The sequence below is a fragment of the Phaenicophaeus curvirostris genome, chromosome 2 (assembly GCF_032191515.1).
Source record: "Phaenicophaeus curvirostris isolate KB17595 chromosome 2, BPBGC_Pcur_1.0, whole genome shotgun sequence".
Classification (NCBI taxonomy): domain Eukaryota; kingdom Metazoa; phylum Chordata; class Aves; order Cuculiformes; family Cuculidae; genus Phaenicophaeus; species Phaenicophaeus curvirostris.
In genome coordinates this window covers 74,209,015-74,353,193 of record NC_091393.1, presented here as the reverse complement: position 1 = coordinate 74,353,193, position 144,179 = coordinate 74,209,015, and positions in this window count along the sequence as shown.

The window sequence follows — 144,179 nt, the reverse complement described above, 5'->3', positions numbered from 1 at the left end:
ACATGTTTCCTAAAATCATTCACTACTAGTCTGCTGTCAGGGATGTTTATTATTTCTGTATCTGTGATGACTGGAATCTAGTGCTCCATTTTGCTGAGTTACCCTTAGTGTTTTGGTGGATTTGGTAATACAACAGAAGAAGAGGAGATTTCTGGTACTGAAACCTAATAAAGCTAAATTGGCATTAGAATAGATGAAAGTGAGCTTAATTTTCTCACTTACAAAATGTGAGCATTTCATTTTGCAACATTATGCAGTATATCAATGTGAAATATAATTAATATTGAATTAGAGTAGAAATGCTATAAAAGTATGAGGCACATATGACGTCCACTGGTGCATCAAATATTTTTTTTTTCTCAGAATAGGCTGGCAATTAGAATGGGCATCAAATGGATTTTAATGGAGGTGGAAGTTAGATACAGTCTTACCCTACTTATTGGCACAGTAGTTATATAAACTTGTTTTCATTCTAATGGTGGTGATTCAGAAGTGCTAACACTTTGATCTGAATTTTGGCTAAAAGAATATTTTTGCCAGAGATCAGCACCTTCATTCCTGTTCTATGCAGGATACAGGGCATGGCATGATATGTTGTATGAGACTGGGCTGGAGCACCTCCCATACAAGGACAGGCTGAGAAAGTTGAGCTTGTTCAGCCTGGAGAAGAGAAGACACCGAGGAGATCTTACAGCAACTCTTCAGTGCCTGAAAGGGGCTGACAAGATAGTTGGAGAGGGGCTGTTTATGAAGCCTTGTAGTCATAGGACTAGGGGCAGTGGGTATAAACTTGAAAGGGGCAGATTTAGACTAGACATAAGGAGGAATTTCTTCACCATGAGAGTGGTGAGGCACTGGCACCCAAGGAAGTTGTGGCTGCCCCGTCCCTGGAGGTGTTCAAGGCCAGGTTGAATGGGGCCTTGGGCAGCCTGGTCTGGTGGGAGGTGTCCTTGTCCATGGCAGTGGGGTTGGAACTAGATGATCTTTAAGGTCCCTTCCAACCCAAACTATTCTATGACTCTATATTATTGTCATTATTAGTGGCATCATCATTGTATGAAAAAAAAAGAGAAAACGTAACATAAGAAGAAGTAGGGCACAATTTCTGGAATACTTCATGCAAACATTCAGGTACAGTATTTTATACCCGCAGTCAAACTGTTAGGGTGATTACTGTAAGATCTTTCTAATATTAATGTATTTTGCAATTCAGGTACTGTAAATCCAAAACTAAATAGCATCTACTGCTTGAAAAATTTTGGAATGTTTCTCCTTTCTTTTCAGGAAAAAAAGCTGCTTTCAAATGAATTCTTTGTATGTATACACATACATATACATATAATTATGTATGTATAAAGACTCCTGTGAAAACACCTTTTATACAACCTGTAAAAGCACCCTACTATGCGATTTTTGTTTGCAGACTAGTGGAAAATTTTGAAAAATAGTCAGAGTTGAAAGGCTCTTTTCTTTCAACAAAGCTGGCTGGCAGTATCTTGTGGAACCTAACAGTTGTGAGAGATGAAAACATTGCTCACAAGCCTTGACAAAAATATGCTGTAGTAGGAGAAAGAGATGATGATTTGAAGCTAGTATCCTGAGAGTTTTGTATTCTTGTGAATAATATGAGTTTATTGGGAAAGTTTCATGGAGGTTTTTTGTGGCTGTCTTTCTGTTTCAATTTTTATAAGCCAGTAAAACTGTCTTCACTACCTGTAACACAATGAGTATTATAGAAGTTTTTTTTTCCAATTAGAAAATGTATTGCTCTACTTTGTAAGGAACCATAGAAGACAAGGGAGAACACCACATGAACAAACTATGACTTTACTGTCTAATCTAAATGTAAACAGAAGCAAAATGTTTCTATTTAGGGTAAGCTTATATGAGAGATGACCTTAGATATTATTGCTGTCAAATGAAATAGCAAAGAAAAATAACTGGGTTCTATTGCATGTTTTCCATTCCCTTTTCCTATTTGCCAAAGTACTGTTTTATTTGAATCATTTTTTGCAGAACAGTGGGTCGTGTCCATTCTCATTCTTCTGTCAGGTCTTTGGGCTTTTTATGGCTTTCTTTATTTTTCTGTTGTAATCTTACCACACATCCTACTCTGTCCTTTATAAAATGTAATGGCATTGCAGTTTGCTGTTGATTATTACCCATCCAGAAAGCTGTTTATTTCCTCTTGGCACATTTTCAGGAAAAAAATTATGTTCTTTTTCAGTTTGGCCATGACATTGCTTACTGTGATTGTTAAACATATGAATACTTGGATTTTCCCTTAATTAACTTCAGAATGAAAAGTAAGACTTCAGTTACTGGAAATAAGTTATTTTCCTATAAAGAATCATATATGTATATACACACACACGCACACAAACACACACACATATATATATACACACACAGCCATTTCTCTGCACTCTGCATTACCTTTAGTCATGATTATAGAGTCTAATTTTTGCAAAGAATATTTTCCCAAATACATTTTTTTTTACTTTTAACTAGATAGTACGAGCTATTTCCCATATAATTAAACTAATGTGAATCATATAATTTTCTGGTGCTTATATGTTGAGAAGGCACCCACGCTTGGTGGTTATATGTTTAGCCACTCCTTCTAACTTTCAAGCTGACCATTACTGACATTTTTTAAAGTTCATTTCCTCAAAGGTGGGGGTTTTCTCCAGGTTTTTCAGCATCAAATATTTGAGGCTGTTTAACCAGATCATGGAATGTACATCTTGTTTGTACATATGCACATGAGGCTGTCCATCTTTGTAAAAATGGTAGAATGGATGACAGATCAGTTGGGAGTCTTCTTCATCCAAAAATGTAATTGACCATAGGCCAGCAGCATTGCTCTTTGGATCAGAAAAGTCCCCTCTTCCTTTGTAGAAATGACTGAGGAAGCTTGTGAGGTTCAGTGTTGATAATCGCAGGAAGTCTTCAAAAGCTGGGAAGATTCCCATGCGTACTGCTAGAAAACCAAACTGAGAGAACACCCCTTTGTTCCTGTAAGGCCCAGCAGATGACAGCAGGTTGCTGGAATTTAAGTTGCAGTACTCTGCCTTATCTCCTAGCCAGGCAAGCTGTGGAGCCTTTAATGGGTAGATCATCCATTTGAATCCTGTCCCGTCCAGTTCAAAGCTGTTTTCTTCTAATGACAGGCCATCCCTGAGGTTACTGTCTCTTACTATGCAAGATGCTGTATCAGTCCCAAAGAGGTCCGATTCCCTTTTGGGGACTTCTGCTGAGGGTGCCATAGAAGTAGCCAAGATCTCTGTGCTCACTAAAAGGTGTGAGGGTTGCTGTGCTGTAAACACCATACACATGTATTAATAACAATCAGGAAATATCCCCAAGCTACAGCTGTTATTTTATATGGGTTAAACAGGAACAGGATCAGGAAATTTATATTGGTGTGATCCCACATCCAGTATGGATTTGAGGATGACCAAAATTTGCTCCTTTGGTCCTTTCTGCCACACTCATCATCTCTATGTGTGTCAGGAAATGATAAATATTCTTGCTTATCAGGTTGAGGCTTCCTTGAGAGACTCTTGTGGGTTTATTTTTCCTGAAGAATGTGAATTCAGTTTTGTTTTATCATGGAATTTGATGGGTTACAAAAAAATGGCAGATATTAGGAAATACGCCTTTGATTTAGGTAGGGTAAAAATGTAGGACAAACCACAGAAAAGATTTCTGCATGGCTCATTTCTAAGGTTTTGTGGAAGAATATGATCTGATCAGCTTTGAAGAGGGGTTGCTGGAAGGGAGTCGGATTGAAACACTTCTATGTCACTAAGCACTGAATGAATCAGTGTTCTATAATTAAGCCCTTGTCTTTTGGCTTAGCTCTTCATTGCAAGAGTGTCTGAGACAACCTGGCTCTTTCTAAGAGGAAGGATTGATTTGGGATCTGGCAGGCATGCCCATAGCCCTCTTCCTTCAGGAGCAACAGGGAAAAAGGTCCCAGAGAAACCAGAATGGTACAGAAGAAGTGTCCTGGGGCAGTCATCAAATTGGGATATACCAGCTTGGGGACTTCTCCCATTAGAAAGTCAAACTCTGCTTCAGAAATAATAACAAAATTTCAGGACATGAGATAAAACAGTCCCTGTGAAACAGACCTATGTTTGTGTGCTTGCACCACAGCAAGATCAGCCTCTGATCTTGGGTAGCAGTGGAAAGATCATTTCAGTAGTATCTGGTGATGCCTGTATTAAATAAATTAATGAGTTTGGGATTTCTTAAAAAAGGTTTTGAATTCTGCTAACCATTTAAAGCTTACCTAAAAGAGATTTTAGTGAGTGCAGTTGCTGCAACCACCTGCCTTATCATCTGAACTGAAAAAGTATGACGGGGTTTTTTAATGTCCTAAAATTTTAGGAAAACTAGAGGACTACAGAGCTGGTCCAGAGTTTACTGCAATGCCACTTTTCTTGCTTTATAGGCATTGAATCAGGGCTTTTTCTTGTGGAATAGGGATGAACAACACAGTGAACAGTCTTCTGCAGTCATCAAACATCACCATCTACTTTTCCATACAAACAAAGAACAAACAAAACACTCTTACGCCTCATTCATTTTCAAAGAACTAAACGAACCTGTATTTAGTAACTGAACAAAGTGATGGATGTCATGTAATTGCGGCTTCTGTCTGAAGTGTTTCTGTAAGCTTTCTGTGCATCATATATACAGAAAAAGATAGGGCATGCATTCTGCATAAATGAAAGTATGTATATATGTGGGAGTTATTCAGTGCAATGCAGGACAGGGCCTGTAGGGCTCTCTCTTGCTGCATTTTTCTCTGGCAGTGTTTTGAACAGCTTACAGAGTAGGGCAATACAAATGCGTTGTTGGTGAGTGTTTTTTTTGTTATTTTGGGGTTTTTTTGTTTGTTTTACCCCAAAATGGACCATAGGGAAAGGTGAAGACAGTGTTGACATTGAAAGCTATCTATGTAACACAGCAGAATAGATATGAGTGCTATGTTTTGTAAACACAAAGCTAGTCAACGTTATGACAAATCCTACAAATACTAAGAGAACTAACTAGGCTCTGCTTCAAAAGAAAAATGTTTAGAGTTCAGAACTGAATTAAATAAAAAATCGTAGACAGTAAAAAGAAGAAATCTGGAGCTCTATAACAGCATAGCCTTTTTGGCGGGGAAAAGTGAAAGGTAAGTAAGTGCTGATGTACCAGTGAAGAGTATATATCAACAGACTTGCTGTAAGAACAACTCCCTCTCCATCCCCTTCCCATAAAAAAAAAACCAAACCCACCAAAAAACCCAACCACATAAAGGAAGCACTACTGAGAGAAAAATAATTCAGTCTTCTTAGATGAAAGTGCACAAACTTGCTGTAGACAAATAGTTCCTAAACAAATTTTTTATTATTTTGAGGAATGTACAGTTAACGAAATGTTACAAACTGAAAGGCAACTGTTGGTGTCAAGTTCCAGAGGAGATGTTTGTAATACTCTCAAGCAATGGGTAGTTGTCACAAAGCCTAATACAAGAAAACATTTTTATACCATGTAATAAGCAAAGTCTGACCAGTAGCATGCAGATATCATTGCAGTTTGCTTTTAAACATATTGAGGGCTCTTTTTCCCTGCAGGGGTGCGGGCCGTTTCTTTGGGAGACTTTGGCCCTTCCCATGCTGTCTAATCCCCTTTTATATGGCTCCTTTTATATGGCACAAGCTCTGATGAAGCATTTGCTGGGAAGGTCTCACTTGAATGTAGAAAGTGTTCTTCTCCTCATCTTGCATTGCCAAAAAAATTATTTGCCTAATGGGCAAACTCCTCTTTTTTATTATTAGTGAAGTGATGGTGAATTGAGTTGTGAGGGGTGAGTACATGACAGAATTTTGGTTTTCTTCTACATTTTATTTGAAAATGTCTGAAATCCATTAAGAGATAAGACTAGTGCTTTTAGCTCTGTAGCTACGGTAGAGCTTAATGGTAAGGATTTGCTGCTTTTTAAAATCGTGATTCCTCCTAACATTCTTTTCTACCAGCTCTTGAGACTTCATATAGGAAGGTTTTGTGGAGATTGCACACCAGACGCCTGAGGGAGCAGGTGCTGGCAAGCACAAGCTGCTGACAAGGATTATGCCTTTTGTAGAGCTCTACCAAATGGGGAGCTGGAGCATGTTCCTTGGGTCCCTGGAGGTACCTGTCTGCCTTTCTGGCTGTCAGGTTGCAGCTCAAGCTGATCTGCTCTAGCCGGCTACCGGCCTCCTAGACTGGGAAGGAGAGTCTCTGGCCCTGGGCTTCAGGTATGTGGTGAACAGCCTGTGGGCAGAGGACTGTGACCAGGGTGAGTCTGACATTTGAGCTTTGAAATCAGCATGTGGTGTTTGTTAAATCTGAAATCCAAACATATATTGTGGAGGCAAACCCACCAGCCTAGCAGAAGCTCTCAGCAGTCTTTCTTAAAAGCAATATTTCCTCAATTTTCTTTTAAATCTGAACACTGACAGAAAGTATGGAAAGAGGCTTCTAAAACCTCTACTTCTTTCAACCCTACAAAATGGAGCATTAATCCTTTCAGGCATTATAACTGCAACTGTATAAGGCTGGTATCTTTTCTCTCCACAAGTGTATTTTGTGTTGCATATCATTTCTGTCTATAACACGGAGAGAGAAATTGTGATTTTTATTATATTTGATTTCAATTCACACTCCAAAATGTTTTGATGTTTTTTTTTTACTTGCTTCTGGTTCCTAGAATGAGTAGAAAGGATTATAACACTCATAAAAAGGAAAATTTGAAAGCTTCTCAGGGTCTTGCCTAGAATTGCCTATAATTTAAAAAATCTACTTCAAAAACCACTTTTCTTCCACTGAAAATTATCTCCATGATTGTAGCTGCTGAATTTCATACAGGTAGGAGATATTGCTTGCCAATGAGAGTTGTATTTTCCTAGGAGCTTGACCAAGGAGTGAAGAGATCTGTGGGGGGTCTTTTGTGTCTGATGCGTATGTCATCAGAGGAGAGGAAAAAAATTTTCAACTTGGGTTTGGGAACAGCAGTAGATTTGTTAGTCTTCCTGAAGCTTTGAACTATGTGCTAGGTGAGGAACAGTATGATGCCATGGCAACCTTGCCCAAGAGCCTTTATTTTTCTGTGCCCCTCTTGCTAAGGAGAGAGAGCAGAGGAGAGAAGGTTGCTCTCCTCTTAGGTCTAGGCTCAGCCCATCTGGCTTCAAGCATGCAACTGAGTTACCCTCCAGCAGTTTATCTATAGAAGCCAGTGAAGTGTAGCAAACCTTTCCAAGAGGTACTTCAATCCACCACACATTACCTAAAGATGATTCCCTTCCCTGTCTGACTGAGCAGAAATCCTAGGCTAACTTTGCTTCCTGGCTTAGATGAGTCAAAAACATGCTTAAACTGAGAGGGAACCAATTTGTGAGTTAGCTGCGGTGCATAGTGGGCAAGAAGATGTGACAGGGAAGAATATGTGGAGATGGGAGCTTTCAGTCGTCCTCATCATGTAGGAAGCAGGTGATCAGAGCGGTTTTTGATAGTGTCAACAGAGGTGATGGGTGCTGAAATGTCAGGCTTGCTTGGTAGCTCTCAAGTGGTATCGTGGCCACGTCCAGCTGGTTGAATGTGACTGTTCTTTTTGGTGGCCATGACATAGCCTGCCTCCTTGACAGGAGAAATAAAGGTTTGTTCTTAGTTTGTTGTGAAATCAGTAGTGCCCTGTGCAGCAGTTTGAGGTACAGAATGAAGTGTGAGATGATGTTTATCTCTTAGATGCACCCCTTCTTGTAAGACCACAGTTGCTGTGTGGCACTGAATGTGAACCAGAGTAAAATTGACGATCTGGAGACAGTGAATACAGAAATTTGTAAGGAGAACTTATGCTATTCCTGGACAATAATCTGTTAGTACTGTCACTGGAGTTTTTGCTCTTTCCTGTCTGATTTTCAGTTACGTGTTTAAAGAAACTGTGCTTTGGCACAAGTCTTTTGCTCCCTAGACTAAAGATGTAACATTTAAGAACCAGTTGTTAATTCAGATGAATCCATGGCTTCATTGCTGTTCTATATCTGGGTAGTCTCTGTTACAGGAGAGGCTTTTATCTCAGACTTTTCCAATTGTACTATTAAATACTACTGTTTTGAGGTGCTGTTCAGTAAGCACAGGGTTTTATTCAGGTGTGACTGAGTCCCTTCATTGTGACCATGGAACAAATGCTACTTTTGTGGGAAGTACGTGACAATTCAACTGGGCTGGAACCAGCTGAGGATGCTTCTTTCCCTTTTTGCATTGAATACCTTGATCATTCTTAATCAGTGTGTATATGAAGTGTAACGATTACATCCCTGTGAAGAGTTTTTTCTAAAGGTGCTAATTATCTGCCCATCAGAATAACAGGAAAAATAATTACCCTTATTGTGCTTAGTGACATTGAAACCTCTATTATTCTTTTATTGGAGCTGCATAATTACAGATAATTGCTGCAACTGTATTGTCTGTTCAAATATAGCTCTACAATAATTGCCTTATTTCAATTAAATATGTTTTGGGTTTAAGTAGATCTCTCTTCATTTACTCTACTAAACAAAGCTTCATTTAGGTATAAAAATGCTGTGTGTTACAAACTATCCACTCATTCAATATATCACCTATTGATTTCAGATAATGTCATTTTACTTGTTCTGTTTGAAAATCACTTAAATCTGGTTAATTAATCATTTAAAAAAAGCATCTCTGTGTCCCAAGGCTGTAGTTCAGAGTGAAAATCCCCAAAATTATTCTTGTTGCAGAGCTATAAGATGCACTCTTGAGATATCAACTTTCTCAGAAAACAAAAAGTAGACTTTCCACACATAACAAAAAGGTTTTATCAACCTTAGCACTCCAGTTTTTGAAAAATCATCTTTCAAAGAAGACAGACACCTCTAAGAAACCAGACGCTTAGCAAAATTGGTCCAGATTTAGCGTCCATTTGAGCTATGCTGTGTGCTCTATGATCTCAGACTGGTGCTGACCTGGCTGCTAGGGAGGTTTTGTGTACTGGTGGCCTTTCTTCATCCCTGTACCTGTACTCATGGAGGGCTCCCTTTAACAGCTTTTTCATGCTAGGTCCGAGGAGGTGCTGAGACTACTCACTTGTGGAGGAAACATCTGACCTCTATAGCCCATCTCCCCATCACTGCACAGAAAGGCTGTTCGCAGACATAATTTACTGTGTACTACAGCTAGAGCAAGCCAAAATCTACACAGGTAATCTAAATGCAGCTAATGAGAGAAGAACTTGTGTATCCTGAAAGACCCTTTCCTTTAAGACCTGACACTTACGGAAGTTAAGTTAGCCTTAAGGAAATGCAACTCCTTTCAGAGCTTCAGTAGTACCTTCAGCTGAGCAGAGTTGATCAGGTCACTGCTGAGGAGCTACTGTTTAGGACTGCTCAGTGGTTATCTGGTGAGCAGGCAAACCTGGTATGATTCCTTGCTCTGAATGACATCTGAACTACGTAATACTTTGGGAGTTGCAATTATATTCAATATTTCAGCATTTGCAAGAGCAACACAGGATTTGGGAGATGTAAATTTCAGCAAAAAGAGAGCAGGATGTTGTAGGGAAAAAAACAGAAGGGATGAATCTTCCACTTAAGTACTAGTGTACGACCTTGTCTAATTTACATTGGATTTATGGACACGTTGAACACATTACACTGCAACTGAGTGGATTGTTCAGTCTCAATCTACAGTGTATTAAAGCAACAGTATTACACATACTTAGGCTGCATAGTTAGGTATAATGAGCAAACTTACACTGGGCAACAAGAAATCAGTTTAAAGTAATCACATAGTCAAAGAAAGAAGGAAAATTGAGTAGTATGGGGGTATATAGAAAATGTTTCTACTCATCAAATATAAAACTTTGGTTTGGGTATTGATGTCCTGTATAGAGATACCAACATACATTAAATTCTAGTTGCACATGTAGTAGTGTAAACTTTCAATTAGTTTGTTTACCACACAGGACCGTGTGTGTGAGTTATGAAAATAATAAATAGGGAATCTGAGAATTTAAGATTTTTTCCAATTTTTTTTTGTGTTAACAGAATTGTAACATGCCTCAGCAAAATACTTGCCAATAAAGATGCAAGGAGTATTTCACAGTAAGAAGAGAAATGTAATTATTTTATTTTATTTTTAAGATTTTTTTTCCTGTTTGGATGTAATTGGGGAAAATGACTGTCATAACTAAATTTTGTTGCAGGGTTTTGTTGTATCTTGTAAGTTAATTACATTCAATAGAATAACATTTTAATGTGAGCTTCCTCATTTTGACTCTAATCTTGAAAAATATAGGAGTTATTAGCCTTATGTGCATAATCATACATGTTTATGCTAAACATTCATATGAGCAAATGTCTTTTTTGATTTATGTTTTTTATTTGAATATTGCAGTTCTTGCAAAGGCTTAAGCAAAGATTTACTTTTAAAGAACACCGAAATTGATGGGAATTGCTAAGACCTGCATTTAAAAAGAATTCCACTAAGCTTTTCTCTTCACCTTTAAGTGTTGAATCACCTGTGATGACCTGGCCTTACTCACTTAAAAACGATAGCTACAGAGATGGGCAATGTGTTATTTATTTCAGAAAAATTAAAAGAGACATTCTGACCCCAGTAACTTCCTATAAATTGACTTATCACATAGACCATTTCTGATGATGCCATCTCTGTCATGAATAGGAATTTTTGTGGGGGGCAAAATTAAGAAAAGATTGGTTTGTAGGAGGGTGTCTCTTCAGATTTCATCCATGTGCTGAAGAATGACCTCAGAACAACATGTTTTTAGAATCCACCATTGACTTAAGTCAATCATGAGTAATTTGGAGGAAAGTGCCATTTTGTAATTGCTGAGACTGAGAAAACCTGGGCTGACTTAAGATGGCACTATTGGGAATTACTTAGTCCTAGACAGTGTCTGACATGGTGTCTTCCTGAATTTTCCTTCCCCTGGTGGGGGCTCCATCCCATAAATAATGAAATCAACAGACTAAGTGCTGACATTTAGTAAGAATGTCTGTGATGCTTTGTGACAAATTACTGGCTTGGGTTAGTGGGTTGTGCCTTCCCAGTGGCAAATTACTGGTTAGTAACCAAGAAAGGTAAATACTGACAGTTTGCCTCAAGGTAGTATGCTACTGAATATTGCCATTTCCAAAAGGAGATTGTTTTAGCTGGAATCTGTTTATTGCTTGAAGAAAAATAATTTAACTTGGTTTTCCTTAGGTTTTGCGTCCAGATTCCTCCTGTTATGAGTCCAACCACTATCATTCTGCTTTAATTTACAACGACTTCAATGTTTTTTCGAGTGTTAACACCAGAAAAGGCAGCAAGTATTCAAATTTCTTGTTACATATAGTACTCTCAGTCTTTCTTTTACTGGTGTTGTTTTGGATAAGACCATACATCTATCATCTTCCAAATAGTGTACTACTGCCTTGCTATAGGGACATGGTTTTCTATAAAAGTAAATGAAGCTGGGAGACTATAAGTGGTCATAAAATACACAGAACTGCACCTTGAAGGTAATGGCTGCCTCCTGTTATAGAAGAGGAAGTATGGTAAACAGAAACTGATGAAAGATGAGTCCAGTGACTGAATTATAGGATCACAGACTCATAGAACTGTCTGGCTCTGTTATCTTAATACTCTCTTCACAGTTACTGGGGCTGCTATTAGGATTCCACCAAGCCTTCCCTTCTGTGAGGAGACTGAGCCCACCTTTCTCAGCTTCTCCTCACTGTCAGCACTGGTCAAGTGCTCCAGTCCTGACCATCCTGGTTATCCTCTGCTGATTTCCCTCCAATTTTTCTGTCTCTTATGTACTGAGTGCCCTAAAATCAAATCAAGCATCCAGATGCTAGATTGCCTATGTTATTCCTGGTTCCATGTATTAGAGTTGTATCTAGGCTGAATTTTAGTGGGATGGACTAGGGTGTGGGCTTAATGAGATTTCTGTGCAAACCTGCATCTTTTCTATTCATTTGTGGGGAGGATGTTAGATTAAGATTTTTTCCTCACCACAGGTATGAGGATGACACCTTCATAGGTATGTATATCAAAAAAAACCAAACAAAGAAACAAACCTCTGAGCTCCTATGCTTCTAAAGACGGATTGTCCACCACCTTTTTATTCCTAAATGATGGCAGTAGTTTGATGTGAGGAAAAACAATAATGGCATGTACAAACACATTAATCAGACTAAGGAAAAAAGTAATCACAATGGCATAAAATGCTGCTAGAATTCTTTTTCCTGAAGAGTATGAACTACTTTAGTTAAGTCAGTGAGCAACAGTGTTAATGCAATTGCAAATGGAAAACTAAAGTCTGCTGACTTGTGGTCATGATTCAAAGCTCACTGAAGCCAAGGGAAGCCTTTCCTGCTCCATCAAAGGGATTTTGATTAATAACTTCATCCTAGTGATGAATATGATGTTCCTCGAATTTCTTAAGAGACAACTAGGGTGTTTTCATTTATTTATTTGAAAATATGTTGCGTTCAGTTCCTCTCAACATGTTTGTGTACCTTGTAAAGGTGCAATCCTCTGCTGGGCTGCCCACCAAAAGTGCCTTAAACTAGGAGCAACATTTGAACATCTGAAATTATTCTTTCCTTCAAATGAGTAGTTCTATTTCTTAGGATTTTTTTTGTTTTGTTTTGCAGTTCAGCTTTGCAATTGGTTTCAGATATATTTTTTTCTTCCCTGTAGTCAGCCCCTTCCTGGCTGAAGATAATTCAGCTTTGAAAGACAAAAAAATAATTAACAAGACCCTCAAATTCACATTTAAGCTTTTCAAATAAAGGCAAGAACAAACATAATGCAAGATTTGATGTGTTGTCAGTCTAGGACCAAGTCTGGAGACACCAACAACAAAACACCCACCCCCCCCCAAAAAAAAAGAAAATCAGAACATTCCCATCCCTCAATTAAGAAACACCGCTCAAACCAAAAAACAAAGTCTCTTAACTGCTAAGAGATAATAAAGTGGCAGAGGGATGAGAACAAGAACACAATGATTTTCTGCTGAAATATAATCTCATCGAGCCAAGATTTTCTCTCCACTGAGATAAGTAGCACAGCTTTGTACTAACCTAAACCTCACTTGATTTGATAGCTGTTTTTCAGGCCAAGGGTATTTCTGTACTGCAGACTACAATGTAGTGCAAAGACCTCGGCAATGAGAGATTTTGTTCTGGAACAAGTAGCTTTATCCAAGTGCTAAACTAGTGATGGGGTAATTGGCTTTGCTTTTTGGTTGTGCTGAAGAAATTTCATCGGAAATGCAAGAAATATGTGATATAATTTTTGGATGGGTCAATTGAGAGTGTTTTACCTGATTCTGCATGACCCGGCCTTGTCGAGTGCCTATAAATGGCTGATAACATTTACGTATACGTGATGCTGTTTGAAAGAAAGGGCTATTATGAGAAAGAAATTGAGGTGCAAACTTCCCCCAAATACAGTCTGAAGTGGTTGGTTACTGTTTTGTCTGATCTCAGACAGGAGTTTTGTTAGAACCTAAGAACATGTATCCCAGTGATATTTTTTTGCCTAATGCATAGATTGCAAATATAAGTTCAGTGCCTGGAGATACATTGCATGGAAAGATGTACAACAAATCACAAAAAGAAGACACAAACTTTTATAGAAGCTGTAAGGACTGAGGAATAAATGAGATTACTCCTTAAAAGCTAGTAATGCTGGAATGAAGAAGAGTCTTTGAATGACTGGTAGCAACTCCTTCATACTTAGGAAGATGAGGGGAGGGAAGAATTCTGCCTGGCTTGGCAGGAAGTTTGTCACTATTGTATTCTTCTGGATGTGAGATGAATGACATCTTCCAGCTTGAGTCTATGCAGTTCCGTACTACTAGTAGCAGCTACATCAAATCTTTGAACTTTAACGTTGTGAAGTGAAAATGACAAATTCTAAGGAAAAAGATTGAAATATGAAACAAATATGCTAAAGCTTTAGACATAAGTATATGAGGCACGTTATGTTCAGAATTATGCTTCCAACCTTTATGAACTTTGATGTATTGAAGGTAACCTAAGTAAAGACGTGTGCTAACTGTATCATCACCACCTTCTGCAAGTGGACTTATATATACTCCTATACTACTGAAGCTCTTTCTGTTTCCAGTTCAATGTCTAGTTTGTAGGGAAAGCTAGCAGGGAGCCTAGACATTGATTTAAAATCCTCAAAATAAGACTCTCAGCAGTTGCACAGACTCTAGCCTGGCCCCTTAAGAATTGCCTGCCAGTTTATTGAATGTAAAAAGTAGCTTTGGGAACCAAACGAAAAAATCTCCTTTAAATGTAGTCAGGAAAATGAAACCATTCGCTCTAAAATGTTACATTTAAGTAACTTCTTCTATTTATTTTACTGAAAATTTGTAAGTAGTAGATTTAGACTGTTTTTTCTCAGCCTCTTCCCTTTTTCTATTTAATTAGCATGATCTGCAGGTTTCAGCAACCCAGCTGTGTGGATTATAGTATCTAGTAACTTTTCAGACAGCTCTGCTGTTGTCTTTGACTACCCTTAGGGTCTAACATATGGTTTGTTAGGATTAAAATCAGATATTGGTTTAAGAAATCTTTCAATGGGTTTCAGAAGGAGAAAGTTACCATGGGAGAAGTTAAAATGATTGCCTGCAGACTAGATATATCTGGGAAAGGAATATTGTGTTGTTTGAGATGGTGCTAAAACTTTTGGAAATTGTGTAACCTTGGTGGTGTATGTACCTACATTTCTCTGACTCACTCAAGCTGAAAAGCTAAGAGTTTTTTAATGAACCAAATCCTTCCTATGCTTGCAATTAGTGTTTATTCACTTCAAATAGTGTTTGTTCACTTCAAAATCACACAATGTAGCATTATTCTGTCAGTAAAATATGTGGCTCCAGGTTGCTGAATTAAGTAGGTACAGGTTGCAGAATTAAGTAGGTAACATGGTGAGCATTGATTTTTGGGGTTATTACTCTTGTTTTCTGATGAAAAGAGACAACAAGGCAGCTAGGGAATTGACTCTAGGTAATGGGATGTTATGGTCAGTTATTTAAATGGATACTGTGAATAAAAGTTTGTGAAGGAACAGGAACCTGATGTTAAATTGTTACTGTAGTGCCAAGCAGTACTCAGAGTTCTAGCTACTGCAAACCAATGCTTGAACGATTTAAGGTACAGTTTGAGGTTTCCATCAAAAAGATCTCCCTTCCTTCATTATGAATGGACGACCAACTTATCCTTCCTTCCAGTTCATTCTCCTACTGCTTCTGAACAACTTTATCTGTGATACCATTCTTTTTTACTGCAAAAGGGTAGTAGAGAAATACAGCTTTGTATTTCTTTCCGTTTCTGAATAGATGTCCTTTGCTCTCAAAGATAAGATCCACATCTGGTTTCCTCCTAGCTCTCATGATTACGCTTTCTAGTGAGTTTTAAGAGGTGCAGTGGGACAATGCCTTGGATCCACACTACTGGTCTTCCCTTCACAGCATTGATGTACCAATGGCTCTCTGGAAAGGGCTAGAGAGCTTCCCAGTGCATATAAACCGCCTGTGTTATGGCTGGGTGGTACATTTGGCAGAAAGTGTGTCAAACAGGTCCTGTGCTTTGGATTCAGCTAGCTGTTGCTAAAGTATTTTTGTCATGAAAGATGTATAGTTTGGGGAAAATGCAGTTAATTGCTTTTCACAGTGCTTTTTCTTATTCATTGCTGTTGTTCTTTTCCTGTGTTGATTTCACTCTACCCACTTTTGTCTGCAGACAACAGCAGAACAGAGTACTTTCACAAGGGCCTTATATGATGCCTTTCAAGACATTGCAATGACATAGATACTAAAAAATTGTTTAATTTCATGCCCCAGAAAATTTGAGGACTGAGCAACAGACCTGTACTTACAAGAGTTAATCATAGTTGGATTTTTTAGAGTTTCTATTAGGCTGAAGAGTGACAAAAAATTCCAGGATTTCAAAATTTCAGTAAAAAATTCTATAACTACTTTGCACACTATGGAAGTATGAGGAAGAAAAGCAATAAGGAGATAATGTAGAAATCCAGTCAATTAACTCAATTTCTTCTGACTTTCTTTTGCTGTGTTTTGCGTTATCTGTTTAGATGGTAATGTTTGTGGAGTACACAGTACTTTGTGGTGCCAAACTCAGCAATCTCAGGATTAAATTCACATCAAGGTGAGATAAATTGAAAATGGAGGAAAGCAGAGAGTGTGTGCTGAAACAATGAAAGGAAGCTTGGCTTCAAGAATTGGCATAATTGGTGGAAAAATTCCCCATTATTCTCAAACAGGTACAACATAAAAATGCAGAATGTTTTATTACAGAAAATATTTTTAGAAGTATAATCCCAAATTCCAGATAGTGAGATCTGGTAATTAAGCAAGGCATTTTGAGTACTTTATCCTTAGAAATATGCTAAAATTGCTGGGACTAAGAGCACAAGGGTAAACTAATGGGAAACAAAGACAATGATGAGAAATCCCACATCTTAATGTAAGCAGAACAGTGAGTAGAAGAACTGAGAAATAAAGAAATACAGCTGTTGAGATTTTTTTTTTTTCTGGAAAGATTTCCTGGATGAAAAATGCAGTTCCTCCAAACCTGAGATATTTAGCGGAACAAATCTGGCATGTCCGTTCACTCAGATTTTCAGTTTTAATTAATAGAATAAAAAGGGCTGTTTTCACTTTATTTGATCCAAATTGAACTATGTAATTTAGTTAAATGTTTTTGATAAATAAATTAAAGCTATCTATCAGTTGCTCTTCAACATCCCAATCCCTTCTGATGACTGGGTTTCCTGTTGCACTGTGCCTTCTGTCATGACGCTTATGACACAGTAATTGTGGGTTTCACAAGGCTCTGTATACAGCGTGGATGGAGATGACTACCCTGGTGCTATGGTGAAAAGGATTTCTTATCCCAGGCAGAGGAGTGGGGTGAAAAAAAAGTAGAGTTTCATAAGTAACAGACTCGAAAGTTCTGCCAATAATCTGCACCCAGTCCTGGCTTCATGAACCAGAATACATCAACTTATTTTTCTGGAAGTTAAAGAGATTCAGTTTTCTTGCAGGATGAAACTTAGGAAACTTGATGCTGCTGCTGCATGAAGTTAAAGGATAAGACTTTCTCATCGCTTAAACTTTTAGAATTTTCTTTCTGATTTGAAACAGAATGCAGCTTTGAAATGTTGTGACTACACTCAGCTCCTTAAAGAACAAACTCCATGACAATAAATGCAGAAATATGGCTGATCAACAGCATAAAAACATGTCATGAACTGTTCATTGAGCTGAAAGCAAGACTCTTAGTCTATTTGCACTTCTCTGGCATTCACGTACCATGAGTACCTGGGCAAGTGCAAAAGTGCTATTATACACAGAACCTGCCTATTGCAGCTTCTCGTATGAGACTTGCTAGAGGAAGAAATAAAATTAGATTTTTAATGAAATAATTATAATAAATTAAAACAGAGTGCTGTGAAGTGAAGTCATCTCAACAGAAGCCAGGAACAACAGCATATGATTGAGATGATGTCCCCCAGGATTTTGTCACATGAAATTTCCTCTTAATCAGTTGCAAAAGTGGTCATACAACTTCCTGTGGAAGACTTACTAGTGTGAACTGTAATTGCAGTTTAGTGATATGGAATTTGCAAGGAATAAATAGGTAATTCCCTGAATAAATTATTTTCAGCAATTATTTCTATTTGTCAAAAATGCTGCAAAAGAAACTTTGAAGAAGACTCTAGTGGAGAATTTTACTTTCATTTGACATTAGGTTGGCTAAATGATTTTTTTTTTGTGTTTATGAATGGAAAAAAAAATGTTTTCCTAGGTCTTTGAAAGTACTACTCCATGATAGTAACGCATTTCAGACAGCACATTCAGTAATGTGAACCTATTAATCCAATTAGGGGAAAAATGTAGACATTTTTCCTCAACAGAAAAAAAGAAGATAAGTGGCTTTAGAATTTGCATGCAGTTTGTTACTTACACATACACATAAATATGTCACAGAAGAAGGAAATCACTTTTTTTCCTACCTCAGACTTATTCCATGGCTATACTTCTATTCCTGGCTTCTTGAAAAAAAATCTGTTTAACAGGCTGAAAAGATTCATATTCTTTAGTGGTTATCTAGTAAACTAATAAGCTTAAAGGTGTTATAAAAATGATATACATTAATAGAAATATACTGATCTCAAAAGCAAAATGCAAAAGATGGCTGTATAAGAAATGTCTGTGGATTTTCAAATATTATTCTGCATGTAGCCATCAGGGAATATATTCTGTTGTTTAGAAGTAAGGGTTTAAAACTGAGGGGGGAGAAATACTGTTCTGAAAAAGTACATCTTTTGCTTGTGTTGTTGTTTCTTGTTGGTAGTGTGCCAGCAAACATATTTTTAATGAGTCTGCTCAACCTTTCGGAGTTCAGGTTTTCATCCTCCCAGGATAGTTGTAATTGTTTTAAAAATGGAAACATAGTGTTTTCTGGGATCTAGCAAAGACTGATATATTCATTCAAAAACGACACAGAATTTGACAGCGAGATTTTAACTTTCATGATTCAGGGCTTTCATGTTTATTTCTAAAACTAAACACATGAAAAATGTCTGGATAATCAGGTTGGCTGGGTGTAGAGACTTTGCACTGAGTAGTTCTCAATTTGTTAATTGCAGTAAGTTTTTATAGGGTTTCCAAATTTAATTATCTATTTCTGCTGGCATTTTCAGATGACAACTGTAATAATGGACTGTGTTATAAGTGATGATACTAGAAATTCCACTTATGCATAATGTTGTCTGTTGGAGGTCATCAGTCTAGTTGTAGGCTGGATGAAGGTGAAATTTTCATCTAGCATCAACATGTACATTTGGTTTGCTGCTTTTTAACAGACCCTCTAGGTGTTTTCAGAGTTTTTTTCTGAAAGGAGTATCTAAGTATGCCTAGTTCTGGCAAGGGCTGCTGGTTCCAGTACCGATGTTATGGTTTCAGAGGCTTGGATAAGTTTGGGTTTAGACAGGTCAGTGTAAAATTGCTTCTGCATTATGATATACAGTAAGCTGTGGTACCAAGGGGTTCCTGAGCTAAGGTCGGGGCTATTGCTGGTAAAAGAATATAGCTGTGTGACTACTGGGGCAGCCAGACTAGTGATGCAACATTAGAGAGTGGATTGGTACTACAATGATTATTAAGGCCACAATGGATTGGTTACTGCCTGGCTTAGCAGGGCTTGGTGAGCTAGGTTTGTAGTCACCATCGGCAGCTACAACACATTTGGTTCTGTGTGTAGAGAAAAAATGACAGAGGACTTGTTTCTGAAATAAGTAAACAAAACAGATATGAATATTCTTTCTTCAGAGTACGTCAAGGATGCTGATATGTTATAGAGATTTCAGGCTGAGATCTGAGATCCTAACTGGACCTTCAGCCAATACACCTGCTTAATTAACTAAACCTTCAGGAGGAGACAGAGCCATGATGAAACTATTCTTTTAGTGCAGTTGTCTGGAAAAAAAAAATCCCCTGGAGGTGGTTCCAGTATCTACAACTATTTGGGAGGGGCCCATCTTAGGTTTTTTCCTCCTTTGCTTTATGTTTAGACATACCTATCGACCTCTATCCTACTTGCAATGGCTGTTGTTTCAGAGAAGATCGTTGTAGAGAACAGTTGCTGTGTTGCATTGTGAAATTTCCTTTCCTAAAAATGGCTGGATAGCAATGCACATTTTATATTAGAGGATTTATAGCATCTTTATATTTCATGATTATTCCACTCTTCTTGGTGTACAACTTATGAAGAGGGAAAGATACAGAAAAACTCTCTAGTACCGCTTACTTTTGTATACCTAAATATATTACACTGCATATGGGCCTCTTCGCTGGCTGATTCATGACCAAAGATCGCCTTCTGATTTATGTTTTTATGAAACTGACTGCTTGCTTCCCTATGTTTCAGTGTGCTAACAAGGTACATTTTTAACAACTTTTATGCATATCTGGAATTCTCTATTGCTGTAATTTATCCTGTTGTGAGTCATCACTTCATAAAACTTGTCTGATCAGGATAGTAGAACAGTAAGTGTACTGATAAAAAGTGATATCTGGGACTTGACTTTATTTTTTACTTTTAGACCTTGAGGTGAAGATTTGCATGCAACTGGACTAAAGCCTGGCGAAAAAATTGTCAGGACCCCTGTGATGGGAATATTCAAGCCACAAGGCCTTGGAAGTTTCAGATCAGAGTATCTTTAGAGTTTGATGCTGATCTGAGAATAAGGAAGCCAAATTCTGCTTTTGATCTTACGGCTAAAATGTTAGATGAGTTTTGAGTAATCTCTCTGTATTCTTCCATATTGCTTGCTATATCTATTTAGAGCAGGACCTTTGGTGGGCAGGGGCTATGAAGAATTTATTATTGAGAATCAGAAACTCTAGGGCTATGGATTTGTGTTAGGATTTGATCCATATTAACAGATTGTTGTTGCTGATCACTAACATCTTATTTTCCTCTCTGCTCTGAGCTCCAGACTGTGCCATGTGTCATTTACCTTTGGCCATCTTTGGCAGTCATTTAATTGTGTGTTTAGAACTTGCTAAGTCAGCAAAAATGTAATCCAGGGGAGGGAAAAGAAGAGAATATTTTTAATGTCAGCATGACAGTGGTCTGGGAAGGCTGACCAGAGTGATCAGGGAAGACTGAGAAAGAGGAACACAGCAAGAAAGAAAGAGGAGAAGAGTTAAGAGTAGGAATAAAACCTACTTTCAGCAGCAAACTTGTAATTCAGCTCCACTGTAACAAGAAATCTTGTAATAAGGATAGTGCATTGATGTGATGTTTCTCTCTGGTTTTGGTTGTGCTGCGTGGATGGGTTCACACAGGTCACTAGAATGTTAACAGTGTGAGACAGTGAGAAAAGTCCTGCTATTGACCCACCAGGTATTAGTGTGAGTGTATTTCAACATCTGACATTTATAATTGGTTGAGTAGAAATGTAGCTTACTGTTTTTCATATCTCTTTTTTGTCACTTATTTTCTCTGGAAAAATGCAAAGCAACATGGAACATTGTTAAGCAAACTTATATTCCAACTGTTTCTATTTCAATTATTCTTGCATGTTTCTTTGGTGCAGATTGCTGGATGAAACACAGAAGGAAAGGAATACTGATTTCTCCACCGACTTAATATTTTGAGTCTATTTGAGTTTTACTGGAGTTTGTTATTAAAAGCAGGAACAACACAACTTTTGAAAATACCCAAACCTGGATTGACTCACACAACAATTCTGCTTGAATTGTGGAGAACCGTATGGATATTTTTCCCTAAACTAAAAAGTAAATTCATTTTCTGGGAACAGATGCTCCTTTGACAAGGCTCTGCCAACAGAGAGCTGCAGTTGGGCAATGTTGTGGTCTAACAGTGCATTCAAAGAGAAAATGAGCAAACTTAATATGGAAGGAAGGATCAGATTCATTTTTACTGAGAGATCAAAGTAGTGAAAAACAAAAAAAATAATTGTGAGTATATGGCAAATGATCTGAAAATACATTTGGGCAAGGTCTAAAGAAGCAAAGTGAGCTGCAGATAGTGGGGTAGCTGTCCCCAGACCAGCTGTCCTGCAGAAGAAGATAATGGGATTGTATGCTTTTGATATTTGAGCAAATCCATTTAGCAAGTCAGGAGAAGAAATAGTGTGCTAAAAGTGGCAGTTGGAGTTTTTGAAAAATACGTAGGTAATCTTTTGCCTTCTGAAGTCTCTTACAAACCTTTGTTCTGAAACTCTCATTTATAACAAGCGTAGGAATGGAGAGTCATTGGAAGATGTGGAAAGGGTGAAGGAAAATTGTCCAGGAGAGAGGTTAAAAGAAAATATTTTATAACAGAGCTTCCAGGTGTCATCACAAAGACAAGTGAAACTTTGTCTTTTGGCTGAAGTTTGACAAGTAAATTGGTCAGTGTACGTGCCACTGGAAACAGTAATAATGTGTACTAAGAGCAACTGTTTATTTTCAGTGTCACTGGTCTCTATTCTTTATAAACAGAATCAAAGAAGTCAGAGGGCAAAATTTCTGTTAGGGAACCATGGTGCCAGCAGGCAGGATATGAGATGAATGCAAATGGCAGCAGCCTGCACTGCTAGCCCTCTCCCAGAAATGAACACAACACAGTGCCAGCCACACAGTCTTCACAGTCTTATTAAAACTTCTGAATTTCTTCTGTGGATCAACACAGTCTCTTCTTGTCATTGTGTGAGAAACAGGTGGCAGGTGCTGAAGCAGATACTGTATTGGCATCTCATTTTCTATGTTCTTCCATTGCATAATTGAAATATTACTGCCCTTTGAAGCTGCTACTGCCTTGCTGAGTCTCAGGGTGGAGGGGAGTGACACAATATTATGGCGACCACTCAATATCAGTGACTACATCAAAGCCTGTGTGCGCAATGGGGATGTGTGAGGGAGAATAAGCTAGCCATTATGACTCTGTCATCCTATCAGGATGACCAAACTGGCCCCTGGTCACCCTTCCATGTATAAAAGCAAGTATGCGCATATAGCAGAGTTACGCTGTAGCCACAGAACAAAAAACCAGAGGTGACCCCGAAAGCAGAAGTATTATTAAGATTTATGCATAGAAACAAACATATGTTGTACTTGGATGACTTATGGATGTGGAAACCATGGGTTCTGTGTGTTGGAAATGGCTTGATGCGTGACCCCGGAGTTTTTTGGATCCCTACATGTTGGTGGAAGTTGCACCAGCAGGGGGACCAAAGCAACCCATTGCTTCCCATATCAGTGGTGCCACTGACAAGACGTAAAGATATTATCGCTCCAGAAAGGACTATAAGAGGATGAGAGGAGCGGGTTATAATTGGATCTCCCACTCAGCTGGTCTAAGCCCCCCACTGAAGTCAACATAATATCAAAGATATGATCCCTCCAATTACCAGAGCATCTGCCAAAACTTTACCTGCAGCAACTTCGTGGAAACATCAATAAAGACTTTGTCACTGAAGTCCGAACAGGTCATATAGTCCCTCACATACACTTATAGGATATTAATATTGATCTAGATTTATGCTTATAACCTTGACTTAGAATTGTAACATTATAGATAATGAACTAACTGTTTAAGTGTAGTTCTGAATCCTGCTCTGTTTCCTTCAGGGTGTGACAGTAATGCAAGGTAAACCTGTGTGCTTAACATGACAGCTGCCACCTTTACTACTTCCATCTTGCTATTTCACCACTGATACTAATGCATTATAACTCAGTCATTAGTACAGGGCAGGACAGTGGAGATGATCAGGAGGTTCTTGGTGTATTTATTTCTTGCTAGAAAATACCCACTTGACAAAACAGAAATCTTAGGGGGGAGCTCTGATTTTCAAATATCTCTAGTTTGAAAGTTTTGTAGTTTTAAATTTAATTCAACGTTTTTCTGTTAGGAATATTTGTTAAATTGCATGAAAAGGCTTAAAAAATATATCCTGTTCTGTTCTGCTCTGCACAGCCATGTATGTGACAGAATGGATGTGAGATTTAATGATTTTCATCATATGTTTGGACAGGAAAGTTCTGCTGCATTGCTCCTCTTGTATACCATGCTCAGACACTTAGGATCAAATTGGTTAGGGGACATAAAAACAGCTGAGGCTCAGACAGGAGTCATGATTTCCAAATGCACAATGCAGCATAGCTAAGCTAGTGTGAGGGCAGGCAGAGATAAGCAAAACATGAAATGCATGAGGAACCACAAGCCCCAGCAAGGAGCACAATTTTTATGCATTCCTGCAACTCCACTTGGTATAACAATGACAACTGCCTGTTACCTGGGAAACAGGCATCAGGTCAGTGCTTACCCCATGAGTTTCTTATAAATTAACTGACTTCCAATCTGCTTTTATTGTTTATACCAATCTAATTGACGTATTCTTTCTTCAAAAAAAATGTGGGAATTTCTTTTGGGGAAGATTGGTAGGCTGAGTAAATCTCCTTTGATGTTTTACCAAGAAAAGTGCTGTCAGCATCTTGACTATTTCTAGCTTAAACTTCACATAACCACAGGGGTCTTTCTGCAAGGTGGTAGCTATCTTTTGCTAAGTCTTTATGGTAATGCTGTACATATGTAGAAATCGGTATTGCCTGCTCCAGGATCAAAGGCAAAAGCTGATATCTCTGTGGTGAGGTACTTACTAATACGATACATATCTCTGACAATAGGCAGGCGTAATGACAACATCTAGAGATAAGAAGCAGCAGGGAAATGACAGCACACTGATCTATTCCTTCACAGAAAATGGAGTGAACATGGAAAATTCATCCATTATTATAAATAAAAAGCCCTAAGCCCACATATGTGCTGGCATTTTTTAAGCAAGGGTCTCTTACAAAAAAAGCAATGCAGAAAGTCAAAGCAGAGGTTAAAGAATATGTAAAAATGTAATAATTATTATGTTACTCTCTCCTAAAATTACATCTTATTATTGCGTAGAGAACTTAGCAGTTTTGTAATTTCAGTAGGCTTGCAGTATAGTCATTCAGCCTGAAAAAAGGACATCGTCTTTGATTTGGAAAGGAAGTATTATTCTGTAATTTCAGTAAAGGACAGAAATACAGTTTTTGAATTTCGGACTCCATCTACTTGGTGTTTAATGAGTGCAGATGGGATGGATGGACAGAGCCAAAGAAACATGAAACCCTGCTGGTCCTAATCCTTTTGAGAGCTGATTTCTGAATTTAGAGCAATTATTAGCAAAATAGTACATTTTATGACAAAAGTTTGTGCTACCATGCCTACCCATATGTACATGAAGGTTACATGCATCACCCTTGTGATATTTCCTGATTTGTTTCAGTAGAAGTGGCTAATTTGTAAAGAGAAATACTTCTAAAAAAAAAATCTCATTTTTTATGTTAAGTTTCTATTAAAATATCATGACTGAATCAAATATTTCTAATTAGCACTAACTGTATTTTTTCTAATACCTAAATTTTAATCTCTGGCTAGGCCTTCAGAGTCTGCTCTAAACATCATCTGATGTCTTTAGCAAAACACCTACATATTTCTTATTATTGGTTAAAATAAATCACATGACAACATATCTCAGACTGTAGAAGTGTGCAAACACGTCTAGCTTTGACGATTTTTAAATAAAATAATACTCTTGTTGTTAAATTGTGTTCATCATGCCACTTAAAAATAATAATATTCAGAACTAATAAACCCTGTAGTGACAGAAACATGAGTTTCATTTTCATTTGTTACACTGTTAACTCAACTTAGCTTAATTAACACTAGCATGTATTTTGTTTTCTTTAGATCATATAGTAAACAAAGATCAAGTTTAAGTTGTAATTGATACAGTCTCTACCTTGTCTATTAATAAACACTTATATTTTTCTTTGTCTCCAATGCACTTTGAGTTGCAGATTGCCATGCAAAAGAGAAGATGAAGTAGAGAAAGACGTGCTTTTACTGCAAGTGAAGATGACTCGTGATCAGGAAGCCTCTATCGCACCACTGTGATGGTGCTTTTGAGACTGGTGCTTATTACTCATTTCCATGATTTGGCTCTATTGGCCAGAAATATTTTCTTTTGTTGACTGAGGACATAATTCTTAACCCATAGGAAGAGGCTATGATTTCTGTACTGTAGCAATGCTTGTTTTTCTGGAAGGGTGTTGAGGAAAGTTGCCCCATTCCTGTAGAGAAACCCTCCAGCAGGTACTGTTGGTAGGTGTTTTGGAACTTGGGTCCAGTGACTGTCTCATTGTCCCATAAGGCCCTTCCCAATTGCATCACATGTTCAGATTTAGCATTACCTTTTCCATCTCCTATCTCAATCGGCACTAAGAATCATGCCTGGTTGACTATATGTCTGCTGTTCCTGTAGAGCTTTTTGTTTGCAGTCAGACAACTCTGTAGGTGAGAAGTAGCTTGTGTTGGTTCAGTGACACAACCTGCAGCTGATTGTGCTGAATTCAGATTTGCTTTGGTTCTCCTGACCCTGCTGGGAGGAGGAGCTCCTGGCAAGATTAATCTCTTTTTTAAAGACAATTCCAACAACAAGATCTAAGGCTAATTTATAAATGCTGGCTGTTGATGCTGTGCAGACATCTCTTGTCCACTTCATCCTCACAGGAAGACTAATTTACTGATTAACCCCCCCATTCTCTTGCCCTCCCCTGACCTGGTCTCCTTAAAGATTTCATTATCTTTCTCTAGTCTGGAGAGTCAGCATGTTTGTTTTCAGAGTCTCATATTCTCAAAATGCTTGAAGGACAATTACTGGTAAAAATAGATCCAGCTCCAAATCTCTGACTCAGCTGCTTCAATAATGTTGTAGTCTGAAGGGAACAAAGAAGAATTTATTTTTCTCTATAGTGAACATTTAAGTTGCCAAGGTATGAGCATCTCTCAGTACTCAATGTCCTTTATCCTGCCTGTGTTCTTTGACCTTGATTATTCATTTTCACTTCTGGAGTGGCTTTTGTTTCCACATGTAAGACCAAAGCAGCATGATGATGTGTGACATCCACGTGATCCATGTGCATAACACCAAGATGAATCTGAGTAATTGATATGCACTACTGCCAACTTGATGGACAGTTGCATACTCACAGGTGTGTAGTCAGATTGCTTTTCATCTGATTTTGGTAAATGGGACAACTACCATATAGAGGAATCAGCAGTTTAGAAAGTCTTCTGACAGGATTAATGGAGAGCTACCTTTTGCAATGTCTGTTACACTGCAAAACTGGATGGACAGAGTACAGATGTACTTTTTGTTCAGGTTTGAAATTATCCTAAATCTCTTCTTTGGAGTCTTTGTATATTTTGTTCTGTCATCTGGATTATTAGAATTATTTTATTACTCTATTTTTTGTTTGTAAAGTAACTGGAATGATTCATAGCAGAAACTTATTTCAGTGAAAGTGTTTATATTTGTAAAGGGATGATTAAATTAAACACAACCTACTAAATGTTAAGAAGAATGAGACTATTGAATGTGAATGCATACTTCTGCACTTTGACTTCAAAGGTTTACACTTTTTCAGAGAAAAAGTTAATGCAGTGTCCTCTTAATTACTGAATTATTAAACCCATTATTGATTTATTACTATAATCAGACTAGATTATTGCATCTACTTTATAGCTGTACTTAACAAAGTGAATCTCTTAAATGGCACAGAATATTATTTTGATTAAGGCACTCTTTCTCTTAAAATCAGTTTCCTTAGATGTGGAATAATCTATGATATTTTCACAAAATTTATTAAAAAATCCAAAGGCAAATACTAGCCTTTCTAATCCAAATTCCAAACCTGAAAATGCATCATTACCCCAAAGGTCTAGTAAAGTGAAACAAATCAATGTTTAATACTAGTTCTGCATTTGGTCTTAAGGTTCCCGCTTAATGAAACTGAACCTAAGCAATGGATTCATTAGGTCTATGTCCCAAGAAAGCACTTAGTTTTACATAAATTGAACCAAGAGGAATAAGGACAGCGGTCACATTATAAAAGACACTGAAAACTTTACAGAATTGGAACTTACATCTTAAAGTCAATAATAGCGCCTTAAATCCTTGCAGTTTTTACAAGAATTTCTCCAGCTCTAACTGTGTTTCTATGAAGTACTTCATTGGGAGAGAGATTTAGTAGGTTTAAGGAGAACAGAAGGTTGGGAAGACGTAGTACAATTTCTGGAAGTGAAGAAACTTTTTCTTAGGTGAATGCGGACAAGAATGAGATAGTATCAGTTACATACAGGTTTTTTATTTTCCAAAGATGTTTGGAGACTTTTGGACCTAATTCAAACCCACTGAAGTCAGTGGCGATATCTGATTTCAATGGAAATTGGAGCAGGATTTCACACTGTTAGCAAAGGAAAGGTTTAGGTTTAACTGTAGTTTACAAATTTCAGACGTATCTGTGAAGAACTGTAGGACTGCTTTTTCTTTCTTTTTTGTTTTCTTCCTCTCCCCACCTCTATTTTCAGTAAGCAACTAACACTTCTTAACAGGAAAACTGACAGAAACAAACATCCTAAAATACAGGGTACATTGTTGTAACTTGTGCTGTTGGTGAAGACCATGTATTCTACAGTTGCTGTTACAGTTCAGCAGCTCCATAACAGGAGGCTAAAATCGTAGGCTACATGAGCAGCTTTACATTGTGGTGGTTTTAGGTCAGGTCAAGCTCCTTACTTCCCTTTTATATTTTTTTTTTTGTAAGCCTTTTATAAATAGATTGCAATGGCTGTTTTGTCACTTCTAAGAACTATTTCCTGCTTTTCATTCTGTGCCTTTTCTATTCTGTATTTTTAAGTGCTTTTCCCCCCTTTCTGTTGAGACTTTTCCTTTGCTTGCTGCTACTGATTCTTTTTTCCTCTCCCTGAGAAATGTCACTAGGGTGCTCTAGATATGATAAAAGTTTGAAACTCTGTCAGATCTTACAGATTTTGGTCACAGTTGAACATTATGACATGCATAAAAGTAAGGGATGGTAAATAAGTTAGATATAATAAGGACAAATTAATCTGGAAAAAATAAGATGCTGATCTTTCATAAAGTACCTTGTATGGGTGTAAAAGGCTGCTGATGCTCCTCAGAAACTGTTGCAACTTAAAAATGTCATGCAAAACATTAGGAAAAGTGTTTTATGATGGGAGGAATGGTTGTACCCGTTCTGGAGGGCATCCCTCTTTCAAACGGGTTAGGTTTGTGCTTGTCATTTGAACTTATTTGTGAAAATGAATGAAGAGAAGGAGTGTTTATTGTGACTTCTAGGAAGGCTGCACATGCCTGGTGCTGAACTCAAGAGTTCTCCAGTGGACCTCTGGGCTGAGACAACTTATCTCATGGGAACTGGAAATGAGCGGCAGCGGCTGCAGCCACAGAGGTGTGTTAACTTAGGTGGCCATTGCTTCAATTATATGTTAAATGCTGTGCAGCTGTATTTTGTGAGGAGTGAGTGCTGCCTGTTCTGTGGTGTGGTGGCACAGAGAATGGATAACAGGGTGGGACAAGCAGGTGGCTGCAGCCACCTTGTCAGCTGCTGCTGAGCATGATGGTGCGTAGAAGTGAGCGGCCTTAGGAGCTTTAACAAAATTTCTTATTGACTTTTAAAGGTTCTCATTGTCTTTTGTAATCTAGGCCCCTTATTAATTTGTTTGAATGTCTCCTTTACCTCAGTATGGAAGTAATAAGAGTTTTAAAGCACATTACTCAAGATATAATAAGTTGAAGTGTGATGTAAACCATATTAGTTGAAGTGCATTCAGCTCTGTATGGACCCTCTCATTCAGAAGCAAAGTACCCATACAGGATTCTAATGAACTTTATCTAATCTGCTTTCACTTTGCAGCAGTCTTTAATTAGTCTATTTGTTCCCTTTGTCCCTTAATCAGTGCAGACTTCAGGTTTTATCCACCCTACCTACAGTCTAGTGCACACTGTGTATCACCAGAAAGCTCGAGAAAGAATTCACATCTGCTACCTCTCCACCCCTTCCCAAACAGACAAAAATATTACTGTCTTTTACAACACTATGGTTTCTGTAAAATACAATTAGGTTTCCCCAGTGGCACTGTAGTATGCTCTCTATATATTCAGCTCTGGAGGTGGATTTAACTTCAGTTATTAATCTTAGCAGCTGGTTATGGCATTGTGTAGTACAGCACTAGGAATTAAAGATTATTCCTTAAATAAATGCTAAAGATATGCAGACAGTGGAGTGCAGTATTCTCATAACAGCCTATCTACCGGTATCTACTGCTGTGTAATAGAGCCTACACTTAGAATAAGGTTTAAACTCCCTTTTCGCTGTTATTATTTCATAGGATTTTTTTTTTAAATTTCCAGAAAAGTTAACGTGGCCAGAAATTTATTCATAAAAGTAAGATTAGCTAACTAGTCCCTGCTTAAAACTGTTTCTAATATAATATTAACATATTTTGTGTTGAATGGTGATGCCAATATATGTGTGATAATAATAAGCACTTCTATGGCCATAATCTTATCACAATTTCTGTCCTGTAGAGGAGTGGAAAGTCTGTGAACTTCACTCTCAGTAGAAAATGCTCTTCATCTCATGTGGAGTCCTCAGGGTCCAGCAGTACCTGAGCTTCTGCAATGCATTGTTTTTTTGTTGCAGGACACTTTTTTTCTATGTGGCCATGTCTTTCCAAGAAGTCTGGAGGAACAGAATGGCTTCTGACACCTCTGTGTATCTGTCAGATTTTGTTTATATATGGTAACTATTCAAAAAATAAATGGGTCTGGTAACATATATCGTTATTGTATCAGCAGGAATTATAGCAGTGTTGTTTTACCTCCAGGAAACTCCATTAAAAAATGGAAATGCCAGAGTACAGATCACTGTATTTTACAAACTAGCCAAGTGCTGAAAGTCATACATTAAAAAATGTTAAAGTAGTTACATATGCCATTGTTTTTTGAACTGGTTGTGGTTTCTAAGAATTTTCTCTATCTGTTTGTAAAATGTTCTTAGTTTACACGAGAAAATCCACTATTTTTTCTAGGTACTACCCTTCACAGCCACTCTGTGATGTGAGTGTTGCATTGGCACCTTTAATTCTCACTCCTTGGAAAATGAACACCAGCAGTGCATGTGGGGATACCTGAAGAACCTTTGATTCCTAGCACTTTTGTACAGGTGTGGCTGGGGTTTGTATGCGTCACACAATTCTGGAGGAGATCTACAAGAAAGAAGAAAATTCTCTTTTTTTTCCTCTTCAGTGAAAAGAGGCTCAGGAGTGGCTTATCAGTGAGGTGTGGAGCAGGAAGCAGTAAAACCCTATGTGTAGTAGATAAATTGCACAGCTGTGACTGAATATATCTAGGAAGGAGGTCTGTTTGTTAGGAAGGTGCTATTTCTAGAGTCTGTTTTGTGCATAATTATTTTTGTTAGCTTCAAACCCACTCAGACAGCATGGGTTTAACTCTGCCTCAGACACTGCTGCTACATTATTAATATTTCACTTAGGAAAGAGTACTAAAAGGCAGCACAGAGAAAACAAAGAGAAAAGATGAGCCATTGTGCAGTGGTTGAGGGAATTTAGAGAAAATAAACAATTTGTAGCCTCCTTGTATGAGACTAGCTTCTAGGGAATGTTTTGTTGTATTTTCCTACTCCTACAATAAAGCAGAAGTGCTTTTTAAACTAGAAAAACATATTTAAACTTTGCGTAAACCTTAACCTGTCCACCTAAATGGAAAAGAAAAGAATAAATGAATCACGTTAAAAGTACAATCCTCAAAGAAAGAGTTTTCAAAGTACCTGGCCTTGAATACATTTATATAGAATTTCTTATAATATATTATTTATTGGGCAAGTCAAGTAAAAGAAGATAAGAAACCATACCATAGATACATTATCTAGTCCTAAGATTAGATAAGAGAATAACCACATTAGAAAACCAAAGAAAGTCAGTTAGATTTCCTTTGTATTATTTTTCCTTTTAGTATCAATGTCTTAGCATTTAAATCGGCTATTATTTTGTAGTACTCATTAATAGGAAATACCAGGCTTATGTTTTAAAAAGACACTTGTGATGATTTTGGGATTTACACATCATGACCTAGTCTTCCCTTAACATAAAGTAGATTGCTTGAAATTATAAGGATGAAGAGACTAATAGAAGACTTAGAATATAATATAGCAGAGACAGTCTCATGTAACAGTCATATGCAGGGTATGACACAAAAAGCTGACTGTGCCTGTAAAATTTTTATTTAGCAAATTAAGAAAATCAACTAAGACCCCTTTGAAAATAGTTTCCTTATAAGCCTATGCATGGCTGCATACAATATCGCCAATGTTCAAATTAATTCTGCAGCTTATTTTCTGAAAGATTGTTGAGGATTGTTGTCTTTGTTTTCACATCTACCAACAAAAAATGGGTTCCTTTGAGCACTAACTTGAGTGGGTACTCAAGCATAGTGATTTTGTTATTAGCTAAAAACTGCTTCATAAACATTGTGGCCTGACACATTGTCTTCATGTTAATTCGCTGTTCAATCTTGCACACTGACATTTTCCAACCGAGGGTAAGGAAATGTCTATATTTGAACACGCATCCACTTGTACTGAGTGAAGAAATCAAATTGAGCCTTATCTTACAGTGTCAGGTTAGAACACATTCTATAACAATGTCTTTGTCTACCCCTTCCACTCTTGGCTCCTGAGCTATAGGGTTATTGGTTTTTTTGCGTTGGACCTCGTATCCCTTCCACCAACTGATACAATGATTTCTTCTTGTACTGTAGTAGCAGATGATTCCTGCTCTTCTGTGGTGCTCCTCTGTTTGCTAGCTCCTGACTAAGCCTCTGCTTATTATGCTGAGTCCTGTGTCAGTTTGGTCTAAGGGAGTTTCATACAAAACAAAAAAACCCTTCAAGCAAAAGAAGAAAATGCCAGCTCATTATTTTCAACAAATTCTGAAGGCGAGGCATTAATTTTGAAAATTTCTTGCTAGATGGGATAGCCTGTTCCTGTCCCTTTTGAAGACTGGGTTTTCTATATGAAAACCATGAGATTTATTACCAATATTTTCCAGTCCTCATTTCAAATCTCAGTGCTTTGGTCCCTGGATTTATTCCAGATGCTGCCATCCTTATATAAACCCAAGGCACTCTGTCTTTTATCTGAATGCTTGTTGGATTTTTATCTTTCTATTCTACCTGTCTCAATACCTAATAACTTGACCGTGCACATTGAACTACAGTTTACCACTGCCCATCAATCATCCAATTCACCTGTAGCAGTGCCAGTTTCTCATCCAGAGTGAAGAACTCTGCATATAAGAACTCAACTATTACATTTCCCTAGCTCTGTAACGCTCACCCAGTGTGGGCTGAAGCAGTGCACATGGCATGGTTATGGTGGGGGGAGAGTCTCATTTGGGAACTCAGGGGATGATACCACTGACCACCGCAAGTGTATCTACCTAGATACCTTACTTTGATAACTGCAAAACAAGATTAAGCATCCGGGATGAAGTTCCAAGAAAGCCAAAGACTACAGTGTGGATAGTTGTCTGTTCATTGGGGATGTTCAGTTTTAAGCTGCTGCACAGGTCAAATCCCTAATTTCTTCTGGGATTCTGTACTTGAAGATCTAAGACACCACTTTGCACAGGGGTAGACAGTTTCTGCTGGTGAAGAAGACAGTGACAAAGTTTATAACTGGCTGGCTGGGGAGGAGGGGGGAGTATGAAGTCTCACAGTGGCCAGAACCTCTCAGTAGTAGTTATCCAAGGATCATTCATGAAGAAATGAATGTTTCTCATTCTACAGTAATTCCTTTGCTGCTAAACCTCTTGTGTTTGCTTATACCTCTCCTCAGGTCAGAGGTGGTGCAAAGGGATTGGCAGTCATTCGTCCTGTGAGAATGCCATCATGATAAGTGGAGTCACCATCATTGGAGGCGTTCAAAAAACATGTAGGTGTGATGTGGTTTAGTAGGCTTGATGCTGTTGGGCTAATAGTTGGACTCCTATCATCTTAGAGGACTTTTCTAACCTCACTGGTACTATGATGACAGAATATCTAGCAATGCAACATATTGCATATGCATGTCCATGTCCGCATATAGGATACCTTGTTGTAGGTAGCCCACACTGAACATATTGAAAATCAGTTTCAAGTGTGGCTGTATTGCCACAGGAAGGGCTGTTGTGAGGAGTAAATGAGAACTTTTGGTCACTGCAGCTTGCAAATCTGTCCAGAAAAGACTAAAATGTATTCCTGGTGTCTTTGCTGTGTTGAGATATGAAATGCATCTCTATAGTGCAAAGATAGTCCAATGCTTTTTTCTGAAGCGGTGGTTCACATTGCAAAAAGTAAGATTATTCTTATTCAGGAGCCACCTACAAATTTTTTTATGGTGGAACATTGTCCACCACCTGCAATGAATATGAATGGTGACAGGCAATGCAGAGCTGGATACAGAATGTCTTGCCCATGATGCCTGCTGTGGCTAATTGACGGAAATATAGCCATATGCTTATGCTAGACCTGCATTATATTTGTGAGTTTTTTAGATCTTCCAGTAAGAACACAGCCAAAGGAAGGAACAGGGGAACTGAAGCTGCAGTCTAAAGATTAGTAGTTCTCTTTTGTTTAGTCAATGGAAAGTTAGGTGTTTAAATGCAGAGGCCAGCAATGTTGAATCCTTGCTACAGCAGATCTAGACATGCATTTGATTTTTCTTTTATTCTGATGTTAAACTTCCAAACCTTTTACTTTTACTCTGTAGGCTATTATTTTGCTAGTCTTTCTGTCTCCTCCCACCCTTTGTCTTGCCCTTCTCTCTCCGTCATTGTAGTAAATAACTGGCTATTGTAAATGTGGTACCAGGGTTTTCTGCTGAACAGCTGTGTGTCTTTAAACTTCTGAGAGCTAATATATTTTCTGCCGGGGACTGTTTATGCAGGAATGGTGTCTCTTGCATGGTCTTCAAGCTGCATACTTGGTCATTGAAATTATTTAACGTTGCTTTAGTTCTCTCTCTGGGAAAAGTATAATAGTGTGTCTTGCAAATGTACTGTCATTAGCACGCAGATTTATCTGCAAGTGTACACACTAGCAATAATACAAGCTTCTCCCAAATGTTATTGTGAGTAAAACTCCTAGACAGTGTAGCAGATGGGTATTTTTTGTCTTCTTTCTTCTCCCTTGGTGTACATTGTACATTTTTCCACTAGGTAAAGCAATGCAGAGTTGATTGCCCTCTGCATCATGTCAGCTTTGTAGAGACTGAGATAGTCTTGGTTCAAGACAAATGAGTTTGTAATGCCATAGCATAGCCAGAGTCTTACTTTTCAGAAACCAAAGAAAATTTGTTATAGATGCTCTAATAGCTGGCAAACAAGTATCCTTTGATGAATGATACTAATTTTCACAAAGATCCCTAAGGTTCACATCTGTGTTGTGCTCTGTTGCAAAGTGATAGTACCAAGCTTCTTGGTTAGCAACTTATCACCACTTCAAGCCTTTTTTAGGATGAAGGATTCCCTTTTGAAAGATGTCTGATATGCAAAATGATCTGAAAATCACTGCTTAAGCTATCTATAAACAGCACACTGAAAGTTTCCAGAGTTAATAAATGGTAATTACCTTCTACTTGTATCTTAGACATAGCCTATAAACGCATGTGCTTCAGTTTAGGGGTCAATATTAATAATCAATTATTGAAACATTATTGAAGTCTATTAATCATTTCATGCTTTGTTAACTATTCATCAGTGTGCCACTGCTGCAAGTTCTGGCTTTACATTCTGCTGTTGGAGTATAGTTGATAATTACTATAAGGTGCAACTTCAAAGGCTAGTAGGCATGGCTCAGGAAAATGATGCCCTGGTGGTTCCTATGGCTTACTGATAAAGTACTGTTGGCTCAAATTCATCCAACTGCTTGAAAAAGAAATCTGAATGTTTGGTATAATTAAGTGCACTCTAGTTCGTGCTTGCTGGTGGGTTAATTGGATAGAGATTACTGTTATTTATCTAAATAAATTCACTGAAGAAGCTTCAAGATTTAATAAATTTATATCTTTTAACAGAAAGCAATCAATACTAAAATGACATTCCAAGATTAATTTCCTTTCTCTGACCTCTTGTTATTTCTATGGCACCTTTCTCCTTCAAAAGCTGTGCAACTATAGCTCTTTGGTATACAATGGTAATTATAGCCGTGGTATATGAGACATATTTTTATCTTTTGTTTGTTTGTTTGTTTGTTTGTTTTCCTTTCCTTTTTATCCTCTTCTTTTCTCTTTGATATTTTTAAAAATGCTTCTCAGTTGTGTAGTGATTGATCATCTTTTTCTCAATCTGTTCCAATGAGATAATTAAAGGAGTTCAGAGATTATTTGCTCTAGTATGCTCTGTACTTCCGCGTCTCTCTCAACACATCTAGTCAATGAAGAGTGGTACAAGCTAAGAAGTCTATCAGTTGAGGTCTCAGTTGCGATGACACAGGTTTTAAGTTATGAAAACATAATGTTTTTATAAAAACAATGTTTTTATTGCCAGAAGTTAAAATTTCTGACAAAAAAACAAACCCAAGAGAAATAATGTCAATTTTCTTTAGTTCATGTTCTCCAACAGAGAAAAGTTGTAGCAAAGTTACTTTTCTGTGTGCCTTCAGAACATTGTTTGTGTGTGTACTGAATGTTAACACTGTGCCAATTATTTAGTATGACACAGCACCAGCCCTGCAAACCATACTTACCGTGGGTGATGCGCTGATTTGACAACTTTATTTCCCCAATAATGACTTCATGTATGAAGAAGTTAGACTAGGGCTATAACATGCTTAATTTGCCATTGTTTTTGAAAGGAGCTGGAAGAGGTTTAGGACCATGTAATTCCTTTGCAAAAGGTTAATGTACTTACACACCTCTAAAGCACCTCAGTGATGGTTAGACTTCTGCGTGCCTGTCATTTTTGAAGTGAAGACTGGTCTTCCAGGTCACGTAAGTGCTTTTGAAATTTGTAGCTTCTATGACTCAAAAATACTTTTAAAGGAATTCTTTAACTTAACAAAAGGATGACTACTGAGTGAAAAGTCTTGACTGAGTAACTCATTCAAAGCCTTGTTTATGGCAGAAGGCTAGATGAGCTCCATTAAGAGAAGACTTTGGCTTCAACCTTGAAAAACTGAATTTTCTTGGCATATAAAAACTATTATTCTACACTGATTTTGACACTTTGATGCAAAATGTATATTCTGGAACAGCAGAAGATTTCGAGATGTTATGAGTATTCTGTAGGCTGAGATGTTTTCCCTGTGTTTTTTTGTGTCATGGAAAGACTACTAACAGTAATCTAGTGGAAAAGAAATCTGGTAATGAAGTGCATGACAATTTTGTTTTTCTTGATTTAAGTGGAAAAGACCATGCACTTAGCACCTATAAGAGGGATATTTTTTTAATTATATCTTCTGTTTGATAAGACAGTGGAACAAATATCATATAAAGGCATAATTCCTCTGAAATAAGCAGAAATGAGTTTATTGAAATGATTTTTCCCCCACTAGTGCTGTAAAATTAATGGAGAAAAGTGGACATATTAAATTCATAGGCATTTCACAGTGCTATAGGAAGCAGATCTTTAGGCTGTCACATAGCATAGCAATAGAAAGAAGCATCCCTCTATCCATGAGAAGGGATAAGGGTTTGGTTACTATATTACTCAATGTACTGTTACAGGTATGTACTTTGGGCATCCTGGGAACCCTCATGATATTCAATGTATAACTGTGTTATTATGGTAACTACTATGAACTTAGAATAGGAAGCATGGTGGAAGTAAAGATTAGTTTTTTCCAGTAATGACTTGTTGCTAATGGAGGCATATGAGGTTCTGCACTGTATGGTGTATTTTTAAATAACATGGAAAAGGATGAAGGTAAAGTTGTCTGATTATGTTCAGAGAGTCAAGGTAATAAAAATGAAAACCGACAGCAAAGTTTTGCATAATATTTCATAATATTGACTATAGAATGACTGATGAACTTTAGTGTGAATGTATAAAATGATGCATCCGTGGAAAAATAATCTGAACTTCAAATACTTAGTGATATATTCTGAGGGTGCCTAACAAAGTGATCTCATAATAGTTATGGTTCTATGCAAAGTGTCAAGTGGTTTTAATAACAGACAAAAGTGCAAACTGATTGTGAGGAAATACAAGGAAAGAACTATGAGAATAAAAAAAAAAGGAATAACTTTGCAATATTCAAGATCTGTGGATCTTGAGTTCTGTGAAAAAAAGCTGCAAAATTATACAGACAATAGAATATGATCGCAAGTATGGAATTAACTTCTGTATAGGAAAGGACCACACAGACTAATGCTCGTTGAAACTGGTGAGGGGGAAGGTAAAGATCTGCAGTTGTGAGGAGTACAGATGAGATGAATAAGAATGCACTGTTTCTTGTTAGCCCCCCAACCTCCTTTAAGATATATTAAATTATTTAGCTACTAGTTCAAAACAATAAGGGTAGAAAGGTGATTATTCACTAAATATGCAATTAAAGTGTGGACTTTAATGCAAGAGACTGTTGATATCAAATCTTTGGGTAATGTTAAAAACTGATGGGATAAATTAAAGGATGAGAAATCCTCTATGGGCAATTAAATGTAGAGATACCACCTCTGGCTGAAAAGCTTCTGAGCTGTAGATTGCCAGAAGCTGTGAGAGCACAGTGAGGCAGCAGCACTATTATGTTCTTCCCTAATGATCCACATTTAGCCACTGTCACAAGTAAGATACCCATTTCTGTAATTCTGATTTGTTTCTGTGCTAGGTTTCACAGCCAAACAACTAAAATTATTACTATTTTAATGAGAAAAATTTGGATGATGAGGTCAAATTAATGGCTTTGTAATGTGCCAGACTACAATTCTGAAGGAAGTTGGTAACAGTCTATGGACTGTATTCTCTGGTGATTTGTGGTACTGTAATACAGAAGTTCTGGGAACAATAGCGATGTACAGGAGTTGATTTAGTCCCACAAATACAGTATAAACACCAACACAGACAAGGCAATTTTAGTTATGTTAAGGAACATCAGTTATGTTAAGGAACAATCACAAGATGCACCTGGAAATATAACACACAAAAGAACACGAGGTAATGCACAGGGATTGAGAGAAGGTTTCAGAGTCAGCTTGTAATTCTGGTATTTGTTAACTTCTGAATATTTATCCTTTTGAACTTAATGTATTTTCAATGTAGAGTTTTGTTTCCTCAATTTTATAAACAGTAAAATGGTTATATTGCCAGTTGTTTCAGAGACAGGACCATGGCAAAAACCTGCAGGGACTGCATGGGGCTGACTATGAAGGAAGAGCTGGACCTACAAACAAGAGTAGGAAACATGGGTAGATAAGTCTGAGCTGCCTCAGGATACAGAGCTTGCTGGTTGTGGGCTACTGACTCAAGAGAAATCTGCATTTTAATGGTTGGTTCTGCTTAACTGGATTTGAACCCCCTCCAGTACATACCTGAAAAAGCCCCATGTATATTTTCAGGCTAGTCCCATACAGGTATGGCAGCACCCCTGGACAAGCTGGTGGCTTGACCCCTATCAGTGAGCACAATGAACGGCAAGAGGGCAATGACCTTCAGAACTAGAAGGTGCTCATGAGAGTTTAAAATGGCTTAACTCACAAATGAAAGCAGTTTCGTGCTGATACGTCAGGCAACCTTAATCATCAACAGTATCACCCAATCTAGTTATAATTAATGTTCTTGACTACTATTTCTTGATCCTGTCCCTGCCATGTTATCTATGATGGTTTTTAGGCAGTAGTGTGGTCTCTCAAGACACTTTATGGAAGCCACATAATTGTTAATGTTAGTGAATGGATAGGACAACACATTGCAGAGAGCAGTCCTACACTGTAAGGGTAACAGTTCAATAGATCCTTTCCACATCTACTTCCAGGTTTCTGAGTCTCTCTCACTTTCTACCAAACTTTAGGTAACTTTCTCAAGCAAAGCCTTTGCCACATCAGCTAGTTAAGTTGAAACAAAAGTATACATAGAATCTGAGGAGGGAATTTTGGTCAAGGATTAAGCTCACAGGTGATATCATCATTAGAACTTCAAGAAAGCTTCTTCTTTCTCCCACTCCTGGATATGCATGTTCATTTCAGGTTCTATACTATAAAGAGTGAGTGGGAATGAGTATTACCTATGCAGGTTCTGGCAGGGCCCATCCTTGGCAAATGGACTACTGAGCAGCACAATATGCTGATATGTGTAAGAATACTGATGAATTATCCCGATTTTGTGCTACCTTCTCAGCTGGTCATTTACAGACCGCTGAAGTATTTTGCAAATGTTTCATAAATAAGGGAATGGGATATATAAAAAAAAGTTTCTTCTTTTTTTTTGCAAGAGTTATATTATTTGCTTAGTATTTTGCCAATTTTCTGTTATTTGTGACTTTAACATATCTGAAGTGGCTTGCAAACCTTAGCCTGGACAAAACCCTTGTGATAAGCCACACTGGAAAGTCATTGCATGTTCTTTGCTATTGATAATTTTTCATTTATTATTCCCTGCAACTTTGCTGGAAATATTTCAGCTTTTTGTTTAGAAAGGCAAATGTTCTCATTAGGTACTCAGATATTTTTTAGATAAACATTTTGTAGCACTTTACACTTAGACTAAAACTGCTTTACAGTACTGCATTCTACACATTCGTATATGGGATGAAATATTGCCCCCCCCCCTTTTTGGTTTTTTTGCCACTCAACAGGGAGTGTGGCCAGTAAATGACGAATGGATTTAAAAAATAAATATCCCAGGTTTAAAGACTTGGGATGAAGCAAAATTTGAATATTTGAAACATGTACAAAAAAGACTCGAAAGCATTTAGAAAGTGCACATACAGCTGGTTTTAAAAAAAACCTACAATGGCAAAAGACAAAGGGATTACAAATGCAGAAATGTCAATTCTAACACAAGCCACAGTTAAATTTAAAATGTGTGACAGGAATAAAGGTAAGTTTTACAATCACCAGATGATGGATAAACAGCAGGGTCAAACTTCAATTCAAAGCAAAATGGAGCTATTCACAACAATGTATGTGCCTATCATTCTCCAGCACATTTTTGTTGGCAATCATCTGACTTCTTACTGCTTGAAAGTTAGGTTCCTAGTTTAATGTTATTGCTTAGGTTATCTCTAAACTCATAGACTGACAGAATTTTCTCTGAGAGTGAATACCCAGTATTAGAATAAATGTCTAAGAAGAAATCATGAGGGAGGTTAGCACTTAGCCAAGCATTACACTGCTTGCTTAGTTAAAAAATAAACACCAAAATGGTATTTTTTTTGACATTATTTTACATGGTTGTAGCTACTTTATAATGTTTCCTCTGGATAAGGATATAATTGCTAAGATGTGGCAGTCCAAGCTTATTTTTCCTTTATCAAAGCCCAAGCAATTTTTCATTTTGGTGGCTTTCTCTGCCCTTGAAAAGCTGGCAGGCAAGTGACTTCGGTGTAATAGCATTTGACTTGCAGGAGATGGAAGGCTGACTGCTGTGCTCTTGCCAAATTCTGCCTGGTTAATTGACTCAGTATTAAAATATTTGCCTACTTTCTTAGATAAAGAAAAGGAGGGGAGAGGTCACAATAAAGGAATAAACTAGGAAATAGCCCCTCACTTTTTTTTTTCACTGTCTAAGCAGAGTGCACAAGGAAGTAAATTTAAGTCTTAAATGATTTTTTTTTTACCAGACAGCCCATATCAAGATCAGATATTGATTACAGCTTCCCTTTTTGTGCTCTGATGCTTTTTATTGACTTTTCTCTCCAGTGCCCTGTGATGCAGTACCAAAGTGATTGGATCAGTATATTTTCCCTCTGGGATTACATAAGAAACCTTGGCAGCCTTACAGATGCATGTATTAGGCCTTCAAATATTCAGTGTTCACATGAAATGAACAAGAAATACATCATTTTTAAAAGGCAAAGAAGAAAACCACTCTGATGAAAATGCTTTGTTGTTCCTGTTGAGATACCTGCAGATCTGTACAGAGAGGTTGGAAGGTCTGTTTAAAGTAGGCTATTCCTCAGAAAAGAAATGTGGTAGGACATCTAGATGGCCACGGATTTTCTGCTGGTTGGTGCAATGCATTGGTGATAAGGGGTCTGCTAATGTTACCTTTATTTTCCCTTGGTTCCCTTAATTTGGTAGAGAAACATCTCTGGGCCTGATTCTCATTTATTTTTGAGCTGTTATGCACCCTGACAGAGGAGAAGGTTACACTTCCATGTCCTTTATGCTCCCAGGGTTGGGACAAGTTCTCCAAAGAGCAGCCAAAAACTTCTGAGCTCCTGCAGTTGCATGCTTATAAGTTGGACTTCCTTAAGACATTACAGGTAGCTTTGTTGTGTCACTGTTTCACATCAAAGCAAAGAAGAGCTATTCTTGTAGTTAATCAAAGTTACAGAAATTTCACAGCCAGTGGTATAGCTTTTGTTTTCTTGGTAGCTGGGGGCATGTTAATACAATGTCATGTTTAGTAGGGAAAGAGGGGGGAGGAGGCTTGGGAGATGCAGGGCTGCAGGACACAAGGTGGAGTGCTGCTAAATATGTAACCACTGTGAACTCCTTCAGTGTAAAATTAATACTTGCCTCCTTTAGTCTTATCAAAGTCACATACAAATTTTCTCCCATTTTAGTATGTCAGCACTTCTCAGTTCTTAATACTTTTTCTTCACAGAGTTTCTGTGAGATAGGTAAGCACTAGTCTATAGATAAGGAGCGGGAGGAATATGGCAAACTGTTGAAACATTTGCTGCTCATGTGTAGGAAGGTAAAAAGTAACTCAGGCGTGAAAAAGCACCACAATAAGCACAGTCTTTTCCTTCTTTTCCTGATCCAAGTGCCTTTTAACCAACCCTTACTCTTTTCTTCTGATTGTAGGTCAGGGCCAAAGAAGAAATACCACTCCAAATGTTCCTCCTTACACCCATGGTTCACGTGGTCTGTCTCTTTCTTATGGGGACAGATCTGTTAAATATTTGGACTTAAGCCTTTGAGCTGTACATACTTAAGATGCTTTGTCATATGAGGAACACACGTGCCTCAGTCCTTGGCTGAGGCAGACTACTTTGATTGCATGAGTGATCAGGAGTAAAATCCTATTTACTTAAGCAGGGAATTAATTTGTAAAGAAAAGGGGAGAAAAGCAGGCTTGTAGAAGTTTCCTACTTTTTAAGATCAGTTGTATCTTGGGGAACTTGTCTTGATTACTGACATAATCAAAATGTGGTGGGAGATCCTGCTATGCCTCTCTAGTATTAAGACAAAATAATACATGGATTCCTGGAGTTTTTACAGAAAACAGTTCATCCTCTTTCCTTTGGCAGACAAGCAAAAAAAGTATCTTTGCAAAGTGTCTTGCATGCCACTTTGAGAGAAATAACAACAACAGCATCTGAAAATTTAAGTGCAGTCCTGTTTTAAGATTGCTTCCAGTCCCATTTACTGCTGCTACCGCAGGAGCCGCCTGCATTCCGCAGTAATGAGGGTGCAGCAGGAGGGCAGCTATGCAGCATTGGAGGCAGCTTTCCAGTGCTCCTTGGGGGACAGGTGACCCTCTGCACAAATGTGAGACAGTAATTGCCCCCTGCTATCTGGCCCAATGAGAACAGAAAATAGGCACAAGCTGAATGAGCAGTGCAAAATACCATTATTTCTTTCCTTTTCAGAGAGCCCCAAGCAGCCCAGATTGAATCACTGCCTTGAAGTAATTTAACCCTTCACCCAGCAAAACATCTAAGCGAGCAATTAATTACAAGCAAACAAGTAATCCTACTGCAGTCAGTCAAGGGCCCTGTGCTTAAATGCTTTGCTGGAGCAGAGTATGAGCTTTCAGCTGACTGGATGGAAAGGCCTGTGCAGGACTCGCATAAGGAGCAACAGAAGTGGTGCTTAGGCTCCTAGCAGCTCAAAGGGTATGCTAATCTTTGACACACCTCTTAGTTTTAAGTATTTTAATCAAATTGCTAATAATTGAGGAACTAATGTGCTGACGCAGAGATACAGTACATAGCATGAAGGTATTATAATTTTTTCTCTTTATTGTTTATTTTCATAGCAAAGACATTTACAGTAGTGGCCATTGCAAAATGAGTTCTCTTTGGTGCTGTATGAGTTCCTATATGCCCCCCTGGAACTGAATTTACTGATTGTGAAAGGTAAAGAACAAGAGAGTGCCTATTAATCTCTTGATAGGCAGTACAACAGATTTAGACTGTGGTACCAGTGATGTTCACAGCCCAGGTTTTAAGGGTGGAACTGGCAGCTGATTCATTTGAGCAGGCTGCAGTCAGGAGTGACTTGTGCCCTCTGCTATGAAAGCATCTGCTCCTATCTGTCACTTGAACAGAGACAAGCTGTTTCCCGAGGAATTAATTTATTATAAAGTAATGATTTTGTCTTCTTAAAGATATACGGTACTCTAAAGAAGGAGGAAATTGCTAATGACAATGAAAAAATATGACTTAAGCTCTAGGAACATACCATAGGGATATATTTCTTTCTTCTATTTTCACACCTGGATAAACAAAAAGATATATTGTTCCACAGTAATTAGAAACCAGGTGTAGATGATCTTTGCAGATTGCTATTTATAGAGCACTGTTATTTTGAAATAGATTTTAGTGTATATTCTACTAATGCAGTTACAATGAATATGGATTAAAATACTTATTCTTTTCAATACAAGTTGTTTTTCTAAGATTGTTACAATTTCTACTTTTTTTTTTAAAGAGAGAGAGTTATTTTTTAAATGTTCTGAGGAAGACATTTTTAACTTAGAATCTTTCAGATACAATATTCTGTCTTTCTGGTATTACCCTTTTTGTTTTGACTCGTTACTTTTACTTTCCTCTGCTACTTTTCCTCCTTTTAAAGAAGCAAGAATTCAAAAAAAAGAATCTCAAATCTGTAAAAGCAGACCTGTCAAAAATCACAAAATAACTTTAGAAAAGTGGCAAATCCTTTTAAAACACAGTTCCAAATGAAAATATTTCCACTAGCTCTAGTTACAGTTTTGACTAAAAATGCTTTACAGTCCAGACCAGAAGATGAAGCTTCTACACAGAATGGGTTGTCTTAAGAATGAAAAACAAGTTGTCCAGATGCTAGGAACTCCTTTGAAGTGGATTGTTATGCTCAGAAAATGGAGAAAATGATGGATCAAGGGTATATGTAGTGTCTGCGCTTCAAGGGCGGAAGGGGAGGAATTGTATGGACTGACTTACTGCAACTTAGTGAGAAGCTGTAAAAATCAGGTAGTTGAAAACCCCAGCTCTATTAAACTGAAATTGCAGCTGAAAGTGCTAGTTCGCTCTAGCTACGAATCTCTCCCAAGGAGGGAGAATTTCAGTGTGGACCTTCTTACGAAGGTATTGCAGATATCTTGTAGTGGGAGTGCAGTGTGTGAATAAGGGGATTCTCAAAGTTTGACTTTTGCCATGGTGAAACACTAAGTTTACGATAAGTGGAGCAGGTAAGATAAGTTTAAGACCCTGGAGCAGACTTTCAAAGTGTGACTACTGGATAGTGTTTTAGGAACCCCTTGGTGTTTTGCTGACCCATAATATGCTTTCCTCTGTTTATTTACAGGTCTGTTGCTGGCCCTGCTCCTTCTCTTTCTATCCCTGTTACATTCAATCAGCCTGAGTGTAGTTCACTGCTCCAACTGTTTTGATTCTCAGGGCAGATTTCATCAGAACCTCAAAAAGATAGTGTAGACTGCTTCCCTCTCATTCTTTGACTGATGCTTTCTTTTACCATACATGACAAAGTGATAGATGTACTTAGTTACCTTTTTGCAAAATCATTAATGCCACCCTTACCGGCTGGCTACCCAGGTATTGGTTAAATAGCTGTCATGCATTTGTTACCTGAGACACTGCAATACTGTATAATCAGATCATTAATTTTCTTCTGGGGTTGGTCCTACAGAACTGTGTAGGTAAGGGAGATAAAAACTAGCATCCATTCCAGCAATCAGATTTTTCCTATTTTAGCCTGAGATTAAAGCTACAAATTGTCAGAAGTTCTCTCTGAAATGCTGAAGTAAGTGTTAAAACAAGAATCTTCCCATACTTCTTTTCCCCTCTGTGGTTAGATTCTATGACAAAACTGTGCATAACTGCTTCCTAACTCTCCAATCTCCTTGACTCCTCAAAGGGCCTAAGGTCAATAGACCTGCTATATAAGTGACTACTTCCCAAACAGAGATCATCTAGTTTGATCCTTGATGTGGATCCTTGATTCCCTTTCACCTTTGATCCTCCAATGCTCATTTGAGACATGTTCTCATTAATGCTCATCTAGAACTTATAATCTCCAAAGAGGAGCCAGTATCAGTCTTAAAACTTGGTATTCGATAGTATCCACCACACATTCTATGTTCAGATGTATTTCAACTTTTCAATGGAGTTCAGGTGTCTAAATCCGGCCTGTTGTTGAACGATACCAGTCACAGAATTACAAATCCATGCAATGTACATATCATTGCTAGTGATTAATAAAAGAAGTCAGAAGCCTCATGTTGTGGCTTCAGTTGTCTGGCATCTGTATGACGTCCCAGGGTTTGCAGAATAGACTGTAACATAACCCTGCTGTCTGTGAAAGATGTTACACAAGGAGAAACTCTGCAGTCTGAAGCTTTGGCTGAAGCTTAAGACAGCAGAATGAGCTTGAAGTTAATTAGCTCATCAAGCAGTAATGGGTCTACAACAATATACTATGAAACCTGTCCAGGACCCTGAAAAATACCTCTGGGGCTAATGTGTGATGAGTTCTGTGCTGCTTGAGGCTAAGCTAACTGTGCATAGGTGATTTAACCTCAGATTGGGTATGTTTTCAGAGCTTTAGGCTATAGCATATGCAAGCTCAATAGAATAACTTTTTTAGCATTACATTTAATCTAAAAAACCCTCAAGGTATGTCAAATCCTCCCTGTCCCTTTCATGAGCAAATAAAAAAAAATCACAAACGAATCCAACCTCATTCAAATATTTAATTATTAAGCATTTTATTTGGAGAAAACATGTAACTACATGCTTAACGGTGCATATGTATAACATCCTGTTGTATATGTGAAGAAGAATAAACATAATTAACAGCCTGTTTTACAGAGTCTGTTGTGGGCAGCAGAAAAGCATGGCTGACTGAACAGCTTGGTCATATTCAGACAGTCAGATTCTGTTCTCAGACCTGCTGGTGTAAATTCTTTGCATTCCTGTTGATTAACATTATACTGGAATTTCTCAGATAAGTTCTGGTTCTTCACATTTGATGCACACTATGAAATTGCATAGACATTAACCAGGTGGTGGAAGAGAATTTTTTGTGCTTTTGAAACTGCATTTTATCTTTTTGAATTTGCATTGTAGTAAAAGTGGCCTAAAAATCTGTGAGAAGTGCTTTTGTACCAAAAATTTCCCCTTTATCTTCCCTTTATCCAAAATTTGCCTGCAATGTCTTCACCTTCTGTGGTTTTTTTAGATATCTTCACCCTGACTCCTAGCCTCTTACCCAGAAAATTGAGATACTGATTTGAATAAACAGATTCTAAGTAAATTATTAATTTTCTCTTGTATGTAACTAATATGTACAAATATGGAATCTGGTCTTGAACCTTTTTCTGAAATGAACAGTAGTTATGTCCTATCCTTGTGAATAAAGGCTGCATCCATATCTCTGCGAGTAAAAATCCTGTTTTCATATTTGAGCGATACAGGGTTGGCACTTTCGTACAAGATAGATATTAGCCTTTTTTTCTTATGATACTATAACCTTCTTGCCTGCAGTGTTGTATGGAATTAAAAAAGTTAGGCCAAGTCCTGTGGGTGAAAAATAGAGATTCAACACTTATCATTAGATGTTGGCATTTGAAAATTTGAGGCTGTACTTTACACTGTATCCTGCACAGTCATTTTGCTTTGCTTTTCTCTCTGCATTTTGTTTTGCTCTCCAAATTTTCTGTACCTATCTGTTGCTGTCTTCAGTCTTTCAGTGCATTTCAACTGCAGCACTTGTTTGTTCAGCCCCTGGCAGCTCCTGAATGTCAGTGCTTTGAAGGAACTGAATCCTCTCAATTTTATTTCACTGATGCTCTCAAGGAGGCTGACAGCTGACAAACAGAGTGAGGGGAAAGAGCAGTATGAACATTGGTATGAATGTGAGCACACCATGGCTTGCTGAGAACAATATTGCGTTTGCTTTGTTAGAAGTTATTTCTAAATGCAAAATATTAGTCCCTCACATAGCAGATGCAGTAAATAGGTGTACTGCCTCACAAACAAGCTTTCCTTACTTTTTTTTTCCCTTACATTACCTAAACAGTGTTTAAATTAATCTATTTATATCACATGTAGCATAGTATATGTAAAAGAAGTTAAGGATCTCCATGACCGATGTGATGCTATAAGTGTAACCACAATGGTTTTCCTATTTATCCTGCTCTTTTTCATTGTACTTGTGTTTTTATACCATCATCCCTCCTTTAATGTCCTAACATCTTCCATATGTGTTTCTCAGTGGAATGTCTCCTGCCAGCACTCCTTAGTGTTTTTCAAATGAGTTTTTATTTCTAGTGTCTGTCTAGTCTTTCCACCTGTCTAAGTGGATGCCCATTAGCAAGTCAAAGATGTCACGCTACTTGAAGTTATCTAGTGTTTGTTACAGCCTTTGTTCGCCTTGCTTGCCGGTTCTAACAGGCTTAGATTCCTGGTTTGGAACTTTGATATAGGTATTTTTACAACACATTTTGCTTGTTGTAAAATGAAAAAAGGATACTGCATTGTGTCAGTGATGTGTGTTTTGCACAGCTATTGCATCTAAAGATTCAGTTGCAGGTGTTGTTGGCAGTCATAAAAATTCTGAATGTTCTGGGCTACTCAGCTACTGGACCTGGGTGATTAAAGCAGATGCCTGCTCTAGAGAGCTGCTCAGGTCTTTTAACTAGAAGAACCAGTAGCTGCATTTGCTAGGAGCACTCCAGTATATTGTCCATGCTGCTAAGGATTTATTTATCCATAGTGAGTTAGTGCTCTCATTTTTATTAATCCAGATGAAAAAAGAATTTATTTTCTGTAACAAAATCTCCTATTGCATCTATCATGTAACACATCAAGCAAAACATTTGTATTTCAGTTAGCGGCAATAGCAGAGAGCTATTTTATAAATCCTCTTAGGCCACTCATTTAACTCATCTAAGCCTATTCAGGAGTTTAGTTGGAAAGTATGTGAGCAAGTTTTACTAAATTTTATTCCTTTGTTGTTAAAAATCAAAAAAAGACTCAAAAAAGCAAAAGATGCAAGACAAGGTCACTCCTGATCTTATTGTACAGTTTGTTCCTATTGGCAAAATTAACATAAATATGTTAGCGTAGAATATGCAGTTCTGTCCAAGACAGGAGAACATTACAGTCTGTTGTCAAAACCTTAGAGTGAAATGTTCAGAAAAACTCTGAAAATAGATGTTTTTGCCGCTGCTTATGTTCACCTTTACAGATAGTAATTTGAAATATCAAGATATGCCCTGGGTGTTTGTTCCCCCAAAAGTGTGTTTCTCTGAAGGCGTTAGACAGATATACTTTTTTGCTATATGAAGTGGAATCTCCAGTAGTCTTCCATCATGGAGACTATAGAAGTCTTATCTGTGTGTTTTATTTGGCTTTGAGAGTCAATGCTCTTGAAAAGATATATTTCAGTGGACAGGACTACAGCTCGAAACATTGCAGCTGCTTTTATCGTAAGTACTCACAGTAATTAGTGCTTTGGAATGATTATCATGTTAGTTGACTATTTAGGATTTCATATGCAAGATGTTTTTGTGAGCAGGTCTGATGCTGAAACAGAACTGGAGGAAAGTAGAATGAACTTTTCCTCAAGAGAAATATTATTTCCTAGTCATTTATGTGTAGTATCTCTCAGGAACTCAAAGCAATATTTTTCCTGATGTCAGTCTTTCAGTGAGCTATGTACATTATACAATATTTTTGGGGCATAGAAGCATATATTTTTCATTTTAAGAAAAATACTTATTTTCCAGTACCAAACCCACCATTTTTAATTTTAATTTTAGACAGTATCTAGAGGCTGAAATCAGAACTGGGATTTTGTGTGCTACAATACACAGTCATATTATGAAAGGATAGATTCTGCTTCAAAGAATTAACAGTTCTGAGAGGGTGATGGGAATCTCAGTTAATCTCAGATGTAAGATGAAGTGCTATTTTAAAAGTTTCTGAACCATTTCAGCTTTTAATGTCCCAGTATTAGCTGTCTTATCAGTGATAAATGGTTAGCAATTCATACTTTTGCAAAAGGACTTACAGACCTTGCCTTATTCTTTTGTATTTTCAGAATGATGGATTATGATGTGAATACTTCAATGTTTGGTGCTAGAACAAACACTGAATCAAAACTTCCTTTTTAATAGAGGGAGATACTCTGAAGCTAAGCACAAAAGAGCTACACAAATCATTGTTAGGAGTTATGCTTCTTATACAGAAAAATCTCACTGAACTCAGGGGGACAGAATTACTTAGGTGCATAAGTTTGCTTTGTTTGTATGTGTTTGTGTAAAAAAGAATTACATTCTAAAAATATATAGAGTTCATACATGTGCCTCCTGCAAAGGACAGCATTCTGGGCATTCTTGGTTATCAACATTAGGCACAAAGAAAAATGGCTGATGCTGATTTAAAATATAAACTTTTCCTGAATGGTATAAAACCTAAAAGAAAAAAACCCACATGGTAAAGAAAGTGTATTTTAAATCATGATATTACATTGTGGAATGTATTTATAATTAACTTCTGAGGTGCTGACAGCTTTGTGCTAATTGAACAGTCTTATTTCTCCATTAAGTAGATGGTTGATACACTTCATAAAACACCAGTTCTTATTGGCAATAGTTGGTGTATCAATCAATATTTGTCCAGTTGAGAGTAGTATTTTAAATATGAATGCACAACTTGACCATATAAATATCTGCATCGCAGTCCGGTTGGCAAAAATGTTGGGTTGTAAACTGCCTTTTCTAGGGTTAAATCTATAAATATTCCATTCAGAATGTTATTGGACATGTATTCAGGTCAGTGCAAAACAGGAAAAGGAAATAACTAAACTACCAATGACAACTTTGTCATCTTAGCAGAGAGTACTGAGCAAAATTGAAACATTAAACTGCGTCTAAACAAACTATTAGCTGGACGACTTGTGTGTTCCTGTTTCCCTGTGACTAGAGATAGTAAGATTCACAGAAGTCCTGCTCTGGTAAGTAGACAATTTAAAAAAAAAATTGTATAGAACCTTGATTTAGTGGTTCTCCAAGCTGTCTTTGATTTCTAGTGCTACTGGTAACAAATCAGACATCTCCTACTGAAAAATTCCACAAGGATGAGGAAAGGAGACATATATCATTGTTAAATATTTTGTCAAGGAAAACTGTCAGAAAGAGTCATCAGTTACTGTGAAACATGTGCCTGATTCCAAATTTAAGTGTGAAAGAGAAACAGGATGGTATACATACAGTATACCCTGTATTAAGGAAAAAGGTAAAAATGAGCTTTTAAGCTGAATCAGAAGTATATAGGATAAACTGGGTGTTTGTTCACTGGTAGTAATGCCTGCAATGCTTAGAAAATGTTGGACCAGCAATAAAAGTGATAACACCATATTCTAAAAATATTGAAAAAATTAGCATTGACATAATGATCAAATAATGTTTTCTGTTCTCTAAATGTGTTCTATTAAAATTATTTTACTTTCCATCATTACTGACATTAGCAAGAAAAAACTCAGGCATTAGAACTGTTTGGGTGAGCATCGCTTGACAGAGGGCTAACTTGAGGCATGTGCAATCAATGATCTTCCAAATTAAAGCCTATGTGTAACCTATGTGATACCTAGACTGAGCTGCTGAGAGCTGAATATTCTTTAGGGAATAAAATTATTTACATGACAAGTTAAATGGTAATGTTTTAGTAGCAGCTATTGTACTACATATTGTTGCTGCGAATCAGAATTCTGTATCTCTTTAAAACCAAATTTTATAAGTTTTTTTTTTTTAAAGGTTAAAATGATACTTTGAGATCAGTAATTTTGTTGGATTTTGTACTAGGTGATCAGTTACAGGACTGTTTCATTTAGTCTGTATAACAGAGGATATGTTTAGACGTGAAGAAAACAAGTGATATTTTTATGGGAGACCCCAGTGATTTATTCAGATCTAAGTATAAGGGAGATGTGAAAATTGTGCACTGATGTTGCTTCCATTCCTCCTGTGCATCTCCTCCATATAGAAATAAACGGTCTTCTGCATGAGGAATTAATGGCTGTTAATAATGTCCTTTCAGCAAGACAATATTTTTACATAACTGAGACACACTAGGGTCAGAATCAGTGTTAATCAGCACTGGCAAAGGAAAGACATCATTATGAGAAATAATTTCAAATCACTTAGTGAACTGCGTTGAAAAAAGTCAGTTCTTGGAACCAGAATGAGTGAACCATCTTCTTCTGAACCTTTTTTTTGTACACTGGTCATGAAGAACAGAAAATATCTTCTCCGTCTCCTGAAGAATTATACCTGAATACTTTTGTAGTTCTTTTTAGATGCAGAGAAGATATTGAGATTCAGAATTATCTCCTTTTTTTTTTTTTTTTCCATTCTGAAGTAGGAGGAATACTCAGGAAAATCTTTTGAGAAAAAAATTAACTTATTCATTTTATATACGAATTCAGATCTCTTTTAATCAGTTGTCTAAATATGCTTATCATCTTTGAGTGTCAGTCTGGCCAAAATCAAACCTGAGATGCTCAGATTTGGAACAGTTTGTGGATGTGCAAATGTTTGTTGCAGAGTTTGAAATTATATACTTGGCAGTTTGTTGAAGTGGAAAAGGGCTGCTTTACAGAAGATCCAAAATCATAAGGTTAAGCAGACATTTCTTCTTCAGCGCTTCATTGCAGCTGCTTTATGATCAAAGTAGGTATCTCAGGTGCTGGGAATTATGCCAGGTTATTATGTCAGATGCTGCATTGTGGTTTGTGATGGTTGGGGGAGAATCCCAATTGTCATTCAAGAAGAGAAACCCCTCCTTGTCTGACCATCTTTTCTCTCCTATCCATGTCTCTCGTGGAGGCAGTGCAGAGTAATGTAAGGCAATGCTCTTGGGATTTCTGAGATTAAGGAGTCTCCTAGAGTAAATCACACAGGAAAACTTGCGAAGGGCGAGGTTATCTTCTTCCTACTGAAGTACCCTTTGGGGCTCAAGGAGCAAAATGTCTGTTTGCCAAATTGACCAAATATGTCGTAGTGGAACTCAAAACATCCAAAGTAGGATCTTTACTTCTCTGTGTGGTCCGTGTGAAATGTTAAACAATCAAAAAAGAAAAGGTCCTTTTGTGGATCTAGCAAACTAGGTTAAACTGCTGGAAAGGCCACAAAAAAAAAAAAATTGTGGCATGGCTGTTTTCAGGGTCTTTCCCTTGCAAAGGTTTTATAGCCTCGTACCCTCTGTTGTGCTAAGGCCATTGGCACAGTGAATTTTGCAAACAGCTGTTCTGGTGGGAGAATGTACGACTTCCTGCTATTTGTGGGTGTTTCTCTGTCATGATTTTTCTGGTGGAATAAAAAATGCATTTTTTTTAATCGTCTTCAAGGGCAATATAGAGTGATTGAGCTAATGAGTTTGACTTTGCCTGAAGGCTGTTAGGGAGCAGGAGCAGAGACTCCATCTCTGTGGGGCCTGGGAGGCCTGTAATATCTGGAATATGGGTTGTGTCAAGCATGCTTAAAAATGACACCATGAGTGGCATGCAGAAAAGAATGGAAAAGAGTGTTTCTCTGCTGACTTGAGCACCCTAACCCCTACGAGCTTGAGCAACTATTTTTGCTTGCACCCTCCTCCACCACGTATCCCATTTCACAGAGGTACCTGTTCTGGGGTGTAGGATATCAGGCTTCTAGTTCCTCCTCTTCAGGATGCTCAACTCCTCTCAAGCTTCAAGTTATATTATGCTCTGAAGCAGGTCTTTCCCACATCTGCACTTCTTTTTCATACAGTTGCACTAACATGGACGCAGAGGAAAAGCTGAGAATCAACATTTCACAAAATAGGCAAGTATTATGGCCATTTGATTATTGGGTGAGCAGAGAACATTATTTTCTGAAACAGAAGCTGAGCGATTGGATGCCAAAAATTAGAAGGTTGGAAGAAACGGCAAGCAGAGAAAAAGTTACGTGAGACCAAACAGGATGAAAATTAGGTGCTGACATGTCACCAGGGTGAGATGAGAAATTTTGCAGTTGCCCTGTAGCACCAGATTGTTGATGCTCTCAGAAATCTTTAAGCACAAATTCTTCCTTCAGTGAATCTATATCTTTGCTAGAATTGGTAATATTTTGCGCTTATGGGATTTACAGCACTTCCTTTTTGGCAGGTCTAAATAACTGCCTCTTCCATACACCTAAGAAACATCAGGGATTATTTATTACCATCTAGAAAGTGCTGAGGCCTGTGGCTGGAATTCTTAAATATTTGTATTTATTACCATTTATCTAGCCACAATATTAATCTTGAAGTACAAAGTAACCAAGAATCTGCAGAATAAGAAGGCACTGGATTCCTTGAGATCAATTTACTTAATCAAGCAGAATCTTTGGGCAAAGGGACACTGATTCCTGACCCATTTACGTCCGATTTTGAATGATAGAGTAGGAATTAATGGATATGTAGCCCACATATAAAGGAAATAATTTCTCCCTGTGCAGCAGTTAAGTATGTTACCCCAGATACTGACATCTGTGAAATCCAGACCCTTCAACCTCACTGAAAAGTTTGATTTCATTACTGGATTTAATTATTTTTCAGTGTTGTCTAGTAACAGAAAACAACAGAACCTTCTGCTAGAAAAATTAAATGAAAAATTTTTGATATTAATTATATCCATTTATAATTCATGAAGTAGGACTTGTAATTAACCAGTTAAACTGCAAAGTAAGTAATTATGTAATACAAGAAATAATAAATAAAAAAATAATTAAAAAACAAGACATATTGACTGACTGTGAATGGATCTGAGATGGAAATTGATTGAAAGCTTGTTGGTTGTGGGAGATCTGTCATTCTGGACCAGCTTCTGAACAGGACTGCATGGGCAGCCAGTCTACAATTTTTTTAACAGATTGCCAAAATTATTACTCAAATCAGATAACTTGACTGCTCAAAATAGCAGAGGAATGGTCTCTAATCTGTTAGTGGTCCTTGTCAAGCCTATAACCTGTGCGTTTTGCATCTTCACAAGTTCCTTACACCAATGCATGACTAGAAGAATACTATAGAATTACACATGCCAAATAGAGTGTTTAGACTGGGCTCTACTAACTATGTTTCGTCACAAAACTTATCAGTGTCACAATACATTCAAGGGATTAAAAGTCTTTTCTTATTGAACAATACCTATTTAGTCACATCTATTCTGCAGTTACCAGACTGTATTTTCCTTTTCCTAACTACATCTGAAGAGAATAAATCCTTTCCCTTTGTTCTTCCATGTGCAGGGCTTTCAAAAATAAAAAGAAAAGAGTACTGTCAGAAAATGAAATAGAATTCACCTTCAAAGTACTGCATGGGACTGGAAATAAAATAATTCCATTTCATGGAGTGATGCATTTTCAATGCTTTTTCTATCTTCAGATTTACTGCCATGTCAGAAAAGTAACTTGAAATCTACAGCAAGAAAAAGGAGGGAAGATATTTGTACTCCTTTCCTGAACATAACATTACAAAATACCTTGAATCTCTAGATTATTGGTTCATTGGATGAAGTGCAGAGATTTTCTTTGACTTTTGACCTTATGAGCTTCAAAAAGCCTGAATTGGCAAAAACTCCTCTCCAGTCACGCAAATGCAAATGTTATCTGTTTAGAAGAGATTCTTGGCCTTTTAACCTGACTAATCCAATAAAACCTGAGATCTTCTGAAAAACAAGTACATGATTTTGAATCACTAAGTATTGTATATATTGCACCACTTTGGAAATACTCTGTGCTAGATAAAAAATAGAAAAGAAATCCTCTTTCATTTTCAATTCAATGGAGTTCAGTGAGATAACTAAATTTATTAGAGGAACGGAGAGGATAGTGTTTTCCATTCTGCTTGACATCTTTCAAACTGCAATTAAAAAACTGAGAGTCATTTGATACCAAATACTACCTGAATCTGTACTACATATAATATATTTTGCAGTATCTGAGAAGTTCAGGTACAAAAAGATGCAGTTTGAAAATCTGCTGTGTAATTTTAAAAGGCCTAGTCAATCTGCACATCTGTCTAAAAGTGTGATACAGCCTTGAATGAAGCTTTCACTAATTGCATGTAAAACCCAGCAAAGTCCCTGGAACCTGAATGTACACATAACCTGCACTTCCTACTTCTAGCTCCTCCCACCCTAAATAATTCTAATGTAGATTGAAGTGAGACTTTTACATTTTGTGGAAACTGTAGAAGGTGCTGGGGGTGGTGAAAAGTGATTTGGGCTTGTAACTTTCAGAGGCACCTGACTGCCTTTGTGAATAGAACAAGTAAAATTTACATAACTGAGTATATTTTGTTCATTGCTAGTTCTCTTTTGTACCTCTGGTTGCAGCTACAAACCTAGCAGCCTATTGTTTCATGGAATTTACCCTTCCCTAGGGCAAAATGTTCCTAAAAACAGGGCTAGGGGGCAGCAAAGATGCTGGTGGTTTGAGAGCAAGTCTAAACTGCACAACTCGGTGCAGTTCAGAGGTGCCTAACAGAGCTCTGGTCAAAAGAGCATGATAGCTGGTTTAATATAGTATCTCTGACCTAGTAATCCTCATCCTGGGGAAGAAGCTGCAATAGAAGCAAATAGAGATAACTGGATAGGGAAAATTCATAGACTGCAGAATACTAGCAAGGTGAATATTTAATCCAAAAACTATCTCAAGGACTCAAGTGAAGCTTAAATGATAGAAAGATGGGACATCTGCACTGGGCTACAGTGACAAATTCGAATTTTGAAGGCAACAGAAATGTCTTTAAAAATACCAAAATCATTGTAAGTATGACACTGATGGTTTGGAACACTTACATCCTTATATCTCCTAGAAGGGAATGAGACATTTTCCTTCCATAAACAAAGAGAAGTTAATTTCTAAATTTTCAATGACTCTGAACTGTTCTTCATTGAGTCACAAACTCCAGCTTTAGATTTGTAATTACATATCAGCATGCTACACTCTTCAGTGGTTGGGTTAATATGATATGAGAATTCAGAAAATCAATGTTGTAAACAAATAATGTACAAATAATATTATAACTTCCATTGATTTTAGCAGAAATAGGAGAAAAGCATGTGTATAGGAATTGCATAGAAATTTTATTCACACACAGAGACGTATACACATACATGCCATAGCTGATCACTGGTTAAAGATTTTGTATGTGCTTATGTGTATTTCCTGAGAATTTTATAGTAAAATAATTAAGCCAGAAATTATTCTTGGCACATATGTGTTTAATACTACAAATTCAGTATAAAATATAGTAAATATCTGCATTTTTACCAGTCTTGGAAATTGGGGTTTGCTGTGAGTTGTTGTGGTCCTTGATCTTGGGACTATAACAATATACAGAAAGATTCTAGTGTGTCAGGGAGTGTTGAGATACAGCAGTTGTTCAATAAATTTTTGCAATCCCAAGCTACCCCAGAGAGTGCTTGTGGCTGGAACAATTACAGTTGTTTGGTAATATTCAGCTGCTCCTCTCAGTGTTCATAAACAAATAACTTAGTGGTGTCTCGATAAGGCACAACCAGTGAGTGCTGCCAGCTACAAAACTAAGGGAAAGACCGAGATGCCGGTTTTTGTGTATACCTAAGTGCATTGGGTAGGATTGTTCTGATTTTTGGCATATGTATTTCTGTTGGCAAGGCATGAGTGATGTGATGTACAGCCTAACTGCACTTATATTCTAATAACACAGAGCTCACTTTACTGGACCACTCATTTGTCTTTGAATTGTGTATATGTCCACGTGGGGCACAGTGAGGAGATGGATGGTGTGGAGTGGAGAGTGTGGGGTGGTTTATTATGCTCTCAAGTGGAGATCCTTGTAGTGCAGTGGCCTATATACATGTCATGCTCCATGCTGTGGAACAACGTGGTAGTTTTCTACTGCTCCCAGATGCTTAAACCAGGCACAGCTTCTTGGTGTGTTCCTTAGACACCTATTTTGTTTGACTTGTAAAAACTGATTTTGGGTAAGAGGATTCTTGCTTGGTCAGTTTAGGGTCTATTCTTATTGCAGCTGTGATTGTAGGTTGTCATAAAAATGAACAGACAAATTGTGAGAAAAATATTAGAATCTGCAGGTTAAAGGGACCACACTCCACAGTCAACTATGCACGTCAGAAAACCCTCCATGAGACAACTCTACATGGAGACAACTCTATGCCTGGAGTATTAGGGTTATGGTTAGAGGCTGGGGATCCACATAGAGTTGTCTGCACAGAGTTGTCCTAGAGCCTCTGCAGGAGAGAACTGTATATGAAATATTCTTCCACTAGTGGAGAAATCACTAGCAGAGATGGTGACTAGAACAACAATTTCATATTAAGTTAACACAATTATGATATAGCGTTAAAAAGAAAAGGAAGTAATTTTTCTGCACTTAACAATTAACTGGCCTGTGTACTTAACCCTCAACAGAAATATTGATTTTTGGAGGTATGTTTTTCAAAGTAATGATTACAACAGACAGATACTAGTAAAGAGGCTGAAGATTTAGAAGTTATAATTGTTACGGAGGAGAGAATCAAGAGAAACAAACACCATTCTAGAAAGTGATAATGATATCTACAAATTCATAAAGAGTTCAGAGTAGTTGCCTGTTAATTTCATTAGCTGATTAGAAATGAGGAGGATTTATTGGATTTAAACTAGACCATGGACATTTTCATTAGACATCAAGGCAAAATTTAATAGTACAGCAGATGAAATTCCTAGGATTGCAGTTATTGGAAATATCTAAACCTAGAGATAACATGCAGCTGTCATTATGCGTAAGGGCCTTGTCCTTGTTGATAAAGATGTCTGGTATGGGAGTTTCAGGGTAATACTATGCAGAGAAACTGCACTGCTCCTTTCTATCTGATGGTCAACAGCTTTTCCTCTTACCCAGGTATCTTCATCCACTTTTTATCCCCCTTCAGAAAAACACTAAGACAATAATAATGATTCCCCAAATTGCAGCAGCTCCAATTCTTAGTGCCTCTTATGTGGCCTAAGTAATGAAAAAAGGAAGATTTTCTTCTAATTTTATTTATTTCCTTAACTGTTCAGAAAAAGTGTAAGCTATAAATGTGGTGTGATACTGTTGTGGAGAATGATAAAGTATTGCAATAGATGACACACACATATATCTAGATATTGTAAATCAGAATAGTTTCATCTGGCCCATCATTAATCTGTTCTCCCCACAGATACTGTGTCTTCTGTACCTTCAACAAAAATTGTTGGTGGGCAACAATCTGCTGATAAGCCTGTAAACGGACATCATGCTGAATAACAATCAGCGACTGAAAAATATTACATCTGTCCTGTGATGATTCAAGTTTTTTCCTTACTGTATATTCTGAAGAGTTATTCCTCCACATATTTTTTAATTAACTGAACCAAAGAAGTTTCCACTCTTTCCCTTGGGAGTTCCTAGAGGACATGAGACCTTCACTGCCAGGGAATTGTTACAGTCTTGAGGCAAAAATCTGTTCTCAACTGTACTAATGCAACACCTCATTAATTTGAGAGAAAGGGTCACCCGCTTAGCTAAATGAAGGGATGTTCTCCCAGCTTTTGCTTTGCTCTGTTTTCTTTTCTATCATTGATAAAGTCATTCTTGCACGTCTCAGCCCCTGTAGCTAGCAATTACTGATTCTATTTTGCTGCCTTTTTTTTTTTCCTGCAATCTTTAACTCACCTTTCGTGGTCTTCATCAGTTCTTTCCCTTCCTCTCCATTTCCATACTCAACTTGAGACACAAATACTTCTGCCAGTATAGGCATTTAGGAGCTAAGAAACGGTAGTCTGTTGATCTGATTGTGGAAAGCATTATATGAAATTACAAACCTTTGTATAAACAAGACATGCCTAGCATTCTAAGCTTTAAGTAGATCTTGCTCTGAACCCATGCTTTCCTGCTTCTAAATACCCCTAATAAAGGGCATATTGACTAAGAGACTAAATAATTAAGCATTTTATAAATTCCAGTCATCTTATGATCTAAAGGTTATTATTGAAGAATGACAGTGCTTTTAAACCTGTCAGTGCATACCACAATAATCCAAGCATATTGTCTGCCTGGCTCCAAGGCACTTAAATGATCAATAGAGTTTACTGGGTAGGAAATTTTTGTTTATAAAATGAGTAGTAAGAATAAGGGAAGGAAAATACAGAACTTTCTTGCATCTGCAGATGAGAAAAAGTCATCTCTCAGTATTACAATATCCTCAGTAACTTTTTGAGTATTAGAACTCAGATTTTTTTTCTTAGGGCTGATTTGTTCTGGGCAAGAACAGCTACTTTAGCTACCTCACTCTGGAAAGATGTTTTTCTAATCACTCTTCATTCAGTCTAAGAGAATAAAGAATTAATTACAGTCATTAAAAAGAAAAAGAGGGAAAACAAGCATCAGTTTTAGATTCAGTTAATTGTCAGTACCCTAATCTTTTGTCTGATATGTGTTATTATTATACAGGAATCTTGCAGAAAGAGTTTAAAAAACCAAATAATCTTATTTTTTTAAAGAATATTTTGAATGTGACTCTAGATATTAAAATGCTGAAACTGTATCTAGCATTTGGTTATGTATCTCTCTCTTTGATTTCATCCTTACAATAAGAATTTCTGGATAAGTTAATCCCTAAAAAGTTTATTTTTTTTCCCTACAACTATATGATGTTAACTCTAGAATAAAGACTTATGTCTCAGATGAGAGCTCCTTAACATAACTAACATAAGTTAAATGAGCCTGCCCATAAAAAGGAAGTCACAGGGAACCGTAGAAATGCATTACTTTAGAAAGTTTGCAAGCATCTGGAACAATTTTGCAGCTTCTTAAGTTTTCAAGGTTATGTGAGAAAGCTTAAGAATTAAGATGGTTGGAGGGAACAGCTGCAGGTTTTGAAAACAGTAAAGGCAAACTTGAAACAGTTTTATCAAAGCTTGACTGTTTCCCTGTCACAGACAGTAGACACCACTAATCTTGTCCTCTTGTTTAAACAGATGCTATTTGCTTGGCAAGTCGCTGGATTTTAAATGCACAGAATTATTATACAAGGGAACAAATGTTGACTGGAGGTTAGAAACAGAAGTTTAAGTTCAAGAGAAAATTTTATTTTCTCTAACATCTTCAAAGCTGTGTAAAGTACCTTTCATCCCATCTTGAGAACTATATTTTTCTGATTTTTTTCAAAATAAAAAAGATTTTTTTACATTTAAAGTGGCTGAATTACAATATTTATGTAGTTAATAGTTGAACCCTATAGAAAAATTTTGTTTACATGACTTTATTTGATGTTAGTGAAAGAGGATGAAGGATTACTTAGGTAACTGCAAATTCTCTGTCTCCCTTTAGTCTATCATTATGCAGTTCCTTTTTACAAGTAGAGATACTTTGTAGTCTAGATATGACAAGTTGCTCAGCATTGAGTTGCGTGGAGGTTCAGGCTTTTTGGTCTATGAACTGTCTACAGCATATCCAAACTCACTTGCTTTTCTTCATTTTATGAGGCTGGATTGGAAGCCTTTTCTTCCTACATAACAAGTGGCTGTACTAGGGATGGGTCTTGGACACCATCCACAGCTTTCTTGTAAGTCAATAAAAACATGTGAGCGGGAGAAGGAAGGAGAACAGCATGGAGTCCTGATTCAGAGCAAAGCTTCTGGATATTTGTTTTATGGCTTATGCTTTGTATTGCACATGGAGTGATTAATCAGTTCCCAGTATGTGTGACATAAAGTATTAAGAGCTGCAATTTCTGAAGTCCACAGTGACCTAGTGTAAAGGCTGTTCCACCTAAGTACTCACATTCTTTCTTTCAGAATACAAAACACATGTATCTGAATGTCATATGGAGGTATGGGTCTAATCTGATCTGCTCAGCTCAAGAAGGCATTAACTTTCAGGGCTCAGGAATAAAGTTCCTTGCTAGAGTAGTGTTTTGCCTCTAACCAGACCTTCAACTCCTCAGATCTAAACACAACAGATGGTACCTTCTGCAATATCATACCTCCTTAACGTCATCCTGAGGCTTTGGTTCAGTAGGGGCTCTTGGCACTGATTTCTGCAGTGCTCTACTTACTATTTTTTTTCTTTTATTGAGAGAGTTCCATTTCTTTCAAGATTTGACATATTTAGTCAGTTACACCTGCTGAGATCACTAACACAAACGACACACTCAAATTTAAAGCAGATTTAATTTTTGTACTTTTTTAACAGGAAGCAAAGAAAAAACCCTATTCTTTGTTTTCTTAGGTTCACTTTTTATTCGTCTCTTCCCCAAGATGCATTCACTTCACTCCCTACTTTCATCTGCTTCTCCCACAGGCAGGCAGCTACTAACACATTTCAAGAACAGAGACGTTTGCGACTGAGTTGGGGAAGGTTAGCAGCAGAGAGGTGATGTGTTTTAACTCTTGAATTTGCTCTTGCTGTGCAGGTATTTCACCCCTGTCATGACTCCACCTCTACAGCAGAATATTAATTTTTCCTTGACTGACTCTAATTTGGCAGAGCCTATGTACAGCTTAAAAAAACAACAGCAAAAAACCGGATCCCTTGTTCCCCAGCTTCAGACATTTCCATGACATTGTACTGAGTAATACTGGCATGAGGGTGAGATTGGGAGACACACAACACTTTTGAAACAATTTGTCTTCTGTTACTGGGGATAATTTCTGAAAATTGTTTAGGTACTTGTCTCTGTTGTGTTTATTGGGTTCTTCCTCAGGCTCTCAATTAAACCTTGCTTTCTGATCTTCCAATTTTAGGGGTGGAAGTCTTTCATCACAATCTTTTAAATATTTCTTAGTGTTAGTGGTACTTAAATGCAAGTGCTTAGTTTTTCTTTAAGTGAATGTAAGTACAAAGAGTAATTTATAGGAAAACAAAAAGTGAGACTCAAACTTTTCCTTTTCCCAGTTAGTAATTCTTTTGAGTACTATACAATGTTTTCCATTAAGAAAAGTTCTTTCATGTACTATGTTGCCTCAAGGTTTATTAGATACTGCACTGAACATAGTCTTTGGATAAAATCTTAGAGTTCATCTCCCTTTGTCTTTCTCAAAGGACAGGTTGCCATTTACGACTTCTGTATCTCCTGTGCTTTATTGATAAATTCTTTTTGTGAAATGTTTTCACAGTCAGCATCAGATGTGCTGCTCTAAAACAAAATTGTGAAAATATTTCTGTCTTTCAGCTTGTGAATTTACCTGAAGTGAAATTCAGAAACAGGAGTTGTTTGTCTCAATATTCTTTAATTTCCTGTCCCTATTTTTGAGTTTTAATATGATACAGTAATTTTTCTGCAATACTTAAAGATCCACTTTAACAAGAAAAAACTAGGAGGGAGTGGGTTTCTGTATTGATCTTGACCAAGTAGAGGTCTGGGTTGCCTCTGGGAAGAATAGGTATTGATAAAGCTATATTTATAATAAACAGTGCGATGAAGTATGAATTTGCTTTAAGTCACTATGGATGCCTCTTGATACTGCTCTGATTTGCTCTGTAACCAGTCTCTGAGAATTCTGTGCTTTCAGACAGCCCTGCAGGGTGTGACTCTGCCTTATGGATTCTTGCACCTCTGTGAACTTGGTCTCCAGTTGAGCATTCTTAACTGAGTTGAGTTTTCCCCATTCAGTTTCTGAGCATCACCAGACTTCTAGGTTTTTTCTTATAAAGAGCAGTAAGTAAATTTGCTGTTCCTGTTTTTAATATAGCCTTTATACTTGTTTATGTAAACTGCCTTGGTAGTAGTTCCTTAAGTTGCTGATCAGCCTGTCAAGGGCTCCATATTCATCCTTAAACTTGTAAGGACAATAGAAATCACTGTCAAATCACTGGTACCTTTTCCATTTTGAACACTTAAATATTTTTCCAGCCTGTACTTCCAGTTTGACTTCTGCAGAGTTTCTCAAATTTATTCTAAAAGACCTCAATAGAATACAAGTAAATGAAATGAGAGCATGTAGTATTATAGAGCAATAATATTATATACTGCATAATAGTAAAACAATATTATATAAAACCTTGTAATACTGGACATTCATCTAAAAAAAAATTTCCAGGATCTGATTTTTTCTTTAGATTTTATGTCAAGCTTATCATGAATTATTTGGTTATGATTACAGAAAGCCTTATGATTTCATTCTGAGGTTAAATTTCTCTCTGAACTGCACACTAGTGATCCTTCTTGGTTATTGCAGATTTCTAGAAGAAATTCAGTCTCCCAGTTCCTGCAAAACCAACCCTCCAGTGTGGGTTTAGGGATGATACTCTGTTATTCTTTGAACACAACTAGCTGAATACCCCTGAGTATACCCCTGTCCTTCAGCTTCAGAGGTTACCTCTCCCATAGGCTGCAATTGAATGATATTTTGAGATGTGCCTCTGCCTTTAATATCCTGGTCTTCACAGAAAGGGACCCTTGCACCTGGCTTGAGTCCTTACAGTAAAAGACAAAAGGAGGCTGGAGGTCTTTAAGACCTGGCTAAGAACAACACAAAAGTTGTAAAGACCTTGAGCGTTGGAAGAGAGAGGTAGAGATCTGCAGGTTTTTCTGGATTTGGTGTTACAAGTGATCCCCATCTGACTGGATAAGGATGTCACTGATAATGAGTATGTCTGGCTCTGGGGTTATTTGCACAAATAAGGACATGGTTCCTTTTTGTATGGTTCATTAGCTTTTGTTAGTTCCTCTCTCAGCTTTTCTTAAAAGCTCCATGGCTGCTTATTTCTTGCTCATTTTAACAATTCTCCTGGATTTTCTCGTTGTTTGTTGATTGAAATGTTCCTGTAGTAAATGAGATGTATCTTTTGTATGTGACTCATCTACTAACACCTCACTGATGAGGGAATCTTCCCGTCTGGTGAACCAGTATGTATCAAGAAACAATATCTGCCTCCATTGAGCCTTTTATTGCCTTTCAGACTGTTGAATGGATGAGTGTTCTTGATTAAGACAAAGTAGTTTAGTACTGGTAATTCTTACTGGCTAGTGGTTAACATGAGACAGAAAGGAGATGAGATTCTTTCTGCTGAGCCTGAGTTTAAGATGACTTATCCCAATGGCCCATCTTTGAAGAATTAAGCAGTACTTCATAACTTGGTTATAAAATAAATAAGCATTTAAAATATAATGTTAGCATGTCACAAGCACCGTGAAAGCATTGTGAAAATACTCTCAATAACAGAGTTATTAATCGTGCAGACTAGTGAGTGTACAAATGTTAGAAATCTTTTTCCAGAGGTCTGTATCTATAAGACTCAATTATTCTGCCTTCATTTGCTTGGTTAACATTTTGCTCTAAAAACACTTGTGTTTCAAATTTTTATCTGAGTTGTGATGTAAACTACAGGCATTATTTCAAACCCTGGCTATCGGTGTTTTCTTCTCTTTTTCATTATCTTTATTTTCTAATTGAATTGACTTTGCTCTTGCTTAAGGAATTCATCTTTTTATTTGGTTTTTAACTGTCTGCTATTGGTACTCTCTTTACTCGTCCTTATTATCTTTCTTTGTGTTTCTATGTGTCAGGAACTGATATTCTCAGTCAAAGGTTCCCAGGTCAGACAAAGGTTTTACTCTGGGAGGAGAAGGCAATCATGTTACATATTTTCTGTGCTTACTTCTTCATCAATTTTTCCCATTTCTGCTGGAGTGAGGCCTCATAAATGCTGAATTAAATTGGACTTGGGGGGATTTGCTATAGGGAATTTATTACATTTTTCTTTCTTATAAATCAAGTGATATTGCTAGTGATAGCAATATGACTTTATTATTATGCTTTGATGTAATTTTTCTTAGAATTAAGGCTAACATAGTGATATTCTTAAGAAGGCATTGAACCAAAGCCTGTTTCAAACAAAAACCTAAATCAACAGTAAGACATTGTCCGTCTTAAACTTTGAATCAGGACTGACTAGAGTGGATGTAATTTTCAGAAGTTAGGAACTCCTTTTATTCTCATATTGATCTTCATTTCATGATGATGTTTGTTTCTGACAAAAACAGTGCTGATTCTAGAGGTCTCCCCCTATTACCTTTCAGTGGCCTAGTCTTGGTTTGCAAATTCTGTGTCACATCTGCATTCCTAATAAGTCTGGTTTCAGCTGTGCTGACCATTTCATCCAGGTCATATGTGCTTCTTCTAGCAGCAGTGGACATTCATATTGACTCTGAATGTCCTGGTTTATGTCAACATTACTCTTCTTCTTTCGGAATTTTTACAGAGAAAATCTTTCATTGTCCAGCAGAGATAAGTAAGACACCAATTTGTTTCCTTTAGGGAACTGAAACCAGTCTTCCTGAGGTGTCAGATTGCCAATTTTCTGTGTGAATGACATTTTAAAGTCACTGAGATGCAGAAAGTAGATGATTTCTGATAAATTTTTATATTTATGAGGCAAGGTAAAAACCTGGTAGATTCAGACTCAACAGGTACCATCTTAGACAATTTGTCTAAAACAGGTGATTATAATATAATGAAGATTAGTTTACCAAAAACCTAAAGAACAGAATAGAAAGCAGAAAGTTGGTACTTACAGTTCTGACAATGCTTTCCCCCAGTTATTATTATATAAAAACTCCACAATGATTTTTCCAAGCAGAACATAAAGTGTCCTTTTTCATGCCCAAGAACAGTTTATAAGAAAGGGAAATAATGCAATAATAAAACTTACCAGCCCTGTACCTGTTTCAGCTGACACTGCCCCAGTGTTCAAAAGCATCAATGTTCATCAAAATCTTGTTTTACTTAATATAGACTTTGCATATAAGTTGCGCAAAACCGATACAACTCCCAATACCCACATTTGAAACTAAGTTTTATATTTATAGTACTCAGCATAAGCCTGAAGATATACACAGCTTTCATTTTTAGCAGTAATGGTACATTTCATATCAATAGCATAATTTTAATTTGGACCTTACATTCTTATTGGTCATCACAGACTAGTGCAGACTATGCTAGAACCATAGTCTTTGAAGCTGCATTAAGAAAAAAGAAGCAAGGAGTTTTACTTGCTAAAAAATAGCAAGATGTGAAGAAATATATGGATTTTTTATTTTGTGGTGGCATCCATAATTTACAAAATAACTCATTTGGCTTTTTATATAATCTCTTATATAGTCTTTTAGACACATTAGTCTGACTGTTTCAAAGAGAAATAATCAGAATTGCCAGCTACAAGGGAAGTATCATATTTTATTACGTTTTGTCAAGGCAAGCTTTTAGTTTTCAAGCAATTAATTTCTAAAGTTTTCATTTATAAGTATAATTTTCTTTGTTTGTGAGGAATACTTTGCCACTTGTATTCCTTGAAGCTAACACAGATAATCCTCATCCTTCCACATTAGCACCTGTGTTAATTTAAACTAAAATATTAGACGTGCTCTGGATAGCAACAATACCTCACTTACAAATTCTAAAAAATGATAATGCCATTTCGGGAGATAACACTTGGAATCAGGTAGTTAGAATGAAGGAAGTCTGCACTACCATAACTCTTTTCAAGGTAAAGATTTTCCCTTCTAGCTATTGTTGCCTGAATATCTCATTTACCAGTGCTGTTCATCACTCTGCTTCCCTTGTTCTGGTACTAAGAAAATGGAAGTCTCTGTTCCGATTTGTAGAGCTCTCTCAATGACTGCCAATTCATGAATGCAAAGATCAGACAAACCATTATGAGCGGCTAGTCTGACCTCTTGTATATCAGTGTGGCAATCCATTTTTTCCTGAATCATGCCATTAATTCCAGTTGAGCTATTGTTTACAGTTCAAAGTGACATCCAGTCCTGATTCAAAGACTTTGTGATGAAAAATCCAGCATTTCCCTAGGGAAGTAGCTCATAAAATGGATTACAGTTACTACTGGAAGTCTGTATTTTATTTCTACATTATATAAGATTCAGTATGATACTTCTCTTTGACCTTCAGTTGCTGTACTCTGGTATTTGTTAGACTGGTAGATCAGGAACTACCAAAATTTTTCTTGCCTTGCTAGAATTAAGCATCTTCAATGCTTATGCAGTCAAAAAGATTTTTTTTGTTTTTGTAACCTGTGTTAGGACTTGGTCTTGATGTACTCCTATGGTATGTTCTTCAATAGTGCTGAAAAGGACACAAAGAAGTCACTCGCTTCCTCCCTTCCCTAAAGACATGTAAACTATTCCTGACAGATGTTTATTCAGTCTCTTTTTAAAATGATTTGTGATGGGAATTCTTCCACCTGTGAAGACAACTCACTCTGGTCTTTTACCCTGTTGACTGCTAAAAATTATTTTAAAAGAAAATTGAGTATTCTACTCTCAAACTCTGTAACTATGGAACAGAGTGGATCAAGTTTTTTTCTGTGGGTTAAGGAGGAATTTGGTTTATAAAATCTATTGGGGCACTTGAAGGATTTTGTTTCCTTCTCTTTACTGTGTACCATTCTGAAAAAATACATTGGTTTTTTGAAAAATGCCTTTTCGGCTTCCTGGAATGGTTGTAAAAGTCGGTAAAGACTTGGTAGTGATTTTATAATTCTCAGTGTTTGCACCTAGTTATTCCACCATCCCACAAAATCCAGTAACAGAAAAAAATATCAGTTGTTACCATTATTTTCGGTCACTGTAAATGTGAGGATGCACGATTTCATTGTCCTTGGTGAAGTGGCTGTATTTTTAATGAGACAGTCTGTCATATCAACTCAGTGAATGCTTATGAGATTTCCTTCAATGAGCCAGGAAATCTTTCATGGCAGCACGGCATGCTTATTCGCAGGAATGTCTGATGAGTTTGGAATGTTGTATACATGTGAAAAAAAAAAACAAAACACCCCCCCCTACTTCTAACTATTATGGTTGGTCATAGCTGAACACTGAACTACAAGTATATTGTCAAATCATAGAATAACCAGGTTGGAAGAGACCCACCGGATCATCGAGTCCAACCACTCCTATCAAAATATCTCCATTGACACTGATGGATTTTGAGCTTTTACCTCATACACTGAAGTTCTTTGAGTCCTCTCAGCTGGTAGAATTGGGAGCCTGTCTGAGAGCTTTGCTTGGCAAATCTTACCAATATACAGTAAGTGGTAAGATCTGTGCAGAGTGGAACACTACAGCATCATTCTGGTTCTGATATTGTCTTGCTAATACTGTGTGAATAAGTAGCAATGTGTATCTTCATCTATGTGATAGCTCTTGAAAATATTATGTATCCTTGTTGTCTTTACTTGCTCTATATAAAGTTTTTAACAGTGTGCACTATTTCTGACTTTGCTGGCAGCCTGCTGTGCGGGAGGCATAAAAGGCAAGGAACTAGGTACTACAAAATTTCATGTAGTTTGTAGATGGAGCTGGTAAAAATGGCAGCAAAGGGTAATGGTGAGTTGGAAATATGGATTATTTATATCAAAATTATTTGAAAATGTGAATAAAATTTACCAAATAATTTCACTCATGTAGTTTATTCAGAAATAAGTGAAAATGTCACTGGAATAGCTTTCCTCTTTTTTGACCTTATCTCTGTGTCCGGAGGACTTTGTGAATTACTGAACTAGAGCCATATGCTCTTTAATATTCTGAAATAAAGTTTAATGGAAGCCTTTTCATGTTTATAACATTTGCATGAGATTAGGCTTGGTGAGATCAGAAATAGACTCATTCCTTTATACTTCTACAAGTCCCTATGTGCTCTTCTCAAAAGTCTTATTTCCCTTAGAGCTTGCTCTTTCTGTTGTCCTCTGAGAGAGAAGTCCCTGGCCCTTTATCCTCGATACTTACATTCCTCACAACTAGATCTTCCCTATTAATTCCTTCAGAAACCCATCCAGTGTGCATTTTTCTCTCCCTCTTTGGCATGAAGCACCTTGTATGCCTGTTTTTGCTAAAGCTTTGTGCTTGGACTAATAACCTATCTGTTTTCCAAGTGCTTCTTTTTTTTTAATGCCTCTTAAATTCTCTTTGTAACATTTTTGCTTATATTTTCTGTCTTGCGGGGTGTGAGGTTATGGGGAACAGATATTCCACCTTTCCTGAGTACTAGTCTGTGGTCAGTAGAGGAGTATATATACCCACAGCTCAATATCTTCTGCCATTTAGTAGATTTAAGAGCAATACAAGGCTCACTTTTCCCCAAAACATTTAATGATATCATGAAGCAATTACTGTCATGTGAAAGGCACGCAGAGGACAACTACTTGCTTCCTGAAGAGAAGTGAAAACTGGATAAATAAAAAATATACTGTTTTGCCTCTCACTAAGAAACTTGTTAAGGAAAAGGTGGGATTACTCTAAGTATGTTTAAGACTGAATCAATGCTGTTCACCCACATGTGAATGTGAGCAAACTCTGTTGTGAGTCATATTAGAAGTATGATTCATACCGACACGTTACACTTTTGAAGTGTGTCTAGAACCAACAGAATCACCTGTTAGAAAATAGTTTATGGGAAAAAAAACGTGTGTGCTGTGCCTTTAATATCTTTTGGTACTTCCTGGAGAACAATGGTAACATTTGGTATTGCTGACTATTAAATTTTATTGTATGGATTTATGGATTTCAATTTTCGTGTGTAGTTGTGCTTCTACTTAATGGGATGTATACCTATAAACCTAGGAAGCTGTGCTGCTTAATCTGCTCACATTTCCTAAAGCACCACAAAATTCTCTTATGAGTCCTATATTTTTTCTAAGTGTTCTCTGGCAGATACAGTGCAGCAATTTTACTGATGTTTTGGAAATAGCCTTTTCTTCAGGTGCATGATATCTTATTCGTTGTCTCACCTCTTACTTCATTCTTGCTTTACAGTGTGATAAAAGTTCAATATTTGAAGAACTGACATCTCCATATTCTTATTTGGAAAATGCTTCTTCCTTTGAAATAATTAATGAAACTTTCAGACAAGTCATACACATAAAGTGAGGGACTGAAAAGTGCTTCTTATCTCAGAAAATGTGAAGTTTCATGGTTTTTTTTTCCTGGCTTGCTGTGCCTGAGATGCTTTGAATGAGGTCTTCTGGCTTAATGTTTTGGCATTTTCTACAATTTCCAAGCAGCTTTACTCTAAACCTCCTTTGACGACAGATTGCTGGATGAGTATGTTATGACTTGCCCCCCTATCAACTAAGTGCTAACCAGTGGCACTAAACCATTGTTCTGCACATCAACAGTGAGAGCTCAGTATCACCTCAGTGAGAGCTTGAATGAAAAGCAACAAAAGTCTGCCAGTTGCCTTTACTGAAGGCAAGAAATGTGCATAGTGAGGGCCAGATTCAGAAGGACGGCAGGAGAGGAGCTATCTGTAGCACTAAATTTCTAGAGAAACCATTTGCCTGAATTTTTCTTGGTAGGCCTGGCTAGTGTGTTCTCTAGTTCTGTTTCATACGACGGTAACTGCCAGGAATTTTCTTGTCGTGAATGTGTGACATTCATTCTGTACATAGAGATGAGCACAGTGAAAGCTAAAGCATTATACAGGTAGGTAAAACTTCCCAGCATTCAACAAGAAAACGCACGGTGAGAATGCTAACAATAACAGCTACACACACTCTCCCAGGAAAACAAACAAAAAACCAGAAAACAGCAAAATTAAATTAAATTAAAAATATAGTCTCCTCTGCCAGCTTGTCATTATGCCATGAATATCATAGAATCATAGATTAGTTTGGGTTGTAAGAGACCTTTAATAAAGGTCATCTAATTCAACCCTGCTGTGCAATGTGCAGAGACATTTTCAACTAGATCATGTTGTTCAGAGCCCCATCCTACCAAACCTTGAATGTTTCCAGGGAAGACTCCCACCTCTGGGCAACTTGTTCTAGTGTCTCATCACCTTCATTGTAAAAAAATTTCCTCCTTGTATCTAGTCTGAATCTATCCTCTTTTAGTTTAAAACTATTTTTCCTTGACCTATTTCAACAGACTGATAAAAATTTTGCCCGATCTTTCTTATGAGGCCTCTTTAAGTACTCTGAGGCCGCAATAAGGTCTCCCCGGAGCCATCCCTTCTCCAGGCTGAACAACCTCAACTCTCTCAGCCTTTTTTCATAGGAAACGTGTTCCATCCCTCTGATCATTTTTGTGGTCCTCCTCTAGACCTGTTCCAACATGTCCATGTATTTCCTATGCAGAGGGCTCCAGAGCTGGATGTAGCACTTCACATGGAGTGGAGTAGAGGGGCAGAATCACCTTCCTTGACCTGCTGGCCATACTCTTTTTGATGCAGCCCAAAACACAGTTGGCATTTTGGGCAGCATGCACACATTGTTGGCTCATATCCAGCTTTTCATTCACCAGTACCCCCAAGTCCTTCTCCACATGACTGCTCTCAATCCCTTCATCCCCCAGCCTGTATTGGTATCAGTAGTTGTCCCGACCCAGGTGCAGGTCCTTGCTCTTGGCCTTGTTGAGCCTTGTGATGTTCACATGGACCCACTTCTCAAGCTTGTCCAGGTCCCTCTGGATGGTATCCTGTCCCTCAGGTGTCAACCGCACCACGCAGCTTGGTGTAATCTGCAAACTTGCTAAGGATGCATGCAATTCTGCTGTCTGTGTCACTGATGAAGATATTGAACAGTACCAGTCCATATACAGACTCCTGAGGGACACCACTTGTCACCGATCTCTGTGGGGCATTGAACTATTGACCATACCCTCTGTACGTGACCATCCAACCAATTCCTCATCCACAGAACAATAAACACATCAAATCCATATTTCTTCAATTTATAGAGAAGGATGTTGTGGGGAACTGTGTCAAAGGCCTTACAGAAGTCCAGATAGAATACATCCATAGCTCTTCCCTTGTCCACTGATGTAGTTGCTCTATCATAGAAGGCCACTAGGTTGGTGAGGCAGGACTTGCCTTTGGTGAAGCCATGCTGGCTGTCTTGAATAACCTCTTTGTCCTCCATGTGCCGTAGTAGAGCTTCTAGGAGGATCTGTTCAATGATTTTCCCGGGCACAGAGGTGAGGCTTACAGGTTGGTAGTTCCCAGAGTCCTCTTGTAAACTCTTTTTAAAACAGGCATGATGTTTTCCTTTTTTCCATTCACCAGGGACTTCATCTGACTATCATGGCTTTTCAAATATCATGGAGAGTGGCTTGGGAACTACATCAGTCAATTCTCTCAGGACTCTGGGATGCATCTTGTCAGGTCCAATAGACTTACGTTTGTTTGGGTACCTGAGGTAGTCATGAACATGATCTTCTCTTACAGTGCAGTCCATCCACTTGGAGGTATGTTAAGAGAAATTGCCAGTGAAGACTGAGGGAAAAAAGTCATTGTGTACCTCAGCCTTCTCCTTGTGCTTTGTTACCAGTTTACCAATCTTTCTCATCACAGGGTGGGGTACACTTTATTTGGCCTTCCTTTTCTGGCTGACATACCTGTAAAAGCCCTTCTTGTTATTTTTTGCAACCTTTGCCAAGTTCAACCATGCCTCGGCTTTCTTAATTCCATTCCTGCACAACCAGACAATGTTGCTAAACTATTGCCAGGATAAACGGCCCTGCTTCCACTGCCTGTGCATTTCCTTCTTACCCTTTAGTTTGACCAGCAGGTCTTGACTCAGCCATGCCAGCCTCTAGCCTTCCTTTCCTGACTTCTTACACCTGGGGAATGAGAGCCCTTGCACACTCTACGGAAAGCATCCTTAAGATCTGCCAGCTCTGTTCTGCTTCCTTGTCCCTGAAGCAATATCCCAGGGAACCCTATTGACTAACTTCTTGAAGAGCTGAAATTTTGTTTTCCTAAAATTCAGGGTCCTGATTTTACTCTTTACCTGACCCATATTCCTTAGGGCTGCAAACTGCACTAGTGCATGATCACTGCAGCCCAGGCTACTTCCGATCTTGATGTCCCTGATTAGCTCACTTGCATTGTTGACCATCAGGTCCAATATCCCATTCCCTCTGATAGGACTGTCTATTAACTGGCTTAAGAAGTTATCCTCAATGCATTCCAGAAAACTCTTGGGTTGCCTGCAGCTCACTGTGCTACTTTTCCAGCAGGTGTTAGGGTGATTCAAGTCCCCCAGCAGGATGAGAGTCTGCAAGTGCGATGTCTTCTGTAGCTGGAGTAAGAAGGGTTCATCAATAGGCTCCCCTTGATCTAGTAGCCTGCGGTTGACACCAACTAAGAGGTTCCCTTTGTTGCCTTGGTCTCTGATTCTTACCCATAAACTTTCAGCCTGCTCATGGCTATTCTTCAGAGATAGCTCTTCACACTCTATCCATTTCTTTATATAAAAGGGAATGGCTTAGCCTCTCCTTACTCACCTGTCCCTTCTGAAGAGCCTATAGTCATTGATAGCTGCACTCCAGTCATGGGATTCCTTTCAGTAATGTCAGCTAGGTTGTAGCTTTCTAGCAGCATAGTGGCTGCAAACTCCTCCTGTTTGTTACTGTACTGTGTGCATGTAAGTGACTCATGTCTTGATTTGCAAACAGAGCAATGAGGCTTGCAGATTTCTTACTTGTGGCTGGTTATGCCCTTCATATTGTCTGATAATATTGTTTGCTTTATACTAATTTTTTAAGAAGACGAGCAACTAAATACACATCTAAGCAAGTAATTATTACACTCTATCCTGCAATTTTATCCAGCTAACTAAAGACAGAAAACCACAGTATTTAAGTCAAGGGCACAATAAAATTAAGTCAATAATATCTAATGCTCAGATCTTAATACGATATGTAAATTTGGAAATACTTTTCTCTTGGGAAAATTTAGACAGAGAACTGATCCCTTTTTGTCTGAGAATATTAACATGCTCAGTGTTGCACTTCTGCATTGTCCTAAGTGGTAAAGGTCACAGATATCCCTAGCATGTGTTTATTCAAGCACTTGAGAATTTGCTCTGCTCTTCTATAGCAGGCAGTGTAGTCTCCTTGTTTGTCATCAGGCAGTTACAGAAGTGCTTCGAATTATTCCATATTTCCATTTTCACTTTAACTTACATTCCTCTCAGTCTTTATTGTGCTTGATTTTATTCTTTCTCTCCTTCCTATGATTACACAAAGCCTTTTCATAGAGGTATTAATAAATTATACATAACAGCAATATTAACACAATAATTCACCCTTCTATGTCTGAAGTACCACTTGACTTCTTCCATTATTGGTTGTTTTTTACTTTTGAGAAGCTATTAAAATCATAGCTTTCATAAATACATACACAAACCCACATAGCACATCCATAATACTATTAAAAAAACATTGATGCCTGTTCACTTTGAAAATAAGGTAAAATAGAATAATCAAATTCTTTTTGATTTGTTTTGTAGTCTCTCACAAAATTTGTTGCTGTTTGAAGTGAGGACCTATAAGCATGGTCAATAACCAAAACATATACATAAATCTTCATGATACTGGCTGTTCCAATAATTCAAGTTTACACTTCCTTGGCCTCTACACAGGCTGTAGAAGGAAGGAGAGGTACACCAGCTTTTAAGACGGTTACTGTCATAAGGAAGGGAAAAGCAATTTTTTATGTCAGGGCTCATGATTTTATAGGGACTGTTTTCTATTGGTTCTGCCTCAGAGATCACTTCTTCATCTTCAGTGGCAATTAGGTGAACATAACTCAGCATAGTTGCAAGGCAACCTCTTTTCGTTATGGGAAATGTTTAGGCCTCTACTGGTAGTGCAAAATTCTCCCACTGAATTACCTTGATTTTATCATGACTTCCTTGGGTGGTCATGGAGAGGTGACATGCAAGTATGAATGCACAAGAAGATGATTAGGAATCTCTGCCGAAAATCTAGAATGCTTATTTCTGTAAGAGGCAAAGGACCCAGGACTCTGAATTAACAAAAATATTGTTCTGTAAAAGTATTAAATTGTCTAAACAGCATGCATTTAAACAATAATGTAAATGCCTAATGGCTTTCCAATGTCTTCAGCATTTATTAAAAAAATCTTCTGTTTCCTGTGAGTGACAGCAAATAGGAACTAATTTGCACTATAATTTACTCTGTGGCTTTGATCCCCCAAACCCGTGATATATATTATTAGAATAATTTTTATTCATAATGAAATGATTAGTGTCCTCCAATGTCTGCCTCAAATATGGGCCTATTTTCTTCACATATCTTATATAATTTGAAACATATCAGTTAATTGGAGTTGTCATTTAGCTGCCAGCTTTACTGGAATCAATTTTTAAATCAGTGTAGGACACATTGTAATTAAGAATGAGGTACCAGGTATCCTAGTGGTCACTTCATGTTGCTCCAAATAAATACGACAATTTAGAGAATATAGTACTAGTCTCTCATCTATTAAATGTGTCCTACTGTGAAATTGCAGCCAGTTAGAAAAGGAAAGATGCCCTTAGTGTAGAAAAATCATTTGAGGGAATATGCAAGTTATAATGGGAAATGCAATAGAAGCCAGAAATAATTACACAGGTGATTTCTGCAGAATATGACTGCCTTTCCTTGTATTTCTTGAGAAAACCCAGAGCCTGTTATTAATTAAGCTGCAAAAATAGAAACCTTCTGTGATTCTTTAACCATTAAATAGCCTGCTTTCCTTTTATATAAAATACGTTCTTTCAAAGGGTACCCGTTCCTGATATCTTTTTCTGTGGAAACAAAGAAACATTTAATATGCAACTTTTGGGGTTGTGCTGCACTGTATCTTAGCCACTTGAGGTATTGCTTTGAAATACCTTAGATGATGAAAAGTTAACATTTAGCCATGTTTTTAAAATACAGAGCAAATAATTAGTGCAATTTAAATGGCACTGCTGTGAATGTTGACTGTGAAAAGCACATACATTGCAAAACATCCATAGATACGAAACAAATAAGAAAGATGAACTCACAAAGAGATCAGAGATGGATGATTCACTAGAGAGCTTGATTTGTAAGTTTCCTTCTGTCAGAGTGCCTATTTGATAGAGACCCACTGTTATCATTAAAAGGGAAATATAAAATCTCTTCCCATTAGAAAAAAAAGAAAAACAGAGAATAGACAGATGTCTTCAGTTGTCTGACTATAGAGCAGTTCTTGTACTGCCAGCGTTGAAAACCCCCTGTGAAAAAACATGTCTCTCCATGCTCCTGCACTGGGCAAGCTACCTCTCTTAATGCTTCTTGCTTTTTTGTCCAATCTGCTTTTGACTAGGGATTAGGCCAATGTCCTTTCTTACGGGATTTAGAGTCTAAAAGAGCAAATGGGGTTTTAATTATGCACTAAGCTCTGATCTCTTCAACACCACCCACCAAGCTGAGGCCTTGCAGTCTGTACAATAAATGCTCAGTGCAACCATGAGTGAGGTGGGTGACAGAAAAGGTCCTCCAGGATGATATTTCACAGCAGCCTAACTTCTTGACATCAGACTGAACAGTCTGAAGGCTGCCACCACTGACACCAACAAGAGCAGAGATGGTGGGCAGCTATCACAGCGCCGCAGAGATTCCTCCATCCAGCCCTCCTAATGTTAGTTGTCCCTTGTTACTTGCCTACAACAATAGAGTCAAACAGACTCTACTGAGGTCACTAGAGAGGAATATGGAAACAAACCCAGAGATAATGCAGGTGTCCAGAGCAGAATACATGTCTGGTAGCACTGTGACACTGCTTCTGGTACTTGTCCATGCTTGTTTCAGCTGGTTTGAGTACAAAGTGTAAATGTAAGCTCTGTACTACCACAGAGGTAGTTTACACTGGAGAGATATTCTAGGTACCAGGTAGCTTGATTTCAAAGCAAATTTCAGCTCTGAAGAAGACTGCAATGCATAAACTATATATCACTGAATGAAACAAATATAACCAATTTGTGTTATGGGATGATATAACAAAGATCTGGTTTTTGAACCAGATTACACTACTGAAATGAATAAAGTTAGAGACAAGAGTCAAAAAACATGCATTTTTTTTTTCCTGAGGGAGCTGAAACCACAAGGGTGGGTAACAGTCTTGCAAAGCCAGATACATTTAATTGACTGAGCTGTGATCTGGAAATAAACTGAGAAGGACATAAACACAGTAATTAGAAGAAGACAGTATGTGTTATTCTAGAAATATAAGACAAGGAAGGAAAAAAGGCAACAGGAAGTGGTCATAGGTAAATAACAAAGAATTAACAATAAAATATTTCAGAGTACTATTGCAGTAATTAATTGTCTAAGGAATTTGATTAATACTTTGAACAGAAGTCTGTCAGAACTAACCTTAATTTTTACTGAGCAGAAAGTTTTTTGTCTTAATATCATCCTGCCGCCAACACTGTTACATCTTATCTCTGCAATAATTCTGTGAGAGAAATTGTGTGCTAGGCATAATAAAACAGTATGATAAAAATCATGATGAATGGCAGCCTTGAGTCAACTGTGTCCCTCCATTAATGAAGAGTATCCTTTTTTATTAAATAATTGAGCCAAAATATTAAAGATGGGGCAATAAGGCACATCAGAAACCTTGAAGAGGAACAGTATTTTGTGAGTCCCATATCAATTAAATAAGTGTATTCGGTTGTAGGTCACTATTAATTTGCATTTTCCTTCTGTTTGAAATCTGGAATCAGCATTTCCCATAATCTCTGTCTAATGCTTTTTACTATTTGAAACATACAATCATAGAATCACCAGGTTGGAAAAGACCTCTTGGATCATTGAGTCCAACCATTCCTATCAACCACTAAACCATGTCCCTCAGCAACTTATCCACTCATCTTTTAAATACCTCCAGGGATGGTGGCTCTATCATCTCCCTGGAGAGCTTGCTCCAGGGCCCAATGACCATTTCCATGAAAAATTTCTTTCTGATATCTAGTCTGAACCTCCCCTGGCAGATCTTGAGGCCATTCCCTCTTGTCCTGTCCCCTGTCACTTGGGAGAAGAGGCCAGCACCCTCCTCTACACAACCCCCTTTCAGGTAGTTGTAGAGAGCAATAAGGTCTCCCCTCAGCCTCCTCTTCTCCAGGCTAAACAACCCCAGCTCCCTCTGCTTCTCCTCATAAGACTTGTTCTCCAGCCCCTTCACCAGCTTTGTTGCTCTTCTCTGGACTCGCTCCAGAGCCTCAACATCCTTCTTGTGGTGAGGAGCCCAGAACTGAACACAGGATTCAAGGTGCAGTCTCACTGTTGCCAAGTACAGAGGGAGAATAACCTCCCTGGACCTGCTGGTGATACCGTTTCTGATACAAGCCAAGACGCCATTGGCCACCTGGGCACACTGCTGGCTCATGTTCAGTCAGCTGTCAATCAACACCTCCAGATCCTTCTCCTCCAGGCAGCTTTCTAGCCACTCTTCCCCTAGTGTGTAGCACTGCACAGGGTTGTTGTGCCCCAAGTGCAGGACCTGGCATTTGGCCTTATTGCACCTCGTGCCATTGGTCTCAGCCCAGTGGTCCAGCCTGTTCAGATTCCTTTAAAAAGTTTCCCTACCCTCCAGTGGATTGACATTTCCTCCCAGCTTAGGGTTGTCTGCAAGCTTGCTTAGGGTTGTCTGCAAGCTTGCTCAGGGTGTGCTAAATGCCTTCATTCAGGACATTGATAAAGACATTGAACAGGGCTGGACCCAGCACTGAGCCCTGTGGGACACCACTTGTGACTGGCCTCCAGCTGGAATTAACGCCATTTATTGAAACTCTCTGGGCCCGGCCATTCAACCAGTTTTCCACCCAGTAGAGCGTTCACCTGCCCAGGCCTTAGGCTGCCAGTTTCCTAAGCAGAATGCTGTGAGAAACTGCGTCAAAGGCTTTACTGAAGTCCAGGAAGACTACATCCACAGCCTTTCCCTCGCCTAGTCATAGAATGCGATCATGAAACATGAACTGATGGATTCCCTTCTTTAGCTTTCTTCCTCCTCTGCTGCATATTAACTTCTCAGCTCTCTGCATTATACAATTAGGTACCTGACTAAGACATAAGAAGTCTGGGGCATATCTTGCTGTCTCCTTTGAATTACTTAGATTCCCCTAAGATGCGATGTGCTTCCATGGCTTCCGTTTAAGATTACCAGTGTTCCCTACCCAGCTTAGGGCAGGGGTTTGAGATCCAGCTCCCAACAGTAGGATCATGCCAAAGTAGAAACTGGAAGTGGAAGGTCATATTCCCTGTCAGTCTTCCAAAAGGCCTCACTCAGACTGGAGCCAGGAGGTCAATGCTGCAAATTCTTACCCATGTGACTAAGCCTGCTTATATGAGTAATGGCAAGAATGCTTTGCAGGGTTGGGTTGTTTAATTTAGAACTTCATTATTAGATCATGGCTTATGTTCCTCAGCAGTGAGGATGATCATTAATCACAGAATCACAGAATCACAGAATAACCAGGTTGGAAGAGACCCACCGGATCACCGAGTCCAACCGTTCCTACCAAACACTAAACCATATCCCTCAGCACCTCGTCCACCCGTGCCTTAAACACCTCCAGGGAAGGTGACTCAACCACCTCCCTGGGCAGCCTGTTCCAGTGCCCAATGACCCTTTCTGTAAAGAATTTTTTCCTAACGTCTAGCCTAAACCTCCCCTGGTGGAGCTTGAGGCCATTCCCTCTTGTCCTGTCCCCGGTCACTTGGGAGAAGAGGCCAGCACCCTCCTCTCTACAACCTCCTTTCAGGTAGTTGTAGAGAGCAATGAGGTCACCCCTCAGCCTCCTCTTCTCCAGGCTAAACAACCCCAGCTCTCTCAGCCATGCCTCATAAGGCCTGTTCTCCAGCCCTTTCACCAGCTTTGTTGCTCTTCTCTGGACTCTCTCCAGAGCCTCAACATCCTTCTTGTGGTGAGGGGCCCAGAACTGAACACAGGATTCGAGGAGCGGTCTCACCAGTGCCGAGTACAGAGGGAGGATAACCTCCCTGGACCTGCTGGTCACGCCGTTTCTGATACAAGCCAAGACGCCATTGGCCTTCTTGGCCACCTGGGCACACTGCTGGCTCATATTCAGTCGGCTGTCAACCAACACCCCCAGGTCCCTCTCCTCCAGGCAGCTTTCTAGACAGACTTCTCCCAGTCTGTAGCACTGCACAGGGTTGTTGTGCCCCAAGTGCAGGACCCGGCATTTGGCCTTGTTAAACCTCATGCCATTGGACTCTGCCCAGCGGTCCAGCCTGTTCAGATCCCTTTGCAGAGCCTCCCTACCCTCCAGCAGATCGACACTTCCACCCAGCTTAGTGTCGTCCGCAAACTTGCTAAGGGTGCACTCGATGCCTTCATCCAGATCATTGATGAAGACATTGAACAGGGCTGGACCCAGCACTGAGCCCTGGGGAACCCCACTTGTCACTGGCCTCCAGCTGGATTTCACACCATTTACCACCACTCTCTGGGCCCGGCCATCCAACCAGTTTTCCACCCAGGAGAGTGTGCGCCTGTCCAGGCCAGAGGCTGACAGTTTCTCAAGCAGAACGCTGTGAGAAACTGTGTCAAAGGCTTTGCTGAAGTCCAGGAAGACCACATCCACAGCCTTTCCCTCATCCAGTAGCCGGGTCACTTTGTCATAGAAGGCGATCAGGTTAGTCTGGCAAGACCTGCCTTTTGTGAACCCATGTTGACTGGGCCTGATCACCCGGTTCTCTTGCATGTGCTTCATGATAGCACTCAAATCAATAAGCAAGACTTTCTGTTCAGTGGGAAGACCCTGTCATGAGCAGATGACTCTATGTGAGCAAACATCCTCCCCAGGCTGCAGACAATCTCACAGCTGTGGAATTGCACCAGTGATTGCACATGATAACGATCAATAAAATATAGTTACAGTCATCTCAAGGACATATACAGTAGACAGGTAAACAGAAAATGGGTTCTATCTACTGTCCATGTAAAGTTAAAAGTACTTTACACGAACAAATGCTTCCAAATTCAATGACTCAATGGCTTGTTCATTATTATTTATGTGATTTCTACTCTTGTGATGTACACAGTTTTTCTTAGATTTGTGTTTCAGCAGTGGTAATTAACTTGAAAAAGGTGCACCTTGATGAATATTGGTCAGATAAATGTTTTAAAAGGTACACATCAGCAGAGGAGGCAAGGACCATGTTAATTTCATCTATTATGACAAACTAGGAAGCATTTAAATATATCTTTGATTGCCAGGAAAAAAATGTCCCACACAAGGTATTGATTTTTAGATAATTCTTTCAAGCTGGACTCTGCACAGCTTTGCTGCAGAGATAGTGATATTGTGACACTGCTCCAAACCACTGAGAAACTTTCTTTTTAATATCAGGACAATAGACTACTTATGTTAATCAAATTACTAGAATTTGTCAGCCTGGTTGATATTTTCAAAGTTAAACAAACGAACAAATATTTTTTGGGGGAAGAAGCCTGATTTGCTGAAAATTCTCCAAACCATCATGGCTGATGAGGCATTTTCCTTGCGTGAAATTTGTGTCACAGTCATTATGTAACGTTTATGATTGTCACCCCACCAGAACAAGTTGAATCGCATTACTGATTTCAAGAGACAGGAAGAGGTTTGAGTTGCTGTGTAGGGACACAGAGATAAAGACATTCCCATGGTACCTTTCGGGGAACAGTAGGATTTCTGTGGGGACCATGTCTGCCCAGCACAATAACTACCATTTGCTGCCCACCTCTATGTAGACAATCTTATTCCCAGGTGCTTAAAGAGATGACATCTTAGGATTTTGGAACAGCGGCAAACTTTCATATAGACCAAACTATACAGGTGTAGTAATGCTCTCCATAGCCACCTTGCTTTCCAAATGAAGAATGAGGAAGCCTTTCAGTCTGTAATTTTCAGAGAAAGATGGACTATTTTGAATACATAAACTAACATTCATAGGAAGAAAATGAGCTTAGAATCCCACAGCTACCTGCCCAAAGCAGTGCATTCTGAGTCCAAGTTGAGCATATTTTTCAAATGGCAGGTAAGCTGCAGTGAGCAATTCCAGGAAAAATGCTAGGAAACTTTGGGGACGTAAATGTGTTACATTTGGAAGAGGCATCCTAGCATGGAGACAGGGGGACAAAGGCACTGACACTGTTTGGTGTTCTTCAAGAAAATCACTGATTGATCTAAATAACACTGTAATCACAGCTCAAGTCACCTGCAAAAAAGAAATAGCATTTTCTATGTATGGTTTAAAAGTGAACTTAATTGAAACTTAAATAAGATTCAAAAAGCATAAAGGTAGATGCCATGAAAGAGCAACTGAAAACTGTTAAGTGTTATTGAAGGAAGAAAGGAACAAAGAAAATGAGGCTTGTATGGTTTACTACAATTTGTCTTGTAAGATTGGTATTCATTGTGGTTTTCACTAGAGCTGAAGTCAGTGTATTGTCTAGTCGATACTGTACTCAGGATACACAAAACTTTGTATAATAGATCAAATATTTTTCTTAGACATATCCTAACAATTTCTTCCTGTTATATATCTCTTGAAATATTCCTTTAGTAAATGACATTTTTGTTAAAAGATGAACAAGGAATCTAATGGATATTTCATTTGTATTCTGTAGAGAATAGTATTGACTTCACTAGTGACAACATAACTACTTGTTCCTATAAAAACACTTCTCATTTATGCATTCCATGCCCTTCAAAGTGGGATGATTATTCTAATCCCTAGGTTAAAGCTGGTGAAGCTGAATCACTGTGTAGTTATGGCTTTATCAAAGGCTGTGCAGCAAGTAAGTGATAAAACTGGGAATAAAGGTTCTGAAATAAGACTATTAATTGGGTTAATAACAATAGTAGCAGAAACAGCAGCAAGACATCTTGGAAGCTGAGGATGAAAGATGAAAACTGTAATTGGAAATCTCTCTCCTAACATATAGGTTGGATTATGACTGTGCCACAAAGAAAGTGCTAGGGATAAGATGAAGTGATGATTCACAGGTGAAATCAAGCCCTTCAGAACAGTAGCCTTGTTACTCACTAAATAACCAACCTATCTTTTAGCTACCAGTCTTTGCAAATCATACAATGTTCTAATAATCTCATACTTGGAGCAGGTTTATCTGCCTGAGCCAAGGTGCCTGGGGGTTACAATATGTGCAAGTCTGACCTGTGGCCATAGGATGCACTCAACACAGCTGAGACAGATTTGACATCACCAATGAGGGGGTTGAAGCTTTGGCACACCAATTTTCCTCTAGAGATATCTCATTTTCTTCACTGACTTAGCAGTGAAAGTGACAGATTTTGCCATAGTTATCTAACCTCTTGAAAATCAAAAGTCAGGAAAGATAATTATTTCAGGCAAATAGTATTTCTCAGGTACTTTTCAAATTTAAAGCTTTTTAGCTTTTATGTTTTATTGTCAAAAATGTTCAGTTTACGAGTTACAAGATATCAGTGGAAACACTGATCTCTTCAGAATTTTGAATGGATGAAGACTGGAATATTTGTTGGAAAGTAAAGAAAGGAGATGTAAACCAAGACAACTAGGGGTGATGTGGCAGACTACCATAGAAGTAAATTCTATGTGTAATACGAAACCCTATAAGCAGATAAAAAGCTTTCATGAACAAAAAAAGATGACACATTAAATTTGGTGCTGCAGCTCTTCATTAAATGTTTCTTGACTTTGCAGCACACATACTTTGGAGTTTGCCTCCAGAAGAACATCTGCTTCATATGTTTCCCAAAGCAGATGCATATGCAAGGAGAGCTGTAGTGGCTGCCATCCTTTATAAATTTTTGTATCCTCCTTTCTTGAATACCACACAATTCTGTGTCAGTTTACTGCCTTTGAGGCCACTTCAAAAATTCAGATATGCGGGGAGGTGATGGAAGTGACAAGAATGTTTCATGGGATTAGGTTTAAGACAAGAAGAGACAGTTAAACAGAGTAACTGGGCTCTGCATAATACACACTGTGGTATTTCATGTAGTTAACTGTTTGCTGATCCCTAGCTCTAAGTGCTTAGGGCATGTCTTACAGCAATAAACTTCCATTTAGCAACACCAATAAATGGAAAATACACCAATACCGTCAGTATCTTGTTGTCTGATTGCTAATAAGAACTTCAGTAAACAGTAATACAGGACTCCAGCTCTAAAACACATCCTAGTAATTAATTTTTTTTTTTTCTTAAAAAAACTTAAAAATTCATGCTTTTCACTAACACTACTACTTACTACAAGTAACTCGTAAAAGTACAGAGTAAGAGCAATTGGGAGGAAATTTTCTTTTGTGTATTTAAATGTACTTACTTATTCCTTTTGTCAGCCTTTAGTTAATCTTGGATTTTTGTTTCTTCTCTGTAGTAAGTTCTCTATGCTCTTCATGTGGATGTTTTGAAAAGAGAAAAAGGAAAACATTTTTTAAATTGGAAAAATGTTATTACAGAACTGCAAAAAAATTAGCAGAGAGATACAGAGAAGATATTCCATCTGCTAGTAATTTTAATTAATTGAGATGCCCAGAACAGGAACAATCAAACATGCACAAAACCAGAATTCAATTTCAGTATCTTATTAACTGACTCGTATATTCAGAGAAGTTATTTTCATCAGAAAATGAAAAAGAACCCAAAATATTTTTGTTCTCTATTCTCAGGTATGTGTTGTATTAGTTTATAAAGCAGAAGATTTTGAAGTTAAAATATCTTTTTTTATGAACAACAATGCTCTTGTCTATTTATGTTTTGAATATCTACTTATTCTAACATGTAGCCCTTGAGACACTCAAATTAGTTTTAAAACCCTGGTTAGCCTTTTTTCCACTGATTTTTGAGATGTTTCTCTTTCCCTAGAACCTAATTTTTAAATGGTTAATGAATGAAATTATTTATATTGGCACTATATACAGTGGCATCAAACTGTTATTAACAAAGAAAGTTCTGTGTCAGGGAGTCAACAGTGTGAGAAGCAAGTTATTAAAACATCTCTCTAGATTAACCCAGTAGTTCAGTGTCTTAAGGCTGTGCTAAGGTGTCAATTGATGTCAACATCAATCAAAGTGGCCAATAAATTAATAGGCACTGTAAGTTCTGATGAGAGGAAAACAAAAAGTGTGTTGTTATCTGGCATCATCTGAATAGGAAATGAAAGGTGGTGGGTGTCAGACCACACTTGGAAAGCACTTAGGAAATTTATTAACTATGACCATCCCACAGCGATTTCAGGTTGTACCATCTTTTAATGCCTTCTGTATGCAATTCACTATCATTGACATCACACTTTTTTCCTTCCCTTTTTCTTTTCTACCTCTATATATGCATACACAGAAACACATATATTATTTTTATTTCTCATAAATAATAGTACCCCAGACCAAAAAAAAAAAATAATCTGTTGTTGCTCTTCTTATATGGGAAATACGGTGAAACCTTTTCAGTTTTCAGGATGTAAATATTTTATTTTCCTGTTCATAACTTAATCTAGAAACAGATTCTGTGATATCTCTCCAGAACCTTAGTAAAGCTCAAGTCACCTTTTCAAGAAAACAGTCCATATGTGTGTTCATGTTGTGCAGATGCATATGCTGAGAACTCTGATTTTTTTTTTCTTTCTAGTCAATCACAGATACTATGCGGACATGCAAGCAGTAGAGTACTAGTTTCCTTGGGACATCACCATCCTGTATGTGCAATGGTGGGAGGGACCCCTCAAACTTTCAGTTGCCTCCTTATATACGCACCTTAACCTTTAGGGATAGGTGATAGGATTTGTTGTAAGCATACTTCTGTTCCCCTGCTCAGATTCACCTGCATTCAACACCTTACAGCATCAAGCTTAAAGAATAAATGAAACATTACTTCTAGACACCAGTATCATCCTCAAACAAAATTGTGTGACACCTTTCCCATTTGTCGGGATCCTGTTGGTTTGAGGCTCGTGCTGTCTTCAGGCTGACATTGCTACAGCACATAGTATGAAGCAAGGCCACGAGCTACGTCAGCATGTCCTGAGGACAACCTCTTTGCCTTAGATGTAAACAAGATGCACCACTTCTACACTCAGTCTGTTTTCATGTCCTTTCTTGGGAGGCGTCCTTGTACTATGATTGAGATGTACACATGAAATCTCCCCATGATTCTCCTTTTCCCGAGAATATTACATGAGGTAAAACTGTATATGTTAATACCATTTCTGGTAGCCTCTGTGTGGGCAATATTGCTGGTACTACATCCTGCTTAGTCCACATTTAAGGATACCCAGAACTTACCTTTACTTCCAGATCTGTCACCCCAGCCTTGGGGAATTGGACTCGATGATCCGGTGGGTCTTTTCCAACCTGGTTATTCTGTGATTCTGTGATTCTGTGATCTCAAGCCTTGTATCTCACTGGTCAGTGGCTGGATGACTGCCATCCATTGAGGGTGCATGTTCGTTCCTCTTCTGGTATATTCTGCTCAATATTAAGAGGTGCAGCAGGCTGCTGAGAACTGTGCTGTTAGGTCTTACTTTCCTATTGCCTTGGCCCACCTACCAAAAAGGAAGGGTTATTCGGTCATTTATTTAGATTTTCTTGACTGTCACATGCTATGTGAAGACCTTTTTCTTCGCATTTCTCATTCTTCACATTTTTGAAGAATTCTTTAGCATTTCACCATGCATGAGGAAATTGAGTTTCCAGTGGGTCTTGGGCCTATTATTTTCTGTGCTTTTGTGAACTCAGCTTTTGAGTCCATGGCAATCTACTGTCTGTTTTATCTATCCATGAAGGTGTTAATACTGAGGTGAATTCTGCTGTCCTAATAACAACCACAGAGAGAGGTGAACAACAGAAGTTGAATACCATGAAAAACCTAGCAATATTAATACATCTTTAAAAGTACAATTTTGAGAAAAAGATGGTTTGATTACTGTTAGTGAGTGACAAAAGCCTCTGGAGGGTGCTTTGGAAAAGGTTTTAGAGACAAGATTTTGCAATCACAAATTTAAAACCCTGAAAGATCCTGAGATTTAATTTAGAATTTGAGCCTTTGAGATATATACTAATCACCTATGTTCCCCATACATTGAGACAAGGTAACGGACAGAATTGTAAATTAAATGTCAAATGATAATGACTGAAATCATAGTGAACAGAAGGTTCATGTCAGTTATGGCCTGGGACTTAGATACAACTCTGAGACTCAGCTTAGATCCTTATCTGCCGTCATGGATGTGTTTCTGCTGTTCTGGGGGCATTGTGGTGAGTCGTATAAGCCAACTGGCTGCTTGATTTTATATTCTTTGAGGAAAATGAATAGATAGTAAGCTAACATAAGCATGCCTATTCATATACTTAATGATTTAATCAACACAAAGACACAAGAGAAGGTCGAGAAATAGCAATATATTTCCTTAGGCCTTCTATTACAGCATTTTATGATAAAAATGAGAAAACTACTCACAGATCTCTAATTAGCTTCAAAAAGACATGAAAAGTCAAACCCCATATTCTTTAGAAAAAGACTTTTAATATAGATCTTGTTATTAATTGAGCCTGATGTTCAACAAAGGTGTTTTAATATTAAAAAACTCTCTATTCATGTTATCTCAATCACTGGCCCATATGGGATTTAAATTAGTTAATTTCACAGGTTTTAATAAAGAAAAATTGACTCTGCATTTGAGAGTCTTTCAGGAATATGTAGCTTATTCATAATAATATAGAAAATGTGCTAGTGTATCACAACCATGATAAGAGCAGTGAAGGATGTAATTCACCTAATAATTAAAAAGCTCTTCATCTTTGATTAGCTGAGAAGGTCCAAGAGGTCCAATATTCTTCTTCCACAAGGAGGAACAATTAGCCCCAGAAAAGTTTTGTACAGCTGTTCAGGGATAACAGTATACATTATAGATAAAGCAAATCCCACTAGATTGCACTGACTAAAGCTTTCCGCGAATTTCAGTGCCTTGCTGTTGAGTAGAGTGGCTCAATTGTCATTTAATCCTAACCTTCTGAGGAATTCTTTGGCAGTTTACAAGGTCATATGTAAGGTCATGTATAGAGCCATGGTTAGCTATTCCCCTGGAACGGCTTGGCTTGCAATTATTTATACATATTTATGAAAATCCATAAAATTATACAAAGGTACCTTATGAAGTATAATGATTGAAGGGTAGTGAAATAAGTGCAATTAGATGACTCAGTACTGATTCAGCGTTGAAAGACTTCAGTGAGAGACTTTAGCCCTTGAAAAAAAACTGTCCCTTTAAATATAAACAAGAGAGTTCAGCAGGTGTTAACCCATATACAGTACATGGTTAACATCCTTTCCCCTTGTTTTGCAGTCTGTCCTTCCTGACCAACCGGTATATATTTTTATGTTCATAAAACGTAATTTTAGTTTACTGTATGAATTATTTCACTGAATCTCTTACGTAGCAACTAGAACTTGGATTTGGCCACGTGTAAAGAATTTTACGATCTTTTCATTGCCTGTATTTCTTGCATTCATGTACAGGCTTGTATTGAATAACTATATAGATTCACATGTACTTTTTTCTTTTCTATCTCTTTTGACCCTATTCTAAGTACCTCTGAATTTCCTGTTTTTAGGCTATGATTCTTGACAGTGTTCTTGTGTACCCGAATTTCACTGTTTGTAGGATAGGGCTAGTGATTATGACCTCTATGTGAAAACCTTTTATTCTCCTTTTGAAAAATGCTATGCAAGGCTTTATTATTTACAAATTTAACTCCTGGCGTCATTGAATGGTACCACCAGATGCTAAAAGGCCTGTAAACCCATTGTCCATTCCAATACATTTTCAGGGCTGAAAAAATGATAAGAAAAGCAGCAGACTATGAAGAAAGGAATACTAGAGACATGACATGGCAGGCTGAGGTGGCAAATACAATTATCTTTCTTACTTACAAGAGGGCATCTTGCGCCTGAGCAAGCTGACTTAAAGTAGGCCTGGGGGAATCCAGTTGTGAAACAGCAGACACAGACAGCAATAAGACACTCTTCGGATCAACAACAAAACAGATGGTCCAAATGGCTCTCCTGTCCACTCCAGAGAATACACAACAATTTACAGGACAAAGTCCATCTGGTCCTATAATAATCTTGAGAATTTATCATGACTAAAGCTGCAGTGGGCTTTTTGCCAGCTGTTTAAATTAACTCAATCAATCCCCTCTATAAACCTTTCTAAAATAAATAAATAAATAAATCCTCTCCACCCTTTAAGCTGCTGTAACAGGTTTACCTCTTGCTTTGTGATCAGAAAAGCAGAAGAAACTAGTACCACCTGTTACCTTTGGGAAGGATGTCCTGTTGGAAACTGCTGCAAATGAAGTGAGCAGTCATAAAATTTTAGAGGCTATCCTGTTAACTTGCTTGGAATTTGGGCACTGCCACTGATTGTTTGAGGTCAGGCAGATAAAGGAGGTAGCATGTGAAGGTGTATAGAAGAATATCTCACCATGAAAGAACAGTATTTTCAAGACACTAAGCCAAGGAGTTGTACTGCACTCAAATGGAGCAGGTGATTGTGCAGACTCCCATCACAATATCTGTCTTATTGTGGTGTCCTCTGATTTTTACCCACAGGCACCCCATCCTGTCACCACCATAATCGCCCTTGAGGGTATCAAAGTATCTCTAACATAGAGGGCTACCCCTCTACCTCTCCTACCTTTCCTGTCCTACCTAAATAGTTTATATCCCACCATAGCAGCACTCCAGTGATACGAGTTGTCCCACCACGTTTCAGTGATGGCAGCTATGTCATAGTCTTCCTGCCCTGCAGTAGCTTCCAGTTCCTCCTGTTTATCACCCATGCTGCATGCATTTGTGTAGATGCACTTCAGTCAGGCTGTTATTCCCTCAGCTTTCATAAAGAGAATAGTGTTCATTCCCAAATGACTGGTCCTAGGACTATCTAACCCATGAGTGACAATTACATTCTTTCTGTCACTAGATGCACTTACCCCCACTCCCTCTGAGTTGATGTACTGGAGGTCCTCATCAGTACATCATCTCTCAGGCACTGGAGTGCCACTACCATGTTCACTCCTGACTAGCCTGGCTTCATCCCCTTCCCTCTTCCCATCTAGTTTAAAGCTCTGTTAAAGAACTCTGCTAGATTTTTGGTGAGGATTTTTGTACCCCTAGGAGACAAGCATGCCCCATACCTGGTAAGGAAGCCTGGAGGTGCATTGGCCAGTCCGTGATCAAAAACCCCAAAGTTTTGCTCCTCACATCAGGTTTGGAACCAGGTATTAATTGACTGATTTTTCTTGATCTCTCCCTCTTCGTTCCTTGTTCCTTCGGTCCTCTGGATGTCATTGTTGCCTATTTGGAGCACTATCAGAGGGTAATAATCTGTGGATTTTACCAGGGAAGGAAGTTTTCTAATGATGAATTTCACTGAGTCCCCAGGCAGGTAGCAGACCTCCCTGCAGAGTGGGTCTGGTCTGCAGATAGGGCACTCTGTTTTCTTCAGAAGGGAGTCCCCCAAAGACAATAACTCTTCTTTTTCTCAGAGGTTGTTTTGATGTTCGTTTGAGGATGGCACAGCTGAGAGAATGTTTCTAGGCTGTGGGAGCTGTCCTCTTCAACTGTGGGGGTAGATTCCACTTGCAGTGCTTTGTATTTATTCTGCAAGGGACCCCAGGGGTTTGTTGTGCGAATGGGGACAACAGGCTTTCTGCACTGGGAAGGAGCTTTCTGCCATTCCCCATCTTTTTTCTCCTCAGTCTTACAGTTGGTGGATGGGTAGTTCACAACTGCGCTTGCTCTGGCAGCCTGCTTAGTTTGTGAGAGGGTGCTGCTCTTCTGGTCCGTTTCCCTCTCACACTCCCTGATAGTCCTCAGTATTGAGATGGTGAGGCGGAGGTAGTGTACAGAGCAAAAGCAAAACATGTTTGAATTCAAGCTGCAGTCTCCTACAAATATCCTTGGAAAATATTCTAACCACTTCTTTAAGTTCTTTAATGTTCACTGCATCACTTTGGAGGAGTCTCTGGGTCAAGTAATTTATACAGTTAATTCCTTACTAAATTGTATCCTTTGTGCACATTACTGCTATCATTTGATCTGATTTTATCTTTTGTAAGGGCAGACTGGTTTCAGTATGCAGTTGGCTTACAGAAAGTCATTCAACCTTTTTAGCTATTTACTTTAACTATCAAAGAGGCATGATTGCTACCTGCAGGTAACAAAGAGAAAGGTGAGGAGTGGAATGGTGTGCCATGTGTGATTATAAAACTCATCTGCGTGTATATGAAACCAACACTGCCCTAAGAATAAAATAAGAGCCTTCTTACTCAGCCAGACATCCAGTCATGTGAAATTAATGTTTCCTCTAAACAACTTTCTAACTCAACCTCTATAGCATTTCCATACCTGCATTGCAGCTAAGTTTCCAGGAACCAGCTGCCAAAGAAAAATGTACAGGCACTGCAATATGTTTCCAGAACCTAGAATAGTTTTCAGGCTGTCACAGGCTCAATTTCAGCTTCTTTGACATGCTATAATCTGTCCTTCTTGAAACAACTGACAATTCTCTAGGCAGGAGGTGAGCAGATAGCCTGAGAAATGGACAGCTATTCTTTTCAAAATATTATTAAAAATAAGAAAACTAAAAAGTGCAAATGTTCTTATTTTGAGCACTATTCTTCAGAGTAGTGAATATTATTTTTGTGACTCTACCTGGTGCTATGATTCTAGGTAAAAAATGTAAATTCTGACTATTGTAACATTTCCCAAAAGAGGAACATATGCCATTTACCTTATGGGAATATAAAGTGAGTTGGTATGCTAGATGACACAAAAAAAAGGAAATATAATTAAGCATACAAACGTCATATTAACTTAATCACAGTGCACTTGTAACATCTAGCTGCTTTAGTAATAATGAGAGATACTTCTGTGGGAATTCGTTACTTTCGCCATGAAGTCCTCATCTCGGTACTTTTGCATTTTTAACCATTGTGACCTGAAAAGTTCTTAGTAATTCTCTACTTTTTTCTTCTAAAATATGTAGCCTATCAATTTTCTTTTAAAAAGGTATAATTTCATTTTATAGTTAAAATGAAAAAAAAGAAACACAAACTTAAAATCCCTATAAGAATTTCAGCTTGTTTAAGAACATCTTTTCATGTTAAATGGAGACCTTATTATATTAATATGTGCATTTACTTAATTTAAATCCTGTTAAATTCTTTGCAGCTTTCAGTGCAGTCAAAAGAAGTCTTCAGAGTTGGCCTTTGGGTTTGTGTGCAGACAAATGTAAGTGGGCTGAACAGTCACATTAGTCCAAAGGCAAGTCTTGGATGTAGTATGGAGTAGGAGTCGTGACTGAGAACACATGCTGCTATACTGAGAGTTTTTAAAGGAATGTATAACTGTTTAGGACCACAAACACTATAGGAAAACCCTGTTAACTCTTTGTTATAATTGGTGACCAGTTGCCAGAGAAGAACAGGAGCTGCTCTGTCATAGAGAAGATTTAGAAACTCCACGGAGGATGGAAAAAATCTGGAATATTTCTGAGATGTTGATTTAACATTTTCTTATAAAATATTGAGTAGAAATACCACAGTAATTTTTTTGACCTATTTTCCTTTTTCTGCCCCAGAAAGTTAAGCAACAAAACTATATTTTGGTGAGAGGAAAAAAAAAGAGATGTTTTTCTCTTTCTTATGTTTTAATTATCTAGTAGTAGTATTTTTTGTAGCACCAGTATTGAGTGTTTGTAGCTGAGCTGTGGTATTTTGACTTACTCACTTCGGATGGGGTTCTTGCAACTCTGTGTGTGTATGTGTGTCTATCAGTGTGTGTGTCACTGGTGTGCTTCGTTGCCAAGACCATCACATGTCCAAACCAGCCCTCTAAGCCTCTACTTATGGAGAAGTCATCATGTGCCACTGAAGAACAGACTTGCCCTCAGCTTTCTTCAGTTTCAGCACTTCAGATCTACATTTCTCAGCATGTCTTAAGGGAGATGATAATTCCCTCTTCTGAGACTGTGCATAGGCGTATACACCATTCAATGCCTGCCCCAAAACCAAGGTGGTAAGACCAACATATGATTTAAGGATGTTGTATACAGAGAAGAATTTCATCCCATGAAGACCCAGGTACCCCTGCGAGTTTTAATCATACATAAGCTTTTTATGGGCTTCTAGCATACAATTTAATTTTGTCTGCATTGACTACTGTGCAAATATCCCCAAATCCAAACCTAATACTGTGAAAGGTGTTAACATCTATCAAGACTGTACATGACACCTTAGCATCCTCTTCTTACAGTTTGTAGTAAGTGCTTCATGAAGATTTCTGTGTATGCTTGCCATTGTTGCAACACTGCAGGGAGAGATAAGGATAATATAAAATGTTTATAAATCACATTTAGGAATTAAAACAGTAGGCACAAAACTACTGCCTTCAGGTTGGAGAAAATAAGATTTCAAAGCACTTATAGGAAGTTTAATATATCTGGTCTTTTAAGACTTTATGGCTTTTATTCAAAACCATGTGTTTCTTTATGTAGCTATGATGGGAAAGCAATTGCCATCCACTACTGAGCAACTGCAATAATAGTTCATCTTTTTCTCTTAAAGAGAGGGGCCAAATTAGTTGTTTGTCTTACCTTTGCTCCACAATGTGCAAAATTACAGGTATTTCCTTTTTTTAAAAAAAAAAAAATTGTTGAATTTAAGGAAAATCTTAAGATGCTTTTTATTTAGTGCTTACATCATTCTGTGCCCTTAGACTGCATGTTATTCTCAGCAGACTTTAAAAGAGCTGACATAAGAACCTTTAGCAAGTTTAGCAAGTTCCTGTGTTCATAGATTCAATCTTACAATCACCTAAGTCTTTTGTGGCTCTTCAACATCACTTCAACATCACGCCATCTTTTTTTAAAATTATCATTCTTATATGAACATAGGGAGGAGGCAACACCAAAATGGTAACATACTTTCATTAAAATTTCATTTAAGCTTGATGTCATTGTTATTTAGCTAATTTCACAATGCATAATAACACGAGATTTAAGAACTGATCTGCTGGAAGTGTGCAGTCTTGGCTCCTGTTGGTTAAATGGGTAAGAGAATTTGTACATTGCACTGAAGTCTCTGGTCCACTTGGTTACTGAAGTAAGGACTTAATGTATTTAGATATGGCCATTTTCCTAGGCCTTATCTAGGATCAACCTAGCTAGAAGGTAAAAAGAAATGTCTTGAATGACCTCTTTCTAGTTTGGAATTATAGAAAGTGTCTGCATAAAAGCACTGGTTTGCTCATAGCCTTTGCCATCATCATTACAAACGCACTGCTGTCACAGTTATTGAAAGATTTTAAGCACCTTCCTCTTGCAAATTTCAGATTGCTCTGAATAGCTAGGATTGCTCAGATGGCTAGGATATCTCATTTCTGAAATGCTGAAACAACACAGAATTTTGATGAGTTTCCATTTTCCCTTAATTTCTGTGGGAGTTTCCTGCCAGTGTGGATTTGATGCAGATCAAGTGCCATCTCTGGGAAAACAAGCAAGCAAACAAAAAAACCCAGACAAGCTCTGGATACTCAAGGCCCTTTTTCTTCAAGTCTAAGTCAAAATGTGGACCTCTGTGTGACAAGCACACTAAGACATGTAGACATACTGGAAAAGAGCACTGAGTAGTGTCATGCAACATGTAATAGCTATATGTTGTCTATTTGTACAAACCAGGAGTAAATCCATCAGCAGAGACAGAGCAGGAATGTACATAATTTTGCTGTAGCTGTTGTGTGCATAACAATGAAAAAGCAGTGTTCTCTTAAGAAAGAATTATTTAAATGCATTCACTAGAACCTAAATAATGGGCTCCATAGAGATGATGTTCCCAAGACACACAGCTTCTTTGGTTTGTTCCCTTTCCCTGACTTCAACAGTTTCATAGCAACTGATAAAGGTGCTTCTGTTGTGTAAAGCATGCAAGGGATTAATTTCAAATACAGATCATGTTTAGTGTACAAACTTGAGTTTGAACTGTTCTTTTATACTGTCACAGAAATACTAAAAATAATGGGACTCCCTTGTTCAATAAGTTTTGAGGAGGGAAATGGGATTAGTCTTGGCCGTAACTACTGTTGTATACTGAAGATGCTTCTGACTAAATGTATTCTGAGCACATTTTCAGTTCTGGTGAGAATAATGTTATCACTTGCTGGGTCTGCATACTAAGACAGACAGACGTTGTTTAAGATGAACTTCAAGAATTTCACCTAGATGTTCATGATGCTAACGTATCTAACATTAATAGCTATGAAATAAATACTGTAAAGGAGGGTGGGGTGGATAATGTCAGCCCAGAACCTACTACTATAATAAATATACTAATGAACATAAATATTCCATGAATGCCAATCAGTCAGTCTGAAGAAATCTCATGACTGGTAAGTGTCTGGCTTTTGCATTATTAATTATTTAGCTGAGAAGAAATCAAAGAATCTAGGAGATCGAGAATATTTGTCATTCTTGTTCTTCTTTCCATTAAGTTAACTCTGTTGTAGGGAAAAAGTAACATATATGTGCACTGGAATTTTTGGTGATCCTTGGAAAGAAACAAAACAAATATGTATGTCTGTGAGTGACATAAATGAAGCCAACTGCTAAGCACAAGAATTACATGCAGAAACATGGTCTAAGACACTGGGAAATGGATAAGCAGACTTTTTACATTCTGGGCAGTGCAGCCTGCAGCTGCTCCAGCGCAGTCTGTCACTGTTGCTCCGCAATGTAATGCAGAACAGGATTGTAATCAGCTGCCAAAAATTCCTCACCCTGCTTTCTTGATGTCTTTCTGTCTCTGCTTGGTAGGATCACACAGCAGACCAGAGTAGTTCACTCTTACAAACATTTGTAAACGTATCAACACATGGACCACTTGTGTTAATGTTTGCAACAAAATGGGGAGCTGTCCTTCAGGAGGCTGCTCATTTCACAGAGATTATAAAAGCTAATAGATAAGCACTAGATAAGCACTAGATATGAGATGACAAGACACAAAGAAAAACCCTACATCACCTTAACACAACCTTCACCCAATGAGTTCTGTCCTGTTTTCAAAATAGAAACAACTGAAGGCACATCTCACACCTGCTGTGCATTGCTGCAATTCAGTTTAATACTTCTCCTATCCCTTGCTTACCTCAGTGATCAAAACCAGTTTTTGCAAATGTCTGTTCCAATTTATGTTCATCCAGAATTGTGTTTATTTTATGAAATGATTGTGCTTACAACTTTACCAATTCTGCTTTTTGAAGATCAGAAGCAAAAGACCAGGGGTTCAAAAGGCACAGAAGATGAGGGAGAAGCTGTGCCCTCATGCTCAACTAGAACACGTGTGCAGCATCTTGGTGATATGTAACAGCACTTGCTCTGTGTTTCCCAGGGTGAGGAGGCATTGCCAGGCAGCCACTTTCCTCTTAGATGCTGCCATAGCACTTGGAGGTTTCCTCAAGAGATTGATGTGGCAGTGTTTGATAAGGGAGCATGAGGTGTTGGACTGAGCCTCCTGTAATGTGGCCAAAAATGGCAAGCCAGGTTCATAGCAACAAACTCCAGCCACTAGCACAGTATTTACACTTAGGCCATAGAGTCCAAGAAGAGCTTACTTGTACTGCGCTGTGACTATGGGGTACAGCAGTTTCTAGAAGTGTCAGTTGTCTTTTGGCCTTCACTTCTCCTTGCTATTTTGTACTCCATAGAAATGGTAGGATTTTTACTTGATGTAAAACAATGTAGGTGATACATGGTAGGTAACTGCCCTGACCTGATGTGGCATTGCACAAGAGGTTGTCAAGGAGCGCATAAGTTTCCTATCTAAGTGACATAGTTTTCAGACAAAAGGTATACCATTCTGGATGGTAACTATGTAGCTACTGGATTAAGTGCAGCACTTGTGTTTTCAGCCATCTGTCTGAGCATTTTACAAAGATAATAGCCCAAAAATCTCCAAATGTCTGTTGTCCTGAGGGTATCTGGTGGACTTTGAACAATGAATAATTGCATATGAGGCTTTTTCAATGTTTAATTTAATGTGTCTAAGAAAGCATAGGCTATAATTTCTTCCTAATTAAAAAAAAATCATTATTGTCTATGCTATTATTAACTTTTGCAATGAACTTGGTATCCCTCAAAAGCTGCTAAGAATATAATTACTGGAACACTCTATTATGGCCTTTTAATCCCCTGTTTTATTAACTGGCTTAGTTAATTGTGGCATACTCAATGGGATGAGTCAAGGCATTATTTCAGCCATATATGGTATTTACATGGGAATCTTTACTCCTTTGATACTTTTAAGTACTTCAGAGGAATGTTTCTAGAGAATTCCTGAAAAGTTCTATATTCCTTCCTTCCTTCCTTCCTTCCTTCCTTCCTTCCTTCCTTCCTTCCTTCCTTCCTTCCTTCCTTCCTTCCTTCCTTCCTTCCTTCCTTCCTTCCTTCCTCCCTTTCTCTCCCGTGTATGTGCGTACATTTTATGTGAACAGTTAAACTTTCCATGTGTTTGGAAAGCTTTCAAAAATCACTCTTCTTAGGACTGATTTTCCTTTTTGGTTTAAGGAGGAATAGCAAAATCAGAAAGTTCATCTTGACAGTGGCTGATACAGTAGGACATCAGTATATGTCAAAATGGATATTAGTAAATTCACAAGCTACAACCAAAGGTCGTACAGTACAGACCGAAAGTAGAGCTTGTAAGAAATATAATTTAATAAAATGTTGGTGTGTGTGTGCGTGTGTGTGTGTGTAGTAGTTATTAAATGAATAAATAGACAGCAAAACATCTATTCAAAGACAATAGATCTCCATCAAAAATAAAAGTAACCTACAAATTCTGAGACAAATGTTTTCATCATGTGTTACTGAAGATGGCTGCAGCACGTCTATCTAAACTATCTGATTTCCAGAATTTGTACAATCACATATTCACAGAATAAAGCCTCTTGAATCTTTCTCAATGTTTTCTCAGCCAGGAAACTCTGAAGGACCAGGTCTGACAACCTGGCAAGAGCAGGCATATAGAGCTACTGTAAGAACATTCATCCTCAAACACTGCTGTACACACGGTTGTTGGGGCTCAGGTGTGTATTATTCTGTTTGTTGTCCAGCCCATAGCTTTACTGCTAATTCTGCTGACAGAGATCCTTTTGTTGTTTCTAGAATTGAGTCTAGAAGTCTCTTTCAAGAACCACAGGGGTGTAGTTTCTTAGGTAGTTGTCAAGATATTTCAAACTAAATTTATCACAGTTTCCACCCTTAAGTCTCAACTGAACACTTTTCCTTCAATGGTTGCTCTTTTCTCCCCCTTTGCCACTCTCCCCCATTCCTGTCAGGCATGCTTACTCTGGTCCCAGTGCTCGCAGGGAAGGAAAAAGCAAGAACAGTGCTCTCCCTGCACATGGCTCAGAGCTCCTTTAAACGAAAAACCATAACACGTTCGAGCTTAAAATTCCAGATGTGTGGTTTCACTTTTAATTTAATCTCTATTACATATCCACACCTAGCCCCTAGAAACTCAGAACTGACTATGTGGGTGTACAAAGAGGATAACGGAGCAGAAGCCTCCCTAACTATATCTATAAACTTTTGACTAATAACCTAAAGCAAAGTCTGTAGTAACAATGCCATAAAGCTTGTGTTCCTACTGTGCTTGACAGCTTATCATGTTATACATCAGGAACCCCCTGAAATATTCCAATAGAGTTGTTTATCGTAATGTATAATTGGTTATTAAACTGTTCTATATTCCAGCTGATAAAACAACTACGGTTATAAAAGCTATCGGCAAACTTACAGAAAAACCTGTAAGCATCAACATGGTGCTAAATTCTAATAAAAGGAGGAATCTGGAAACCTGGGAGTTGATAAGACAGATGGTGACTCAGAGGAGAAAGATAGTTCAGGCAAGAGTAAGCAGAGAGCGCTGTCGTGAAGAAAGAACTTAAACATTTCCAGAAAGTCTAATGTAAACATTGAAGCTGTGGATGAGAACTTTAAATAACACTGCTGGAACATAAGTGGTACTAAGAACACCATAGATCTGGCAACAGTTAGGGAGATTAATCTTCATATAACTAGATGTATTAACCTCTATATTTATGTAAGGATAAAATCTTATGATTGAAAGTCTCCAATGTGTTCTGTATAATACTGTTTTTCCTTCTGTGGGTTTTACCACAGCTGTGTGAATAAAATAAAATATTATAAAATTAAACAAGAAAGATGAGTGGGTGTTCAGAGATGAAACAGGGTGAATTAATTTTTCCTTGGACTGCTGAGCTGTCAGGTAATGGGTTGATTGTAATAGTGGTAGGGGAAAGGAGCATGGTGTCAAGGTGGGAAGTGTTATTGTTTGTGTAGGAGGCTGAGGTACTGTTATGGTTAGAGCCAAAAACAACATAGGAGAAAGTTCTGGCATTTCCTTCCCTCACCTGGCTCTGACTCTGACCTTCATCACCCACTGGTTCATGCTCGAGTTTCTTGAGAGCAGATGCAACCAGTCCTTCCAAAGATAGGATACTTTGTGATAAAGTGTATAGCAGACATTTGAACTGCTGCTATCAGCCAAAACTGTCTTTAGCACCATCCCAGTGAAATATTCCTTTCTTTGCTGCAGACGGAGACCTCTGAAGGAAGGGGATTCTCTTAGCAACAAGCTGTACATAATATCTGAGGTATCAGGTATGATGGGCTGCTCTCCATCATGGAGAAGGAGAAAATTTGAATCACATGGTCTAAGAGAAGGAAACAAGCATCCTTCAACCCTGAACCTGTGCAGAAAGACATGGCTGGGCTGGTTTCTGAATGGCTTCAGGAAAAGCTGTAATCTGCTTCCACCTGAATGAAAGCAAAGTTTGACTGTTCTCTTTTGTCCCTCAGCTAAGACAACAAAATGCTGGGAGTTGCATCCAGGTTAGTGTTTACGGTAGGGCAAGCTGACTACATCAACAAGAGTTAAGCTGTTCACAAAAGTCATAGCTAAAATATTTTCCTTCTGATTTAGCCTCCTTAAGAAGAACAGATGTGCTTGCAGTGATTTCTTTAATCAAGATGAGAAAAAGAAGTTATAAAGGCAAATGATATAATAATATTTCCATTTGTAATGAACCAGCTTAAATAAATGTAATAAGAAATTTGGTATGTTCTGGTAGTCCCCATTACTGTTACAGTGTCAAACCAAATGCTTTTTAAACCATTACTGATTTCTTTGCAAACTGAAAGATTCTTAATTTGTGAGCTGTGAATGTAAAGTATCACAGAGATTTTCATATCGGTGAAAGAAATTTAATAACCTGAATTCCCTGAGTTGGTATTTTCTTTGCTAGTGGGATATTTTGTATGGAAAGTCTAGGTTTCTTACTTGAAACAATGTGCCGTCAAAGTATTGTGATTCAGCTGTATGTATGTGCTGTGAATATTATAGTAGCAGACGCTTATGCTACCTATTGGGCAAAATGATCTTTAAATAGAAGTTTTCAAAATATATTGTGAATGCACTATATCTAAAAAGCTTGGTAGAGATATGTCTAGGTGTTTAAAAGTGCATGTTTTAGACATTATATAAAAAAAAATCTGACAGAAATATTAACCGTTTTGGTTTTATTAGATAAGCAGCATCTTAGTAATACTTTAATGTTGGAAAAAAATATAGTTTTGAGTAGAAGTTGTCTGGTTCCAAAATGGAAAAAAGAAGAGATAATAGCTAATTTATAGTACTAGCAATTGGTGTATTTTGATGTGAGTGAAGAGAATGAGTGTTTACACAGGTCATAAAAAGACAGAAATTTTAACCAAAGAATTATCTGTTTTTCGGAACTAGTGCTTTAGTTTGGTTTTATTTGTTGTATTTCACAGAACTTAATGTATCAGGTTATTCAAGAGAGTAAAAATGCATGAAGTCATCATCTACGTGTCTTATGTGAAAGTGCTTTTAGCATGTCTATTAGCACATGTACAGAAAGAATCATAGAATCATAGAATGACCAGGTTGGAAGAGACCCAAAGTACTTTACCAGTGAAATCCACACTTTCCCTTCTCAGCAGGTTTTCATTCAACCTGTTTTGGAAGGAAAAACAGGGAGGTGAGTAATTAATTTATTTTTTTAATGAAAAAAAATCATAATTTTGGAAATTTGGTTTAAAATTTTCCCCTTCCACAAGCATTTTAAGTTTTAATAAAACTACATTTTTTTCAGTTAAAAAACAATTATTAAATGAGGATGCTCATAGAGATGCACTGTTTCCATCAATTATGTCGTTAGCACACATTTAATAATGTTTTACTGGTATAAGCACATGGTCCACTACCTGATTTAGAATAGTAGTAGATTGTGTGCAAAGTGTGTCAACATTAGCTTCACAAATGTTTACATTTTAATTCTAAAAAATTTGTTTTTTTGTTTTGTCCTGACTGCTGTTAAATGCATTTTGCAAGATTTAGGCTGGACATTAGGAAAAAATTTTTCACAGAAAGGGTCATTGGGCACTGGAACAGGCTACCCAAGGAGGTGGTTGATTCACCTTCCCTGGAGGTGTTTAAGGCACGGGTGGACGAGGTGCTGAGGGGCATGGTTTAGTGTTTGATAGGAACGGTTGGACTCAATGATCCGGTGGGTCTCTTCCAACCTGGTTATTCTATGATTCTATGATTGGTTCTGAATCTGTTTTTTTCCATTCAGAGAACTTCTCTGAGTTTAATGGGATCTTTTTCTGCAGGAAGGACTCAAATCACTAAGGACATATATAGAAACAATAATTCTGTTGCTGATGCTGAACCAAAGACGATTGCCAAAATTACTTGTGTTAATAAGCAAAAAAAGACCCAGAAAAGTAAAAGGTTGTAAATATTAACTTCATTTCTAGATAAAAGAAGTGAACTTAATAAATGTAAGAAGACATGTATAAACAAGATTCTAACCTTTATTTTCCTTTTAGGATTCTCTGTTGCTGCATCATCTTCCACTTATATTTCTAAAAGTCAATTTGCCTGAATTACCATTGTGCTCTCTGAAAGCTTTACTGGCAGGTCCTCAAACAGAGCAAAGAGATCTTTCCCTTTTAACTTTGCCTTTCCACTTAGGCAGAATTATACTGAGTTACTTCTTTCCTCCACACTACTGAGATGAATTCAAAAGGCAGTGGCACAAGCACATGGATAGTCAGATACTGCTATTTGGGACTCAAATTTTAGTTGGACTCTGGAACAAAAGGTTGAGCCTGACTACCACCTTTGTTTTAACTCTACATGTTCCTCATTTTTCCTCCTCATAACTGTGGGGGAAAAATGATTTCTCTGGGAAAAGCTTGCAAGCTCTTTGGTGCACTAGTCCTTCTTCAGGTACTAAATATACAGGTAGTTTGTGTTTTACAAGTGAGATTGTAGAAGAGTACTTGAGACTCTTGTTTTTTCTCAGAAACATGTAATTCTAAAAACAGTTCTGGGCCTATATTCATGTTACCTAATTAACTTTATTAGAGTATTCACTTAATTGAAGTGATTAGATTAGGGACCCATTCATTGTGGTGTCTCTGTAATCACTGGAGAGAGACAGACTTTGCTGAGTGTTTCTAGGAGTCTTGTTTGTGGTCTGCTGTGGTGCTGTGGAGAGGGAATGATTCAGACAACAGGTAACCATCTTCCTGTGATATCAGGCCATCCACCCCAGAGCAGAGAAACATCACCCCACAAAATGTGCACCCTCCCCTGCCTTAGAGTTGGGTGTACCTGGGGGTGCTTGAGCTACATAATTCTTACTTCTGTTGATCACTGGCCAAGCATAGTTATAAACTGTTTACAATTAACTTCGGAAAAAACAAAAAAGGAGTAGTGGTAAATCTATACTATGTCTCAGCATAACTACAATAAAACTGATACAGTCTTATTTCTTTCCCAAGGAGCAATGGTAGTGCAAATCTAGGCATTCAACATTAAAAGCTTGGTGGAAGTTAAGACAAAGTTAAAGGAACATGGGAGGAATTTTAGCTAACGTGATGACTACTGATGCACATTCTTAGAGGTGGAGAGAGATTTATTCTCTTCTGTTCCTTTATTATCCCGATTGATTGCTTATTCAAGATATTGGAACACTGATTTAACTGTTTTAATTCTACTATAGTTGCAACATCTACACAGTGCCAAAATATAGAGGGTGTGGATACATCTCTAGGTATGGGATAAGTTGATTTCCCATAGATTTCCATGAATGTCCTTTGAAGTAAAGAAGCAGCCTTCAGTTTCTTGGTAAGTGTAGTGAAGGAGGAATGATGAGACTTACAGGAAGAAATGCAGGATCCTGAAACACCATCATTTAGGTTTGAGACTGAAGTCAACACTGCATGTTTACTCCTGCAAATTAGTTCTGCTGACTTTCTTGGAGCCTGTGTATCAATAACATTACATGTGCAGCCCTCTATATGGTCAACTGTGCTGTTATCAGGCAATCTGAAGTCTTACTTCAAATGTCACTTAGCTTTTGCAAAATTTGCCAGCTCTATGCTAAGGTCTGAACCTTGGCTCATCATGCGTGTGTGTGCCTGGAACTGTGCTGTTCAGCATCCAGCAAGTGGCAGATAGCCTGACTTCTCCTCTAATTGCTCAGCTTTCATGACTGCCACACAGTGCAACATGCACTTCTCATTGCTGCTCCCAGATCTTCCACGTGAGCGCAGCTCAGCGGCAGGACTGACAGGGGAGGCATGAAATCGTGAAAGACATTATGGTTGCTTCTATGGGATATTTATATAGTGGGCAAGAGGCAAAATAAAATTAACCAAAAAAGGAAAAAATGAAGGAATGGGTAGATGCTTGACTTCAATGAGCGTTTCACATCAGAGTATTTTTGACATACATTATACTTTTTCCTCTTATTGCAGTTCATGTCTTACAGCAATGGAATCACACGTATCTGAAGATGTTCAGGTGTTGTTCCCCTGGTCTTGAACAGTCTAGACAGAAACACAGATGCTGCTTGCTATGTTTTTGAGGGTGAGGTATTATTACTTGACTGTCAGTTGTCCCAGGAATGCTGCTTTCCCAAGGCTGCAGAATGCTTGGTGAACAAGGTTTCTTCAGTTCTGGCAATCTGTTTTTCTGTTTGTTTATGTTTCCTGTTGGAATTTGTTCCCCCGAGACTTTAAAACTAATTTGACAAGTTAGCCTGTAATTTAACATGTTAAAACCTGGAAATGAATCCACAATTTTGATACAGAATCTGTGTTGGTTCCTCATAGTTCTACTTACTTTGCCAAATTGTTTTAATACTCTAAATTTAGGACAGGCTTCTCAGCTGGTGTTGATGGGAAAGCTTCAGTAGGGCTCTTAAGGCATGTCTACACAGATGGGCACAGGCAGCTGTGATCTTCTCTGTCCGCTCTGTGAGCCAGCCAAATACAAGCCAGCTCTGCTCTGGAAGTTGTAGAGCTGTATTAGTGAGATACTCTGCCCAAGCATTTATCTACTGCCTCTTTGGCAGAATTTCCAGGTCTGAGCTGGCTGTTTTCTGTCTTTCCTGGAAGGTGAACACGAATGTTCATGCTTGGCTCTACTTTTCATCTGAGAAGGCATATCCCTGGCTGCTGCTCAGACTTTAACTCCTAATACATTTCAGTTCCAGTTCATTCAATGAATTTTACCTACAGCTGTTCAGTTACTATTTCATTCCCTCAGATCTTTTTTCCCTGCTTTCAGTTGCTGTACTCATAGGCTGGATTGAGGGTGACCCACAGCACACTTCTGCACTCCTAGTGTGCTGTAGTTTACATCATCTGTGAGTGCACGACTGTCATTGGCATGCATCCCTGCTGAGATGGGATACAGTTGCATGTACCTGTACACGAAGGGATTAAATCCTGGCTCATACAGAGCATGCAACTGCCTTGACTCTGAGTGGAGAGGTTCAAGGGCTGCTCTTTTGTGTGATATAAAGCAAAACCAAAACTGAGTGGTGTTGGGTTTAGCTGTAAGCCCCCTGCTGTGATTGTCTCCTTTAGTATACAGGAGTCTTCCTGTGGAGGGGTCGTGGGGTGACCCTAGGTTCGTCTGTGAGCACCTCCTCAGGTGGATTTGTCTGCTTTAAAATTCACCATCATTTCATAAACCTTTCCAATGACTGGCTTGGAAACACCAGTGCAGGAAGACATGCTAACTCCAATATCTGAAGCCTTTGAATGCCACACTGTACACAGCTACTGCTGTCATGTACAAGGCTGCTTTTCCTCCCCCAAAGTCCCAGCAGGAGACAGGTACTGCCTGTGCTCTCTGTGAAGCAGGAGGCTCAATGTTTACAAAGTGTCTCCTGTGGGTGGTGGTGTGAGATGTTCACCAATCCATGCTCCTGCAAAGCCAATTTGCAAGAATATGTAGATAAGCTGAATAGGACACGGTGCTATAAGGTAGTGCCACCTCTGACTTCCTGAACTGTCAGTCTCTAGGGCAGAGGGACAACGAGGGGCACAGATCCTACTTGCTGTTTTGGATGGTGTGAGCACACTTTTTAAAAGAACTGACAAAGCAGGTGATGACTGTGGGAAAGATTTCAAATATCCAGATTGGAGAGAGGAGCAAGTTCTTTATTTTGTCCTGGGTGAATGCAGGCACCTCTGATAGAGACAGATGGTGTTGGCAGAGGAATAAAAGTGCTCACTGAAAGAAATTGAAGAAAAACTAAAAAAAATATACTGTTGACATAGTTAGGTTAAATAAACATGGGTGTATCTGGAGATAAGGTGATAAGTCAAAGTCTAAACCAGCTGTCTAATGACTAATAAATAAAGCAAGTGTTAAAGCAGCAATGGTGAAGAAAACATGTGCAGTTAAACCATATGAAAGTAGTAAAGAATGGAAGATTCAGCAAAGTTTCCAGATTTTATAATTTTATTACATTTCTAAGCTAGATAGCTCTTTCAGAGTCTCTCAGGACAGCACCCTCAGCAGCAGGGAAAACAGCTTTTTTTGGCATCACAGACCCCTGGGAAGAAGATCACAAAATTGCAGAATCACTAAGCTGGAAAAGACCTACTGGATCATTGAGTCCAACCATTCCTATCAAACACTAAACCATTGATGAGGTGCCCCTCAGCACCTCATCCACCCATCCTTTAAACACCTCCAAGGAAGGTAACTCAACCACCGCCCTGGGCAGCCTGTTCCAGTGCCCAATGACCCTTCCTGTGAAAAATTTTTTCCTGATGTCAAGCCTGAACCTCCCCTGGCAGAGCTTGAGGCCATTCCCTCTTGTTCTGTCCCCTGTCACTTGGGAGAAGATGACCAGTCTTCCCAGGTTACTGGCCACACTGTCTGGAAAAGAAAAAAAAATTAATAGTATTTTTCCACACAAAGTGTGTATTTTTAACTGAAAGAGCTATACCACATGACTGTTCTGTGTTAAAAGAGGCTTTGTGGCTTCAGCATAAAGGGATTCCCCACAGAACAGCATTGGGATTTGCTGTTTCACCTCCCTGGCTATGTGAGCCTGCCTCTTTCTGCATCTCAGATCCTTTCTCCTCTAAAATTGAGGAAATTGACTCCAGTTTTTGTTTCTAAAAATTGATTGTCATGAGATTTCTGAGATATGTATTTAGTGTTTTCATCGTTTCTACCAATAAATTGAAATGGAGTTTTTTTCAGGCTGTTGCTCACCAACAAACACAATCTTCTGAAACAGGAATTAGAAAAAAAAATAAAGAAAAAGAATTAAACCGAGTCTCAATCTCTGCAATAATTAAGTAATGTTAAGCAGATTACAAAGCAAGAAAAAAAAAATTAACAAAAATTTCTTCTTTGGACCTAAGTCTACTTTCCACTTGAAAAATCCTCAGCTGACCAAACCCTCTTAATTTCACTGGGGGCAGAATCAGGTCGGAAATGCAATTTGGAAACACAAACGTGGCCAAAAAGACAAACATCAGCGCAACTCTATTGAGAACAGCATGGTGTCAGTTTTGTGCTAGACAAAGACCCAATTTACTTTATATGTTGAGTATAATTAAAAATGGAGACATATTTAGGGTCATTTTATACTTACTGTTGCAGAGGCTAAAGATAAGCAACAAAACCTCATGGAATATGCATACAACAAAAGCACCTCTATTTACAGTCTCTCCCCATTTTCCACATCTTTGTATGTCTGCCATCTGCTAATGTGCTTCCTCTAATCTTGGACTGAGATACTTTCTGCTTAAGTGTAATCTGTGGTACATGGTACTTTTGGGAACTCTCACAAAGGGCATGTCAACACACTCACATGACTGTAATACTCTCAGCTGAAGCATTTAGTGCTGTACAGCAGAAAATGCTGCTGAGGGAAACAAAGGAAGGAACATTCATTGCTGCTACACAGAATTTGGTGGTGCTGCTGCTGCTGTTTTAGCTATTATGTTCCAGATGTTCAAAATGAAGCTTTCAGTTGTCAGCTCTGGGAAAATATTCAAAGGAGCAAAGAGCAGCTAGTTCTGTAACTCCCACTGAGAATCAGTGTGTGTGAAAATGTAGATAGAATTACATAGAGTAATAATGGGCTCCTGACTTTTGAATTGTAGTGGTGTGTGAAAGTCAGAATGGCACAAATGAAGTTCTGCTTAAAGGATGAGGACCACTCATGGGTACTTTTCTCCAGCTGGCTTTGGAAGGAATTTTTTATACGGTATATAAAGGCAAATTATGAGGTATCAGCTTAGAAGAGGTCAGAATGAGGGATCCTGTAGGTTGTTTAGTCTTTGCTAAGAGGAAGCAGTACATGAAATTATCTTCATGCAATTCAGCATCAGATTTCTGAGTACAGAATTAGTGAAAACGTACAGTTTATTGGCAATTGGTGTTGGAAACAGAAGCCAGGCAGATAGGCACTCTAGAAATGTTTACTTTTCTCTGACAACATTGTTTTCTATTTGCCTCCATGTAAGCTGGAAAATCTGTATTTTCTTTGCATTGTTTAAATCTGAATAAAAAGAAAGCAAGGGTATCATAAGGGTTGATTTATGCAGAGAAAGAGAGCCTCCAGATGAACATCAGATGTAGTGAGGTGTGTCCTATGTTACATAATCATCCATCTCATTTTTTCAGCAAACTGTCCTTCTGCTTCCTTGGGATGTTAGATTTAAATCACCAGATGATACAGATGGGCATTTTGACTGTAGTTTTCTCCCTCCTTTGTGATGGTTTTGATATCATCTTCTCATGTGCACTGCAACAGAAAATCAGCACAAAAGGCAAAATAGTCAGCTCTGCTTTTTTTCTTGTTGAGTCCACTACAGAACTGCAGTGCTAGAGAAGCCAAAGTGATATCATAGCCTAGAGAGAAAGAAATCTCATTTTGTCAATTGGCATAGCTTTATAAAATTTACAGTGTTTTATAAGAATACTGTTAAGTTATTTTTTTGTCATGCAGATTCTTAACCACCCGTTTGAAGTTATCTGTATTCCCAAGTCCCTGATTCCAGCACTTCGGTGAAAGCCTTTTGCATCTGTCCTCTACTAGTCTCCTTCAACAATTGTCTGTGGTTTTTTGTTTTCTGCCAGCCGGTTTGCTGCAATTTTTCAGGCTGACAGCCTTTGTGCATGTTCAGAAAGATTTGCTTTCAAATATGAAGAAGCCAAGTCTTTACTTACTGAATTTGCACATGGAAAAATTGCAAGCACTTGCACATACACAATCGCAAGCAAGCATTTGCTTTCAAAACGATGTCCTTTTGTGGCATTTTTGTATATGCTCATTAAGCAGTCCAGTGTGCCAAGGAATAGAAAAAGGGATTTAAGATGCTTTAAGAAAAGAGAATGTTCTTGTTCTGTTGTTATTCATTTGTACTTGTTAGCGTGTAGAGATCTCATTCAGCCCCACTGGAATCACTACCATACAAACAAGTCATAACAGACAACTCTTGTCCCAGACATTTGCCAGGCTAAAGAAATCATGGGCAATGGTCCAGAGAAAGGTTCAGCAGAAAAATAGAATTACTTGGCTGAAATCGCCCATGATTTACTGTGATCTGGTGCAGAGAGAAATCACAGAATCACTAGGTTGGAAAAGACCCACTGGATCATTGAGTCCAATCATTCCTATCAATCGCTAAACCATGTCCCTCAGCACCTCATCCACCCATCCTTTACACACCTCCAGGGGAGGTGACACAACAGCCTCGCTGGGCAGCCTGTTCCAGTGCTTTCACCCTTTCCATGAAAATTTTTTTCCTGATGTCAAGCCTGAACCTCCCCTGGTGGAGCTTGAGGCCATTCCCTCTTGTCCTGTCCCCTGTCACTTGGGAGAAGAGGCCAGCACCCTCCTCTCCACAAGCCCCTTTCAGGTAGTTGTAGAGACCAATAAGATCTCCCCTCAGCCTCCTCTTCTCATGGCTAAACAATCTCAGATCTCTCAGCCCCTCCTCGTAAGACTTGTTCTCCAGCCCCTTCACCAGCTTTGTTGCTCTTCTCTGGACTCGCTCCAGAGCCTCAACATCCTTCTTGTGGTGCGGGGCCCAGAACTGAACACAGGATTCAAGGAGCGGTCTCACCAGTGCCAAGTACAGAGGGAGGATAACCTCCCTGGACCTGCTGGTGACACCGTTTCTGATACAAGCCAAGATGCCATTGGCCTTCTTGGCCACCTGGACACACTGCTGGCTCATGTTCAGTTGGCTGTCAACCAATACCCCCAGGTCCTTGTCCTCCGGGCAGTGTGTGCCTCTGCCTGTGCCATGGCTTTGTTTAATGCTGTAAGCCTCTCCCGTTGTTTTAGTACAATTCTGCATTCCCTTGCACTCGTTAAGTGGTTAGTTGTGGGGGGCATTAGTTTTAGAAATCAGCTTGTGTTCTATATGTACCTCTTGTTACTTAATTTTGTTATTTTAATGTTGAATTTCCTCCCAGGATGGATATTTTAAAAGGCAGTTGTTAACTCATAGTCTACCTGGTTCATGTTTAGTAAATGAGTTCTTTGCGGAAGATTTTTGCATTAGTAGATTTTTGTGATTATATCAAACTAGATCCCTGTTACAAAGCCATGTCCTTTATGAGATGAAATTGCACCAGTGTACAAAAACTGTTTCCACATTGGGGAGCACAATTCTTCTTCATCTGCCAGATTGCAGAAGGTTGCTATCTCCCCTGCAACATATCAACACCTGAAAATTTGTTGCAGAATGGGTGATGAGATAGAAAAAAGTATTTTCCCACTTACTTCTTGTTATTGCCTGAGCCCATTTTCCTCTGTATCTCTTTTTATAGAGAGTGTGGGAATCATGAGGGTAACCTTTGGATGGCCATACTAAATATTTAAGTTTGAAGGGTCGGTGCACATATGTGTTTGAATACATGTTAGGAATAGCAGTAGGAAGGAAATTCTCTATCCTTTCTCAAAGTTTACTGAAAATCCAAGCAGGAGAAGATATTTCTATGCTCACTTCAATAAAATTCATGTGTTAAGGTGTATCCCTAAAATATACAACTAAACCACTAGGCTCTTGCTTGTGGAGAACTGGTATTTATTTTGTGTGGAAATCAAACACTTGAAAATTGTGAAAGCTTGGAACCTCAGAAGCATAAAGTTATCAAATTCCCTCTGCTATACAAGGAAGGCTGATATGTGAATATTTTTAAGTACCAATCTGCTAACGATGCTGAGTTACACCTTCACGTTATTCTTCAGTGTACAAACCAAGTATAATAGGCAACACAACCCTTGGAAAGAATATTGTCTATCACTTTGCTAATAAATGACCCCTGAAGAAACACAGATACTGAACACACACCACTGATACCACCTCCCCTCCTCACCCCCCCAAACACAAACCCACAAGCTATGTGCTCAAACAGTGGAGCAGAGGAAGATGAGTGGATTACAGGGCTCTCTGGGAGCCATAGATAACAGAAATGCTGATGCTACATCAGTACTTTCTAATAGTCAGCAGCTCTGCTCGGCTCTTATTAGGAACAGTGCTCCTCCGTAACATGTACTGAGTATATCAAATTTGTTATGACCTCTGGGAAAGCAAAGGAGGAGAAAGTTTTTTGTTTGTGTATTTGTACATGCATAATGGTATTTGTGCACAAATACAGCAGCAAACTGTTGAATTTCCCACTCTCTTTAAAGTTACAATGTAATGAAACATAAATGTGAGGAGATGATTGTACTTATTTAAGTATCTTGCCTGCAATAGTTATGACTGGAACGACATATACATTTAGCAAGTAAAACTTGTTAAAGTGTCTTTATTACCAGAGGAACATGGGTATTGCCACATTAACTGTGCCTAGTGTAATGCTACCCTGGATCAATATCAATACTTGAAAGCAAAACAGCATAAAAGCTAACTGTACTTAAGTAACTGATTTTTGACTGCCTGACAAATCTAAAAAAATAAGTTTTGGGGTTTTTTTGAGGTTCATCCCTTCCCAACAAATCAAATTAATAGAAAAGCTGGTGTTCTTTATAATTTTCAAAGAAAAGGGCATTTTGAAAATGTGAGAATGTAATGTTTTAATCTTTCTCAAAAATGCATTTTCTTTCCAACTGGAAATTTCACCCACTTGCACTTGAATTTGTAAATATCTAATCACATCAACTAATCAGGTCAGATCAGATAAACTATGTGCTTTTTGAATAAGGTATGTGGATGAAGAATTTCACTAAATCTTGAAGAAAACAAATTGAACTCCAACAATTTTACCCCTAACCTTCTGCTTTTCGCTAATGCTTCTGATCTGAACCATTACAACAGTTTATTTAGTTTTTCTATCACTTGTTTCTAGAACAAAATGTTCTCTGTTTTTTTCTGAGTAAAGGGAGAGATAGTAATTTTATTATGCATGTTGAATGTTTCATATGCTCTCCTAGACTTGCTGACATAATGATGTCTTGTGGCAATACTTTTCCTAGATTAGTATTGTAGCATGTAAAAAATTATATCCTTTTAGTAGATTTTCTTGTTTCTGTAAGCAATGCTTTAGAGATTTAAAAAATGTTATTTGATTTACCTATAACTATTATTGTTCCTGTGGTGCCAACTGTGAGAGTTTATTCATTATTTATACACAGACACTAGTGCTAAAAATGACAACTGTGAAGTGTTGACAAAAGCAAAAAATTGCTCTCTCTCTATTTGTACTTTCTGAGACAAATGAGGCCATATTAATAAGTTTTGACTTAATCTCAGTATAATGTGTATATATATAATAATTCCCTGAGCCTTGCACAGGAGCTGCTGTATCAATCATTACAATAAATTCCTTTGTCGGTAAATTCATTTATATGGTATTTTGGTGATATTACAGGATCTTTCTACACAGGAGAGTACTTGTTTTAGGTCAAGAAAAGATTAGAGGTTCTCTTAGTTCATGAGTAAAGGTTAGATGTATGTTACTTCTGAAGGCAAAGGCCAGCTACTGTCTGTTACTTTCCACTGCATTTCGTTAAAAGCATTACCTAGAACCAGGAAAGCTTTGACTTTCCTTCTTGCTGGTGACATCGGATCCAGGGTATGTATTATCACATCTCACTGTGTCAGGTGAGCTGCTCTGTCTTTTGTCTTGGAGCATCTAATCATGACCAACACTGAAGTCAAAACTGAGTGGATGCAGCTCTGAACTTTCTCTGTTGGTCCATGGGCAGGGCTCAGCTATAAGTGCAGCACAACTCAGGTGCAAAGGGTCTGATCAAGGGACCAGCTGCTGAAACAGAATTAAATTAAATAAAGTCAGGAATGAAGCTTGATGAGAGATTAATAATTTGTCTAGGAAACAGCCGAGAGGGTAAAAATGCCATCAGAAATTTTGTTTGGCAATTGTGGCATCTGTGAGGAGGGCTCTGAAAAAAATATTGTATGTTGGGCCTTATGCATCAAGGAGTTGAATATTAGCTGTCTAACACAGCCCCTGAGGTGAGTATCATGGTCCTCATGGATGGCTGGTTTCCCTAGGATCTGCTGGCGCTGATTGATCGAGCTGTCACGCCCCTTATGTATCAGAGCTGGGGGAGGCCCTTGAGGAAAAACTTTAATGGAGCTTGTCATCAAAGAAAAATGTTGTGCTTCTCACTTCAGTGGCCCTGCTGACACCATCAATGTGGCGCCTGCACTCATCCCGTCTAAGCTCATGGCAGGCCTGATCTTTACTGGGGTTTCACATAGCTCCTGTTCACTGGATGCAACTCTTCTGCACAATTAAAGACAGCAAATAGACTCCAGCTTCTTAGAAGGATGAAGGCTAACAGCTCTAGACTACTCCAGCTAGGTACAAAAATCATGCATATGTGAGAGTCAAATAAAGGTAATCTTGATTGCAGGCTGAAAACGCTAAGACATAAAGCATCTACTTTACATAGGATTGATTGCAGGTGTTAATTTGTTTTTGTTAATGTACGTTTTCATAATTTATAATTCGTCTACATCCATGGAGCGGATCAGTGCTTATTTATGCCTGTAGGTTGGACATCAGAGGGGGAGTGCTGGCAGAAGGGTTGATAGGACATAGGTTTGTGCTGAAGAAGAGCAGTGTCTGACCCCAAGGAGTGAGGGCAGAGTAGTCCAGTCAGAACCTAGATGGTAAAGGAGCTTGCAGGAGCTGCAACAGTGGCAACTGTTGCACAGGTCAGCAGAGAAGAGGAGGTGGTGAGGACTGCAAAGACAGCATGGACACTTTTGTCATGGTTTCTGCCTCTTTCTTGTGATCTTGGCAGCTCAGGGGATGAGGAGAGATTGGATTACATGTTCTAGAGTCGTGACAGACATGTCAGGAAAGACAGGCAAAATTTTTATTCAAAACCTGTATTGCCTCAACAAAAAAAAAACAAAACCAAAACAAAAATAAACCTGGGAAGAATTTACATGATCTCAGAAAGCAAAAGAAATCTGTATGAGCAAAAGTCGCTTTTTTTGTGTGTGTTTTTTCCTTTGGTTCCCTCTTCTTTCCCTCCTTCCCCCATTATTTCATGATGCCATTTGTAAGTGCTTGAAATAAAAGGAGATTTTCTGTTCCCAGCTGACTCGAGCCTGGGTGCTGCAGAGGTACCTGGCGCTGTGGAGGTGCCTGTAGGTAATGGGCACTATCAGCCCCTCAGACCACAGAATCAGGGCTGAGGCTCCTTTGCACACAGGATGTTGCTGGGCTCAGCTGCTCATAGCTCTGAAATGACTGGAGAAGCCTTGATACACCTTCCTGGCACCTTTCGTGGCAGCCTGAAGCATTTTACTTTTATATGTTGCTCCACTTTGAATTGGTGAAATTAATATGATGACCTCAACCACCTTGTGTGGCAGGAACCTAAAGAAGAAAAGGGCAAGGGGTTGTCTCAGAGAGTTCTTCAGAAGCAGGGCAGAGCCTTTCTTTGCAATGAAGGAAGGTGTTAGGGGAATAGCTACATGAAAGGAAATGGAGTTTCATATCATGTGGACAGAGGCAGAGGAATCCACATTAAGGCCTATGTCTCATCTTGTGAGGGATGTCACTGACAGTTTATGATTCTATGTAGAAGGAAGGAATTATAGGTCCTACTGAAAATCAGCCAAGTGGCAGCAGCAAGAAAGATTAACGGTAGGTAATTAAGTGTTTCTCTTTGCCCAACATGATGAGAGGATATTTATAGTTACTGTGAAAAAATAACACCTTCATAAATGTTAAAGGTTGTTTTTAAGATTACTTCATTTAAACTTTTCTTCTTATTCTTCTTGACTATGACACTTAGGAAAGGTTTGAGTGTTGTATTAATTTGAGAGTAGCTATCATTAAATCAGCGTAGTTGCAGTTTCCTTTCATATTGCCAAAGCCATTATGAAAATAAATATTTTTTTTTTATATGTAAGCACTCAGAAATCTCATCCTCCACAGTGCAACTAGACAACTTGCTAATCAGCAAAACTTCTCAGAAAGGCAATGATTTTGTTTTTATATATATATATGTTTTGGTCTGAAGGGGAAAATTTCCTCTCCTAAAACAATCTTCAGTAAAAATTTCTCACAACCAAGCTGTTGAGTAAGCTCAAAAGTAGGAAGCAGACTGGTGGTGAAACTAGACTTCAAGTTTTAATTTTTTTTTCTAGTATAGCTTTAAGTTGCTGTTTAATAACTTCTGTATTTATTACCTTTCCCTTCAGAGTGGATTCTTTAACATGCTATAGTGTAATTGGATGTCCCCTTCAACTTTCTAAAAAAGTTTCAACGTTGAAACTTAGCACAAGTGTATCAGGGGATCTATCTGTCAGTTTTTCAAAGCAACTCCATTTTGAAGTCAGTGGGGATATCTGTTGAACAAGAAATGGCCTAGAGCTACTAAGTTCTTACTTGATAAGTGTTACAGGGAATGCGTTCTGATTATTGCACTTTCTCGTTTTGCTGAGTGCCTTACTTACCAGGGATACTATCCATTAGCTTCTTCTAGTTAATGGTTTTCCCATGAATGTGTATTTTTCCGCCAAAACCATATCAGTTTAGAAAAGGGAGGGGAACGTAATCTGACAGCGTTCCCTCTTGCACAGCAGCTGGTACTTCTGCAGCAGCTATGGGCCACGAAGAGGAGAGACAAGAGTCCCTAAGGACGTAGCTCATCACACATGGCCTTTTAGGGTGTACATTCAAGGGACTATAGTAGTGCTGCTTGATTGACTTTGAAAGAAATCAGCTGGTTTACTATGTCTATGCTGTTTAATTTTTTTTAGATACTTCTGGTCTGGATATAGTTTGTGATGACGTTTGTATGGTTTGTTCATGAAGGCTGATAGTAATGCAACAAGGATTCGTTTAGTCCAGGAGACTTCCAGGGAAGATGTGTTTATATATAATATAATTATTTTAGCCTTAGGGAAATGACCTGTGTGAGCACGTACACATTTGTCGCGTTGCCAACCAGCTTTAGTAAACACTACTGAGTTTTGAATTACAGTTTGAGCAGTATAAAGATGAAGATAATCCTTAATATTTTGGCCAACCTCAGCAACTGGGTCTAGCTTTAATGTCTAAATTCTGCTTATTATGAGCACTTGTTAGCAAAAGGTGAACATATTTCCCAGTGAAGATCAGGTATGGAAGAGGTTCCACTGAGGTTATTCAGTAAGTTCTAGACCAGGAAGTCCCTGACGTGAAAATAGTTGGAAGCCAGAAATGTATTCAGGGAAAGCAATATAGTGCAAATTTCCCCCGTTCTCACTTTTTCCAAGGCATCGGTTTATAACTGCTGTTGGAGAAAGGCAAATCCAGTCTCACCATTCTTTTATTTTTAAGAGATCTACTCCTTCTACTGCATTTTTTAACTTATTCTCTGTTGTGCTTCCACATCTCCCAACTGAAGAAAATGACATCTAGGGCAAAGTTGCTCTTAGCAAAATTAGGGTTTTGAGCAGGTACTAGGAGTTAGTATTTAAGTGTAATGAATTAGAGAAGGGGAGCTGAGTCTGCTCTCCATAGATGAAACTGATGCACATGGTCTCAATCACATACAACTACATCATAACCCTGATGTAAGAGCAAGATACTATAAAGAGAAAAAGAAAGAGAAGGATCAAGCTTTAAAGTGTATTTGGTTCTTCTATTCTGATGCAACATTACAGGAAACAATCCCCAAATGAACTGCATATGTTTACCTTGCTGGAGCTCATGGGTATCAGCGGTTCTTGGACCTCAAATAAACTGGTCTGGGCAGCAAGTCTTACTTTGAGCTTGTTGGAAAAATTGCAAAGAACTTTTTTTTTAATAAAAAAGCTTAATTTTGAGGATGCTTTTATTATGAAGTGCTCTCACGCCCAAGAGAAATTTCTGATCACACATGTGAACACGACAGCTTAAAATTACTCTGTGTCTTGAGTTACTACTTAAGATGTAGATAGTCATAATTGAAGTCAGCGTTAGTGTTGATGTAAAGTAGGAATATTGCCCATGTCTTTTTCACTAGTAGAGAGGTCTCACTCTTTGGTGTAAATGGTCATATTTTTTCAAAGTAAATGCATTTTGCATTACATTTTGAATCAAGACACACACCCTACAACTTGGCTCTAACTGCTTCTGCTCTTCCCATTTTCAGTGAAATGTCTTGCTTTCTGACTGGGTGTAGCTAGCCATGATATTCATTAGAGATTAGTAAATCTGGAAATGTACTTCTATCAGTTTATTCTGTATGAAAACTACGTTGGCAGACTTCATAACTTATCCCTGACACCTGAATGATCACTTTGATTTTTTTCAAAATAGTGATTGACATAGCAAGACAGCAGCTTTGATATTTGTATATTTATTCCTGTGTTCACAAGTGCAGCCTGTTTCTGTTTCTTTATTTATCTGTTAAGTGTAAGTTCATATTCAGTTGTTTCAATTCCTTTCAACAGGAATATCTTTTTTTCTCAGTCAACTTTTCAGTGACAATAACAATGGGTTTTTCATCTTTCAGTGTATTTCTACATGCTACTGTATTCAGGTAATAAAGAGAACCTCTTTGCCCTTGACACTTGTTTTACAAAGGGATATGCAAGAAGTAACCAGAGCCAGCTGTTCTTCTGATGTAAATTGAGAGAGCTTTACTGCCACTGGTAGAGTTATGCCCAATTTTAAAATCTCATGGCATGCTATAAATGTTTTTGCCCTCTAAACTAATATATTTTAAAGCATTTTTCTGCATTCTAATCCTTGCTGTAGAAAGATAATGTTTCCAAGTGTTGCCTAATCAGCTAATCAGCTAATCACTTGCTCAGCTTCCCACATTTCTGCTTTTAACCTCTTCTTCATGACAGATGAAGGCAGTTTTAGTCTGGAAGATAAGGTCTTCCTACTATGATACATAGGGGGAAAACATATTTTCAAAAATCCAAGCAGATTGGGACATACAAATGTTTCTCTATGTAAAAGTATCAGATGAGGAAGAATAATTGTGTGAGTGCAAACCTGAGTAAGTCATTAAATACACAAAAAATATGAAAGTAGTCTCTTGATTTGACATTAAGTTGAGATTAGTTAAAAAAAAAAAGCTGCTTCTTTGCCATCATAAACAAAGAATTAAACACATTCCCTTATCCTTTTGCCAAGGTGCTGCTTTGTCTTATCTTTTAATTAAACCTGAACTTTAAAATACAGGTGTCTAGCATACCGGTTTATTAAACAAAATATCAATAGGCACACAGTATTCTCAGCAATTAGCATTCTGTATAGAGGTTTCTAGGATTTTTTCCTTCCTTACAGAATGAATACATTAAAGGCCCAAGTTTCATTGCAACTCAGCGTTTAAAGTCATTGAGTAGTAAGAAACAGAAATTAAAGCCTTGCACCAAATTTTGTAGTTTCTGCTCGCTTTATTTTCTACTACAAAACTACACTGAAGCACTTTAGTTTTGTGTTAAACACAGATATTACTGCCACAAAATGAAAACCACAATAACAATCTCTAATTCTGAACAATACATGATAAGGAACTCATAAAGTCTTCATTCTCTCAGAAGACAGAACGTGATCTAGTATATTTTGTCTAATTCCCAAAAAATTTTTGAAATTTTTCAACACACCGAGTCTCAATGGGGAGCTAAAGGTAAAATCCTAACTACAGTGAAGCCATTGGGAGATTCACCACATACTGAATGCCAGTTTTCATAGGATTTCTCAGATGGGACTGAATGAAATCACAAATCATAGTTAATATGCAAGCACACATTTTTTAGATGTAATTATTCATTCAAGGAATGGAAGTAAAACCCATGACTTAGATGACCAAGTCCACTGCACTAGAACTGAGTTGTAAGTACTGAATGCCAAAGCATGAAATTCCTGACTACAATGACTAAAACCCATATAAATTAGGCATGTCCCAGTCCAGCAAAGGACTTAATTTTGTCTTAAAATAAAAAAGGGTGATAGGACCATTGATTTTCTTGAAATTAAATGTATGTGTTGCTAGGTTAAACCTCAAGTACTTATAAATAATTAAGAAATTGCCAAGCAATCACAATTAGGCCCCCAATAACTTGTTGGACAAAGAAAGAATTGAGTATATAAAAAAAATTTGAATTGGCCTACTAACATCTATATTACCAACAGAAAACAGCATGTGACCTGAAATGATTTCACCACCTTGAAAATATTAACAATAAAGATCACACTTTTCCTCAAATATACATGATGACTGCTCTCTTGTTTCTATTTGATACAGCATCATATTGCAGTTTAGGGCACAGCAACAATACTGCGGAGCTGTAATGCAATAATGCCTAATAACCTAGAGTAAACATAGTATATTAATACAGAATGATGTGGTAAGCAATAAGGCTAAGCCACGCATCTAAGAAGGTATTTATAATGGAAGCAAAGATGACTGTGTCCAGTAACTCTGTGCAAACATTAGGAAGGCAGTTAATTGGCAAAATGAATTGGAATTAATTATGCATGAATCTTGTGGCAAGTACAGCAGCACTCAACTCAATGAAAAATCATGGGTTGAAAAAAAAGGATACCATCCTGACTTCTATTATGCCCTGAATGTGCTTATGGCCACTTTTCAGAGGACTGCAAGGTGCATGGCTAGCTTTATAGAGTACACTGTAATTAGTAGAAATATCTGGGATTTCTGAATCACTGATAATGTTTTCAAGAATTGTTGAAAACTTGTGTACTTCCTGACAGATAAGTAAGGACAGTACACTATCTTTAGAAAGAGAAAGTGTATAAGACTCAAAAAATGAGATTCCCAGGGAAGATTTAGAATAAAATAACAAATAAATCTGCAATCAGGAGATAATAAAATCATAAAAATGCGAGGTTTTCAAAAAAAGATTCTGTCAAATCAGTTTAATTTCCTTCCTTGACAAGGTAACTAGCAGGGTATCTAGAAGAACAGAAAGCAATAAAAGTAAGAAATCTGAATTTTGGTGTCAATTTTTGACATTGTTCAACTTGACACTCTCATAAACAAGTTAAAGAGATAAGATCTATGATACATAGGATAGATCAAAAGTTTCTCACTTTAAAAAGTGTGCAGTACTGTGCTTACCCTAGGATATCAATTTAAGAAAGGGGCAGCTAAACAGCATAACAGGCCACCAGGAATGATGAAAAGTTTAGAAAGAAAAGTTACAGGGAAATCTAGAAGATTCACTATACTGGAAGATGTTAGAAAGTGAACAAGAATTAGATGAGAAAGAGCCAAGGGTAAACAAAGTGATGTTTAATGAAAATGTTACAAAACAAACTATAAACATAACTTTGTTCATACAATATACACAGAGAATTATAAAATAGGGAGAAAGGGGGGTCTGAAGTGTCAGAAACTGAGTATTTAAAATTCATGGAAACCAAGAAGTTGGAAAAGTAGATTTGATAGCTATATAAAAGTAGAGCTGGAAAATTATTGCATAACAACCTTAATGTTGAATTACTCTGGAAAATATTAAAACTGAAGAAAGATAGAGTTGAAGAGTTGAATACATTGTGTACTATTCAACCAATATATATAAAAGTGCTGCTTTGAAAAGTTTTATTAGTATTTATTTCAAAAAATGATGCCAGTTAATAATTCCATTTTTTACTACTGTTCGTACATATCTTCAGTGTTATCAATAGCTTAGACAGGAGAGTGTGGACACTGGATGAAAATGGACAGGATTGGGTGTGGGTCTTTACTCAGTTCTTACCTAAGTATAGAACTTATTGAAGCCAAAGGGAGCTTTTCTGATTAAAAAAATGGTTTTTTTATTATCCACTAGATTGATGAAGAAGCACTCCATGATTTAGGTCTCTATTGAAAGCAATAGTGTTTTGGAATTCTATTTCTGAAATCAGTGGTTAAAAAAGTCTTTTAAAAACTTTAAATAAGAAGGAAAATAGGCCATTTCTGGGTTGTTTTTAACATCCCACCATACCACTGACATCCTATCACCTCAGCCTTACAGCTAGAGAGTCAGCAGCTTTGTCATTTCTAGTCACAGGAACTTACTTAAGGAATTACTGTCTTCTTCATACAGTCCTGCTGGCCTGTAAGTCACCATTGTGGATGGATTTTTACGAGCCTTTAATTTAGCAGCAATTTGGAAATTATTGAGGTAGATCACAAAATTAAAATAAATGCTTTGTAATAGCACTTAATCATCAGTTGATTAACAAAGTGATTTAAAGTGATTCAACAGGACTTGTTATAAACAAAACAGCAACTTAACGAAAGAGTTGAGAATGGCAAGGTTCACACTAAACTTACTACAAGGCTAAATAAAATCATGCTTACACAGATATACACACAGAGATATATGGTTAACCAAATATACAGAGGTTAACCTATGGCCAAAATTTCCCTCCTCTTGAGAGTAATGAAATGTTCACTTTCAATGCAACAGCATTTTCGATGGGTGATTGTAGAGTTGTGAGAAGCCTAGCTTCACCCTTGTCCTAGTCTGCATTAGCAGGTGACCCTGAGAGATATCTCAGGTCAGGGGAAGATGGTCATAGCCTGTTGTGGTCTAGGAGAGCTCACATGGTCTCACCTAGGATTGCTATTTATAGCATCACATATTATTCATTTTGGTCAGCATTCTGGCTATGACTCGAGTCGTGTAATTCTGGCATTTTCAACCAGCTGCAAATGCCTAGAATTTTCCAGAAAGTATAGTTCTAGTATAGTCCTGTTCAGGCTACAATCCACCAGCTGTACCAGGCTCTCAGGAGATGACTGATCATCAGTCCCTTTCCCAGGCACAGGAATTCCAGGTATGTTAAGGGAGTGCCTCAACATGTGGACTAACTTTATTTTCACAAAGGGTGAGGACACAAAGATTTCTTTCTCAAAACATGCCTGACTTACCCTGGATCCACAGGTAAGGGTCCGAGGTGGGCATTGCACCACCACAGTCACTCACCTGGATGAGTATCCTATCCTTGAAGCATCTTTCCGTGTTAAGTATGGCACTGGTGCTTCGGTGACATTGAAGGCAACATGTAAAGCAAATGCAGCTTCTGAATTTTTGTTGACCAGATATCACAAGAGGCCTTTAATGTCCCAAAAGTGCTTTGTCTTCAGACTAGAGCATGAAAGTTTAGTGAAACACTGAGGAAAAAGGAAAAGTTTTGTAGATACAGTTAAGATATTACAGTGTTTAGAGCATAATTTTCTATCTGATCTTTTCTACTCAGACTGCCCTGCTTATTTTTTTTGAAAAGAAATGTCTTCAGTCCCATTTCAAGATAACATTTTGCAATACTTCAATTACCACGATTATGTTGAAGTGAATTCATAGTTCAAGGAAATGTATTATCTCTTTTTTTCCAGGGTTGGATTACCTTTCCTAGGAAAAGAATGAATAGCTGCAAATGTAATGTCTGTTAATCATGATAATATATAAATTGAACAGCTTGCCAGGATTGCATTTATTATTTTGCTCTGTAGCCATGGTACATTCCTCCCTTAGCTTTCCCTTGCATGTGTGTTTCTTCAGCCAGCTTAAAAAATAAAAATCATAACCTGTTCATGTAAACATGTCTGAAGTCCTGACAAGCCGTTAATGATTTGTTGTGTGAGAAATGAGTAAATAGAAAATTTTTAACCATGTTTTATACAATAGTACCATTGTGTCCCTGGAAGCATTTGAGCCCTCTGCTCAGTAGGACAGACACACCATATAAAATATACATCAACTTTTTTAATGTCACTGACCCTACGGCAACCATCCTATTGAGCTTCATCAATAATTCTTGGAGGATATTTGGCCTAAAATGCACAGTGTTTTAAATCCTTCTCCTTGTACTCCTTGTCTTTCAAAATATGGCTGTAGGAGAAGGTGGTAAAGCAGCAGACAGCCGCTCTCTAACTGTAATGCTCAGCCTGAAGCAAATCTAAATTTGATTGCACCTGGTGCGTGACAAACTCTTTTTTTAGAGGAGATGGAGGAAATTCACCTTTCCTCCTGCTGAAATAATTCTAATTAAATATTAATTAGGCCAGGGAGTGTGCCCACAGGTAATCAAAATTAATGGCTAAAGCACCCATGAGCAAAAATTTCAACTTGGGTCATGCTGAATATTTGGAGGTATTCAATGGAGTCAAAACTGGAGCTGAATTCGTTAAGGTAATGTGCTCTTTCTCATGATTCTTTTTCTATGTACTGTCTCTACCTCTGTATTGTTATTGATGTAGGGCATAAAAAAAAGAACGGCTTCAGTATGGGCTACAGAGGACCTTATCCCCTTACAACTTCCTAGCTAGGGTATCTCATGGTTGTTTGGTTCAAAATCAGTGGATATGCCCCTCTCATTAATTTATTCACCTTTGGAGTCTATGTGCAATCTTTGTATTTCCAGCAAACTAGTTACATTGGAAGCATGCAAAAAGCATGGCTCTGAGAACAGTCTATGAACAGCTTGAAAAAAATAGGGGCAGAAACCAGCACACAATGAGTTAGTTCCTTGTCAAAAAATAATACAAAGCGTTAGACCTGGCATTCAGTATCATCATCCAAGAAAGGGAGAAGAAAATAAGCATACATTAAAAAATAGAATTAAAAAAAGTCTACTAGTAGAGTTGACTTTTCCAACCTTCTCCCTTGCCTGGAGGCAACACCAAAATAAAAAAATGACAGGTGTTACATCTTTAGTACAGTGGCCAGATATAACTTCTTCACCAAAACAAGATCTCTATTCTGGGCCAAGGGAAAAAAACAAGTCTGCAGAAAGTTCTTAGAGCTGGGTGAGCCAAGGTAAAGCTGAATACATCTGAAGCAATCTTGTTGGAGGGCTTTTGTTGTTGTTGTTGCTAGTAGTAGTTTGAGATTGGCTTGGCTTGAAAGACTGAAGTAAGAAATCAGCTTTAGAACAGATTCATTGGGTGTCACAAATTTTAAGTAAGTTCAGATATGAAAGAAAGTAAATAATTATACCCCAAATAACAGGGAAAAAACACTATAGTCTTGGTGAGATGTAAGAAATCATCTCTACCATAGAGAGATAACTTCTAACAGATGTCACCAGTCCATGAGATTTAATTATTTATGAGATCTGTTTGGTGAATGCTTTGTTTCTAAGCGTGTTTCTGTATCACTTGCTCTTTTTCACAGTTTCTTATCACCTTCAGAACTGTTTAAAATCCTGTTAATGTTTCACTTCTGAAGCTGCTTGATTTGTCCTTTTGCTGTCACTATAACCTACTGTTAGAGCCAGCTTCTGGCTAAGGGGCCTGAGACTAAAGAGAGAGATCTCAGTGCTGGTTTCAGGATTTGCATTTGACCAGGCATGTAAATTGCCTGTGTTTATAGTCAGATGAACATCAAGAAAAGAAATGCTGGTCCAATATTGAGCTAATGTGGTGCATCCAAGAGTGTCAGCAGCAGTGGGCAGATATAAATCCTCCTGTAGTAGGACAATCCCGGTAAAAATGAATATAATGATTCATCAAACCTGTAGTCTTGTCACTATTTTTTTATTTTTGCGTTCAGAAATAAACAATCACCCTTTTACCACCACATTCACCTGTATGGAGATTTATGGCACTGTTTTCCAAGAGGAAAACAAAGAAGTATCCTAGCATCACAGGAAAAAAAAATTAATCTACTATGCCATGTGTAAGTGATTTCCCCAACAGACTAGCTGTCCTTATGTGCCATTACAAGTATCGGCTGCCTGGGGCCAGGTAGATCACACCTGTAAAAGGGAGTTACAGTGATTTTGTGCTATGCCTCTCACCCTGCTTCGAAGTCCATTGAGTCTAAAGGGGGACTTCCTGAAGACTTCAGTGGTATTTTGAACACATTTTTCAACATGCTGTAAGTGAAATAGATGTATGTAGGTGCTCATAAATATCCATACCCTTAAGATATCCTAGCAGAAATTTCCTTCAGGCTCTAATGCTAGAAAATCTTGTATGTGATTTTAGGTTCTTTACACAGCCAAATGCAGAAAATTGGTGAGGTCTCGGGGGTTTGTTCCTCCGATTTTCACAAATTTTTGTAGTTCTATCATGCTCTGCAAACTGCAATTTACTGATTATATCAAAGAAACTGAACTGCTAATCCCAGGTGAGCTACTGACTGTGTAATGAGAGGCTTCTAAAGTCTTTCAAAGTTACTTAAACAGGTGTTGTGAGGGATAAGAACATCAGACTAAAGCAGGAAAAAATCATATTGCAGCAGCTTTGCTTCCACAGCCATTTGCGTTCAGCAGATTTCCTTGGGCCATCTAAGTTAACATGTAGCTTTAAATAATTTTTCTTGGTTTTAAAATCAATCTCTTGCTCCCACAAAGTTGCACACCCACAAAGCCAAAATGTGCAACTGCACAGATCAAAAAATAACAATAGCAGTGGCAGAGCAGTTAGCAGCCTCTCTTTTGAAACTCCTAACTGAGGCACTAACCTTTGTGTTTGCTTTTAGATGACAGACAAATATCTACTAGGAACTAGATGGAGGTCATCCACACATTTCATATGGGTCACTGAATAATGATCACAGGGTATCAACTTTTGTTTTGAATCAGTAATGCAGAGGTGAAAAGTACCGTATTTCATTATTAATCCCACATGCACTCCAGGTCTCTGCTTTCATTTCTTTATCGTATTGGTTCTATGAACCCTTAAGAACCTGGTTACTTTTAGAGCTGAACAGGCTGCTTTTTCTGACCTTCAAAATGGATTTTGAACCTTAAAAATTGTCTGTTCAGACTTGTGAAAGGAATGCATCTGTAAGAGGAATTTATGATGTCTGAAAAATACTTTTCAGGGAGCAAAGGAAACAAGTGTATAAGAAGAAAGAGAATAAGCCTTATTCTTTGTTACATGATAAGAAGCCATAGAGTAATGAAAGCAAGTAAATAAAACCACTGTGAAAATCAGAAAAGTAATGATAAAGCTTTTTTTTCCCAAACAGATGGTTGGTTTTTATTCCAAGGGATACATTAAATGTTTTACTATTATCTAAATACATCTTTCTTCTCCATTTTATGAGAAGAGAGGGAGGAACAAAGAAAGGAGAAAGGAAACAAACAGCTATTTGAAAACACAATGATGGAATATGCCATTTCAAAGAGTCAACAAAATGCCCAGGATTGGATACTGCTCTGTGATATGCACTCCAAAGTATTTTGTATCTGGCAGGCTTAATTCTCAAGTGACAGTCCAGTGGACAAGGAAATCAGGCTCCAGTAACTGAATTCTCATGTAATCCTTATATGGGCTTTTAAAGATAGATGCTGCGACAAAAATAAAAGCATCAGTTTGTAACTATACAACAACTAGAGCTTACTGATGCCATTTTGTAATTAGGCTGGATTAGTTTTCAGTTCAGGAAACCCCACCTATACTTATTCTGCCTTCGAATAATAATATGCTTACAGAACTCACTGGTGATGCTATAATATGAGACAATGTACTTATTGTAACTAATGGGATTTTTTCCAAGAGAAAGTCTGTCCAAATTTTAAGTTTCCCAGTAGGAAATCTGAAATAGAGAGAGCAACCCCTGAGACAGTGTTTCTTGAACCTGAAACCATCTCTCGGTTGGCTGAAACCACTTACTAAAATTCACACATATTTAACTGTTTCTTTTGAGGTAACCAGAAGACCTTTCATGTTCACATTTGAAAGCCATGTTTGGAATCATACCTTTCTGTCTGACCGTGAGATTAAACCTGTCTTCGTTAAATCCGATTTTTTAATATCTTCCTGCCATAACAGATAACCAGATGTGATGCTTCATCACATTTACTAACTAATTTTATAAAGACAGTGGAATAGAATTGATTTTTCAAAGAAGAATTTATTCATGTTGTGAAAGGTACTTTTGGTCTTGCCTTTTTTAAGCCCATGTTGCTACTGCCTGTCATGTTGCAAAGTACTCGAGGTGCTCAGAAGCCTTGAGAGCTGAGCCTCCAATGAGTTTCAAGGCATCCCTAGACATCACCTGACTGAAGCTTTTTATGTGCATCAAGGCATCAAATAAAATGGCTCTTGCTTTGTTGCCACACTTCTTCCCAGGGGTAATGGAGCTCTATAGCTCCAAAATTGAGTCTCGCAGAAGGAACTGAACCATGGTTCAATTACCCATGGTCATTTGGGTGATGGCGAGGCAAAGCTCATTCTACATCCAGTGGCCTGGGCTTGCCTCAGAGTTTTGTGCTGACCTCAGTTTGCTGCCAGAATTCAGTGCATGCTTTTTAATGTGAGTTAATGCACATTTTGAGCCAGCTTCCCTCTGCATAAAGGTCAGTGTGCACATACCAGTCCCTGGAGCATCACTACGAGTTAACCTATTGCAAAAACTACTGCCCTAACCAGCACTTGGGGCCATTAGAGCTGTACTGTCCTTGTTATTGACTCTTAATCCTCACCCAAAATCTGTTATTTTTTAAAAAAAATTTCTAGAGACTTTTGACATAAGATAATCAGAAACAAAAATCCCTTTTCTAAGGCCTCTGCTTAGAAAAGAGAACATACCCCTCTCTGTTTTATAAAATATGGATATACCATATTTGATTAGAACAAATTAATTTTATAGAATTTAATAACTGTGTCAATGACTCAAATATAAAATTCTTTTGACCCATGGAGAAAAGAAGTTCCAATATAGCAATAGCAATAAAAGCAAAGCAGCAGTGACACCACCTCCACCAATAACAACAGAAAAATAAACTGGTAATAACCTTTTCCTAAAACACATTAAAGATCGCAAATATATTTTTAACATTTTGTGCTCATTTTTATATTTAGTCTTACATAAAACCATAAATTTAAATTGCTGGCCTATACACAGCAATATACTTTATCAAGGGCGTATGTTTGTTTTTCTGCTCCTTGACATTTTTATTTGAAGAGTAGGTTTTTACTACTTGTCTGTAAACAAAGCCGAGCAATTTGTCTACCTCATACACCTCAGTAATCGGTCTAGCGTGGGGCCAGCACAGGATTTTCTGGTTTGCAGAATCACCTTGGGATATTATCAATCAGCCATGATCAATCAATCATGAGGGAATACTTTCAATTTTCAACCTCACTTTGTTCCTGTCTTCCACCAGTGCTCACAGCAAAGCACTTTCAACAAGAGTCTTTTAGCAAAATAAACTGAAAGAAGAACGCTTTGTTTCTTCAGATCTTTCTAATCAGTGCAGTACAGTGTATTCATTAATAGCTGTTGACTTTCAAAGATAAAAAGCATAAAGCATCTTTAATTTTTGTCAATCTCTTATTATGATTAAAGCTTCAATACCTTCTGAAAGACAGCTTAGCTTACAAGTTTTCTGTTTAAAATTTAGAAGATAAAGAATATTGAACTTGAAAAAATATTAACTAAGACTAGACTGGCTTCCTCAGTGTGTCTTGGGTATATTTCTTCTTCTCCTTTTTAGTTTACAGCAGAATGACTAAAATTCTGCTCTTCTCAGCACTCTCGTTGATTTTATATACAACCACAGTCCATTCTCTTATTCCCCATGTTTTGCAGAAAGGTGACTTATAGCTCAGCTCATGCCCTGTGCTTGACAGCACGTGTTTATGACCACTCATAAGCACAGAGGTTTGCATCCTTCCTCTCCCCAGGAGCCTGATACAAATCCAAGTCTGACCATGAAAAAGTGTGACACACATGGCACAAAGCAATAATTAGCTTTTCCTGGAATCTCACTGCCTCTGTTGGGCTACTCTGATATATTTCCACAAGACTTCATTGTATTTAGATTTCAGAACTTTATCTTTTTACTGTATAAATAACTTGAAAGTTGTATAGTCTTTCATCAGGTCATGTCCACTGGTTTCTTTGAAACTGGAACACAGTATTCATGAGGCACCAAAAGTGGTTTCTTACAGGTTTCTTACCAGGTTATGCTGCATGTCTCCAAGAGAGGAGTAGATGGAATGGAAAGTGCCAGCCCCTCCTCCCGTTTGCCCTGCTGTTTCCTCCTGTTTCCTGTGCTGTGCCCCTGTTGTGGAAAGAAAGGGGGTGGGCAAAGGGGGACTGCTACTGGAAGCCTGCCCTGCGCCAGGAAATCTCTTTGGGGTTCTCAGGGGAATGCAGGCTCCAGACACAGAGACAGCAGTCTGCAGGGTCTGTGTTGGTGCCTGGGGTAGCACACATCAAGTGAAGTCAGGAGGAGAGGCTGAAGTGAGGCAAAATGTGTGCAGCATAATGGTTAGGGTGTTTTCCTGGGAGGAAGATGACACAAGGTTCTCATTTCCATCTATTTTTAATCCAGTAATGGTCTCATGTCAAATGCATGTGCATCTCAGGGAATGGGGTCTGAAATCCCATGCCCCTTAATTGCTATCCCTCTCACTCCATTAGTTTTGCACTTCTTGGATGCACAATGGCCTGTCAGCAATGAGAAGAGCTGAGAACAACCACCTTCTTCCCCCTTCCTTCTTTCTCCTTCTTGTTTCCCCCTCCACCTGCTAAAGTGCTGGTTAGAATAGTTTCTAGAGGTATGGTTGAGGAGAAGAAATAGGGATATGGTTAGCCTCCTCAAAGATGTGTCTCTCATCTTGTCGGGAGTTATGGTAGGTATGTTATTGTGCAGAAGTGCACCTATACGTGCATGAGGAGAAGATGAAGGGAAAAAAATATGCTGCTGCTGACTTTCTCTCCTATTTTTTTTAAAGAAAAGCCAGCACTCCTTCATTTAATGCCTATGCTGAAAAGCTTTGAGCAGAGTACATATGAAGTGTGCTATTTTAGTGGATTGTCCCTCATGTCTTTGATTTGTAAGCCATACTTTATTTGAAGGCTTTTCCTTTATTTCATTCATGGGAATTGGCTGAAAATCCGATCAAGACCTTTGCTGACAAATACCAAAGCAATGTTGCTCCTAATTAAACTTTCTTCAGAATTCAAGCTGGAGAAGTGTAACCATAAAGGCTAATGGCAAAGCTGAGGAAAGAAAAATTACCCTACTGAACTACACCTCACAAATGAAACAGAAGTTGTGGCTGTGCCTGCAAGATTATGTTTACGCTTATTAAAACATGACGTTGTACCACATTTCTATTTTTTGTTCTATTAACACAGGTAAGGAAATGGCACTCAAGGAGGCTTTTGGAAAGTCTCTGATTTAAACATAAAATCATAGAATCACAGAACAGTTTGGGTTGGAAGACACTTTTACAGATCATCTAGCCCACTGTCCCTTAGTGGCAGGGATATCTTGTACTAAAGCAGGTTGCATAAAGATCCATCCAAGCTGGCCTTAAACAGTCCCAGGGACGGGGTGTCACCCAGTTCACTGGACAACCTGTTCCATTGCCTCACCATCTTCACTGGAAAAACTTTCTCCCTTATATCCAGTTGAAGCCTACCCACTCTCAGTTTTAAAATGCTTCCAGTATATGTCCACTACTTTGTTTTACTGCAATGTTTGAGTGAGTATTTGGTTCATTGTACAGCTTAAAGCATGGTAGGAAGCCAGTTCCTTCTGATTGGACTGAGAAGTTTGTTCTGAGATGACTTACACACTCTTTGGAAATTTCATCAAGCAGTCTGTGAATAGTAGAGCATGTTAGTGATGAAGAAGCTTTGTTATAATGCGAGCTCTGAACTGCTGAGCAAATTTTATGAAAGAAGCACGAAGGTTTATGATGGACGTAGAAACAATTGGATAGGTTTTCAGTCAGTTTATGAGAAGGGCTGTGTGAGCATTTCAGAGAAGTAATGAGGTGGCAAGATATCTAAAAACAAGGAGGTGAGAGGTGAAGATTCCATCTGACTTCCTCAGTAAAAGAACCCAACTTAAATCTGGATACTGTAGACAATCTTGTGTGTACTTATCTTTCCAGGAGAGAATTCTGAATAATGAAGCTGGGAGTATTTTTACCGAAGTCTGTTTCATTTTTCATTACCTTCCTGTCTAAGATGGAATGTTGTGTGTGCAAATAAGTGTGTTACACTTGCGTGGTGCCTTCCAAAGCATAGGACCTTACATATATATACGAACTGCATGAACAATGACTTTCGACAAACACTTCAAACAACACGAACCATACCTGAAATATATTTTCAATGAAGATTTTCTGACTCTAAAAGAAATACAGCCAGGATTGCAATATATAGTAAATGATCTGTACATTGAATGATGAATACCCCATCAATACATAGTTTGCTACACATTGCACTACATGTGATATCTAGAATTTATTGGACAGTAGCAGGGGCTGTGAAACAGAGTTACCATGGTCTTAAGTTGAACCTAACTATTAATGTATTTTTAGTGTCTCAGATTGCATCCCTGCAGGGATCATAAGCATGACAGTGACTGTGATGGTTACATTCTATCAACGAGTTAGGTACATGCCCTGAAGAGAAGAAAAAGCTTTGCACTTTCTGTCATGAGTAGAGAAATGATTTTACATGGACCAGTAAAGATAGCAACAGTTGCCATAGGGCTTACAGTAATTTATGCAGGCATTTCCCAATTGCTTAAATTGGACTGTCAGATGGAAGACAATGTGTAAAAACAATTCTAGCTCAACTTCTAAGAAGAAAAGTCCTGAAACTTTTTAGTCAATAACAAATGCACAAACACAGAAACAGACAAGGTAACTGTTGCAGGAGCAGCAACAATGCAGTAAAGGTGCTCACTGAAATAGATAACTTGATTTTATCATTTTTAGTCAGTGAAATAGATCGCTTCATTGTATCAGCAAATTGAATAGTACTTTGTTCCAAGATTCATCATTAAGTAAAATAAAATATCCTTCTTTTTCAGAAGCTTCTTACATTGTCAAAAATGTATTGGCTCGTGTACTAGCAGGGAAAAAAGTTGCAGCTTTGGTTTTCCCATGATCAGAGACATTTATATATTGCATAAGAACTGCCTGGTGGCAGTTTCTAAGTTTTTCAAAGATGATAAGGATACAGATGATGGAGAGTCACTTTCAGTGTCTGGAGAATAGTCATATTTCTTCCACAACCTGCTTCCTGGTCCAGGCTTAAAACTAGAATAGTCTGATTTTGTATTTATTACATAATGCATTCATTGAAGGGTCAGTTACAATAAAAAAAGATGAAAAAAAATCCGTCAAATTTAATTCTTAGTCTATCTAAAAAGATCTCATGGCAAAGCAGAAAAGAAGAAACAGGTTTCTCACAGATATACATCAGCTTAAATGACTCAACCTCATGATTTTGCCTTAACTGAAGAAAATTACCTTTACTTGATTCAGCCACTTTCTTTGAAAAATGAAAGGAAACTGTAAGCATTTTCAATGATCAACAAGCTGGATGTGGTGTCCTTCGGTAAGAATTATTGTTTACTAAAAGACTTAGTACAGAATGTGCATCTGCTTCATAAGTACTAGTAGTCTAAATGTCTATCTTCAAATCTTAGTTCTTGCAATCCTTTTAAAACTCACAGAATTTATAAAGTCCTTGTCTACCTTGTAATGAGCAGTGGGAAAAAATTTCTTCCTTGTCTAAACACAGTACAGTTCACCTAGCCTTCCAAGTACTGATTTTCCTGAAGAAAAGCTTAAAACTAAAGTTTTTCAATTGTAAGTTAAGGGTTTTGAAACAAATTTCAAAAGAAATTTGCTTTCTTCATCCTATTATGCTTTCTTCATGCTGCAGACTTTACTTTCAAAGGATTCTCACCTCTCTTTTGGTGAATAAGTGTTGGCAGTGGCAAAATCTTTACAAAAGTGAGCCCTGGATGAGTTTCAAGATGTTTTTTTTTTTTTTCAGGACCTAGGTGACATTCGCAGAGCCTGTGGTATAGTAAATACAGAATTTCTCCTGGTCCTCTCTCTAAGGTGCTATAGCTTTGCAAATCAAACCAATACTTTGTAAGCTCAATTGAAGTGACAATTCTTGAGTTACCTACATAATGCTTACTTAGAAGAGCTGACTTGCCAGTTATTTATTGTGACCCCAAGTGCCTGGAAGCATTCACCTAGGGCTTTTCCATCTTTGCAGTGCAGAGTGAAAAGCATCTTTCTTCTCTATATACTTCTGTGTGTGTCTCAGACTCACAATGTGCAGGAACCAGTCCACAACTTCTCACAGGATGGCACTTTACCATAAATGTAAAAAATTAATGATAAATTTTAGCTTTGCTGGTTTTCTGCTGGCTAGTGCATAGATGGCAACTGTTCATTAGGCCTCCCTTACTGAAGAGTCACATTAGATTTACTGCAGCCAAGGTGTCAGATGCATCAGACTCTTATGAAAGGGGATTTCTGTTAAAAAAAAATAAAAATTCAGTCCATCAAGTACCAGAAATTCCCTTGTGCACATTTTTTTCAAAATCCACATTTTTATGGTTTTATTTTAACAAATGCTGGTATTTTCTGAACAGTTCTGCTTTGTTTCTCTCTGACATACATGCTTTGCATTCCCAGGCAGATGTGTTGCACATTTATTTAAATAACATTTTATTCTCTTTGAAACTAGGGAAGAAATACCATCTAAGACATTACCTTACACCTCCTGTCTCCCCTGCTTCAGTCTTATCCTACTATAGCAGCTAAAGCAGATCTTTTGCAAGGATTTTGGAGGGTGTCCAAAAGGCTTCCATTTCTGTTTTGCTGATTAATTGGGCTAAAATCTTAGCCCCAGTGGCTACATTTGTGCTGCTAAGAGACATTAAGCCATGGACCACTTTTTTGTCTGTCAGATTAAATGACAAAAAAAATGTCCAAACTCCAAGACACTTGATCTTGTGTCTACATTGGGCTCCATGTGGCAGTAATGAAAAATTATTTTGTTTGCGTTTCCATTCAGTTTAAAGTGTTCCAAAAATGTGGGGACTTTGTAGCAGCCTCTCAGAGTGGTGCTATTACAGCAGAAACCTGAAATTATGCTGCATGCATTTGGGTGTTGTGTGAAGGCAGCTGGGGAGTTTGAAGATACAAAACCAAGCAGGGCAGTGTTAGGATAGTGCTGAGCTCGAATTTCACCCTGGTTGACACAAGGAGTATTTTAAGAGACATAGCAGCTGTCCAGAGATGTTGGAGATATTTTCAAAAAGCATCTGCTTTGGTGAAAAATCCTACCAGTTTGGCAGAAGCAAAACCACTACTCATCATATACTGAGGACAGACTGGCAAATACACAAAAACAATTTCAGGCCTTAGTCAGTGCAAGACTCAAAGGGATACCAAACAGCAAAAAGAAAGAAATTGTAGGAATTGGAAGATATGTCCTGGAAGTATTTGTTTTTTTTCCTGCAGCCTAACTAGAGGACTCTGCCCTTGCAAATTTCCAAGGCTTTAGAGAGAGTGTTTTATCTGTTCAGCAAGCACCATTAATAGGTGCAGTTGAATCTTATTCATTTATTCCTTCTGCCTTTGGCAATGTAGAGCCTTTCTTAATAAACAGATGTCTTTAATCTTCACCTGTAGATGATCTCCAGTATGAGCTCTGAGGCTGTAATTCTGACGATTCTTCATGGGTATTAGTCACATTTGATTTTAGTAGGAGACATAAACCATAATCAAAGACAGGGAGGAATTGAAAACATTTGGATTGCCTCTCTACAAGTTGGAATTACATTTTTTTTGACTTCATGAACTTGAAAACCTAATGCCACTGTATCTTTCCAGCCTTCTGAAAGTAAATTCTCACTTCCCTCACATGTACGCAGCTCGGTTAAACTCAAGGACTCAACTCAGTTAGTTGCACGAATTTGTACAGGGATAATTCTGCTTGCTTTCCTCTCTTTGGCAGTTTAGTACTACAGAAAAATCTGATCCATAGCCCTCAGCTATTGGTTGTTCTGAGACAAAAAGATGAAGAACAGGAATGACACTAATTACATTCTTTTCACAGGACTTTATTTGCAGTCCTTTTAAATAACAACAGAAGTTTCTGCATTCAAGATAGTGAGACTGATCTCTGTGTCTTACAGTTCACTAATGAAAAACAAGAGGAATTCTATTGATTACAGTGCAGTTAAATCAATATAAGCAAAATTTAAATTAGGTCCACTGTAGGTGAGGTATAAGGCTACAACCAGTCAGGTATTTATGTAGTCCAACAGCATTCCATGTAAAGCAGAACAAATAAATGGAAAAAGATCCCTGTCCCAACTTATGTCAAAGCAATTCCTCAGAAATTAGCATTCAAGAAATTCCTTTTAGTATGAAATAATTCAGATACTACATTGGAGTGAGCAAGAAATTACACGTAAAGTTAAGTACATGATATCACACGTGGGAACTCAAGAATATTTGTTATATTAGTTCAGATAAATGTAGTTTAAAAGGAGCAATGAAATGCATAAGAAGAAACATACTTGAAATGAAACAGGGACTATGACTGTTATCTTTTCCCCTTGCCACCACTCACTTTTCCAGATCAGTGAATTCTCATCATCCCTTGCTAGCAGGTGGAAATTTGATTAACATCTGGAAGGAAGACAATCTGGAAGGTGTTTCCGTCTATCTGATACTGCTAATGAGACTCCTAGACTCAGCCAGAGTGCTAGGGACAGCATATATGTGGTAGAAGTTTTTCTCAGTTATTTTCACTATAGATTTTCTACCATCCTCTGAGGTCCAGCCTGTAGTATGTTCTGTGTAGGAATAGGCCTCCTAAGATATTTGCCATGCATTTTTAAACAAAGGGTCAGTTTGTGCAAGAATTGCTTGTTTTCATGAGTATTTTAGGGGCTAGACATAAAAAACCTGGCCCTGAGTATGGAACAGGAAGAAATTTCTTCCCCTTTTATGAAAGAAATGTAGCTTTTGTGACACAAGATTATATTTGAAATTCTTTTGGTTTTAGGAAATCTTTCACATCAGAGTGAAAATCTGACTCTCTTGAAATAAAAGATTTAATTTTTATCACATAAATAATACGTGTTATTTTACATAATACTGGAAAATAATGTATAAAAACTGCCTCATACTTCATTTTTTTATTAATTCCTCAATAAGCAGAAAAATCCAAAATTTCCTGAACCATTGTTTTTAACATCCTTTCCCTATGTCTCTCTGTAGCCTTTCTTCTGTGTTCAGAGGTTAGGAATTAAAGCTGTTTTCTGCAGGCTGTTTTCAAATCCCTGTGTAATGTAGTCTATCACTGTGCTCTGCAGCATTCAGTCACTGACGCATGCAGGAGAGCAGAAGAGCTTTTTGTGAGAGACTTCTTTTTCTGCTTTTCCATGTCTCCACTATGTTCACCTTTTCCATTAACTCACCCCGATGGTCCCATTAAACTCAATACCAAAGCTACCTTTGATTTCAAAAGAATCAGGGTCTGGCTAATGATTAACACAGTGTGATCAACCTAATGCTGTGGAGCAATATGGTGTACAGACTAGAAATAAACTGCTTTTCAGTAGGTTGACATTATACACTCTCACTTCTATGTCATCAATCAAAACTCATTAAGAAGGGAGTGAATTTGTCAGCTCTTCTTCTTTTGTTACCACTGCACTATTTGCTGTCAGTAGCAGCCTGTCTGCCAGCTGAATAAATGCTGAAAAATGAGATTCAATGAAATTGTGAAGTCAAATGCAGATTTTTGGCCACACCAGTTGTATTAATATCAACAGAGGCCACGTAGTTGAATATCTATCGTACTAGACTATAATATAAGCCTCAGGAACTATTTCTGTGTTCCTATTTCTTTAGCCATTTTAATTAAAAAAGGAATACCGCTAGGTAGTTTTGGATTAGGCTGGGGGATTTCATGCAAGAACTGAAGCAACAGAGACCTGTTGCTTCAACAGGAGGCTGAAAATGAATTATAGGGTCATCAAGGTTGGAAAAGACCTCTAAAATCATCAGTCCCACCTGCCAGCTCAACACCACCAAGCCTATTAAACCATGTCCTGAAACACCACATCTACACACTTTTTGTACACTTCCAGAGATGGCGGTTCCACCAGTTTCCTGGGCAGCCTGTTCCAATGCTTCATCACACTTTCAGTAAAGAATTATTTTCTAATATCCAATCTAAAGAGACAAAGGTTTTATACTTAACTCAGCCATGGCTCCTTGTGAGGCCTTAGACAATATTTACAAATCTCTGCAGACCCCAGATTTTATACCTAAACAAATGTTTCTGTTTGCAATTTGTTTTGAGGTATGTCAGACTACATAGTGTAAGGCATCTGGATAGCACAGGGCATCCTACTGTGGTTAATTATCAAGATATCATGTGAAATTTGGTAGCAGTAAGTATTCAGAAGCAAAGGCAGAAAGAAAGTAATAGAACTACAAGAGGAAATAGAGAAAATAGTTCGGGATAAAAAAATTCCGTGTGTCTTAGAATCATAGAATCATAGAATCATAGAATCATAGAATCATAGAATCATAGAATCATAGAATCATAGAATCATAGAATAGTTAGGGTTGGAAGGAACCTTAAAGATCATCTAGTTCCAACCCCCCTGCCATGGGCAGGGACGTTCCACTAGATCAGGCTGCCCAAGGCCCCATCCAACCTGGCCTTGAACACCTCCAGGTATGGGGCATCCACAACTTCCCTGGGCAACACGTGCCAGTGTCTCATCACTCTCATGGTGAAGAAATTCTTCCTAATGTCTAGTCTAAATCTGCCTGTCTCCAATTTATACCCGTTCCCCATCACCCTATCACCACAAGCCTATATAAACAGTCCCTCTCCAGCTTTCCCGCAGGCCACTTTCAGGTACTGGAAGGTTGCTGTAAGATGCTATGTATTAATTGACTGGATCCATCTGAGCTGTGCTATGTCACTACCTGTAAGTCAAAGGAGGGAAGAAAAAAATCGCCTGGGTCCCAGATTCCCTCACTAGCCATCCCAAGGCCCTAAAATCTCTTTTAATCCCCCTTGGGGTTCATGCTACTGCTTCATCCCCTCCCACATGGAGCAGTAGTAACAGGTAATAGTTTGTAGATTTCACCAGGTTGGGAAGTTTCCTGGCCACATCCCTTACCTGGGCTCCTGGGAGGCAGCAGACTTCCCTGTGAGTGGGGTCTGCTCGGCATATCGGACCCTCTGTCCCCTTCAATAGAGAGTCTCCTACAACTATGACACCCCTACTGGTCCTTGTGGCAGTTATAGCAATACAGCATTTACGCCGTTTTAGTCTCTGACCCTGCTCCAATGTGGGTACATCTTCCTCTGTGTTTACCTCCAGTCTGTCCTCCACAAAGAGAGTCTTGTGGACTTCCATTTAACACAGGTCAATTATCTTCAAAGAGAAGATTTCATTCAGCCTTGAAAGCACATTTTCTGATTCAAGTTCTCCATATTCACTAAATTTTTAGTAAAACATGTCTTAGATTGTCTAGTAAGTGCAATTTATTTTTTGTACCAAGTGAACTTATGTTTCAAGACATCCTCAGCTCTTGAGGAAATGAATGATGTGATGTCTATTTATAAGTACTAAGGATCCCAAAAGCCTGATGTAGTTCCTTTTATTTTCATAAATATTCTTCCAACATCACCACCACTGCTTACAACAATACTTAATGACAACATCACAGCAGCAAACTAAAAGTCAGTTATTTAACCCTAACTTCAAAAATTTTCCTTAACGTGACAAATGCTCTCTTCAGTGAAAAAATAGTTTTTTCTTTGTGGTATGGTTTTACAAGTGGTTATAATTCATGAAACTATTATTGAAATAGTAAAAGGTTTTTCTATTAAACTTTAAGGATTTAAGACATCAGTCAATAGTTTTGCTTTTGGAAGTGATAATCATGAATCCATGATTCTGCTCTGGATGGAAGATTAATGAAGTTAAATGGACAGAAGCCAGAAAACAAAACAAACCACCAGACCTGTGGGCTTGGTAGAGTCATTGAAATCAGAAAGAAAACTTTGTATATAGTTCAGAAAGCATGTTAACAAACTGCTTAAGATTACATTCATGTGGTAGTGTTATCAGTACTTATTATATAACCCCTCCAAGAGATTTTGCTAGTATGGTATTTTTTCACTGAGATCTAAACCAAATAATATTAATGATCAATATAGGTTTTCTTTGGTTGTTGACAATGTTATTACTGTATTATCCTCTGAATAGGAAGAAACTATTGCATAAGGGGATAGGTTCTAGCCAGTTGCTTAACTTGACAGAAGAGTGTACTCACCTAAGGCCAGTTTCCCAGTTTGTGTCTAGCCAGGAAGGGGCATGAGGAGAAGGTCTTGTTGATTTAGTAGAAGTTACTCTGAATCTAGTGTTCAAGATTGGAGGCAGCATAGAGGTAGGTGGCCTGGTGCCTCTCTGGGATCAAATACTGTGAAACGGACTCAGAGATGTTAGGAAGGGAGAAGAACTAATAACAGATCAGATGCAGATGCTTTTACATAGCAAGTCCCCAAATCTTGTACTTGGGAATAGTCTGCAAATGCACGTATCTAAGAAAGGAAATAGTCTTCCATCTTTACAAGCAAGCGAACTGCAATAGTCTGTTTTGGAAATGGAAAAGTAATTTCTTTCTTTCCATTACATGAAAAAATCTCTCTGACTTATCTGCAGCGGAATCTAGTATTATTAATAGTTGGAGTGATCAATAATGAGATAACTCGTTCAAGACTTTTTTTCAGTCAGGGCAAAAGTATGAGGTAGGGAGGACAGACATTCAGATGAAGCCTGGGTCTTTTCATTTTAGGCCTAATGAGGAACTGTTCAATGCAAATCTCAAGACCAAAGAAGTAGCAATGGAAAAATCATTAACTTACTTAATGTTGTTCTGTCTATCTAGGTGCTATAAAAATGGTAATGGCTAGAGCCTATTAGCTCTGAGTTTTATTTTGAGGAAATTCTCTAAAACATTGAATTCTGATGACAACATTCTTGGTGATGTATTTCAAATCTCAATGGAAAAAAAAAACTGGAGGACTGCAAGGAACTATCTGTAGTCCCTTGAAAGAAACAGAAGTCCTGACTTGTCATGAGCAAGGACAATAGATTTTGTTGTCTCCATTGTTTGTATTGGTGATATTTTCATCATTAAGGATATTATAAATGCAGTTATATTGGTTTATAAATTTGATTAACCAGAATCTAGCAAACATCCCTTATTTTAAAACTAAAAACTGTATCAATATTGTATGTTCTTTGCAGCACTTTAAGAAATCGACTCTTCAAACTTTGAAATTTATCTTCTGAAAGACATCTTTCTGCATTTCTATCTAATTTATTTAACATCTCTTTAGAGTGCTTTCTGTACCTCTTCTACCCTCTGAAGTGGTATCAAACATATTCATCTGTGCTGATAACATGCTTCCCTGGAATCTTGAAAAAAGTAAGATACATTGATTTGTCTTCTCCTAAAATAAATTATAGAGTAATTCAGGGTGATGCATAATTTGGCCCTGTCAATATGAGTAGCATGTTCTTAGCTCTATTCATGATTAGATAATTTATTTATAATGGGATAATATATTCCTGCAGGAGCAGAAAACTGTTTTGAAAACCTCTCAAATATTTAGGTTTGGCAGAAAGTTATATAATGAAAAATCAGGACAATACTATATCAACATGAACTACTACATAGCAAGAATTTGCTGTTCAATGAATTAAACATTCATTTTGTTTAACTAGGTGTCAAGCAGCTTAAATATTTGCAAATAAACACAACATGGGCTTTTGTGAATACATTGAAATTTAGTAGATCACACAGATTCTGACCTTGTGATTTTCCAAACAGTGTGGATTCATCAAATTCTTGAATGATGTACACATTCACAGAAGTCACAAGTAAGCCTGTGACAATGGTACACATGAAGAAATGATCACTGATCTGTATTTCATGCCCAAAGAAAATAGCAACCTTTCAGATCCATACCATCTCTTAAACTACTGAACAATTTGCTCATTACAGAATTAGGTACAGTGACAGAGATTTCAGTCAAACCATCCTTCTTTGTAGAGCTGCTAAGGCAGTTTATTAAAAATAACCACCAATATCAAGTTAAGTCCACCTTTACCTCAGTTCACTTAAGAAACCCTCTTATTTTCTTATTTCCTTGTCAAAAGCATTCCTTTATGCCATTCCTTTGTTTACTAGTCCTCTTAATTTTTATAGTGGTTCATCTAATGGGCACGACTCTAGGGGTTTTGATACTTTCAGCTGAATTACCTTCACTGGGGAAGAAATGATGGGTGAATTCACATAATTACAGAATGCCAGGTTGGAAGGGATCTTGGGGATCATCTGGCTCAGCCTTTCGGGTAATATACAGTTTAAATGAAATGACCCAGAACCCTGACAAGCTGAGCCTTAAAAGTGTCCAGTGTAGAGGAATTTACCATTTCTCTGGGAGGTCATGTCAATGTTTAACTGTTCTCATGGTGAGAAATTCTCTTTTGAAATCCAATTGGATTCTCTTCAGGAGAAACTTATATCCATTACCCCTTGTCTTTTCCATGTGACTCCTCATAAAAGGGTAGTCTCCGTCCTCTTGGTAGACACTCTGTATGTACTGGTACAAAGTAATAAGGTCTCCTCTAAGCCTTCTCCTCTCAAGGCTGTGTAGTGATGAGGGGGAATGGCTTTAAATTGGGAGGGGGAAGATGTAGATTAGACATTAGGAAGAAATTCTTTATGATGAGGGTGGTGAGGCACTGCAACAGGTTGCCCAAAGAAGTTGTGGAGACCCCATCCTGCAAGCCTTTAAGACCAAGCTGGATGAAGCTTCAGCAACCTGATCTAGTGGGAGGTGTCCCTGCGCATGGCAGAGGGGATTGGAACTAGATGATCTTTAAAGTCCCTTCCAACACAAACCATTCTGTGATTCCATAATATTTGTTTTAAGAGCAACTTTACTTGTAGTTTTGAGGGTCTCCTGTGGCAATAAATAATTTTCTAATTAGATGTCTTGAGGAACCCCATAAAAATAGAGTAAAATACTTCTATTTTGAAGTTTAACTTCTATTTGGGGAAAAATCTTGTAACTTATTGCTCTGTGTTAAAATTCAATGAGGAAATTTCATCCAACCATCTAATTTATTACAATGCATTTAATGCAAATTTTTGTCACAAAATAGGATGATGAGCCCTTAGGGAGAATAAGTATGCAGTCCTCAAAAAACATTGTGATTCAGAAACAACTTGGCAGGAAAATGAACTTTGTTGTGGTCACCACCTGTTTTATTCATTACCTGCTTCCCTCAAGTTATGTAAATAGTCAAAGAAAGTGGAAAAGCCTTACAGAAACTTTCTCTTTACAGAATACTGAGGACATTGAGATAGGCTGTGAAGTACTAGAAGCCTAGTAAAGCACTGTGCAAAAATGAACTGCAAAACTGAGGGATTTTTTTCTAAGATGCCTGTTTTACATTTATGCAAATCATGGCTTTGTAATTAAAATATGCCTTGACAGAAGAAATTTACTTTCTTAGTTCCCTGCATTATACAACTGGCCTCAACAAGAGCGAATGAAATCAATTTTATATCTGTGTGTTGATATAAAGACTTTGGTATTTGCATAATTTTAAAAAAAGTTATATTAATTTTGATTGGTTTCAGCTGTAGATAAAGATGTTGAAGGTATAACCTTTACAGTGCCCTTTTGTAGTTATACATTATCTGTAAAGTTCAATGGAAATTATCACATTGTCATTGTCTTCTTTGCCTTTAACAACATTGTAATTTTTGTTGTCATCATCCACAAACTATCTATGTTAAAATCCCATCATAAGAGGCAGAGTTCAGGCTTACCATAATAGGAAATCTTTGTTTCCACAGCTTATATGATATTGCATCATCATATCATGGCATAAAGGATGTGGTAAAAACAAGAAAAAAGCCATTTTGAAAGCATGTATCCCACAAAAGTCAACTGTCTTTGTCACTCTCACCCTAGCCAAGATCCTCAGATCAGCACAGACACATAATTTAAAGAAATATGAGCTTACTCTCAGAGAACTTCTCAGGCCATTGAAGTTAATTAAGCATGCCCAAACACCTCTGTTACAAGATGTTGATGATGGATAAAATAAAGAAAAGGGAAGGATGCATGCAGTGAGATAGAACAATTATTTGCATATTTCATATTTATAATGCGTAGATTAACCATCCATCATTCATTTGGCACCAGACTTTGCATGTAATCTATTTTCTGTGGAAGAGTGACACCACAGTTCTACTAACTTTAATTGCAACACATGGAAGCATTGACAGATAGGGATTTATCAAGTGTATAAAAAAGTCTTCAGGGTATCCTGAGAGAATTGCTTGCTTTGGAAAAGAAATCAGAGAAAAGCATTCCAGTCTAAGTTGGTTTTTTTTGTGATCCAACCTTGCAGACACATGAATTTCATAGAATATTCTGAATTTCCCTGCTGCCATTTTTACTTTAATTTTTACTTAGAATAGAGTGCAACAACTTTAATTCATTGAAGTATTTGTATACACTCATTTTCCTGCTAGGTTTCTTTCGTGGAAAACACTAGTGGAAAGTCTCCAGGAAAGATAGCAGCAGCAAAAAAAAAGAACATTTAAACTCTGATGGATATGATTAGGGAAGAAGATTATCTACCGTCTGGAAAAATGTTT